At 46.0% G+C, this 141,274-nt stretch overlaps 5 protein-coding genes across 41 annotated transcripts in view; 4 read left to right on the forward strand and 1 right to left on the reverse strand.

The window, feature by feature from the left end:
* Positions 1–12,791, forward strand: part of PARP6 (poly(ADP-ribose) polymerase family member 6) — a 26,605-nt gene extending 13,814 nt beyond the window's left edge. For 4 of the 8 annotated variants that reach the window (XM_034660712.1, XM_034660716.1, XM_034660714.1 and 1 more), the window contains exons 14-24: positions 282–407; positions 1,681–1,746; positions 2,658–2,725; positions 4,039–4,087; positions 4,336–4,448; positions 5,187–5,259; positions 5,966–6,035; positions 11,307–11,386; positions 11,784–11,847; positions 11,996–12,080; positions 12,422–12,791. In XM_034660712.1, coding sequence (XP_034516603.1) covers positions 282–407; positions 1,681–1,746; positions 2,658–2,725; positions 4,039–4,087; positions 4,336–4,448; positions 5,187–5,259; positions 5,966–6,035; positions 11,307–11,386; positions 11,784–11,847; positions 11,996–12,080; positions 12,422–12,524 — 897 coding nt within the window. In that variant the 3' untranslated portion in view covers positions 12,525–12,791. Of the gene's footprint in view, positions 1–281; positions 408–1,680; positions 1,747–2,657; positions 2,726–4,038; positions 4,088–4,335; positions 4,449–5,186; positions 5,260–5,965; positions 6,036–11,306; positions 11,387–11,783; positions 11,848–11,995; positions 12,081–12,421 lie in introns of those variants that run through there. The other 4 variants (XM_034660715.1, XM_034660718.1, XM_034660719.1 and 1 more) reach the window with 3 other exon arrangements.
* Positions 12,792–19,025: 6,234 nt separating this feature from the next.
* On the forward strand, positions 19,026–44,866 carry PKM (pyruvate kinase M1/2). Of its 4 annotated transcripts, none has more exons than XM_011225590.3 (11): positions 19,026–19,182; positions 29,413–29,579; positions 30,131–30,222; positions 34,642–34,773; positions 35,196–35,382; positions 35,966–36,236; positions 37,705–37,855; positions 38,083–38,235; positions 40,763–40,929; positions 43,288–43,469; positions 44,137–44,866. In XM_011225590.3, the coding sequence occupies exons 2-11, from the start codon at positions 29,426–29,428 to the stop codon at positions 44,241–44,243; spliced, it is 1,596 nt and encodes a 531-aa protein (XP_011223892.1). In that variant the 5' UTR covers positions 19,026–19,182; positions 29,413–29,425; the 3' UTR covers positions 44,244–44,866. The 4 variants fall into 4 exon arrangements, with proteins under 4 accessions (XP_011223892.1, XP_002919748.1, XP_019655733.1 ...); XM_002919702.4 differs by lacking the exon at positions 40,763–40,929 and adding an exon at positions 41,329–41,495 and having other exon boundaries at positions 19,027–19,182; XM_019800174.2 differs by lacking the exon at positions 19,026–19,182 and adding an exon at positions 20,276–20,297.
* Positions 44,867–46,031: 1,165 nt separating this feature from the next.
* Positions 46,032–80,276, forward strand: GRAMD2A (GRAM domain containing 2A). Of its 16 annotated transcripts, XR_004625503.1 has the most exons (16): positions 63,324–63,408; positions 63,502–63,608; positions 65,046–65,165; positions 69,773–69,865; positions 70,501–70,578; positions 71,086–71,143; positions 71,521–71,596; positions 72,211–72,314; positions 72,906–73,004; positions 73,130–73,201; positions 73,744–73,806; positions 74,740–74,884; positions 75,141–75,240; positions 76,105–76,209; positions 76,454–78,486; positions 78,783–80,276. XR_004625503.1 is itself a non-coding variant. In XM_034660721.1 (11 exons), exons 1-11 carry the CDS (start codon positions 46,096–46,098, stop codon positions 76,211–76,213), a joined length of 960 nt encoding a protein of 319 aa, XP_034516612.1. In that variant the 5' UTR covers positions 46,032–46,095. The 16 variants fall into 16 exon arrangements, 1 of the variants encoding a protein (XP_034516612.1); XR_004625505.1 differs by lacking the exons at positions 63,324–63,408; positions 63,502–63,608 and adding an exon at positions 46,065–46,136; XR_004625504.1 differs by lacking the exon at positions 65,046–65,165.
* A 13,818-nt stretch (positions 80,277–94,094) lies between these two features.
* On the reverse strand, positions 94,095–109,661 carry SENP8 (SUMO peptidase family member, NEDD8 specific). Of its 2 annotated transcripts, XM_034660733.1 has the most exons (3): positions 109,527–109,614; positions 104,483–104,528; positions 94,095–95,837 (listed from the first exon to the last, which is right to left on the reverse strand). In XM_034660733.1, the coding sequence occupies exon 3, from the start codon at positions 95,799–95,801 to the stop codon at positions 95,163–95,165; it is 639 nt and encodes a 212-aa protein (XP_034516624.1). In that variant the 5' UTR covers positions 95,802–95,837; positions 104,483–104,528; positions 109,527–109,614; the 3' UTR covers positions 94,095–95,162. The 2 variants fall into 2 exon arrangements, with proteins under 2 accessions (XP_034516624.1, XP_002919749.1); XM_002919703.4 differs by lacking the exon at positions 104,483–104,528 and having other exon boundaries at positions 109,527–109,661.
* MYO9A (myosin IXA) overlaps positions 109,556–141,274 on the forward strand; it is a 307,312-nt gene continuing 275,593 nt past the window's right edge. For 8 of the 11 annotated variants that reach the window (XM_034660722.1, XM_034660727.1, XM_034660726.1 and 5 more), the window contains exon 1: positions 110,169–110,301. The gene's annotated coding sequence lies outside the window, so the exon portion shown is untranslated. Of the gene's footprint in view, positions 109,687–109,758; positions 109,835–110,168; positions 110,302–120,420; positions 120,486–141,274 lie in introns of those variants that run through there. The other 3 variants (XM_034660723.1, XM_034660724.1, XM_034660725.1) reach the window with 3 other exon arrangements.

The following is a 141,274-nucleotide window of genomic DNA, read 5'->3' on the forward strand; positions in this document are numbered from 1 at the left end:
TCTGAAAGGATAGACAGCAGACTTAACAGTAGTACCTGTGATGTATGAGATTTTTTGGGGGCAGGGGATAATTTTTATCTTTTCTTTAGTCACTTTTTAATTAACTGTTACTTGAGTTTTTATAAACAGCCTGTATTTTCTAATGAAGAAACCATAAGCATGTTTGCTTTTAAAAAGAAAGAGAGAAGTTCTGAGAGCCTCCGAAAGGCTGGATACTGTGTGACTCCCAGCTCTAAAGGAGATCCTTTAGCTTCTGCCCTCTTTGTCTCTTTTCCCCTAAGGTGGTGGATCTGCTGGTGGCCATGTGTAGGGCAGCTTTGGAGTCCCCTAGAAAGAGCATCATCTTTGAGCCTTATCCCTCTGTGGTGGACCCCACTGATCCCAAGACTCTGGCCTTTAACCCCAAGGTATCGTTGCTTGGGAAGAAAGTCAGGGCTAAGGAATAGAAATGGTAAGAGGTAGTCGGAGTCTTTGGGCATCATTCTAGTGTATCTGGCAGCTTGGAATGCAGGACAGAAGGAATGGAACACTTGGTTCTTGGGAACTCTTAAACCTAAGCTTTAGCTATTTTAGTGAATAAATAACAGTTTGTTAGAAGGAGGAGAGAAGAATTAACCCTGTTGGGGTTTGCTAATGAAGAATATTGACTTTGGAGCCAGACAGACCTGGATTCCATTTGAGGTTCTACTATTCCCTAGCTGAATGGTGTAAGAAAAGTTGCTTAACCTTTGTGAATCTTGATTTCCTTATCTATAAAAAAGGGATAATACCTACCTTGTGGATTGTTATAAAATGAGAGATAATATATGTAGAGTACTGTATTAGGGTTCTCCAGAGAAACAGAACCGATAGGAGCTAATATGTAGAAAGAGATTTATTAGAAGGAAGTGGCTTATGCAGTTATGAAGGCTGAGAGGTCCCAGGATCTGCATTTAGCAAGCTGGAGACCCAGGAGAGCCAGTGGTATAAATTCCAATCCAAAAGCTGGCAGTCTTTTTGGAAAAAGAACAGATTTTTCAATTCCAGTCCAAAGGTAGGAAAAGACCAGTGAGTGTCCCTAGCTTCAGCAGACAGGAAGGAAGAGTTCCTTGGCCTTTTTGCTCTCCTCAGACCTTCAACTGATTGTGCGAGGCCCACCAAAATGAGGGCAGGCAATCTGCTTTACTCAGTCTGCTGATTCAGAGGTTAATCTCATCTAGAAACACCCTCACAGACACACCAAGAGTAACATGTGACAAAATGTTCAGGCACTCCATGACCCAATCAGATCAACTCAACTCAGTTAACCATTGATGAAATTAACTATCACAAGTACCTAGCAGAGTGCCTCACTATTACCCTTCTTGCTATATATCAGGCACTATATAGGTTCTTTACATATGTTATTTAGTCCTCAGAACATCTCTTTGAGTGTAGCGGGAATTTTTATCTTCATTTACATACAGGGATACTGAGGTTCTAAGAGGTTAAGTAACTCCCCCTATCACTTCTAGCTGGTAAAAGAGAACTAGCATGTGATTCTAGAATTGTCTGACATTAAATCTGTATTCTTTCCATGACTTGCTATACTGTTTCCCTGGGGCCTAGAGTTCTTTTGTACACTGGCCCTCCTTTTCATCATATCTTACTCTCCTCCACTTTTCTTCATCTGGGTCTTCTCTTCCCATTGATTCCCCACAGAAGAAGAATTATGAGCGACTTCAGAAAGCTCTGGATAGTGTGATGTCCATCCGGGAGATGACCCAGGTATTCTGCCCTCTGCCTGTCCTGCTTAAGTGCCCTGTTGTGCTTGGAATCCTTGGGAGTGGAGTGAAGATTTAGAAATGCTACTCAGATTCCTCACTGTATTTTCTTTAGTTTTCCCTCTTCAGCCTTCCCAATCCTTGTTCTCTGTTACTCCTTTTTCTCACTCCTGATGTCTCTCTCAACCTTTACCTTTGCTGCCAGTTCCTTCACAAGTTGTTCATATTTAATGTGTTCCCCATAATTCTTAGGGGATTAGAGAAGTGAGGGAAAGACTTCTGCCCAGGGTGGGGAGGGTGAGGAGGGGGCTTGGACGTAAGGAACTAGCCCCAGGGGCCTACATCTTCTGTCCTTCTAGGGGTGGGGCAGCAACATGGAGCAGTGACCATCCTTTGACTCAAGGCTGCCCCTCACCAGACTTCCCCACCCCTCGTCTGCAATCTCTGCATGAATAGACATTCATTTGTACTCACATTTACAGGTGGGCCTCTTCTCAGCAAATCCTATATATCACAGTTCAGAGTAACACATAAGATATACCTAGGAGGGATGATTTGTCAGAAGGACTCTGCCTTATGTAAAGTTTTACCACAGGATTCCTTAGCCTGATCTTTCTGGGACATTGATTTTATTTATTTTTGATTTAAAGTCAACTTTTTAGGGTTGTAGGAATTGCATAAAATGAGGGAGACCCACCTGCATGTTGTTTTGTAAGCATTTTCAGTCATTTTCATATTTATTTATGAGTCTTCCCAATCTGACTGGGCTCCTTGAGGGTGGGAACCCCATCTCCTCTTGCCTTTGTGTGGCCTTCGGTGCCGCCTTCCTTGCCCTGGGCCCTGATGGTCAGTCTGTCATAAGTGGGAGGGCTCCCACCTCTCCTGGGAGATAACTTTATGGCCTTTGTCTTGCAGGGCTCATATCTAGAAATCAAGAAGCAGATGGACAAGCTGGATCCCTTGGCCCATCCTCTCTTGCAGTGGTAAGTAGGATGGATAGAATGGGACATCCTTCGGGGGATTGTAAGGGGGGGCGTGAGGGTGTATGGTATTAGACATGGAACCTACACCTTCTTTTAGAGGCAGTTTTAGCAACCCCCCCCCCGCCGAGGTTATAGATGTTCTGGCTGCTTTTTCTTGGGATTTTATTGATATCCTTGCTTTGCAGAGAACTCAGACCCTACCAAGAACTCACAAATTCTGACACCATGTTTCGGGTTCTCTTTAGGTGTGGCTTCCCAATAGGTTTTTAAGTATTCTCTGCATGTAAGCATTAGCACTGTTTCAGCCAAGTTTTCTGTGCATCCAGAGAGGTCTGTCTCCCTCTTGTACTCCCTTTCCCTGTCTCAAGTCCGTCCCTGTTGATGTACACTGTCCAGAGCCTTGAGGCACTATTATTATTCCCTTCGAACAAAGATTCTGAGCATTCTCCACTGCATTTCACCTCCTGCCCTCCTTCCCTGATCTTGATTTCTGTTGTTTTCCTGACACAGCTTTCCCCTCTTTTCCTAGTCAGCTTTTGACATCTGTACTTTCTCAATCAACATGCTCCCTCATAGCATGAGGAGTGACCAGGCATGGGCTATCCAGGATGGCATCACAAGTAAATGGGTGAAGCCTAAAGAACCACACTGTATCCACTACATGAGATAACATTGCCTTGTTGAGCCCTCACTGTTTTATGCCTTTGTTCTCTCCTGCACTCTGAGTTCAGCCTACACATAGCCCAGTCTGTCCTTGAATCCTCAGGAAGATTGTCGTAGTTTCTTCTGTTCTTTCTCCAGGCCAAACAGTAACTTTCTTTCCATTCCTCCCCATCCTTGAGAGCCCTGAAGGCTTCCTCTGAACTCACATGGGATGGTTCTTGAGCCCTAGTTTTATGTGGCTAAATCCCAAGTACAAGTTGTCACCTTGCTAATACAGATCCCTGCTTTCTGTTTTTTTTTCTTCTTCTTTTTTTTTTTGTAGCTGATCTTATGTACTCTTCCTTTTGTGTTATCCTTCTCTCTTCCTAGGTGTAGCAGTCTCCCTTCCACCCCTCTCTTTCTTTCATCCATCATTTACTCACTAACTAGCTGATCTCTGGTCAGTAGCTTCCCTTTTATGTTTTTCTACATGAGCGTTACCACCCATGGGAATACCCAGGTAGTGATCTGAACCTTTCACACAATGCAAACAGCCCTGGAATCCTTGCTTGTTCTCCCAGGGGTTCAGCAAGGCTGCTGCTTTGTTCTGGGTGGTCTAGCCACACACTTATTCTTTCCATTCCTTTTTTTTTTCTTATGTTTTATGCTAGGATCATCTCTAGCAACAGGTCACACATTGTCAAACTACCTCTCAGCAGGGTAAGTGACCATTCTCCTTCTAAACTCTTTAAATTTCTGGTGAGGGGCAGGGAGGGGCTCCAAACCAGCTACCACATTGGTCCTAGACTTGCCTCATTGGCTCTGTCCATCAACAATAGTCTTTGGACCTAAGCATATTCTCTTTATTTGGGGTCAGTGCAAGCCTGATTTGCTCCCTATCCCCAACCCTTCCTTCCCTGATCTCCATTTCTTCTTTGTTTTCCTGATCCGACCCCCACCCTGGGCAGCAGCTGAAGTTCATGCACACCTCACACCAGTTCCTCCTGCTGAGCAGCCCTCCTGCCAAGGAGGCTCGGTTCCGGACCGCCAAGAAGCTCTATGGCAGCACCTTTGCCTTCCAGTGAGGAGGGTGGGGACTGGGGGTGGGGGTTGGGGGGGACAACAAATAATTTAGGGGGATGGGAGGGCAACTTCGCTTGAGGTATATGAGTGTGTGTTACCTATATCCATCAACTGATCAGTCAGATATTTATTATTATTGTGGTAGATGATGTAGAAGGTAAAAAGATGTATATGGTATGGTCTTTATTCTCAAGCTACTTATATTGTAGTTGAGGAGAAATGACATTTACATATAAGATGTGGTTGAAGAGAACAGATTGAAGGAGATAGATTTGAAAGCCGTTTTGAAGGAAATCAGCGATTTATGCCCAATTGTGGGAGGGGAGAGAGAGATTAAGAAGGGAGTAGTAGTACCCTTTTCTTAAAATAGATGTCAAGTCAGGACTGGCAACCATATTTGGAATCAGTGAAAGTTTGTTGAGTGTGAGATGAATCTGTTTAACTTGAAATATCAGGAAAATAGGCAAATGAAAATACAGAATCAGCATTTGGGGATTTAGGATGGGACTAGCTGAAGCACAGAAAAAAGGATGGGACTGGAAATTAAGATGGAGGGTTCTCCACACACACATATCTTGCATGCCTGTGACTGTGTCCATGTGCATGTCCATCACTAGGTGTCTCTGTGTCTATCATCATGTCCTGTGTGGGTGAGGATGGGTGGGAGTGGCAGTCTTGGAAGTGCTTCTGGGAACCTCCTACTGTGAGGAGACCTGTATTCTACCCTGCCTTACAGTGGGTCCCACATTGAGAACTGGCATTCGATCCTGCGCAATGGGCTGGTCAATGCATCCTACACCAAACTGCAGGTGAGGCTGTGCCCCTTTCCCTTTCTCTCCACCCCACCCCCCGCCCCACTCAGGTATGGGGAAGGCTGCTCTAGAGTACTCAGCTGTTTTTGCCTCAGCATCCTCAAATCTAGCCTGTTGTGGGGCTTCCCTAGGAAAGAGGTTGGAGTTGTTGTAGAATGAATGTGGCTGTTGTATAATTGACCCCAGGCTGTGTTTTTGGGTGGTTTTGGGCATGGGATTGTAGCAATAGGCACAAATATGAATTGCTGACTGCAGCCACTGTGATGAATTAACCTGTTAGACAGAGCTTTTTAATTTATGTGACTGTTCATTCAGAGAATTGACATTAAAGACTTATTTCTTTGCCCTGTGAGACTCCAAGGAATGGTTATTGTCCCTCCTCTTGGCTACCTGTTGTATAGTTCCTTTTTTGGAATCTGCACATGTACCAAGGCCTGGGGACAGGAGTATGGATTCTGAGGGACTGACTCAGTGGCTCTGCCACTCCTCAATTTCCAAGACATCAGTATCTAGTAGGGCAGAGGGGTTAACCTGCATCCACTTTTCAGCCAATCAGCTTTTTAAGAGTAGGTTCCTAGCATTATCTGAATGAGTGAGAAAGATAATTGGAGGGACAGAGGGCTGGATAAGCCTTGCGGCTGCCTAATATACAGCCACGGGAGGGCCCAGGCTCATATTGCTCATCCTGGTGTTTCCCTGCAAGCTGCATGGAGCAGCCTATGGCAAAGGCATCTACCTGAGCCCCATCTCCAGTATTTCCTTTGGATACTCAGGTAAGAAATACTCTCTGGCCACCTTGACTCTATTTACGTCGCATTCATTTTGTAAATACATAATCTATGCTGTCTCCTCGTTCGTCACGGATACTTGGTCTGTGTCAGCTCTTTCCCCAGCCATAGATACATAGTCTGTCTCTCTACCTCCTCTTATTAAAAATTTATATTCTTTACAAGGCGAGGCCAGTTGTCTCCCTTTCTCTTAGGTAGTCCTCTTCTCCATAGGGATGGTTTTATTCATTGTAGAGGCTTGGTTCTGAGATTAAGTTAGGGAATAACTGGGAGATTGAAAGAAATGAAGCTTTTCGTAGGCCACATTTTTAGTGTTAGCAGTAGCCTGTGGTTATTATGGATGGTGTATATGCCCACGTGCATGTGAGTTTATATATGAATACACTTGAAGGCTTGAGTATCTTCCATAGGCTTACATGTTTGGAGACATTGTTCTCCCTGTCAACTACCTTTTAAAATTTAAACTGTCTATATAATATTATAATAGTTACATTGAATGGAAGAGAAAGCCTTTTATTCCAAAAGTAAGGCATGACTGAAGCCCATATTCAAGTCAGGAGATAAGTCCTGCTTTGTTCTGTTCAGAAAACGAATCTGACTTGAAGCTCTCTCAGTGTTCCAGGTTTATGTCTTAGTTCCTTTTCAGTTTTCTTTTGTTCTTGTTCTGTATAGTCTCTGTATAAAGGATAACCACCATATATTGCACGTCTGCCATATAAGGGGACAGTATGAGATTCTTTATAGATTATTATTTAGTATTCTGCAGTAATTATAACTGTTATAAGGATAAGAAAACTTAGATCCAGAATCATAGAACTTAAAAGAGTCTCTAAATTTTAAACTACTCTAACAACAACAAAAAACAAACCAAAAAACGTACTGAGCCCAGATAGTTTTATAAGTGAGTCTTTTTTTTTTTTTGAAGATTTTATTTTATTTTTTTTACAGAGATAGAGACAGCCAGCGATATAGGGAACACAAGCAGGGGGAGTGGGAGAGGAAGAAGCAGGCTCATAGTGGAGGAGCCTGATGTGGGGCTCGATCCCATAACGCCAGGATCACGCCCTGAGCCGAAGGCAGATGCTTAACCGCTGTGCCACCCAGGCGCCCCTATAAGTGAGTCTTAAACCAAACTTTAACCAAACCAAACCAATTATTAGTCTTATATAAAATTACTCTGAGAATGGAAAAAAATTATAAATCATAAAAAATCAGTAAATTTGAAACTAAAAACTTGTGTTCATCAGAAGACATCTTAAAAAAGTGAAAAGCTACAAACCAGAAGACATTTAGCAACACATTTAACTACAAAAGATTAGTAATAAAAAAGTATTTTTAAAATACTTAAAAATCGGGGCACTTGGGTGGTTCACTTGGTCAAGCATCTGCCTTCAGCTCAGATCATGATCCTAGGGTCCTGAGATCGAGCCTCGTATCGGGCTCCCTGCTCAGCATGGAGTCTGCTTTCCCTCTGCCTCTCCCTCCTGCTCGTGCTTGCTCTCTCTGTCTCTGTCACTCTCAAGTAAATAAAATATTTTTAAAAAATAAAATAAAATGCTTAAAAATCAGTAAGAAAAAGACAACCCAACAGAAAAATATGCAAATGATATGAACAGGTATTTCACTGAAGAGATGACCAAAAAATATGAAAAGCTGCTTAACCGCTATTAATCAAGGAAATAAAATAAAGACCAAAAAGACTGTTTAGCACCTGTGTGGATTGGCAAAAATTAAGAAATCTGGTAATACCTCTAATGGTTCTAGAAGTTGTAGATCAGCAGGATCTCTTTTATTGTTTATGGGAATATAAATTGGTACAACCACTTTGGAAAACAATTTTGTGTTAAATTTCATAGAGCTAAAAAATTTTATCGCAGCGACCCAGCATTTTCATTCCTGCATACATACACCCAAGGGTGTACATACATCAAAGCAATACCATTTGTAACAGCAAATCTTGGGAACAACCCAGATGCTCATTATCAGATTATCAGGAGGATGGATAAATACATTTTAGTATATTCTTAGAGTGGATTATTACTTAGCAATGAAAATGGATAAACAGTGGCTCTCAACCATGTGGCAAAATTTTACTAATTAGTTGAATTTAAAAAAGGCAAGCTCAGGGGCACTTGGGTGGCTCAGTTGGTTAAGCCTTCAACTCTTGGTTTCAGCTCAGGTCATGATCTCAGGGTTGTGAGATCAAGCCCCATGTCAGACTCTGCACTCACCGTGGAGTCTGCTTGTCTCTCTCCCTCTGCTCCTCCCCCGCCACCCCCACACACGCTCTCAAATAAAATCTTAAAAAGGAAAAAAAAAAGCAAGCCCAGAAGACTACTGGATGATGTCTTTTTTATATTGTTCAAAAGCAAATAAAATTAAACATTAGGTGCGTGTGTGTGTACGTATGATAAAGCTAAGAAATTTCAGGACAGTGGTTACCTCCCAATGAGCGGCAGATAGTTAGATATGTCACTAGTGATGTCATAGTTCTTAGATTTAGTTTGTAGGTTGGGTCTATAGGTATAATAGATAATAGATAAATGATAGTGTGTCATAAACCAAACCTGATGATGAATCCACACAGGGTAAGTGCCCAATAAATATTTATTGAATGTGTGAATGAATCTTACTCTGTGTGCCTGGGGTGCAAAGTAGGGGTTGTGTTGGGAGTAGTCTTTTTGGCTTCTTTGTCCAGGTTTCTCAGTTTTTATCTTTGTCCAAGCCTGAGCTTCCCTCATTAAGCTCTTATTTTCTGAGTTAGTGAGATTCTCCTGGTTTTTGGTGCCTAGAAAATTCTTGCTTCCTGTGTGTTCTCTCCCTATTCTCTCCCTCTTTCCCCTCTCACTGGCTTCTGTTTACTGCTAAGTACCTGAATCCCTGTAGTTATCATATGGAGCCAGGAATCTCTGTTGACTCTTTTATCTTTCCTCATTACTTTCCTGATTACATAAAAACATCATTATGACACCATCCTTTTCCCTCTTGCAAATGTCCATTGATTATGGATACAAAATGGAGCGGGATTTTACTCTTATAGATCTCTCATCCAGTCCTTTATTACTTTATAGTTAGGAAGGCTCTTACAGAGAAGTTAAATGACTTTCCTTGGGGTTCACAGCTGTGAGTAGCAGATCCAGGATTGGAATCTAGGCCTCCTAACTTGTAGGCCAGTTTTCTTATCACTATATTGGATTGACTGGGTAGGCTTTACTTGAATGAGTCTTTGAGGGCCCACAAATATGTGAGTCTCCATAATATGAGATGTGTATAAATGTCCAGTTTATTATAGTTACTCTAGCATTAAGCCAACTCTATTCTTAAATGTTTCCATCTACCCTATTCTGCTCTGGTTTTTCTCTGTTCTTCCTCAGGGTATCCTTAGTTTTGTGGCATTCGGTACCCTCTGGGAGCCGGTATAAATAGAGAATATCTATTTGGCTAGTGGAGCCTCCATTCCAATGACTTGGCCATTGTGTGTAGGTTATAATGAGGGCCAATGAGGAAGGAGATGGTAAACATCTGTTTGTTTAGTTCTGTTTAGAGACTTCTGATATGCGTATACTCTGGACACAAAGCATCCAGGGATTATTCTAGCCACCGTGTTCTCAGGTTCTGGTCTTGGTAAACTGACAGAAGATCATTGGGTCAATATGGACAGGACAGTGCGCAACAGGAATGGGATGGGACAGGATTTGGATTGTATCATAAGGGCCATCTCTGAGACCAGCCATAGAAATCAGATTGTTCTTTCATATCCTTGGGTAGAATTTGAGTGGGAATTTCACTCAGAATCTTGCACTGAAATACCCCGGATGAGAAGGTCATGACGTTTGGATTCAGAGCTAAACCTAGTTAAGGCTAATGGAGAAGTGGAAATAGAGGGGTAGTAAGTGTCCTGTAGGAGAAAGAAATTAACAGTTTAAGTCTTGCCCTCAGTTTTGTTCAGGCCATAAATCTGTCCTGGGACTTCAGTGTAAGTGCATGATGAATTGACAGCCTGAGCAGTGAAGAATGTCCATCCGGTCATCGCCAGTCATGCACCATGGCTATCACAAAACCAAGAATTGAAGCAGAGTGGGAGTAGTAATAGAAAGTTCCAGGGTGGAGTGGTGAGATAGGGACCCTGCTTATGGCCTGTTATGATAGCATCATTTCCCATCTTCATCTCTCTCCCTCTCTGACAGAAGGGGACACACACACACACACACACACACTACTGTGATAAGGCTGGGCCTATGAGAAAGCTTAGTACGAAGACTGAAGTCCTAGTCACAAGCCAAAAACAGTTGAGAATAGGGGCACATAAGCAGTGTTTTGTATCTAAATAAGAAAAATCTAGAATGAGTCTAAAAATGTTACAAATAGGGCTATTCACTGGGAGATAAGGACGGTGGAAGATTTATGAATTTAAGTAGGGGGGAAACTGGAGGGAATTGGCACCACTTCCTCAAGTCTGGGAAGACTTGAGGAAGGAAGCAGGATTCTTAAGGTTGTTGCCATTGTGGTTACTTGTGGAAAATTATTCATCACTTACCTGCTATGCTTTCTGCCTTTTCTCTTAAGTGACTCTGGTCGTAGTTTTCTATGTAACTTTGAGACTAGAGCAGATCTGACTTGCTCTGCTTGCTTCCTCTTCACTCATTTTACTCAACCTGGCATTGATCCAAAGTGTTGATACCACTTACCTGGGCCCCTCATTACTGGCTCATTTCATGCGTTCCTCCCTGTCTTAGGGCCTTTTAGTGATTCTCTGACGCTTTCAGGATAAACTCCAGTTGCCTTAACGTGGTCTGTAAGGCCCACCTGTTCTGATCCTAGCTTAAAGCTTCCACATCGTCTTTTGTCACTCCCCTTCCGCTGATTATGCTCCATAAAAACTAAGGCACATTGCTTTCTTCTTCCAGGCCGTCCGTGTCCTGTTGCCTCTGTCAGAACACTTTCCTCCTCTTCATTTAACTAATTCTTCCTAGCTGTCACTGGGAAGCCTTCTTCAAACCCCTAGCGCAGGCTAGTTCCCCTCCTCTTGCAGCTCACACATTGTTCTAGAGTCACCCCATCACACCTCTTACCATACTGTGTTGTAATTACTTGTTCTTTGCTTCTGGTCTCCATCAGACTAAATTGTGTCAGGGCAGATACCTTGTTTGTTTTATTCACTACATGTCTAGCTCAGTGCCTGGCACATAGTATGCACGGTAGTAAACATTTGATTGAGGAATGGGTGAGTGAACTGGATTTGTTTTTCTGTGACAGGAATGGGAAAAGGACAGCACAGGATGCCCTCCAAGGATGAGCTGGTCCAGAGATATAACAGGATGAATACCATCCCCCAGGTATTATTGGTTGGCACTGCTCTAGTAAGGCAGAACCCCTCCCCTGGGGTAAGTTCAGGCTACAGAGATGGATGGGGAAGCAGATGGTGGGGGAGGTGGGTAGTTTACAGATCTTTTAAGGAATCAGATATATTCTAAGGTGAACACACTTCCAGAGTCATATGTGGCCTTAGTCATAAGTATGAATGCAGAGACTGAGTTTAAATGCAGTGACATGAAAATGTAAAGATGGAAGCTATGGACTCATCCAGACTGATTATGGGAAAGCAAATTTGGGGAGATGGTGGCTGGGGAGTCCCAGATATCCCTGATCTGCACTGCTAGCCGATAGTAGCTAACCGTCTTGTCTGGGGAAAGCTGTAACAGTCCACCTGGCTCTGCTCTCCTTCTCTTCCAGACCCGATCCATTCAGTCGAGGTTCCTGCAGAGTCGGAATCTAAACTGTATAGCACTTTGTGAAGGTAGGTAGCTCACCCAGTCCCTGTTTTTCTGTGTCCCCAACCTTACGATTCAGCCAAGGGTGGTGTTGACACATCATGTCTTCCCTCCCCTCCCTGGACTGTGTGACTTAAGCATCATGTCTATAACTTCTGGCCCCCTTCTTCCCAGTGATTACATCTAAGGACCTCCAGAAGCATGGGAACATCTGGGTGTGCCCTGTGTCTGACCATGTCTGCACACGGTTCTTCTTTGTGTAAGTCTAGGAGGGTACCTTGGGGCTCACTCTGAGGAATGAGGGTGGGGGTGTGATGGTGTGACTACTGGGAAAGTCTGTTTCCGTCATCCAAGACTTGGCTCTGGCTACCTGAGTGGAGCTGATACTGGGACTTTCCCTGTGGAAGATGGGGTTGGGTGTAGGTCAAGGTCTGTTTAAAGGAAACCAGATAAGCGGAATCTTTTCCACCCAGAAGAGTAGCAAGAAAGGGTTCTGACTTCTGGGATGGGATGGCCACACCTCCAAATATAGTTCCACTGGTTGACATTATTCTGGTATTGTTCTCCCTCTTATGCTCACACTTGCCCTATCTTTGGCAGATATGAGGATGGTCAGGTGGGCGATGCCAACATTAATACTCAGGACCCCAAGATACAGAAGGAAATCATGCGTGTGATCGGAACTCAGGTTTACACAAACTGAGGGGGCCCCAGCCCTCGTACCACCCCTGTTCCCCCAGGATCCATCTGCCCTCATACAAGGGCTCAGGAGCAGCATGCGAGGCTGCCCTGAGGAATCAAGGGGCCATTACCAAGGGGCAGGAAAAGGATAGAAGAGGCGGCCTTCATGGTGGAGACTGACCCAGGAACCACTCCACATTTGGATGGCCCAGACTGACTCCCTACTCCTGATTTTCCCAGTTGACTTCACCCTGTTTGTAAATAAAACAATAAAATGGAAGGTGCTGTGGACTGGATATGATCACTGTGGTCTGACTAGCCTTGGCCCAGCACCTGCCCCAAGCCCCCAGATGGGGTGTTGGGTGGGGAGACTGGAATATCCTCAGGGTTGGAACTAATTATGTTGGGTGGAGTCAAAGCTGAGTCCATCTAGGGTAGTGTCCTACAGATCTGGCAGCATGTTTTCAGTGGACTGGATAAAGAAGGGAAACTTATCAGTTGTGCAGATGACACAAACTCAGAAGGATAGAGAATACCACTGATGCCTGTTCCTCAAGATTTAAAAGGACTGTTGAGGCCAAAGCAGCTCAGATTTGCTACCCTTAGGACCTCTCTCTGCTTTCTGCATTTAACCTAGCCACTCTCCCTTTCTCTCTCAGGGGTTGGGCCCCTACTCTCTTCCTCCCAGTTATTTCTTTAGGAAAAGGGAGGTGAGGGGGAAATAGCTGACAGGTGCAGGAAGTTGGCTTGGTCTCGAATTTGACATCTAGAGAAATGCAGCCTTCCTTAATAAAACAAAATCCAGATTCTCCAAGGAAAGACAGCTATTTCTGGGAGACCTAATTGTTTCAGTGAAGTGCATCTGCCTATTGAAATTCCCACTGCCAACCTTCTGCTGGCCTTTCAGGCTGTGTTTCATGTGCCTATAACCCTAAGTTAGTTCTCTGACAGGTTGGGCATTGCCAAATATTTTATGAAATATTAATGAAGAAAAATAGGAATATAAGCACAGAGGATACAAAAAACATTAAACAAGCCTGGCTTTTCACATATTGGCTTTTTTTTTTTTTAAAGATTTTATTTATTTATTTGACAGAGATAGAGACAGCCAGCGAGAGAGGAAACACAAGCAGGGGGAGTGGGAGAGGAAGAAGCAGGCTCATAGCGGAGGAGCCTGATGTGGGGCTCGATCCCAGAACGCCGGGATCACGCCCTGAGCTGAAGGCAGACGCTTAACCGCTGTGCCACCCAGGCGCCCCTATATTGGCTTTTTATTCTGTTGTGCTTCTTGATTTACAGCGTCTGCCAACACCACCTAAGGTAGCCTTCTTTGCCTGAGCATCTTACCTGTGTTGTAGTTCCTGACCTGCCTTACATAGAAGTACCATTCTTAAGGTCCATCTCCCAGGAGCTTTTTCTTAAACTTCCTCTCCCGTTCTTAAGACTGTTGCAGTCTGACTCTACAAGTTTCCTAAGGCTGTCTGTCCCATTCTGTTTTCAGGTTTAGGAGAAATACCCTTCCACTACGTAAATGGCCCCATCAGGAAGCCTACCCTGACTGAGATTCCTGTCTCCTAGGAGAAGCTCATCTGTATGGTGTTAGAGATAGCTAACATGTTTTAGTTCTTACTAGGTAGGTGCCAGACATTATGCTAGTAAGCACTTTAATAATTTGCTAACACTTTGGTTTACTGTGTGCTTGGCATTGTTGTAAGTGCTCTACGTGTATGGACTACTGTAATTTGCACAAGCCTATGAAATAGGGGCCAACATTCTGATTTTATAGGTGAGAAGGCAGAGGCATAGAGGATAAGTGATTTGCTCATATTCCACAGCTAGTGACTAACAGGTGACCTGACTCCAGAACTGTTATTCTGTTTTTATGCTAGATAGCCTTTCAGACTTTACAAATCACTTTTTCATTAAGTCCTGATAACAGGAATATAGATTTTCTTTAGAGATCTTAAATAACGTGTCTAAGGTTGCATAGCTGGTTAGTGGCAGTGCTGGGTTGTTAACCAGAACTGCCCAGCTCCAGAACCTGAGCTCTTCACCATTGTTTTAATTCCTCAGAGGTTCTCAAACTGCACCCACAGGTGTTCCAGCAATTCAGCCTAGGTTCTTGGCCACTCCAGTGGTATAACAACATTTTGCTCAATTTTCAGAAACTGTTAATGGATTTTTCTCGGTTGTAAGCATTTCATATAATTTATCAGTGGCATCTGCTATAGCAAGTACTAGCAAATGATAGAATGAGAAGTAATGCACAGATAGTATATACGACCAGGAAAAAAATTCAGATATCTGAGCTAGTCTCATGAGTGTCACTTTTTTTTTTTTTTACAGCATATACATAATGTCTTTTTATGCCAATAAAATTGTAATGACCTTAAATACACCATTTTATAGTGTTCCACATAAAAGCAACAGGACTCTGAATCTAAGCACTTTGAAAGCCATACATAGTCATATCTGAAAAATTTTAAAACCTATATGGTATAAAACAAATCTAATTAAAACCTATGGCACTTCTCTAACAGCAATGCCTTCATTGCAGGGAACTTGCAGGGTGGGGCCCTGAGTTTCTGGAGAGGAATGCTCCCACAGCCTGGAGGAGGAGTGGAGGGAGGATTGCCTCTTTCCCCGACCCAGGCCTGCCTACTGGGGAGGTGCAGATTGGGGCCTGTGAAAGCCAGGTCTGAACTAGAGATCATCCTTCACAGAGGCCAAGGCTAGTACAAATACTGCACACAGGGTTGACAGTGGCCTCCTATCTTTCACATAGTCCTGGGCTCAAGGAGCCTTATTTCATTTAGACCTGGACATGCTGAGTTAGGGCTAGGGCCAGGGAAAGAACTATCTTCCTCAATTAGTTCCAGGTGGAGAGTGGCTATGATTTCTGGATTGAGAACTGGAAAATCCCTGGAGTTTAACTTTCCTCTTCCTTCTCATGGTAATTTTCCATACAGGCAGGGTGTGGTCCTGACTCAGTTTGTGGTGAGGATGTGGCCATCCATAGGGGAGGAGCCTTCTGCTTGGTTCTGCCTTTCATTCTGGCCAGTAGGGAGAGGGAGGAAAGAGTCTGGTGCTGAGTCATAACTGGGTTACTTAACAGCTTCTCATAGGATGGATTCTGACGTGGAGGTTTGAGAAATGTCTCAGCTTCTGGGACCAATTTGAGAGTGGTGGGGAGGAAGCCTCATGGGTCACCCAATTCCCCCAGAGCACCCCTCCCCAGAAGGGTGGGAATAAAAGTCGACTCCAATTCATTTGAAGGGGCATCATTCTGTCTGGAGCATAGGACTTTCCGCAGAGATTTCAGAACCCCCTCCCTTGCAATGGGGCCAGTGATGCCATCCTTTGAGTTAGAGCATTACCTACAAAAATATTTTATCTAGGAGAGAGACCAAAGTGTCCTTAGTTCTAGCTGTCCTTTCTAGGCTAAGTGGGTCAGGTTATCTGGTAGCCAGTAAGCATGGAGATGAAGACTGGAGGTATGGTGCCAAGGAAAAAATTTGGCTGAATTGCAACAGGAGGAATTCCTGGGGCGGGGGGGTCACTTAATCCACTGCTCACTGATCCCTTTCTTGGTCTTCCAAATCTTGGTTACTTTTGGGGGATAGGGTCTGCTTACAATCCCACTTGCATCTTAGCGAGCCTAGCCGTAACTACACTTGAAGGGAAAAAGGGGAGAGCACTGGGCATCCATGGGACTGGTTTCTGGATAGGATTAAAGTACTTTCGGGAGACTTTGTCCTGTGAACCCTAACAGTTATGGGCTAGAGAAAGACTTGCAGTGGGTCATGTAGGCTGACGGGGTCATTTTGGCTGAGGCAGTACTTCCACTGGAGTGAACAAGGACTCCTCAAGCTTCCCTCCTGCTTCTAAGTGCTGGTGAAGCATTTCCTCAGGAGGGGGGACCTAGCTACACAGTTGCATTCAGAAAGCATTCTTTACCTTTTCTATCCCCTGCAGTGGCCTTCCTGTACCCATCTCTATCCTAACCAACCCTCCATGTCTCTTCCTACATGAAGCCTTCCCCTTCCCAGACAACTTTTTTTTCTCATTATCCCTAATTTGAAACGCCCAACTTTCTCTTCCAGGATTTTTCTGTGGGGGAACTCTGGAATTAAGATTTTGTGCCACCCTGGTGAGCCTGAAGAGCTCTTGGGAGTCTGAAGGAAGGCATAGAATAATTACATCTACTTGTCTGGCTCTGGGAAGGGCATATAAAGTCCAAAGTGATAAGCACTTCTGCTTCAAATCTGACACTCAGGGCCAATGGACTGCCCTGGAAATCTGTATTGGCCTGAAAGGGAAATAATACTGCCATTTCAGACGGAGGCCCAGAGGTCATGTAATGATAAAGCCTGTAAACCTCACCCTCTTCGCCACAGCCAAAGCTTGTCTTTGGACCCTAGGGGTTTGGGTCCAGTACCATTTGCTGACACACTTACGCATCAGGGACTCCAAATGACATTCCTGAATTAGACCGTTTAATCTCAGATTCTGTGGTTCTGTGGCCATGAATCCAAACAAGTACCACAGCAATCTATACCCTCACTCTTACTTCAGTCCAGTGAATCTAGCAGCTCCCCCTCCCATCCTGCTAGGTCAGAGAACATAGTGGAAAGACTGGCTCTAGGGGAAGAGCCTCTGGTTGGGGGGAGGGGAGGGTCTGTATTCTGCCTCAGCTTCCCTCCAGGTTCATGTAGCCTTGGGGTTACTTGTTGCTGGGTCAAAGGAGTGGAGATTCAGGATGACCAAGAGAAGGCAAACAGTTACTTGAATTTAGAAGAATGTTCTGGCACTAGTCAAGAGGACCATCCTCCACAAGGTCAATTCCCAAAAGAGGGGAATCCTGCTGGGCACCATGCAGTACTCATTCACATACATCATCTGATCAACCCCATCCTATGAAGCAGGAATTGTCTTCAATGTACTTTTAAGGAACTGGTCATAGAGCTAGTGAGTAGAATTGGAACTAAGATGGAATCCAAACTTTCTTGTATATTATGCCACTTTTCAGCAGAACAATGACAATCACCTTAAACTTCGTGACAGATTTTCACTATGCATCTAAATGTGAGCGAGCAAGGATACACTGGATTAGTCTCTGCCAGAGTTTCATGGACAGCATTTTTTTTATGACTCTCCAGTTTAATACATGTGCATTTCAATCTTGGGAATATATCTAGACTTAGAATGTAAATGCAGCATGGTCCAGCACTGGCCAGATCACTGATACCCGCACACCCTGGTGTGGTCCACCACTGTTTTTAGTTCATCTTTAGCTCAGGGCCTACCAACTTCCTATCTGCAACTAAGGGAAACCAGAAAGCTTCCAGAAGAAATTGAAGGATTCTAATGCAAACGGAAACTTACTTTTAGGCTGTCACTTTCTGGTCCCATCTTATCTGAACTAACAGGAAAGCAGAATGAAAGACCTGTGATTCAGCGGCAAGGCAGATGTCCGCCTAGCAGGTCACACCCATTGGTCTCATTTTCCAGGAAAAGGAAGGACCCTAAGAGAATAGTCTTAACGATTTTTAATGAGGCAACATTGTTCTCAAAACTTGGCTTAATGAAGGCAAGAGTTAACAGCTGCTTCATTGATAACTGCTGTCATCACTGATTGTTGACCAATCACTAGGAATCCAAAAATACTTTGGAGAAAAATGTAAGAAAAGCTCTAACAATATTGATTTAAATACATAAGGTTGAAAACAAAAGTGCTGATTCCTACAGATTATCGGTTGTAACGTTCTGACATATATTTCCTGATGGTCAGTTCTGCACTAATGTTAATACCTTGTATTCGCTTTCTACTCTCAGGCACGCTCTGCAGGATTCCAGCCCCAACTAAGTATTCACCTGGCCCCAACTTGTCCTTCCTTGTTCTAGCCCTAAGAACAAAAGGACCTCGCGCTCCCGCTCCATGCACACTCCGCCTTCTCTAGTTGTCCCCTCGCTCCAGTGTTAGAGCCCTTCCGAAGGCGACCTCCAACCATCCCACGAGTCTCCATCTCTCCTCACCTTCTGATCCCAACTCGGGCTCCCCTAACTTCTTGTGCGACTCAGTTTTCGGGGTGTGTGCCAGGGAGGGCACCCGGAGGGATGGGGAGTCGCGGGACGGGGTTGGGGGAATGTTGCTGGAGATCCATAAATCTGGGCACTGCCCGGTTAGGTCAGGACAGCTGGGGCAGCCTGGGCCGAGGGTCAAGAGAAGAACCCTCGTCCAGCACTCCCAAGTTGGCAGGAACAGGTGGTGGGCCCGGCGCCCGGGGGTCTGGGGGGGAGGTCTCTGGAGCTCCCGGGGCGGGCCTTGCCGCCTCGCCACTTCCCCATTGGTCGGCTCGCAGCGTCAAAGCTGCGAGTTTTATGTAACGTGTCCTTCCGCCGCGGAATATAGTCCTCCCCTAAAGGGCAACCTGACGGCGCGTTCCGCAGCGCGGCACTTCCTCCTGAAGGTGACTGCGCTCAGCGGGAACGCGGAGGGGCGGGGCCCGGCGAGCCGGGAGCCAGGATTGGGTGCGGGGCGGGGCGGCGGAGGGATTGCGGCGGCCGCAGCCGGGATAACCTTGGGGCTTAAGCGGCCGACTCTCGCACTACAGCGACGCGTCGCGAGGGTCCGGACTCTTCTGCAGTAGCAGTGCAGCTCGTGCGGGACCGCGCCGGAGGTGAGCGGGGCAGAAGCCGGGCCATCCGTCCCCACCTGGGCGCACTGCGTCCAGCCAGTGCGGAGTCCCGGCCGCCTGCGCCTTCAGGGCTCCCACACCCGGGCCGGCGCAGGCTCTCGGGCATCTTGCACCCCGTTGGGGTCGGGAGAGAGGAGAAAGGCAGGTCGCGCCTAGGGCCTGCTCTTCAGGGCCCCCAGACCCCCAGCTCCTGTTCTTCCAAAGCCGGCCCTCTCCTACCGCAGTGCTTACACCCACTGTGGTCCCATCCTCGTCTCCTCGATCTGCTTCCATTCCATCATCGCCTTTCTTCCAGTATTCCCGCCTCATCGGGTTCCTTCCTCTCCCTTCCTCCCTCCACCCCCCGCTCCTCTGTTCGCCTCCTCTCGTGGCCCCTTAATACTATACCATTCCCCCTCCCCGTCTTCAACCTGGCCGTGCCCCCCTCATTCTGATGTTTTCTTTGTAACCTCTCCTCGAAACCCGTTCCCCAGCTCCCTTCCCCCGTGCCGCCTCCATTCAGCCTCGTGTGCTCTTCCCGCGTCATTGTCCCCCCTCATGCCTACCCCTTCCCCCATTCATGCTCTGGTTCCGCCCCTCCCCCCTCCATTCTAGTCACGTCCGCTCCTCCGCATCCCTCTCCTCCGCTCTCTGATTCGTTCTGCCCGGGCCCTCGCCCCTCCCCTCCGTCCTGGTCACGTCCGCGTGCACCCCCCCCCCGCCTCCCGGGTTTCTGCAGCGTGTGGGTCCTGGAGCCCCGGGCCCGCGTTCCGGGCTTACCGTCTGAACCGCAGTGGCCTGGGGATGGGCAGGGCCTGCTCCCGTGCGGCCGGGGGATGCAGCCGCGGCCCGGGGCGCAGTTGGAAGATTACGTAACCCTCGGCCTTCCCGCTGCGTGGGGAGGAAAAGGTGGTTGCCCCTGTGGCGCATTCCCGCTTGAGGCCGCCCCGGATTCGCTGCGCTGGCCCCAAGGGGGTCGCGGGGCTCCCTCCCGCCGCGGCGGGGCTGCACGTAGCGGCCCGCGACCCGACCCGCCCCTCCGGAGGACCAGCGCAGCCTCGACTCTGCTTCACCTCGCTGAACGTAGGCTCCCGGATCGCAGAGCACGGAGTTCTCGGGTGGGTGGGTTGGTTCAGGTTAAAGGCAGAGTAGAAATACGTCCAGAGCTGGGCACCACATACCGCGTCCACTCAATAAAATCTGTTTTGGGGAGGGGGGATGGCTAGAAAGGTCACAGCCTGCAACACTCACAGTGTGATTAGGGAACTAGCATAAAAGTTACCAGTGGTAAGTGCTGCGAGGAAGGGACCGCTTCCTGTTGGGTGAGGGATGTGGGGGTGGGGGTGGTGGAGAAAGGCCACACAAGGTGGCATCACACACTGGGTTTGAAGCAGAAAAGTACCTTCCAATGTGAAGGTTGTTTAGAAGTCCAGTCATGGAAAGGCGTTCCTTGGCTTTTTTTATCCTTGTTCTTCAAACCCAGGACATTGATTCTCTTCTGCACACGTGAGTCTGATAGTTAAGGTCCAGGAATGATGGACAAAAGCTTTGGGAATTTAACAGGCTTTTAGAATCCTGTTTGACTCATTAACATACAGGAATGATGAAGGGAATTCAGCGCCAGGACCTCCGTTTCCCACGTGTGAACTGGGAGTAACGTTTTCCTCTGGATTGTTGAAAGGTTTGGTTGCTGTGCACATACCTACAGGTATATGTGTGAATACTCCGCGCACTGCCTAATCTCTAGTGAGATGTCCAGAAGAAATGGCTCCAGATGTATTCTTTGGTCACTGAGCACAATTACTTAAACTGTAATGGAGCGAGGGCTCACTTCTCCTTGCCATCCCCAAACACATACTCAGAGTTAATCTTGGGATTAACTCTTTAGTCAGGGTTTCTAAATACCACACATCTCCTGGAAACCAATCCCCTAAGGGATCCTGGTACAGTGTTTACAAAGTAACTAATAATGTTACCTTGCAGCTCTCCACTTGCTACAGGGGCTCTTTGGTCTCCGAGGATCGGATGGGATTGGGACCTGTAGACAAAGGAAGGCAAGGAGGGGCTGAATTCCGACAGTTGGTTGTTGGTCTGTAAGAGTAGAAACAAACTTGCAACCCCCAAACTGAAGTCTGCCCATGCTATCCCCACCTGCTCCAGGTGGAGTTCTAGAATTTGCTAAGCCAGGTGGTATAAGTGTGAGGTTAGGATTGGAGGCAGGGACAGTAGCCTCCTGTTGGCAGGATAGGGGGTGTGGCTACCCCCTGGGCTACAGAGGGTATCCTAGTCAGGACTCCCTCTCTGTGGCATTATTAGCAAATAATTTACTCTTGTTGCCTGAAGATGCTGTTGGGAAATTCAGTGGGGCTGTCCTGAGGGGAAGGGTATGTAACCCATCACCAGGTCTGTGGGGGGATGGGGAGGCCTCTGGGGGGAAGATGACTCAACCTTTGAACTTTTCTGCTTTTGAGAGAATTCTCTTCATCGGGTGAGTGGGAAACTGCATTGTGGTCTTCACAGTTTTTATAAAAAGTCCCTTCTTTCCATTCAGTGAGTCAAACAGCAAAGCATGCATTTTCCCCAAATTAAAAATGGTTTCAATTAAGTGAAAAATGGTTGTCCAGGTGCCCCAGCTCTCTCTACTGCCCTAAGAGCTTAGGCACAGTGTGGCAGAACCCTGTGCCCAGGTAATGTAGTCTGTGCACCTACATTCCTGAAGCTTATTCGGGGGACATGGCAGCCCTTTGTGGGAGGGGGGGCTGTCGTGATCATGAATAACGATGACTGAAAGAATGTCTTTGAACTCATTTCTGAGTTACTGGACTTGAGTCAAAATAACTGGACATTAGCCTCGTCCTGTCTTAGTATAGCCACTCTCATCTTAAGCACTGAGTTAGGAGTAAATAATTTTAGTGTTGAATTCATAGTTTAACAAAAAGCATTATTGGGTCTCTACTGATTTGCCAGTGACTTGGCAAATTTGGTAGCTGGGGCTCCTAACAGAGCTAGCACCTTGTTGGCACAGAAGCGGCATTGCTTCTGTGCCTTGAATGTTGTGACATGAATTGGGGGGGGCACCACAGGAAAAGCCATTTTATTTCTTAAAGCTGTGTGTTTCTTAATGGTGAGGCAATGGAAGAAATGAGGAAATGGCTTATGAGCTAGAAAGTACAAAAAACACAGCTCTTGCATTAGCAACTCACACTACCCTGGTTCAAATTTACTTTGCTTCAGCTTGTATGCAGGCATGTCAGGATGTGTTATTTTCACCAAGAGCTAAGAGTGAGCTGAAGGTAGGGGAGAATGACTCATTTGACATTTTATTTCTGAATCATTCCAAACATCCACAGTCAAATCTCAGTTAGTTGGCACACCACAAGGATGAGTTGCCCGTGTGAGCAGAGTTCTCTTGCAACCTTGTCGAGGATGTTTGGAGATACAGAACTGATTTACTTGGTAAGAGGTCTTAGAGGAGGGGTGCCTGGCCGGCATGCAACTCTAGATCGGAGTCTTGAGTTTGAGCCCCACAGAGATTATTTAGAGAAAAATATTTAAAAAGTCCTCTAGGACCGTGAGTCATCATTTTAAACCTCTATTCTGAAATAGCTAGGAATAGAGCTAAGGAAGATTGTTCCTAATACTAGCACACTTTCTGAGAACTTGGATTTTTCACGAGAGCCAGGCTGACTAGATAAATGAACGGTCTGATTGTTTGGGGCTTTGTTAAAGAAGCTGTTTCGGGGAAGGTGAGCCGGGTGTGGAGTGGATGGGGTGTGCAACATCTGGTGGGCCTTTTGGCCTCCGGCTATGACTGCTCAGCTCTGGAGGGGAGGTTGGCAGGGCCACCAAGTGGTGTGGCGCCCCGCCCCTGCAGTGGTTTGTGCTGGTCTGCACGTAGGAGGGCGAGCCTGGCTGCAGTACCTCTCCCGGCCTCTGAGACTTACCTCCCCCACTTCTGTCCGTAGGCAAAGCTTCTGGGGAGCTCTAAGCCTCTCTTCCTGACGCCAGCAAGCTAAGTTTGGAAAGTTAGGCAGGGGCCCTGGTGGGGGAGATGTCAAGACCAGCTATGATAATGCGAGCTTAGCTGATACAGTCCGAAAAATTCTCTGGAAAGGAGCGCATGCCTTCCAAGCCTTTGAAATCAACCTACAGCTTGTATTTATTGAACTTTAGACAACTGGTGTCTTCCCTGTTTCCAGCGATGAGTGCAAAAGAATTACCCAGTCAGTGAGTCAGTTGGTCATGGTAGAGGAGAAAGCCATGGGCATTTTGGAGGAGCCCTGGGAGTTTTGATTTAGTTAGAGGTAGGGAAGTAGAGACTTTTGATATCCAGTATCCCTCTTTTGTTCTTACGTTAGAAAGCAGATGAATAAATACCGTCTATCAGGAGGGTGAACATTTTAAAGCTCTGACAATATTGAATGTTGGCAGAGGTGTGAGAGGGCCAGAACTCACGTTCCTGGTTGGTTGTAAATGGATATATTTAGAGAGCAATTTGGTGATATTTAGTAAAATAGAAAATTAACATGCCCTGGTGACTCAGGAATTCCATTTCTGGATATATGTAGAAGCTCACACTTGCACAAGGAGCCGCGTACTAGGAGAGTTGTTACTGCATTGATTCCTAGGGGAAGGATTGATTTAATGAGGGGAGGACGGCCAACCGGTAAGGGAACACATAAATGACTGACCTAGTCGTGCAGTGAATCAGTGTAGCAGTTCATATGCATTAACTAGGTCTACATACCCACTGAATACATCTTAAATGTGCTGAAAAAAGCAAGATGTTTATTAGGGCATTTTAGAAAAACAATATTGTAGGGGTCAGTATAGATAGAGATGCACTTACATGGATAAGAAGGTTACAAAATTCCTGACAGTGGTTGGGTGTCAAAGTTAGGGACGGGCTGTGAAAGGGTTGGAGCGGCCTGGGGATGGAGGGCAAATAAACTACAAAATTGTAACTTTTTTTTTTTTTTAAGTCTAAAGGAATTCTGGCTAAATGTTAGTGGTCAGTTCTGGGTAGTAGAAATACAGATGTTAATATTTCTTTTCTTCTTTAGTTCAAAGTAGAACAAAATAGAAGCAGACCTGTGAAGGTCACTGTAGGAAGACCAGTCATATGAACTAGGTCAGTGTTCTTGGAGAGCTGGCACGGCCCTTCCTCCTTCCATCCCCCCTTCCTCTCCCTCCAGCTATGATGCAGGGCAGCTCATCCTATAAATGCTGGGCTAGAATGCCTCACTTTGCAGAGGCCGTCACCGATCCTGGTTGTACCTGACTTTGACGGGCCCTACACTAGAGTCCCCAGTCCCTTGGGGCTTCCAGAGTATGAATATCATGCCCTAAAACACTGCTTCATTATGTTAAGCCTGGTAAGGAGGCCTCATAACACAGGACGGCAAAAGCTTCCTCCAAACTTCCTCCTCCAGGCTGAAACCAGTTCTCTGCTCTGAGCATCTGTGGTCAAGCAAGGACATCTGAAGGTTCTCTGACTGACTTGGGACTTCCTACCCTGGAGCTGAGTGGTCCTGGGTGGGCCCATTTTGTATCTGCTTTTGTGCCCTAGTCACACTCTAGTTTAAAATAGGACCTGAGGTTCCTACTTATAAAGTTGAAGTCCCTTAGGTTTAATAAATGAAAGCAAGGGAGTTTTACTTGACCCTGCAAGTGGGCTCATTTTGTTTTATGTAACCAGGTAAGCTAGACTTTGCTGTCTGTTAACGAGGCTGCTGAGGGGAGAAGGGACTTCAGCGAAAAATTGCTTCTCCTCTATACCCTGTTCCATATGCAAATGCACGATATTACTCTAACTATAAATCAGGACAAACAGCCGTTCAGTGCAGACCTTACTGGGCTCTGTGGGTGGCCCAGCACCCATTTCGATCTTCTCGTCATAGATTAGGGCCAGTCCTGGGAATTCTGTCGCTCCATCATCTCGGAACTCTCTAGAGAACAGGGTGGCCCGAACACCTGGTCTGTTCTGAAGATTAGGGAATTGAAAGGCCTTCCTCATGCTGGCTTGGAGCCTTGGAGGTGTGGGTAGTACTTTGACGACAGAGCAGGGAACACAGTTGTGGGTGCTGGGTGCCATTATGATTGGGTTGCTGTGTGTGGTGAGGTCGGCATCAGAGCAGACTTGGTGCAGAGAGCCCTGGCCGGTTAAACACTGGCTTGTGCACATACAGGCTCACGGGCCAGGCTGGTTTACTAGGGCAGAATGATTTGGGCCTTTGTGAAAGAATTGGTGGAGTGAAGCGTGAATCTTTCTCGGCACAACTTGCCAACAGTACTGGCTCTAAGAAGTGGCATGTTGTATTTTTTTTATATGATCCCTCCCCCTGTGCTTTCTGGAGCGTGGCCAAAGAATTGTGTCTGGCACAGAGGAAGCTATCATTCTAGAGACCCAGGAGCTCCTTAAGATGAGAATGGAAAGGTGGGAACAGGGACACGTGGAGCTGAGGTGTGACTGTGCCTACCCCATTCCCTCGGCCTGCCCTAAGGCCTCTCATGGTGTCTCGTTTCTCACAGAGGAGAAATGGCTCTGAGGAAGATTCTACTGCAGGGGCTCAGGCTCAAGAATAAGGTTCCCGTACCCGGGCCCAGCATTGGCCACCATCGGTGGATACACCGGGCTTCCACTGCTGGCTGGAGGTTGGCTCTGCATGTCTGTGCCTCCCGTGGAGGGGGATGCAGTAGTCAGACTAGCACCGGCTGGGCTGCATGCCCTGGCAGGCCGCAGTCCCAGACGGCCAGAACAAGGGACCCGCCCTGAGAAACCACAGCTTGGGCTGCTGCCCTGGGGCCAGGGCAGAGTCCCAGGGTGTTTTAGGAAGAACTGGAGTTAGTTGGTTGGCAGGACGGGCGCGGCTGGTGCTCAGGAGGAAGAGGCTTCTGGAAGACCTGGGAGACAGGCAGCAAGAGCGCTGACCTTTCAGCAAGGGAGGTTCCCGGGCACAGCCGGAATAAGGAGACCACTTGGTGACCTGGGGATGAGACCTGGGTTCTCTGGTTTGGTAGAGGTCTTTAAGGGCCTGTTGAGATCTCGTAGGAGTCTGGACAAGCAAGCTTTTTTATTTTTATTTTCATTTTTTTGATTGCTGGTGTGGAAATCCACTCAAATGCCAAATAAATTTTCATTTCATTTTTGCAGTTCATAGGCTGGGTAAGCAAAAAATCAGAGCTTGTAAAATCTCAGATTTCATTTGAGATGGTAAAATAGGGTTATTGTTTGAGTGCAGTGTAATTATATGTGCTAATGGCATCTCCTGGCCTTGGGGGCCGCCCTTCTGTACTAGAACATCCTTGTCATAAAGATTTGCTGTGAAGCTTGAGGACGGACTAAACAGGAAAAGAACTTTGCTGGATTTGGGTGTGTAACTAACAGGTTTTTGGCACAGACTTGTCTTGTGGACTATATTAACTTCTGTTTTTTTTCTTTGAGGTTCTGAATGGATGAAGGTTGGCCTTCTTAAGCCAGCGGAACAGTCTGGCAACGCATGTGTGGTCTAGGGCCTCAGATGCGTTATCTCACCTCTGCCACATATAAGCAGAGTGTTTCTGAAGCACATAGAGCAGTGGTTGATTAATGAAACTGGCAGCTTCACCTTTGTTTTAATTCCAACACTTTTACCAGGAAACTTAAGATAAATCATTTTCGGAAGAGGTACATTTGTGATTTTTCTTAATACAAAAGTATTTCGTATCAGTAAATTTATTAGTAAAGGGAAGAACAAATTTCGCTGTAATCCTACCACCCAGATGACGTGCTGTTACTTTTTGCATAGATACACTTCCAGTCTTTATTTATGTTTAATTTAGTATCCCTTCTCTCTCAAAAACTGGGAGCAACCAGGTTCATAAATAGTATAGTCAAAATGTTAGTAAACCACAGACTTAAAGAGAACTTAGGGGGAAGACAATCTGGGTATTTGGGAGGAGATAAGCGTTGTAGAGCAGCCAATAAGAACTTACCTGCAAATTTTCCGTGACCAGTTTCTTGGTATTTTCTTGGGAGGTATCTGTGTTTCTCTCTAACTTAGCCGAATCTCCAGGAGCAGCTACCACCTGGTTACCTGGTTATTAAGGTAATTTTTCCATTACCCCAAAGAACTTCAGTTACACTCAGCTTCTACCTTGATCCTTGTACAGCTCTGCAGAGCAAACCTTACTCAGCTCCGAGCGGTCTTTGCAAGTGGGGCCAAGGAGCCACCCTGAGCCAAAAAAAGAGCATTATGTCACCGGAAGCCCAGGTCCTGAGAACACAAGGTATGACCCAATAACCTGTGGCCCCAGCCAGGTCTTTGCAAGGAAACCCTCATGTCTAGGTCTAGAGAAGAGGCAACTGATAATTGTTTTGTTTTGTTTTGTTGTTTTTTGTTCTTCTGTTTTTATTTTTTGGCAGCTTATGATTTTTAAGAAGATAGGGGTTAGTTACTCCAACCCATTCATTCAGATCTTAACTTTCTTTATGATAACAGTCCTCAGACTGGGCGATGACTCCAGTTGGAGGCCACAGGAAGGCCTTTGTGTTCCAATTGGCGGGGCGTGCCCCCGGTGCCATCTCTTCAGTCATGTTCCCTTAACAACCAGACTTACCCAAGTCCCGCCATGTGCTTCGAAGGCACGCGAGCCCTGACTGCCCGTGAGTGCTGCTAAAGGGACCCTGGCCGCCGAGGCAGTCCCTCCAGGAATTCATAAGTTCTTCAGATTTGGGGAAGGGGAGAAGGGAGGTATAACTTTGATTTTGACCAAGAGGCATTAAGATACACGGAAAGGTAATTCAACAAACACTGGAATACTTCCAAGTCTGTGTGCTAACAGATATGAAAAACCAACTAGGTCATGGAAGAGAAGACCTCCAAACGTTGTCATTTTGGTGCCTGGTGAATTAGGGAGTTAGGAAACGCACAGTGCACTTGCCATGTGGAAGTTAGCCAGTATCTTATGTCCCCATTTTTAAAGTTTTAGCCTCAGTAGCTGACCAAAGGTTTTCCCACAGCGGGTCACAGGGCTTCTTGGGCTTTCAGTGAGAATTCTTGAGGGTAGCAGAGACGGGTTGAGATGCTTGCTCCACCCGAGCTACCCGGAGAGGGCACAAAATCAGGACAGAGGAGGAGAAAGAGTAAGAGTGATGTATGTGGGGTACGTTGATTTAGGGCCCTGAGATTGAGGAGGAGCTGGGACAGGGCTGAAGAGGGGCTTGTTCGGGAGCCTGGGCTGAAGCCTTTGGGCTTGAGGGTTTTAGGAGTAGCCTTTGGTGGAGAACTTGAGGGAAGGGTGGTTTTGTGCTGAGGAGTGTGACATCCTTACCAGATGGTTGTTCAGACATTGCCTGGAGGCTTCTTAGGTCTTTGTTTGTAACCGGCTGAATGAGTTTAGTTGTCAAGTCAGTGAAGAAAGCAAAGGTCGGGACCAGTTGTCAGGATTGTGACCTGGCCTGGTTAATTACCTGAAACGGATAGTCTTTGCGGTGTACTTGTCAGAAAGGGAATTCGGATGGTGTATCAGAAAATAGAAAATCAGTTGGGAAAAGGACTTGGCAAGCCATCTTGATTTCCTTGTGTTGTAACCATCCTGGGAAAGTACCAGACCAGTGTCATTGGGGTTCTCTCTCGTTTCATGCAAATTGCTTTGCCCGTCCTAAAGTCCTGCTGACCAAAAGTCGTTGTAGTTTGTAGTTGACTTTACAACCAGGAAGATCACTTGGAGTTTGGGTGGGGATTGTTAAAAACCAATGTGGATGCCCCGTTTATAGCTTTGAGATAGTTTGTCATACAAAGACGTATGTTTGCCAAGGTACTAAACTAGGAGTCAGTTCTTTGTACCACTGTGTATCACTGGGAGATTGGTTACAACTTTCTTTGGAGGCCGCTCCTTCGGTGTCTGTGAAATGTTACTTGTAGGATTAACAGGAAGACTGTCAAGGTAGATAGTAGCCCATTGGAAGGGAGGTCTGCTTCCAGTGGATACTTGGGAAGTACACTCATTGGGTACAAAGTTTTAAATTGTTCTCTGAGGTCCTTTCTGCTTGCTCAACGGTCACGTGAACCCTCTGCCCGAGTTGAGGAGTGCCCACATGGCCAGAGTGTGGCGGGGCTCCCCGTGGCTTATGCACAAAGTGTGCTTATTGAGTTAATGTGTAAGCAGGAAACAGCCTCCTGTGCCGAGGGGTATATTAACCACCTGGGCTTCTCAGACTGATCACTCTCTCTCCAACTCCCCTGGATCCAGGACCTCAGCAGCCATGTCGAAGCCCCACAGTGATGTCGGCACTGCCTTCATCCAGACCCAGCAGCTGCACGCGGCCATGGCCGACACGTTCTTGGAACACATGTGCCGTCTGGACATTGACTCGCCACCCATCACGGCCCGGAACACTGGCATCATCTGTACCATCGGTGAGTGGTCGTGCCTCCCATAGGACCGTGATCTTTTCTCTCCTTGAAGAGACAAAATAAACGTCGCAAACCTGGGTGCTGAGTGAGTTGCTACACGGGTTCTTGTGGGGACTCAAGTCCTCAGAAGTTGCCATAAGGAATTTGCATGCTTTGTGTTTGCTGCTAACGGCAGATTTTAGACTGTGTCTTCCTTAGCATATCTTTTAGGAGCCTCTCAGAAATCTAGGGAAGATCTTTTTGACATGCTCTGAGATTCTGTGGCTGGAAAGCCAGTGAGGCTTCGGGGAGAGCAGAGGGCTGGCCAAGTCTTACTTAGGCTTTCCTCCTTAGATGGCAGCCTGTAGCATTTGAAGGGAGTAGAAAAAGTGTGCCCTTAAATCAAGATAGTGGGCAAACACATTAACAGCCATCTGTATGCTTTTTAAAGAACCTTGAACGAATTGTAGGAGGAAAATTTAGTGAAAAAGAATATCAGGGGTTCTTCAAACTTGAAAGTGTTATTCCTCCTTTGAATAATTAACACTTTGGCTTTAAAACTTTTTTTTCACTAGGCCCAGCTTCCCGATCGGTAGAGATGCTGAAGGAGATGATTAAGTCTGGAATGAATGTGGCTCGTCTGAACTTCTCTCATGGAACCCACGAGGTGAGCCTCAGCTGGGCAGGTTTGGCCACTGGGGCAGCGTGCAGGAAATCGGGTGTCAGTTAACTGTTCATTTAGCCACAGTGGGTCAGGCAAGAAAGAATCTGGGGTTTACAGCCAATGCAGAGATCATCTTCACTGGCCTGTCCCTGCTGCCCTTCCCCCATCCCAGCTGGTCGAGGCTCCTTACGCAGAGATGACCTATTTGGTTATTGGCCATGGTTTTCCCACACACCTGCACTGACAAAAGTGTGGAAGGCTTGGGACGCCTGGCTGGCTCTGGCAGTGGAGCGTGCAACTCTCGATCTCAGGGTTGGGAATTTGGGCCCAAGTTCGGTGTAGAGATGGGTGGGAAAATAAATAAACTTTAGAAAGTGTGGAAGGGTCTACTGGAAAACCCTGTAAGCCATTAGGTATCATGGCCACAGTGCTTGACACCTCCTACCCCTGGGTCTCTGTCACAGGTCCTATTCCAGAGATGAACCAAAAGTCACCCTGCAGATTGATTTCTGGCCTATTCTAGATAGAAGATAACTGTGCAGGTCCAGGAGAGGAGTTTATGCCATTGCAAGTTGGGTGCTGAGTCTAACGCACCGACACACTCCGGCATGTAAGACCCGCTCCATCAACATTGTGTACCTGGCCTATCTCTTCCTAGGGGTTCTGGTCCGTTAAAGTCAGCACGTGTCCCCAGCAGCCCGGCTGGAGTGTGTCTGTGCTAAGGCTGTGTAGGACCTGACTTGCCCTGTGGACGGAGGCCTTACCCGGGGACCAGGTGGCGACTCCTGGCACATGCTCCATCCCTGCTCCTGTCCCCAAACTCATTTTGAGGGAGGAGTGGAGGTCCCCTGAGGGCCAGTTCCTTTTAAAACCATCTGGCCCCATCGTAAGCTGTGGGATTTCATACGGGCATTGATACAGAAGAAATGGATGAGCCAGACTTGCCCCTCTCTTGACTCCTGATACTTCCTGTTCAGAATAAGGAAAATGCTACCCTGTAAGGACAGGTGGTGAGGGGTTGCCCTCTGGCATTTGGAAACTGGTGTTAAGTTTAAACTAAAAATAAAGCCTCAGGAAGTACAGTCCAAGAAGTGAATTTCTCCTTCTGGAAATGTGAGACTCTCCATTGTGGGTTCCCTAGTCTGTGTTTCATAAACAGCCTATGGCCTGGCAGGCGGCCGGCCTCCAAATGTCATGGGGGCCTGACCAGGCTCAGAGGAACTATGCTCAGCCGGCAGCTTAAGACAGCCTGTGATGACATTCTATAATTTTCCAAAGTCGGGGTCCTTGGTGGGAGTCTCCAGGAATTCTTGCAAGTGTTAGACCAAAGAGAGAGCTGAAGAGACCAGTGGGGATTGGTTCACCGTTGATCCCTATTGCTGGACCGTGCTAGGGTCTCCTGTGTGCAGCAGAAGCAGCAGAAATAGATTTTAAGAAGTTGACCTTTAACGAGGCTGGATGGCCTCTTCCATCCAATCCAGTAAATTAACACCGCCACAGCTCCAAAATGGCAAGGCTGTGGGGTGTCTTCTGCACCTGCCAGAGGGGGGCTGACCCAGGGATTTGGGTGTTTTTAAACTACAAGAGTCATTTGAAGATAATCTCCGCTTTAATTCTTATTCCCAGATTAGAATTGGGATTTAAAAAAAAAAAACGACAATAATCACACCCCCAAGGCCCTCCCATGGGTTTGAGGTTTTTGACCAGGATAAGGTTGTCTTTGGTGTCAGGAGTTTGGAAACTCATCTCAAATTGTTCTAATACTATATCATGTTTATAACAGTTTGCATGTCAGGGCTCTTCATAGGCACTNCCATAACGCCGGGATCACGCCCTGAGCCGAAGGCAGACGCTCAACCGCTGTGCCACCCAGGCGCCCCTTCATAGGCACTTTTGACTAGTGGCTGCATCCTATTTTCCCAGCTTTTGACAATTTTTAAATATTCTTCCAAACAGAGCATTGGAATAGTTTTCTCTCCCTGACTCTGACAGAGAGACATCTACTCTCTGCATCTGATCTTTTCTGCCAGCTTTGCCCGCCCCGGTGTCCCTAGCCCCATTTGGCAGTTCACATGCACAGGAGGTGTTCTTACTGAACATGTGATCCCAGAGATATTGACTTTGAAACAACCTGAATTTAGAACCTTCCACAAGGACAGTATTGATTGATGGAATTCTTTACCACTTGGTAGCATCCAACAAAACCACAGCCATAGTGGGAGACTGCAGTACCCCTCCCAGAAATGTATAGAGGATTTGAATAATGTAAGACCTAATAATCTCATTGGTATGTATACAATAGATTATTTATGTCCTCCAAGAACAAAAACCCATGTTTATTTAAAATGCTTATAATTATAACATTTATTAGGTCATGAAAAACCCTCAAATTCCATAAAATGGAAATTATAGAGACCATATTCTCAGACATATTTTTTTAATGGAAATTTTACATTTAACAGTAATCAAGAAAACTTACAGGGACGTGGGTACCCAGGTGGTCAGTCGGTTAAGCATCTGACTCTTGATTTTGGCTCAGGTCATGATCTCAGGGTTGTGATGAGTGTGGAGCCTGCTTAGGATTCTCTGTCTGTCTCTCTGTCTGTCCCTCCCCCCGCCCCAAAAAGAGAAAAAGAAGAAAAAACTTAGAGACTTAAATGTATTTATTAGAAAGCAAAAGACTTAATGAAAGTAAATGAAATAAGTACTCAAATACTAAGAAGCAGAAATCTAAAAGGGATGAAAGAAAAGCATTGATTTAAAAGCATAACTTAATGAAATAGAAAATAAATTTGACAAACCAAAAAACCCCTGTAAAACCGAAACTTCCGGAAAGCCTGGTCAAGAATGAGGATGCACAAAAAAAAAAAGACCACGGAAAGGGAATTTTTCCTACGCATTAGCAGAGAATTTGAAAATCATAAAAAGACTTCTTTAATTTCTGGAAGTTGAGATGAAGTTGACTATCTTCCAAGAAAATGTAATGTCCAAGAAGTAGAAAGTATAAATAGATTAACAGCCTGAAGAAATTGAAAAGGTAACTATAGGCTCTAGCTCCGTTCAGACCACCAGGCCTAGAGGACTTGGATGCCTTGCTTCTGTCTCCCCTTGAAGGAGCAGTTACAGCCTTTGTCCTGCTGTTCCAGAGCCTAGAGAAGTACAGAAGTCTTCCCAGTATGTACCTTGAAGCCAACACACCCTGATAGTGAGATGAGACAAGGACAGTACCCCAGTCAGGTTAGCACGTAGGCCCAGTCTCACTTAGAAAGAAGAAGACAGAAAAGGTAAAATTCAACAGTCCACATCCGGCTGTCCACTAAAAAATTTCCTGCGCCATGACCACGTAAATTTTATTTTCTTTGACACCTCACATCGGCTCTGAGGAAAAGCCATTTGACAACATGAAACACCCATTCCTTCAAAAAAAAAAAAATATCTCTGTATTCTGTACTGTTTTTGTTGCGAGCCAGCAATAGAAAGAGATGTTCATAACTCAGAGTATGGACCTCTGCCCCCAGAAAACAAGCCAGCGGTCCTTATTAGAGACTGTAATTAGAAGCTGAAGATTCTTAGATCCAAGCTTTGGGCAGCACCGTCCTTGGAGATTAGCCTCTGGTTCCAGCTCCCCTCCAGCTGCCTTGCGGCTGCCGTTCTCCTGGACAGGCTGAAGGACAAGGCCTGCAAAAGTGCTGACCAAGGTGCCTCTGATCAGCAGTGTCCTGTTGGTTACACTAAGAATGCTTGACATCTTGGCTTTGAGTCCCTTTTTTAGTCAGACAGTAGTGGCAACTGGGAAAAGAGCGAGGGTGTAGGAGAGAGATGGAAGTCAGGGCAGTTGGTTCGGAGAGAGGCACATTTTCACGTTTCCCCGGGCCATTCCAGAACGTGATTGTGAAAACCAGGTCTGCGGAACCTTAGCAAAGGCTTGTTTAGCTTGGGCCATTGTAAGCTTAAGTAAATAACTCCAGAGTTTGAATTGTCGTTGGGATCAATAGAGGGAAAGCTCAGAATTGCCAAATCTATCAGAATCTGACACCGGTTGCCAGACCGGTATGACCCACACCCAAGGGCAAGGTCTTTTACTCCAGTTACCTGCTGATTTGCCAAGGGCGTGTGATGGGTCCCAGGGAACATAAGGGAGACAAGCTTCTTCTACGTTGAGACGTGTTTATGCCATCCCTGTAGTGGGTTTTGCTGGCAGTATTCGAAAGTTTCTGGAGTGAGCGAGTGCTGTGGAGGAGGTGGGCAGAAGCCGAGCAGTTAGAAATGAGCAGGGAGAGGGTGCTCAGTGAGTGGCTGGCCCTGACGCCACACGCAGAAGGTGGAGTAGAACATCACAGGCCTTCCTGAGGGCTCGCCTCAGCTCTGGCACTGGACCCTTGTGTGGGAGCACCCCTGTCATCTTCCTTCCTTTCCCCCCAGTACCACGCAGAGACCATCAAGAACGTGCGCACAGCCACGGAAAGCTTTGCTTCCGATCCCATTCTCTACCGGCCGGTTGCCGTGGCCCTGGACACCAAAGGACCTGAGATCCGCACGGGGCTCATCAAGGGCGTGAGTATCACAGGGAGCCGCGAGAGGGAAGGCGCAGGAGGGAGCGGGCTCCAGAGAGCCACCCTCCGCAGTCCATGCCCCTCAGAGGCCACGTTCCTTAGAGTTCAGATCTAGACGCGAGAGTTGTGTTCATCATTGTAAAGAAAGGTTGCTTTGGTGTACTTGGCTAAGACACGATACAGAGAGGAGCTCTTTACTCTAAAAACCTATTCCCAGTCTCTCTTTGTTGCTTTTCCCCTTACCATTTACATAGCGTGACTAAAACATGGTAGGTTTTCCTTGGGTGACAAGAAGAGGTAAGTTCGAGAACACGATCCTTGATTCCCAAAGCCAGAAGCTTTATTACTTCTGGCGGAGATGAGAGCATTTTTCCCTGGGGGGAGAGCTGCTCTTTGGACTCCGGCCTATTCTCTGGTCCGTAGAGCGGCACTGCGGAGGTAGAGCTGAAGAAAGGGGCCACGCTCAAGATCACTCTGGACAACGCCTACATGGAGAAATGCGACGAGAACATCCTGTGGCTGGACTACAAGAACATCTGCAAGGTGGTGGATGTGGGCAGCAAGATCTACGTGGACGATGGGCTTATTTCTCTGCAGGTGAAGCAGAAAGGTAGGTACAGGAGGTGGCGTCTCAGTCTCTAGAACCATCTCTAAATTTCCCTTGACCCGAGGACAATGGGAAGTTTGTTGGGCTGCCAGCGAGATGAAGTCTGTGTATTCTCAGGAATTCCTTTTATGATTCCTTCTCCTTTCAAGCAGACTTCAGTCCAGCTTAATCGCACACTCGGGGAGCATATGGGAAGATTTCTTTTTTTTTGTAATCCATCCTCACTGTTTCTGCCTTTCTCCTTTCTTTCCTCCACCCCTCAATGTGACCCGTGCAGGAATACCTGGGGATGATAGCTGATATTTAAGCATCAGGCGCTACACTAAGCATTTTACGTGGTAACTTGTTTAAATCTTAAAAACAACCTCTTGAGCAGGTGTTATCCCGATTTGACGGGTGGGGAAACAGGCACAGACGGGTTAGTCGACTTGCCCAAGATGATACAGTTAGTGAGTTGGGATCTGAATTCCCGACATACAGCTCCAGTGCCCACAATGTGCCGCGTTCCAGTTCACTCTACAGGGGAGCCTGCTTCCTGTTGGGCATTGTGCCCTCATTGCTCCCCCGCACCCCCAATTTCGCACAGGTGCTGACTTTCTGGTGACGGAGGTGGAGAACGGTGGCTCCTTGGGGAGCAAGAAGGGCGTCAACCTCCCTGGGGCTGCTGTGGACTTGCCTGCTGTGTCGGAAAAGGACATCCAGGATCTGAAATTCGGGGTGGAGCAGGATGTAGACATGGTGTTCGCATCTTTCATCCGCAAGGCATCGGATGTCCATGAAGTCCGGAGGGTCCTAGGAGAGAAAGGGAAGAACATCAAGATAATCAGCAAAATTGAGAATCATGAGGGAGTTCGGAGGTCAGTGCCCCTCTCTGTCCCTGGCCTTGCTTTCCAAAAAGCAGACCGTATCCCGTGAATACCCAGTTCCCAAACCCGGCGACCTGCCCATCCAAATGCAGACTCCCTGAGGCCAGACCCATTGAGTCCAAATATCTAAAGAAGGGGAGTGGAAGGCATTGGTATTTTTATTTATTTATTCATTTACTTAGATTTTTTTGTTTTAAAGTTTAAGTAATCTCTACACCCAACGTGGGGCTCAAACCCACGACCCTGAGGCCAAGAGTCACATGTTCTTCTGACTGAGCCAGCCAGGGGCCCCAAGGCATTGGTATTTAAAAAAAAAAAGTATCTTCCCAGGTGATCAGTGGTGACTGACATTGTTCCATAGGCCCAGGGACCAGTGTTGGAGTGGACTGGGTCATTGCTCACAGTATCAGGGGCCATCATGCTGTCCTTCCTGATCAAAGAAGAGTAAAGGGACATTTCCCCCCCATCCCTCACCTCCACCACCATTTTTCCCAGTGGAAGGAAGGAAGATGGCAGGCTCTAGGAAGGGGCTCTGTTTTGGCCCCTCACCTGGGAGATAGGTGGAAGTTCCTGGTGTTCTTGTCTTCACATAGAAAGCAGCTGGCCTGATGACTGGGCTAGCTGTGGCATGTGGTCAGCTGCCTGGAGGAAAGCACGTGCCTCCTCCCGTGTGCATGGGCCCAGCTCCACTCTACCACGTCCCCAGTATCCCCAGGTAGAGCCAATGAGTACGGCCAGCTTGGTGCCATCTGTTCCTCTTCGGCTCCCTACTAGGAACCCGTCAGCACGGCTAAAATCCTAGACCTACTTGTATGGATTAGGCGTGTACTTGGGGAGGGCAGGAGGAGTGGCCCTACCCAGTGTTTGACCTTGCCATTCTTAGCTCTGTGTAGATGTCCTTTGTACCACGCAGTATGGAGTCCTTCTGCCGTCCGATAAGCCATGGGTGCTTGCTGACCTTGGCCTCAGGCCAGGCAAAGCCACACATCCTCTTGCCTTCGGCAGGTGGGAGGGGGCCTCCACCTCAAGGGTCCTTGGCTGGAAGGCCATGGACATCTGTGTCAGGAGCAGTCAGCAGCTGGCCTTGTGTTCTCTTTCTGCCTCGGAAGTGCTGGCCGGAGTGCAGATGGTAGAGAGATGCCTTAAGAGGGGCCTCGTGAGATGCAGGTGGAAAGGAAACAAACCCACGGGGCTTCTGAAGAAACCTTGTCCTCTCCCCGGCCCCTTCAGTGAAGTCCCCATCCTAGTGCTAAAGAAGGTCAGCAAGCAGAACCCGTGAGCCCGCCTTGGGAGACGAAAGTAGCTGACCCCATCACCTCTGCACACCCAGGAGGAGGTCATGGTCGGCTGTCCTGGTGAAGGGCTGCTAGGTCAGAGAATGCAGCAGGACTTCCTCTGCATCGCTGCACTTGCGGCCTTATTGCATAGATCCCCTCTCTCTGCCTACCCGCTCTGGCAGGTTTGATGAGATCCTGGAAGCCAGCGATGGCATCATGGTGGCTCGTGGTGATCTAGGCATTGAGATTCCTGCAGAGAAGGTCTTCCTGGCTCAGAAGATGATGATCGGGCGGTGCAACCGAGCCGGGAAGCCTGTCATCTGTGCTACGCAGGCATGTGCCTCTCCCCCACATTGACACGCTTGCCGGGGGTGGGGGGCTGGTCTCTTCCCAGGATCCTGCCTCCTGCCTCTCAAACATGCGAGCACCCTGCCTTCCCCTCACGCACACACACAAAGCCATGCTCTGTGCACAGACACACTGTCCAGGCAGTCAGTGTGTAGTCCTTCTTCTCTGAAGACCGCCCCGGCCACATCTCGCTATGCTCTGTCCCCTCCCAGATGCTGGAGAGCATGATCAAGAAGCCCCGTCCCACCCGGGCTGAGGGCAGCGATGTGGCCAATGCGGTCCTGGATGGAGCCGACTGCATCATGCTGTCTGGAGAGACAGCCAAAGGGGATTACCCGCTGGAGGCCGTTCGCATGCAGCACCTGGTAAGTTCTCGGGCCTCGCCGTGCCTGCGGGCTCGGGCTGGGGTGGAGGCCAGCTCCGGTGCAGAGCAACACCTTTCAGGCTTCTGCGCCCACAACCTTCTGTGATCCTGAGTCACAACAGGAGTGAGGAGGTGTGTGCTGGGGGAGAGGGGTGTCTTGGTTCTTTTCTCTTCTGCCTTCCCTGCCCACACTCCCTCTCCTGTTTCCTCCTGTTCTGGAGGCATCCTCCTTCATCCGCCATAACACAGTTCACTTCTGGCTTCAAGGCTGGGAAGCTGTCCCTGGCTCAAGTCCTGAGACTTGTACCTCTCCTCTGGACAGCCCAGAGGACCCGAGTTCCTCTGCCCTGTTCGGGAAGGGCCGTGGGCTCCTTCCAGCCAACCTGTTTGGCTTCCGTTTGGTCTCCACCTGTCCCACATCAGGTGCCTCCCCCGGGGAGCCCCGGGCCTGCACCGGAGGCTGCTGCGTGCGCTGAGGTGACTGAGCTGGCTTTGCATGGCGCCAGCAGCGGGGCCTGCTTTGCGGAGCTGCTGTGCTCGCCTCAGGCTGAAAGGTGGGGTGTAGTGACTGGCAGCCAGTCCACAAGTCGAGACAGGTGGAAAGAGACAGCCTGCTGGGCCTGGCATGAGAGCATCCGCAAGGGTCCTGGAGGCGGCCCTTCTCTCTCCCCCAGGCCGCTAGCTCTTCAAGGCTTTTCAGCTTGGTCACGTCCCACTGCCTGGCTCCTTCTCAGTTCCTCGGCCCTGTCTGGTCCTGCTCTAGACTCACTGAAGAGTGAACCCAGGGTTCAGTTCCAGGGCTCCTGGGAGACAGAGTGCTGCAAATTCCCTTTCTACAGCAGTCCAGTGTCAGTGCTTATAACGTGCATGAGCTCAGCAAACTCACCTCGGATCCTGAAGTGGTTCTTCTTTGACCTTCAAGCAAAGGATCCCCATGCCCTTTGTGTGACGCCCCCTCCCTTGCACTCCCCCAAATGTGAACACCCCCCCACACAAAGATCTCTTACTTTCCTCCTCCTACTCTGTGTGTCCAGTTACTAGGCTGTATAGATTGATGTAATCTTCGTATCCTCTGCGTGATAGATGTCACCCCAACTTACAGAGGAGGATTATGTGATGGTAAAGCCTCAGTTTGAACCCAGGTCTGCTGGCTCCGGAACCGGTGTTCCTCTGTAACAAAGTGCTTTGTCTAGTGGGAGATCAGGCCAGGTCTCCATCAGGGGCCTGTACTGGGCTCAGAGACTGAGAATCCCACTCTGGCCTCTGAACTCCAGTTGTCTGTCCATACCCCAGCCTTTCCTCTGCACAGACAGACAGCTTAGAGAGAACCACGGGGCTCTGATGGCCCTGCTCAGAAGATAAGTGATGGGCCCTGGGCTAGGCGGTGCAGGCCTCTCCTTTCCACGCCTCCAGTTAACACTGGCCGAGAGCTTCTCTTAACCCTTCACTGCTTTCTCTTGTGTCTAAGTGAGGCAATTAACCACCCCCAACTAAGGGCTAGGCAGTCCCAGGTATGGTTCTGTTTCCTGTTCATGTCTCCTGTCCTTTGGACTGCATGCCCTCCCTTCTTAGAGAAAGAAAACCTTTAACCTAGTAAATCCTGCCACGTACCTCCTTCTGTTGTCAAGTTAATGAGATGTTCTTCCTGATTCTCCCCGCACCCCTCATTCTCTAAGAAGCTGGTGATTGCATTTCAGTCTCCTGAAGCTTACGTTTTCTTTCTAAGCCGTGATGTTATCTGAGCAGGTGGTCTGTGAATAACTAAATGGCTTTCTCATGACTGATAATCCTTACGTTTTAATCAAATGTCCTGTTAAACTCACCTGTGTGCTCCCACAGGCATCTGTCCCTTCACATGGCTGTTCGTGTGCCCTTCACAAATCTGCCATTTTCCCCACCTTTGTGCTTGGACCACGGTTAAGCTGCGTGGCTTTGGCTTCGTCTGACCCCAGCTTTCCGGCGTGGCTCAGCGCATTCGCACGGCATTCGCACGGCAGCCCATCGGGAAGGCTCGTAGCAGCCCCGTGCCTGAAGCCAAGCAGGTGTTCCGCATGTGCCTGGAAGCCAGGCGCCAAGCCCTGCAATAACCAGACAGCCATGTGAGGAGGGAGGGCCTGTTCTTCCTGTGAGCTGTGTCATGAGGCAGCATGGTCAGGTCCTGCCAGGGAATGGCGTGGGCCCAGCCTGGGCATGTTTCTGCACTGAGGTGCTAGAGCTTGCCACCATGTTGTCTCCCTGTACCCCTACCCCCGATCAAAAAATCCTTCAGAATGGAAGATCCAATTTTCCCTCTGTGGGAGGGGAAACAGCAGCAGTCGATGCTGGAATTAATTGTCCACCCATCCCTGAGCCTTGGGCTTTCATCACGCTGCCTCTTCGCATCTGCATGAAGGACAGATGTAGCCAATTAACCTAAGGTTACCTTCCTCTGATTAATTCCCCATTCTGTCTTTCCGTGTGTTGTCTCTCTCGTTTTTTCCCTCCTCCTTCCCTCTTCCTCGCCTCTCCTCCCCCTCTAAACCTTACAGATAGCTCGTGAGGCTGAGGCAGCCATGTTCCATCGCAAGCTGTTTGAAGAACTTGTACGAGGCTCAAGCCACTCCACAGACCTCATGGAAGCCATGGCCATGGGCAGCGTGGAGGCTTCTTATAAGTGTTTAGCAGCAGCTTTGATAGTTCTGACGGAGTCTGGCAGGTAGGGCCCCAAGGGCAGGTAACGCCATAGGATAACCAGCCTCTTGGCCAGCGGATCTGAAAGACAGCTAGGGCCCAGCCCTGCAGCTGGGGCCTGGGCTCCAATCCTCTTCTCATCTGCAGGAAGGCAGCCAGGGAGGTCAGGGCAGGGCAGGACCAAAAGGGCCTTCGGCTCTGTAGGCAGTGGATGTCACAGGGCGCTGGTGAAGGACTCCTTCCTGTGAGTCTTGATCCTGCTCAGCTTAGCACCTCTGGTGCTTGGCCTCCTCTTGGCCTCACATCCAGGGACACGTTCCTCGCCAGCTGTCTGTGCGACCCTTCCCCTCCCTAACCTGTGCGACGCAGCTCTGACGAAGCTCTGTCCCCCTCTCGTCCCTCTGGACGGATGTCGCTCCCCTAGATTGCCCGTGAGGCAGAGGCCGCCATCTACCACTTGCAATTATTTGAGGAACTCCGCCGCCTGGCGCCCATTACCAGCGACCCCACAGAAGCCGCCGCCGTGGGCGCCGTGGAGGCCTCCTTCAAGTGCTGCAGTGGGGCCATAATCGTCCTCACCAAGTCTGGCAGGTAGGAGGTGGCAGTGGCTCCAGGGGACGCCCTGCTCCGGGGCACCTTCCTTGGGCGTCCTGAGAGCAGTGCAGTGAACAGGGTTCAGCTGGCACTGAGCCCAGGTAAGACCCCTCTGCCTGCCACCTGGGCCCGAAGGACTCCATCCAGGCAGCACTCACCGGTGCTGCCGGAGCATTTGCTTCCGAAGCGAGTTGACATCCTCAAGATAAACTAGAGACTTAATTACAGAACTACAGATAGACTGACGACAAGTGCTTATTTGGTTATTTACAAGCTAGTCTTTTAAAAAAGTAAAAGGTGGCCAGTTCATTCCAGCTACTATGTGCTCTTTAAAAGTTCTGTCTGGAAAATTAGTGCTGTTCACCGACCTGCTGTTTGGTTGGCGCACCTGTCCCTGTCTGTCTTTGAGCCCCAAAGGCAAGTGGGTTCAGGACCACGAAAGGTCACCGTGTGTTGTATCACTGGCACTCTGGTGCCGTGCAGCCAAGCTGAGGCCTGTGCTTGGCCTTGGACTCGGGATCTCTTCCTAGTCCGGCCATGGAGTTAGCCTCTGTCACTGCCCCCATCTGGGAGTGTCCTCCTCATCCTTGCCCCCAGGGCCATGAGGGAGGGATTCCTGGAAAGGAAGGGTAGAGGGGGTCAGGCCGGCATCGCAGTGCACGGAGGAGCGGCGGGTGGGGCTGCCTGTAGAACCAGGGCATGAGACCTGTGCAGATTCCCTCAGCAGAGGGCTCGGATAAACAGCTCCAGCCATCAGGGTTGACCTTTGTAGAAAGGTCCAGCCTTTGCTCTTTGGCTATTTTTAGTTCTAGTCTTCTGGGATTTCACTCTCACAAGTCCCGACTTCAGCATTTGCTTCTCTCTGAGAGCCTTGTATGGGGGCCAGGCCTTTAGCAGGGCATCGCTGCTGTGCCGTGGCTTAAGTTTCGCTGACACCTGTCGAGTGTCCTTAGAGCCTGCCTTCCAAGGCCCTGGGCCTCCTGCAAGCAAGCCCCTCCCCAACTCCGGAGACACATCTACATCCATAAGGGTACAGTGTCTGTGTCTAAGGAAGCATCTGGCACTGGGGCTCCAAGGGGCCCCCTACCCTCCAGAGAAGCCTTCACAGGCAGAGCCTCCCACACTGACCTTCCCATCTCCTGGTCTTGCCTCCTGGCTAACATCCAGATTTCTAAGCCTTGCTTAGATACTCAGGTTTGGGTCTAGAGCTCAGTTGCTGGGACTGCTTCAGGGACGTGGGGGCCATGTGGGCTGGGTAGAGGGCACAGCAGGAGAGAAGGCTTGCGTTGTAGATTCCCAGGGGGGCTGGTGGGCTCCGCTCCTGTTCTTTGCAGATGTCAAGAGTCAGGTGCTGTTCACATGCTGCTTGGCTTGTAGCTGTTGCTGGCAGCAAGAGCAGTGGGTGCTGGTGAGGTTGGGCAGGGCTGTATCTGTGCCAGGATGGAAAAGTTCAGAGGAGGGGCTTCTGCCAACTACGGGCCATGTCGGGTGAATGGGTGAGACTGACCATGCTGGGCCAGTATGATCGTGGGGCCCTGGGCTGTGGGGAGGGGAGGAAGGCAAGTGGGTAGCATGGCATAGGAAGAAGAGTCATATTCTGTTCCTTGGAAGGTAGAGGACAAGGGGCTGCCCCGGCATTGGGAGCACATGCTAAAGTGGCCAGAGTCTCGTGCTGGCAGAGTGTGTTGGCTTAGAGGGTGAGCTGGTGCGGAAGGCCCTGCAGGGCTTCCTGGGAGGCTCTGGAACACTGTGTAATGGTCTCTTCTGCCCATCCATCATCCCGTCTCAGGTCTGCTCACCAGGTGGCTAGATACCGCCCCCGTGCCCCCATCATTGCTGTGACCCGGAATCACCAGACTGCTCGCCAGGCCCATCTGTACCGCGGCATCTTCCCTGTGGTGTGTAAGGACCCAGTGCAGGAGGCCTGGGCTGAGGACGTGGACCTCCGGGTGAACTTGGCCATGAATGTTGGTGCGTGGCTGGGAGCAAGGGCTAGAGCCTGGGGGTGGGGGGGGTGGGGAGGGTGCTTGAGCACTGGTCTCCCTAGGATCCTCTAGAAAGAGGAACAGGCTGACCTTATGCTGTGCAGGACCCCTAGCTGTCCTCCCTGGGAATGTTCTCTGAATCATCCTTCCCATTCCCTGAAGTTCTGGCCTAAGCTTCCCACTTCCTCTCCTCTCTTGTCTTCCAGTCTGGGGCCCAAAGCAAAGGTTCCTGGATAGTCAGGGATGTCCGTTTTTGGGCATCTGCTCATTACTGAGGGTTTAAAAAAAAAAAAAAAAAAGCCGCAGCTTCTACACTGTGGGGTGTCATACACACACATTATGTACTTATGGCCTTTGTCCCTGATAAAAGTAGGATGTCAGTGGATGAGAGGAAGCACTCCACCCTCTAGAGTGTAAAATGATGTCCAAAGGTCCCTGGCAATTCTACCACTGGATTGATAAGGAAGTATCAGGGCTTTGCCTGGGCTGGGAGGCGTGCGCCACCTCGTGGTGTAAGGAAGTAATGGCCCGTCAGTCCTGCTTGCTGCCCCCCGGCTGCTGGGCAGTCAGCTAGGTGCATACTTGCCTGGCTTGGTATAAAATAAAATAAATAATAAAATAAAAATTCACCAACCTTTCTTCTCTTCCTTCAGGCAAGGCCCGAGGCTTTTTCAAGAAGGGCGATGTGGTCATTGTGCTGACTGGGTGGCGCCCTGGATCCGGCTTCACCAACACCATGCGTGTCGTGCCTGTGCCGTGATGGGCCCCAGAGCCCCTCCTCCAGCCCCTGTCCCATCCCCTTCCCCCAACCCATCCATTAGGCCAGCAATGCTTGTAGTACTCACTTGGGGGCTGTCATGTGGCACTGGTGGGCTGGGATGCCAGGGAAGATTAATGCCTCTGTAAAACATGACTGTTTTTTAGGACCCTGTTCAGGTGAATTGACCCAGAGCTGGGTTGCTCATCGTGTAACCTCAGCCAAGCAAGGGACGAAGGAAGCGTGCAGGACTGGAAGCCCCAGAGCTTAACCCAGAGGGCAACAGCTCCTGCTTCCCTCCTTTGCGTATTCCACTCGGTTTCTATAGACGACGGATACCCAGAGAACTCCCAAACCTGGCCTGGGGTCAAGAGACCGCCAGCAAGAGTAGCAGCATAGGGCAGTGGTTCCAGTTCAAGGAGACTGGCTCAGGCCCTTACTTGCTTCTCCACCCCCCTCAGTCTCCCCCCACCTTCACCTTGTTGTGCGTTGTGCACTTTTGTTCCTACACTCAGATGTCGCTGCAGGCAAACACTCCACCCTCCATTTTCCCCACTACTGCAGCCGCCTCCAGGCCTGTTGCTATAGAGCCTACCTGTGTGTCGATAAACAGCTGAAGCACCCGTTTCCTCTCTTTTCTGATGGCTTTTCTGATGGGGTTGGGGGGGTGAACCCTACCCTCTGAGTAGGGTGAAAATGGCAAGAACCTTGCGCCTCCTGCTGGTCGCTCCTGGGTGGTGAGCCAGGCCACCTGCCATCCTGTCCTCTGCGGGGCGCAGAGGTGCTGGGAAAGCAGGAGCTGACCATCTTGAGGAGATAGGTTACCCCTGCAGCACCCTGAGGAGGTGGTAGCTGGGTCTCTAAAAGCTGCGGCTGGGACATCTTACTGACTTATTTGGACCAAAGTGGAGAGGGCAGCAACAAAGGCCCCTACCCCCTGCTCTGGTGGGTTTAGGTCTTCTGCAGCAGAGGCCCCAAACGTAAGGGCACTGTAGGAGAACAGCAAGTTGCTCTCCCAGTTTCCAGAATATTTCTCTCGGCTCCATTTGTGCCCCACCTGTCTGCCAATGTCCTCCCCCATGACAAAACAGGGCCAAGGAGTTGGGAGAGGTTTAGGAATGGAAGGGAAGCTGGCTTGCACCTTCCCTCTCCGCACCCCTCCCAAGGACCAAGCCCTACCTGGCAGGAGGAGGGAATGGTCCTGAAGGTCAGGTAAGCTCGGGGAATAGGGCTCTGGCTCCGTTCTCAAGGCCCGGGTCATTGTCCCATCCCACCACTCAGCTTTACTGTCTTGCTTCCCCACTTGATTTCTGGCCATCGTCAGTCCCTCCACAGGACCCAACTCGGAGAAGTGCGCTGGCTCCCGGGCTGCGCGACTGCCCGACTACCCTATTTAAAGTTTCCTGTGTTCCCTAACTCATGTCACTGCAGCCGAGAGAGGTTGAAACCTACCCTGGAGCTCAGAGTCGGGAGGGTTGAGAGGAGGACGGGAACGGGTTGCTGCAGAGGGCACCGAGCGCCGAGACCTGTAGGGCTGAGGAGGAAGAACCTGGAGGGGACCCAAGGCCCGCGCTGTGAGGGGCAGGAAGTGCAGACCCAGGCCCGGGCCACCGGGACTTGCGGGTCTGGAGGTAGGAGTGGTAGAATCTGCGCAGAGCTCCCGGCAGAACCCGGAGGAGGAACGGCTAATGGGCGGGGCCCGTCCCGCGGCAGCAGCCAATGGGCGGGGCCCGTCTTGCGGCAGCAGCCAATGGGCGGGTGGGGGCGGGCCCACGGGTCGGGGGCGGGAGCGGGAGCTGGCGGACGAGCGCCGGGTCTCGCCGCGCGGTCCCCGGCGCTCGCTGGAGGTGCCGCAATGACCGCTCTGAGTCGGGGTGAGGCCGCCGAGGCGGGCAGGTAAGGAGCTGAGGCCAGCGGGCTGGGCTCGGGGGGCCGGGGGCTGCCGCGAGGGGACGCCGCCTGGCAGGGCGAGGCTGCCCCGGGGGGCCCCGGCGCCTAGGCACATTCTGGCCGCGGGGCAGGCACCTCCCGGCCACCGGAATTTGGGCTCCGCTCCAAGGCTGCGCAGCGCGGGCCCGGGCGCCTCCGGGGGCTGCGAGGTATTGGCGAGGGGGTAGATGGACCGGCTGTCGGCGCTCCGTAACTGGGGGAGGAGAGAAGTCCGGGCGGCATCAGGAATAGTGGAGGGCACCCTCCTCGGGACTTCTCTTACCGCGTCTCCGCCACTATCGCTATTCATTCATTCACTCACTCATTTATTTATTCCCCAACCAAACCGATTGCCTCATCCTGACTGTCCCTCACCCAAAGTCTGGCGCTTTCCTGCTGGCCCTCGGAGGGGTCAGCCTCTCTCCCCTCCCAGCCTGGTCTGCAATTGTAGTGGCCCGCAGCGGCCCAGGAGGCAGCGTGGAGCTGTCCCGGCACGACTCAGCCGCACCCGTGCACCAGGCCTGTCCCGATCGGGCGCGCTGGGGCCGGTCTTTCAGCCTGGAGATCTGACCCAGAGTCGCTTTGGGAGGAAGGAAAGTTCTTGCACCCGGGCAAGGGGCAAGGAGGCTGGGCAAGCTGGAGGTGGCGTTTCAGGTGACAGCAAGAATTGTGGCTTGTGCTCCTTGAGGTCTTCGGTACTGCGGGAGGGATTATTTAGGGAAGACAGAGGCAGTGAATGAAGCTGTAACAAGTTCCTGCCCTTGCCCAGGTCCCAAGCCCCACAGTCGGATCTCTGGAGGGCAACCTGGCTCCCCTGGCCAGCTAGCACTGGGGAAGGTAGGGTGAATGTGTGAGTCCTATGCCCATTCCATGCAGGTTTATGGACCTGGCTGAATCCTTACGGGCTCCCTCCAACCTGTTTTCAGAGGCTGGTGCGTCTCTACCCACCTGTCATTTGCCCTCATTTGCTTTGCTTGTCTCCCCTCTCCTCATGGCTGGTTAAGGGTGCCCCCATCCTTGCAGGGATCGGGCTCCTAGGGAATAAGAGAGTGCCCTGACAATCTCTGATGTCTTAGCCGCATGTACACTTCCAGTTGGCTCCAAAGTCCAGCTCCTTTCAAAGATTTATAGGGTTGCAGGGAGAGGTGGCTTAGAGGGTGTCCCTCCCATCCTGCAGTGAGGGGGCCAGTATATCCCCTGCACAGTCCTCTGTTACACTGGTTAGAGTCCAGTCCATGCTGACAGATACTCTCAGGTTTGAGGTTGCAGTTTGACAGGGCCAGTTAAGCAGTGAGCATCTCTGGGCAAATGGACAGGTTTAGAGGGCAAAGCTGATGGAGGCTGCCACTGAGCCCCCGGGAGAGTTTCGGCTGGCACCAAATCAAAGATCTTCCTGACTTGCCTTAGGGAGAAATTTCGGAATTAGCCTAGAGGGGACAGCCTGCCCCTATCCATGCCTTGATGTTACAGGTTGCTTTCAAATTTCTGAACTTAGGTGAGTCCTCAAAAGCCTTAATGCAGACCAGAAAGACTGTGCCAGTTCGTCCACCTAGGATGACCCCCCGAGGTTGAGGTCGGCCAGCCAGCCTCCCCGAAGCTCTTCCCAGGGCCTGCTTAGGCGGCTCTGCCCAGTCCTTAACCTGCTTAAGCTGTGGCTTTGGCCCCCCTGAATGCCACATACGGTTTTTATCCGACCAGCACAGACAGCCTTGCTCCGGGATTCAGAAGTGAGTTCTAAGCCTCATGCTGTTCCTATTTTGCTGAGACTTGGGAAAAGTCAGTACCCCTCTCTGAGTCTGCTTGGCCATCGTCATAATGGAAGGAGATTGGGTTGTAGGCTCCCTGAGGGCCTTCTCTATGATGTCCTATTCGGTTATCCTGCCGATTAGCCTCAATTTCCCCTCAATTTCTGGAAGCATTTTATTTCTTCACATAATTTCTTCTTTGCTATGACTACCTGTAGAACGTCCATGAAATCAAGGGGCGCCTGGCTGGCTCAGTTGGTGGAGCATGTGACTCTTGATCTCAGGGTCATGAGTTCAAGCTCCATGTTGGGCACAGAACTTACTTAATAAACACACACACACAGGCCCATGAAATGGAAAACGGCACAGCATTCCACTTGGTACAGTGTCCAGTGCCTGAATTTGGACACCAGAAAATAACTTGCTTTTCTCCTTTCCTGAAAAGTGAAAATAGGCCCCCACGTTTCTGCAGCTGCCACTGGTCCCAAGTGTAAGTTTGGCGTGAAGTCGCTGTGGGCCACCGTGCTGCTATTCACCTGGGCCGCAGGGCACCAATCTGTCACTATCTGCCGTCACCAACCTTGGCAGCATTGATGTATCCCCCAGGTGTTTACTGATGTAGGAAAGGAAGGAGGACAGGAGAGCCGAGGTCCCCGGGAATGGAGTTTCTTGGGTGGTAAGAAATAATTGCCTCCCCCAGCCCCATCCCAAGGAGTGCCTGCCTGCTATAGGACAGATTCCAGAAGCAAGGATTTTCCCCAAGAATGTAAGCTTCTATAGGGTAAGCTGGTTCCTCCCTTCTCCCTGCCACCATCGCACATTTTTACCGGTTTAGAAATGCTTGGTCCTAATTTAGGACTGGAGTTTTAACAACCCATGGAGGTTGAACCCACTCCTTGAGTCCGAGTCCTAACTGCATGTTTCCTCTGCTTATGTTTAATATCCACTAGAAAGTCACATGGTGAGTTTTTTTTAAACAGATGTGTTTCTGGCTGGCACTCTTTCTTTCTTTCTTTTTTCTTTCTTTCTTTCTTTCTTTCTTTCTTTCTTTCTTTCTTTCTTTCTTTCTTTCTTCTTTCCTTTCCTTTCCTTTCCTTTCCTTTCCTTTCCTTTCCTTTCCTTTCTTTTCCTTTCCTTCCTTCCCTCCTCTTTCTTTCTTTCTTTTCTTTCTTTTCCTTCCTTCTCCTTCCTTCCTTCCTTCCTTCCTTCCTTCCTTCCTTCCTTCTTTTCTCTTTCTCTCTCTCTCTTTCTTTCTTTTCTTTCTCTTAAGGAGCCTCTACACCCAACGTGGAGCCCGAACTTACAACCCCGAGATCAAGAGTCGCATGCTCTACTGACTTGAGCCTGCCAGGCACCCCACACTATTTCTATCTTAATCTGAAACAGGAAGCATATAAAGAATGAGTTTAAACAGGGGCACTGGGGTGGCGCAGTCGGTGAAGCGTCTGACTTGGTTTTGGCTCGGGTCATGGTCTCAGGGTCATGAGATTGAGCCCCGTGTCACATTCAGCACAGGGTCCGCTTAAGTGTCTCTCCCTCTCCGTCTGCTCCACCCCATCCCCACTCTCCCCCACTCTCTCTCACATAAATAAATACATCTTTAAAAAAAAAAGGAATTAGTTCAAATCAAATACGAATTCCGTTTCCTCCTAGCAGGTTGATGTCGCACATCGGTGGTATATCAAATATTTGTCGAAATCGTCCTGGCATTTCATGTCATTGGCATCCCTCTTGTTCTCTGACTTCGGGTCACAGCAGCAGGGCTGGTATGCCTGAGCAAACAGCTGTGACCAGTTATAAGGGTTTTTTTTCTCTCTTCTGCTGAAAAAAATTTAAATGTTTCTAATATGTGTTAACATGAACTGGATTCCTCAAAACTTGCCCATACCAACCCAGGCCACACAAAGAGCTATTTAAAAATAAGTTTTGAATTTTGAAGGACTATCCAGAAATGTTATTTTAAAACAACCCAGCGACAGGGGCGCCTGGGTGGCTCAGTTGGTAAAGCGTCCGACTCTTGGTTTCGGCTCAGGTCACGATCACAGGATCCTGAGATGGAGCCCGTGTTGGGCTCCCTGCTCAGCGGGGGTCTGCTTTTCCTCTCTCTGCCCCTCCCTCCTGCCCATGCATGAGCTCTCTCTCTCAAATAAATAATCTTTTTTTTTTTTTAAGTTAAAAACAAAATAAAACAACCCAGTGACATTACCTCAGAAATGATCATCATACTGGGCTTCCTTGACTAGCAAACAACTTGAAAAATGCTTGTATTTTTCATTGTTAAATCCTTTTATTGCAGAAAAATTCAACCATATATAAATGAGAGAATGGTACAATAAGCAGGATGTGCCCATCACCCAGCTTCAATAATTACCAAGTTATGGGCCAACCTCGTTTCATATATACCTTCCTCCTCTCTCACTCCTGGATTATTCTGAAGCAAATCTAAGATATTATATTATCAACAACTATTTCAGTGTGTATCTACTTTAAAAAATATAACTACACTACTATTATCACACCTAAAAAATAATAGTAACTCCTTAAAATCATCAATGAATTAGCTTTTAAAGATCCCCCATTGTCTCATAAACGTCTTGGTACCATTTGTTTAGTTTGATAAGAATCTGAATGAGTTTGATGCAATTGGTTAACATACTGAATCTCTATGTCTATGTCTGTATAATCTTTTGTAATCTGTAGGTCCCCCTTCCATTTCTTCTTTTTTTTTTCCTTGCAGTTTTTAACTAATCTCTACACCCAGCATAGGACTTGAACTCACAACCTTGAGATCAAGAGTTGCACGCTCCACTGACTGAGCCAGCCAGGCGCCCCTAGCTCGAACCTTTCGATAAAGAAATGTCCTTTCCTCAACTATTTGGTCACTGAGGTATAGCGCCAACAGTGATCTGGTTTTATCAAGGAACAGGATGACCAAGGTTTGTTCCTTGGTGAAGGATCGCTAGCTACAATGAGGTCTATTTGGGTGTTGGAAAGAACTTTCTAATAGAACTTTCTGCATGACACACCTGATGGATGATACTCGCATGTAGGTACACATTTTTAAATTCTTTCTGCCTGATTGCAACTTTACCTTTTTTTTTTTCCACCCACTGGACTATTTATGTCCTTATACCAAGTTCCTTGATGTGCGTAACACTGAACGAGTTTTTTCTTCTTTCTTTCTTTCTTTCTTTCTTTCTTTCTTTCTTTCTTTCTTTCTTTCTTTCTTTCTAATGTTTTATTTATTTGTCAGAGAGAGAGAGCACAAGTAGGGGGAGCAGCAGGCAGAGGGAGAAGCAGGCTCCCCACTGAGCAAGGAGTCCCATGCAGGCCTCGATCCCAGGACCCCGGGATCCTGACCTGAGATGAAGGCAGACGCTTAACAAACTGAGCCACCCAGGAGTTCCAGTTTTTTTCTTTTTTTCTTTTAAGTTATTCTCAGATCTGTAGTCATTGTGATAGAATAATAGGAAGAGGCTGAGCGAAGGACCTGGATTCAAATCCTTTCTCTGTTACTAAGTTACTACTGGCTTTGAGTCCCCCTTTCTTCATCCGTGAAACAGAGTCACATCCGGCCGGCCTCAAAGGCTGTGTAATGGCTGAGACACAGCACGTGCTCACCAAAAGTTCCTTTCCCTGCAGTGCACCCAGCTTTGAGAATCTGAGACCAGGCTTCTAGTGATCCAGCCCCAGCTTTAAGAAATCTTGGTCTGTTTTCCTTTTGAAGGTGCAAAGTTTATTTTTCGGAAATAAACTTTATATTTTGAGGTAATGGTAGATTCACATTGTAGGAAATGATACAGAGATCTCATGTACCTTTCACTCAGTTTCTCCCAGTGGTAACATCCTGCTTAAGGAGAACACCCAGGCACAACCAGAAAATTGATGCTGATATCACCCATTGACCTTATTCAGATTTCACTGGTTTGATATGCACTCATGTGTGTGTGTCTCTGTGTGTGTGTGTGTGTGTGTGTGTGTGTGTGTGTGTTTAGTTTTGTGCAGTTTTATCACGTGCGGGGATTTGGCAAAGTTCATTTTTAAAATCAAGGTTTCTTTTTCTGTTGGATTCTAAGAGTTCTCATGTAAGAAGAATGAGGTTTTAGGAATTTGAAATTTCAGAGGTGTCTATTAGTTAATATTGCTGTGACCTTGACACAAGTCTTTTTCTTGCTGTATCCTTTTTCTTCCTTTTTATTCTTTCCACTAAATGAAGATAGTGTATTGTGATCACAAAATTCAGGCAGAGTATACAGAAAAGTATAAGGAAGAAAATTTTTAAAAATCTAAAATCCCAACTCATGGAGAAAGATATTGTTGGAATTTTGGTGAGCACGCTTCCCACATATATTTTATTATGCGTGGTCTTCTATATAAGGTCTTTCCAATGTTATGTTATGCTTTCATGCTTATATAGATTTAGTTTTAATAAATGACTTGATAAAAATCATTTTAATTGTTACATAGCCTTTCATCCATGAGTAAACCACAATTTGTTCCTGCTCTACTGTTCTTTTTTTCTTCTAACCACAGTTCAGTGAGCATTCTTATACATTTAAATTTGTGTCCACCTATTTTCTAAGGATAAATTGTTAGAGGTGGAATTTATGGGTCTGACGGGTATCTACGTATGAAATTTATGTACGTTTTCTCACACTGCCTTACCACACAGTAGTGGGTGAGACTGCCCATTCACCAGCATGTTGCTCAACAATAGATATTATTAAACTTTTGAGCCTTTGACACTTACTAAGTAGAAAAGAAGATATCATTTCTACCTTTTATTTTAAATATTAAAAACAATCTTTATTGTTTTTTGCTGGTTTTGAAAGTATTACATGCCTATTTTAATAAGTTTAAATGAAAGAGAAATTAAAGAGAGTAAAAATCAGGGGGCACCTGGGTGGCTCAGTCAATTAAGCACCTGCCTTCGGCTCAGGTCATGATCCCAGGGTCCTGGGATCCCCAGGGTCCTGGGATCGATCCCCACATTGGGCTCCCTGCTCAGCGGGAAGTCTGCTTCTCCCTGTGCCTCTGCCCCTCCCCCTGCTTGCGAGTGCTCTCTTTCTCTGTCAGGTAAATTAATAAAATCTTTTTAAAAAAAGACTAAAAATCACTCTATAATTCTCACACAAGATATAATCACTGTTGTTTGATATATACCCTTAGGTATAGAAGGTTAAATTTTATAACTGGATTAATTTTATCTTACTTACTAATCTGTACCTACTTTTCACTAAACAACACATTTTGGGCCTTTTTCTCTACAAGCCCATGCAGCTGTACTCCACTATTTTAGTCAATTGCATATGAATCTATGATATTGATAAAATATTATTTAGGTATTTCCACTTTTTTCACCATAATTGTTAGCCATATGAATATAAATTTATGCCTACTTGTCCATTTATTTCCTTATGCCAAGTCCTGTGAGATGGAGTTGTTGGATCAAGGGATCTCTCTAGATTTGTAATATATCCTTGGTGGTACTGAGCACTATAAATTTTTAAGTGCATACCAATAATATAGTTATGAGAAATATTTCTTCTTTTTTGACTTGCCTGTTTAATATTCTTTGCTCACTTTTCTATTAGATCATTTACTTCTTCTTACTGACTTGGATGAGCTCATTATATGTTTAAAAATATCAATTCTTTGTTTAAATTTTGATGTACAAAGTTTTTAATTTTTATGCAATTAAATCTTTAATGTGTTCTGGGTTTTATATCTTGCTTAGAAAAATCTTTCTCAGTGTTTTAATACTCTCCTCTATTTTGTTTTAGTTCTTTATTGATTTAGAAAATATTTGGGTGTTCACTCTCTTTGGAATTTATTTTTGCGAATGGTGTGAGCTAGCCAGGTGCCCCAGTACCACTTATTGGACAATCCAGTCTTCTCTTACTTATTTAGAATGCCTTCTTTATCATGTACTGAATTCTCAGATAGCCATAGATCATGTTCTGGACTCTCTGTTAGGATCTGTTCATCTTTCCTAAGCCAGTAAGTACCATGGTATTTTTTTTTAATTAAATTAAATTTTATTTAAATTCAATTAATTAACATATAGTGTATTATTAGTTTCAGAGGTACAGTTCCGTGATTCATCGGTCTTATATAACACCCAGTGCTCATTACATCATGTGCCCTCCTTAATGCCCGTCACCCAGTTACCCATCCCCCTCCCCTCCTTCCCTCTAACAACCCTCAGTTTGCTTCCTTTGAATACCATGGTATTTTGATTGCTCTAGCTTTGTAGTTTGTTCTGACATCTGGTAAGGCAAGCCCTTGCATTAAATTTGAGATAAATTCGCTCCTTTAAAACTTTGAATCTTCCCACTCAAGAACATTTATTCAAGTCTTCTTTTATGTCTTTTAAAAAAGGTTTGTGGTTTTTTTCCTCATGGACTTTTGACATTTTAAAAGTTTATTCTTGGGGCGCCTGGGTGGCTCCGTCGTTTAGCATCTGCCTTCACCTCAGGGCGTGATCCCAGCATTCTGGGATCGAGCCCCGCATCAGGCTCCTCCGCTGGGAGCCTGCTTCTTCCTCTCCTACTCCCCCTGCTTGTGTTCCCTCTCCCACTGCCTGTCTCTCTCTCTGTCAAATAGATAAATAAAGTCTTAAAAAAAAATCTTTAAAAAAAAAGTTTATTCTTTATATAATTTTTTTTTTTTTTACTGTGGGTCTATAGAGAAACTATTGCCTTTTATGTTGATCTTATAACCCCTAGAATAATAAACTCCATAAGAACTCAGTACGTGTCCATCCCCACCACAGCTCTGCCTTGCCTACTGCCCAAATATAAGAATGTCGGGGCCACTTTCTTTTGTTTTTGGAGTTGATCATGTGTCCTCTAGATAGTTTACCTTACCATCTTTCAAATAAAAATTCTCTCTTTTGAGGGAGCGCCTGGCTGAGTCGGTGGAGCATGGCACTCTTCTCGGGGCGGTGAGTTCAAGGCCCACTTTGGACGTAGAGGTTACTTAAAAAAAATATATGGATAAATAAAAATTAAAATTTCTCTTTTTAGTGTCTAAACTTTTTCTTTCTTTGTCTTGCTTTTGTGCAATGGCTAGAACCTCCAGAACATTGTTGACTCATAGGGGCGAGAGCAGGCATTCCTAGGGGGTTTCCACCAGTTAGACAATCTGGAGTTCTCCCTGGAGGAAGAGGTCCCAGGACCCAGCAAGCCCCGCAAGACTAGGTCATGGCTCAGGAATCTGAACCCTTCGCGGCCGCACAGCTTGGGGGAGGCCAGTTGTCCCGAGCCTGAGGCAGGGCACCAGCCAGACCCTGCTTTGGGCCATCCTAAATCCGGGCCGGCTACCAGGTTTGGTGCTGGACACCGATCCAAAAGGGGACCTCGGATGGGGGCGCTGTCCCTTTTCAGGGAGGCCGGGGGGGGGGCGGTGGGGCTGCTGCCCTCCAGGCAGCACACCCCCCTCCCCGCGCCCCCGCGCCCCGTCTGCGCCAGCTTTTGCTCTCAGCGCTTAGGGCCCATCCGCTCCCTCGGAGGTTGGGCCGTTGGACCGGGTGGGCCGGCGGGATCTCTGGCGCCGGGCCTCCGCCTCGCGGAGCCGGCGCTCTGTGCGGGGCTGGAATTCTGGGTGTGGCCGCCCTCTGGCGCCGGGTGACCCGGGCCTCCCAGCCCCTGCGGAGGCAGGCGCCCGAGACCGACCCGTGCCTCTCGAGCTGCGGCAGACGCGCGCGGGGTGGAGGAGCAGCAGGTGAGGACGCCGGCGCGGTTGGACCTGCAGTGAGGCTGCGGGCGCAGGGGGGCTGCGGGCGATCGTGGCCCCCTCCCCACAGGGAACCTTCTCCCGCCCTCCAGCATCCCCGCCGACTTTCACTGGGAGGGGGGCAGCAGGATCCGAGGTTGGCCCAGGACTTGGCTCAGCGGCATCCTCCATTGTACTCAGAGACCCGGCCGGCCTCACTGTCCGTCCCTGGGATGCGGTCACCGGCCTGGGAGGGAGTAAAGGGGAGCAGGTCTTTCGCACCCGAGTTTGGATTCACACACTCCCCACCCCACCGAGATGGCGGAAGTTACCCTATCCTGACCTTGTTGCTGGAGGGACTGCCTTCAGCCTTCCTCCCACCTGCCTCTCAGTTAGCCACTGACGCCCAGTCCTCCTTTGGACACGCTCCTTCGGCTTCCATGACAACACCTACCCCTGGTTTTCTTTCTACCTCTTGGCTCGCTCTCTCCTAGTCTCCTTGGGGGACTACCCCCCCCCCAATCTTTAAGTCTTGTGCTCCTTCGGGTCCCAGATTTCTCTCTTCCTTCTCCACCTCCTTGAGATATAATCCAGACCGTAAGATTCACTCTTTGAAAGTGTACAATTCCGTGGCTTTTAATGTATTCACCAAGTTGTGCCGCTCTCCCCACCGTCTAATTCCAGAACAGTGTCATCACCCCAAAGAGAAACCCTATGCACATTAGTCACTTCCCATTTCCCCTTCCCCCAGCACCTTGGCAACCACTCATCTCCTTTCTGTCTCCACGGGTTTGCTAGTTCTCGACATTTCCTGTACGTGGAATCAGACAGTATGTGGTCTTTCGTAACTGGCTTCTTTCACTTAGCAGAATGTTGTTAAGGTTCTTTCATGTTGTAGCTTGTGTCAATCCGGCGCTCCTTTGCGCGGCTCAGTAATACTCCGTTGTGCGGTTGTATCACAGCGGAGCTGCTCATCGGTTGATGGCTATTTGGGCGGCTTCCGTTTTGAGGGGCTAATTGCCATAATGCTGTGAGCGTTCTTGTACAACGCTTTGTGTGGACATGTTTTCAGTTCTCTCGGGCTGTATAGCTAGGAGTGCAACTGCTGGGTCATACAGTAACTCTATGTTTAACCGGGTGAAGAGCCACCAGATTTTTCCAAAGCAGTGGTACCATTTTACATTCCCGTCAGCAATGTATGAGGGTCCAATTTCTCCGCATCCTCCCCAACGCCTAATATTGATTATGGTCTCCTAGTGGGTGTGAAGTGGTAGCTCACTGTGGTTTTGATTTGCATTTCCTTGATGGCTAATGACGTGGAGCATCTCTTCATGTCCTATTGCTCATTTGACATCACCTTTGGAAAAATGTTTATTCAAACATTTGACCGGTTTTAGTTGGATTACGTCTCTTTATCATATGATTTTAAGAGTTCTTTTTAGGGACGCCTGTGGGGTGCACTCTTGGTTTTGGCTTTGGTGGTGATCTCATAGTCATGAGATTGAGTTGTGAAATTGAGTCCTGGGTCAGACTCCACCTTCAACGTAGATTCTGCTTACGTTTCTCTCTCCTTCTCCCTCTGCCCCTCTCCCCACCTCCCGCACATGCATGCACGCATGCGCGCGCGCTCTCTCTCTCAAATAATCTTTTTTTTAAAAAAAAAAGAATTCTTTTTTAAAAGATTATTTTAATTGTGGTCAAGAAAAACCATAACATAAAATTTATCATCTTAACCACTTATAAGTACATCTGTACGGTTCGGAAGTGTTAAGCACATTCATATTGTGCAATCCGTCTCCAGAACTTTTTCATCTTGCGACACTGAAATACCCATTAAATACCTCTCCACCTTCTCCTCCCTCCAGCCCCTGGCAACCACCATTCCGCTTTCTGTTTCTTTGAATTTGATACTCCAGATACTTTATATAAATGGAGTTATACAGTATTTATCTTTTGGGACTGGCTCATTTCACTTAGTATAGTGTTTTCAAGGTTGTAGGAGTTCTTTGCATATTCTGGATATTAGGCTCATATCAGATATATGACTTGCAAGTATTTTCTCCCATTCTGTGCGTTGTCTGCACTCTCTTGGTGATATCATTAGCACAAAATTTCCCACTTTTGATGAGGCTCGGTTTTTTCTTCCGTTTCCTGTGCTTTCGGTATCGTATCTTGAGAGACTGTTGCCTGATCAAAGGTCGCAAAGATTTACACCTGTTTTCTTCTACAAGTTTTGTGGGGTTAGCTCTGACATTTTTGAGCTTATTTTTGTAAGTGGTGTGAGATAGGGGTCCAACTTAAATCTTTTGCATGTGAATATCTGGTTGTCCCAGCACCATTTGTTGGAAAGACTAATCTTTCTCCCATTGAATTGGTTTTGGCACCCTTGTTGATAGCTTCTCTTCTTTGTGTATCCACTTTCCTAGCTCCTGTACTCATTCATGGGCCAATAACTCAGAAATTTATCACTTTAGTCTGGACCTTTCTTCTGAGCTCTTTACTCCTATATAGCTTGACATCTCCATTTAAATGTTTCTCACACAACTTCAAGACTGAACTCATCATTGTTTCCTTCAAATATGCTCTTTTTCCAATATATTTTCCCTGTTTCATCTCAGTAAAACAGAGCAGTATCCTACTTGCTTAAGCCAGAAATCTAGAGTCATATTTGACATTTTTTTCCCTTCTACCCCAGATTCAATGGATCACCAAGTCAGGTTGATTTCATTTGGAAATATATATCCTGAATCCATCCCTGGCCCTCCATCACCACTGCCACCAAGTCTGAGACATCATCTCTCCATTGGAATACAGTCTCCTAACTGATCTGTCTCCATGGAAAAAATCTTAAACATACACAAAAAAGGAGAGAGCTGTAGGGTGGATACCCATGTATCCATCACCCAGCTATAATAACCATCAACAAAAGATTGTCCCTTTTTCATCAATACTTATCTCTACTCCCCCTTCCCCACCTCCTTTGGATTACTTTCAAGCAAATCTATGTGTCAGAGCGATCTCTTTAAGATACAAAGTTGATAGTGTATTTCCCTGTTTAAATCCCTTTACTGATTCCCCACTGCTTTTAAGAAAATGACAGAAACCCTTATTGGGGTGCACAGGGCCCTGCATGATCTAGCCCTGCCACCCTCTCCAACCTCATTGCTCCCCATGTCACTACTTCCACTCTCCAGACAAAGGCTCTGTTTATGTTCCTCATACATGCTACACACCTCTGGCCTCAGGGCCTTTGCACACCCATCATAAACACTATACAATGACCCCTCTCTAAAGCTCTCCAGATACCCTCCCCCATCTGATTAGCATCCATTGGCTATCGGCTCAAAATGCCACTGCTTCTTAGGGAAAGCTTCCCTGCTTTCCACAGCTGAGTCAGGACTCCCTGATAGAGGTCCAACTAGGACTCTGGGCTCTTCTTTCATAGCATAGATGACAGAGTTATAATTATGTATTGATTTATATAAATATTTGTTTCATGTCTGTCTCTCCCACCAGGCATTTTGGGGATAGTAGCTTGCCTTATCCCTCTTAGTATACACAGTACTTACACAGAGCTAAGCGAATAAGAGACATTCAGTTGGTGTCTGTAGGAGGGAGGCAGAGAGGCTGGCAGCCCTTTGAGGACTGTGACCCTGCCAGCCTCTCCTGGGATAGGGGTTCTTCTGATCGCAGGAGGGTCGGTGGCCATTTGCAGTTCACCGAGTTCCTGGCTCTGCTTTGTTTTTCCCTCAGACGACACTTGCTTTCATTCCTGGGCTGAGGCTCTTTCGCCCCTTTGCAGAGAGTAACTGAGGCCCAGAGAGAGGGAGTGGCTTCTCCAAGCCCCCTCACCAGCGAGACGTATGTCCAGGCCTGCCTCTCTGTCTTCCTGACCCCACACCCAGGCTCTCTTACGACCCTAACACTCCTTCAAACCTGCTCTGTGCCCTGAGAAGGGCCTGGAAGGTCCAGAAAGCCAGAGGGATTCTGAGGTGGGTGTTACGGGGTAGTTGGAATTGGGGTGCGTTGGATGCTATCCACGGATGGACAGAGCGGACTTGTCCCGTGAGTAGCCACGCACCCTGGCAGCCTCCAGCAGGGGCGTCCGGGTGGCTGAGGCTGCCTGTGGGCCGTCCCTCAGCAGGCCCGGCAGAGGGGGGCCCCCAGGAGCACAGGGGTGCTCTGTTTCTTAATGAATGCAAGTCTGTTTTTCGACCTGAATACCCAGCTTCTTGTCTGGACACGGCCAGGCCCTAAGTGGCCGGCCAAGAAAAAGTGGTCTGTGACCAGGTGCAGGGGTGCCAGCTCAAACAGATGCTGCCACAGCAGTGCACACGGCGGGATGAGGCCAGCAGCCGGCAGGCCACTCTCCGCAGAACCGGCCACCAGCTCCACGCTGTGGCCTGGGCTTCGGGAGAAAGCCTGGGCATGCCCAGCAGCCGAGCTTTCGTGTTTCAACTGTGTGTCCCATCTGTCTCCCTGGTGACTGCTGTCCCTCCGCAGGCCTTTGAGCTCTGGCCAGGAAGGGGGCCCAAGACCTTTGCGGGGGAGGGGGGGTAGGGGTGCTGAACTCGGTGGGGCCCAAGCTGTGGGAGTGATTCCTGGCGTCCCCTCGGGTGGAAGGCAGTCACTGGGTGTGGCCCAGGTGCAGAGACAGCCCTCCCCTCAGAGGCTCGCTGGCTGCAGTCCCAGGGCAAGATCCAGTCATGCAGGACGTGTGCGGAGCTCTGTGGGTGCCGTTTGGAGCCCAGCGGGCGCTGGTACCTCTATGTCTGCTTGCCTTGGGCGGCTGCACTTCTAGGCATCCCTCAAGGGGCATGATGGGATGCAGAGGTCTCAGGGCTGCTGGCGGGGGTGGGGGATGGGGGTGCGGCTCAGCGGGCAAGGCTGTGAGAACTGGCCCCCTGCCTGGGGCTGGGCCATGAGCTCCCGGATCCCCGCAGCGGCCCTGAAGATGTGCAGGGCAGAGAGGGGATTTCCCCCCATGTGATAGGGGAGCAGACCCAGAGGAAGGTGCCTGGGGACCACCCAGGAGGAGGTCAAGCGCAGCGAGAAGCTAACTTGAGTGACTTGCTTGTGTTTGTGTCCCGAGGCCCCGGGTTTGCGGGAACAAACTGCACAGAGGAGCTTCTCAGCAGGGAGTGTTTGTTTATTCAGTACACAGTTATTGAGCACTTACTGCATGCCTGAAGCTGTGTGCGGGCCTGGGTAGGAGGGGAATAAGGAAGACTGTCTTCGTGGGAAGATAGCCACTTACATGGGCAGTACAGCAGTGAGGATCCTGAGCAGACTGCGTGCGGAGGCAAAGCGGGAGGGGTCTGCTCTCCCTGGAGCTACCAGCTCACCAGGCTCGGGGAGTGGAGGTGTTGGGGACAAGAGCGAGAAGGTCTCCGTCTTGGGCAGGAGCACATTAGCTAAGCAGGACCTGGGAGCGAGAGCAGAGCCGGGAGGGCAGCTCATTAGCAACCCTCCCAAATGCCTGAGTGCTTGAGAGGAGTCAACCGGAGCACTTTATTCTGAATTCCATCCCTGTGAGGACCTGGGCCTTTTTAGTGTGCCCCGAGAGCTCAGAGCGGGATGGCAGGGCGGCGGGGGACCCTAGAGCAGGGAAGAGGGCAATTGGGGTCCTTTAAGCAGGGTGGGGCCGGTCAACCAAGTGGCTAAGGGCTTGGCGGACCAGCTCTGGGCTCCACAGAAAGACCTGGGCAGTGGGCAGTGTCTGGGCTGCCGAGCATGGGAGATGGGGCCAGCCTTGTTCTTGGGCCTCCCGGCTCCCATTGGGTGGGAGGCCCAGGAGCCTCTGAGGTCCCTGTAGGTAGGAGTTCTTGTTGGCAGCAGAGCTCAAAGGGGTCCTTGTTCAGGCTGGATGCAGCCACCCCCAGAGGGCTACGCCAGCTCCCATCTCTGGAACAACTAGCTCTCCCAGTTTGTTTGGTTCTTTGAGCAAAGAAAATAAAGGCTTGGTGGCGGGGGGATGGGAAGGGGTCTGATCTAGGGAACCCCACTTCCCAGACAGGCCCCTGCATGGCCGTCTCAGTCCAAGAGACCTCCTTTGGTGTCCTCCAATCCCCGTCTACTGGGAGCAGTACGGGAGAGGGCTGAACACCAGGCCCGGAGCCCTCTGGGCAGCGTGCTGAAGGGACAGAATGCAGGATTTCGGCCAGACCAGACTTTGAATTCAGCTCCACTCCTCCCCGGTTGTGTGGTTGTGTGGTTGTGTGGTCGGGAGCTGGTGCCTTACCTGTCTGGGCTGCCTCCTCATCTGTATAGCCGGCCGGAAGCCAGAGCTGGCCTCAGGACTGGAGGTCAGGGGCCACACCTGTTCCTTGCCCTTCTCCCCAGGGGCTCCCTCCACTAATAGGGCTTGATTTAGTTTGAACCTTCTGAGTCCTTCCCCCTCCTGACCCTGAGGGCTCATTGGGGGTGTGGAGGGACCCAGGCTTGGGTGTCAGACCTCCATGGAATCCTGGCCCTGCCAACGACTGCATGGGGGCAAGTCACTGAAGCCAGTCGAGCCTCCGCTCTCCACCCGTGAAATGCCCGCAGAACCACCTGCCCCATGTGAGAGGCTGAAATGACAACGAGGTGTGCCATTGCAGGTGTGCCCTGGTTTGTGGGCTTTGGCCAAAGCAGGTGGGGCTTCTGGGCTTTGCGGCAAGTGCTGGGGCACCGGCGCAGAATTGGAAGCTCATGGGCTGCTAGCAGGGCAGACCCTCTGCTCTCTCCCAGCCTGGGGGCTTGGCCCGCGCCCCGCTGCTTCTCTCTCTGCTCCCTCTTCGCTTGTTCTAGACCCGGCTCCAGGGGCACCTGGAAGTTCTGCTCCAGTGTCCCTGCAGCATGCCTCCCTCCTGGCTGCTCACTGCCTCTGGCTGCATGCCGCCCGTCTCGTAGTCCTGGTTAGGATTCATTAGAAATGGAGTTGGATGGGCCAAGGTCATGCCGTCCTCCCAAGAGGCTGCTGGTCAGCTTGCTGACTTTGTGTAGCAGCATCTGTGCTTCTGCCGGTGGCGGCCAGGGTCATTTGGTCCAGACTGTGACGTCTTGGGAAGCAGGGCGCCCGGCTCTCCACCTTCCCATTCATTTCAAGGCTGCCATAGGTGGTCAGAGGGAACTAAGCACACTCCTGGCCCAGGTGTTCTCAGGCCTGCTCCTGGGAAGTAGGGTTCATACCTGTGCTGAGCGCCTGCCCCTCCTGAATCCTTTGCCGGGGCTGCTGAGCCGGACAGTTGGATGGGGACCCAGCGTGTGCCCCCCAACACACCGAGCCCCACACCCGTACACTCAGGATGGAATTCAGCTGTGGGCTTTTCTTCCCTTTCCTTGTCCAAGAGCAAAGCACTTGTCCTAGATAAGGGACTATCAGCGTAGAAAGTAAAGTGAGGTGCAGCTTCTGTAAGAAATGCTAGGATTCTTTTTGCAAACTATCTTTTGTCTTTTATCTTCAGGTTTTAGAGGACTGATGATAAGCTTGACTCTATCAGCATTACTCCAGTTTCCCTTTGGCAGAGGTCTTGTCCACCAGTGTCTGGGCTGTGTGTCAGGACTCTGGCCCTGGGAGGGACGTAGGGAGGCTCTCGGGAAGAACACAGAGCCAGCGTCTGCTGCACGGAATGCTTCCTTGGCATGACCTAGTAAATGTGCTCTGTGACCTTAACAGATGAAGGAAATCTCTATGAACAATGTGATTCCTGTCTTGCCGAGGTTGTTCCTGGAACTCCAGAGGGGCAGGGCCCTAGATCCAGAGCCCAGGCGGGGGGATTCACCCTGGATTCCAGAAGGTATGCTTGTGGCTCCCTCTGAGCCGCAAAGAAAGGAGAGACGTGGGGGCCAGATTCATCCAGTGGTTTCTTGACACTGGTTGTGTGTTTCAGATCGCCTGAGAGCCTTGAAAAGCCTGAAACTGAACATACCTTATGACCCACCAACTCCAATCCTAAGTGTTTACCCATAGAAATGAATACTTGTGTCCACACAACAGGTACTGGAATGTTCTTGGCCACACTTCCGCAATAGGCAAAAACTGGAAAACTGCCCAGATCCCCATCTACAGTCAAATGAATAAATCAGTTGCAGTATGTCCGTGTAATGGGATACTAAACACTCATGAAAATGCACGGTTTACAGCTACACACAACAGCGTGGAGGGATCCCACAAACGCATTGCTGAGTAAAGGAAACCACGTAAAAGAGTATGTGTGGTACGATTCCATTCACAGAAGGCCCGCGGAGGCAGAGGCCATGTGTGTGCCATGGAAGCCCGGATGACGGCCATCCTTGTGGGTTTCAGGGGGAAGGGATGAGACCAGAAGGAGCAGGGGGCCTTCTGGGGGCTGGCTTCCAACTGGCTTCTATTAGAGAGATGCACTGAATTGTACACTTATTTTATGTGTGCTTTTCTGTATGCAAATTATTCTTTAATAAGAAGTTGAAAATATCTAGTTACCTAGCTGCTCCCCCCAGAGGCTCTGATTTAATTGGTGTGAGACAGGGCTCGGGCATCATTTTTTTGCTTGCTTTTTGAAAAAGCTCTACGTGTGATGTTCATGTGTCACCAGCAGGCCGCACACCAGAGTTGACCGGACGGTCTCTCTCCTCCATGAAGGAGGTAGTGAGCCGTGTGCTGGGGTGGAGATGGGCCACCTCAGTGGGTGGTGGGTTTTGTGCTTTCAGGGACATGCTGCTGAGGCGTGTTTTTTGTTTGGAAGGGGGCTCTACGTGGAGGTCCCTGGGGCCCAGTGTCCTGGCTGGTGGCTGAAGGGGTGAGGGTGTCGCTGGGCCGGGCCCTGAGAAGGGCTGGCAAGCCCCACAGGATGCTCTTATCTCGAATGTCCAGGAGAAGTCAACTTGGGAGCTGCCCCCAAGTTGCCCCAGGGGACCTGCCAGTGACCATGAAGGCCCAGCTGGCTCAGGATGCTAGGCCTGGCTTTCTGCTCCAGCCTGGCCTGGGTATGGCTCCTGCCAAAGGCTTGGAGGAGCCCCGGGTGGAGGTTTGCCCTGGGGCTACGGAGGGTTGAGTGTGGGCAAGGGGGCTGGGTAGGCTGGAGGGGTGCTGCCTAGGCACAGGATGGCCCAGGGGCATGCCGTCCAATGAACAGTGCAGTAGAGGCAGGAGGGCCCGGCCTGTGCTTTCCCCAAATACCACATCCCATCCCGCCTGAGCCACTTTCTCCTTTTGCTTATGTCTTCTGCCTCCCACTTGAGCTCCCCCTTTAATCAGTCGGCCAGCCTGGGCTGGGTGGCTGGTGGTTCTGGGCCAGTGCTGACTGCCTGCTCCATGGGCGAGGTTCCGTCCGTCTGCAGGGACCCCGTGGGCCCCATCCGCTGTGCCTTCCGTCCTGCTGCCTTGCTTTTCCCTCCCCTCCTCCCTCTGGGAGTGTCACCATCTCTCTTTCTCTGTCTCCTTCCCTCACGGAAGCAAACACTGGGTACCTGCTGTGTGCTGGTGATACAGGGATGTATGAGACACACCCCTGGTGGAGCTCAGAGTCGACTGGGGGCAGACGGATGTGTAAACAGACAAGCACACTCTGGTGTGGTAAGTGCTGGGACGACAGCATGATGGAGGGGATGAAGGACCACAGAGGAGGGACTGACCAGCTCTGCACAGGGGAAACCAGGGAAGGCTTCACAGAGGAGGTGACATTGGAACTGAGGCTCAACAGATGAGTGGAATTCCCCTGATAGATGAATGCGGAGAGGAATGCCGGGTGCAGAGGACGCGCCGCTGGGGAGGGCAGCTGTGGCAAGGAAGCTGGGGCTCAGGGGAGGCTTGTGGGGGAGCCCAGGAAGGGAAGCAGGGCGATCAGGAAGGCCTGCAGCGGAGGCGAGAGGGAACTGAAGAAGGAGCAGCGGCAGCAGAGCGGTGGGATCGGATCTGGGCCCAGGGTGGCTCTGTTGGCCGTGCAGACACAGGAGTGGGCCAGGCCCGTGAGCAAGCTTGTCGCCAGCATCCGCGGAAAGGCTGGTGGCGATGTGGCTGGCCCGCGCAGCAGGAGCCGGGGGAGGTGGCTGGTGTCATGGGTTAAGCAGTGGTAAGGCCCTTGGGGCCTTGGGGAGCGATGGGTCCTAGGGGTGGGGAGGAGCCAGCTGCGGATTCTGGCTTGGGCCCAGGTGGCAAGAGGGGCCTTGCAGGGATGTCGGGCGCGCAGAAGGAGGCAAATCTTGGGGGATGACCCCGAGCGTGCTTGGTGGATGCGTCCTGATGGCGGCCGAAGCTTAGGAGGAGAGGGGGTGTCGAGGTTAGAGATTTAGATTTGAGAGTGCCCGCGGGTGGAAGCATTCTGAGCTGGGCGGCATCGAGAGCGGAGCCCGTGGCAGGAGTCCCGTGAAACCTGGTCTGTGAGTTCTGCAGGACGTAGCTCGGCTCTGGCACCTCTGGGTTCCCTCCTGGTTGTCTCTCTCTTCCTCTCCTGCCCCTGGCCCCCCTTTCTTGACTGGCCTGGCTCCTCTCCTGACATCTCCCCCGATCTGCTAGCTGCCCTTCCCAGCCCTTTCAGCAGCCCCACGCTGGGCTCCGGGCAGGATAAGCTCAGTGTTTGTGGAGGGAATGAAGGAAGGCTTGCGGGGGGGTGGGGGGGCAGTACCTGCCGTGTCCTCTGGGGAGAACTCCCACGCCTTGGGACCCGGCTCAGCACGGTGAAAGGGCCCCATCTGAGGTGTTCCCTGACCTTTCCTACCCCCTCTAATGTCCAAACTATTGGGCCTCCCCTGTTGCCTCCCCTTGATGAAATAATGATATTTTGGGGGGCTTTGATTGAAAAAACAGACAGGGATTTGAGGACTTCTGATCTTACCCCACAGAGTGGAGTTGGGGTGGGACCGGCTGGGCTGGGGTGTCGTTCACCACACAGAGTAACTGGCTTGAGGAGGTCTGTGTGGGAGTGCACCGAGGCTACCAGCACAGTGGGGGGACCCAGGCTGGTCCCCCCATTCTCCAGCTTCCTGCTCTTGAAGCCTCCTTCCTGGCCTTCTGCAGCAGGGCCCAGTGGGTCTGGGGGCTCCCCGCCTGACTGGTTCTGTGGCGACCACTGTGCCCCAGTGCCTACCTGTGTATCTGACTTCGCTCCCGAGTCTTCACTCGTCTAAACGCTGCAGGGGAGACGACTAACTGGTAGAAAGCCTGACTCGATCATTCTGAAGGCAGTGCATCTGGGCCCCAGGCGGGGTCTCTGTATCAGGAGCGATATGAGGCCGGCCAGGAGGGACCGGCCTTCACAGATGGACAGGTAGGAACGGCTTGTAACCGTCCTGTTTATCACGTGTAAAGGAGTTGCTTTTAAGTTTAAAGATATTTGAGAGTCGTTTGCTCCCAGTGACTGCGTTTTACCCCCCTTCTTTTCTTCCTGGAGATGCTGTGGGGGTCTTTTGTTTTTCTCATGGTCCATCCCTCCTCCAGCCTCGCTTCCTGTCCCCACACAGTCATTCCTCAAACATGTCATGTGTGCCTGCCACACGCTGGCATTGCCCCCAGCTCAGGGCCTTCAGTGAGGGAGGAGGCAGGGTCCCTGCCATGCCGGAGCCCCCAGAGATGAGCAGTTCTGGTGCTGACCCTGTGTGACAAGTGCTGAGAGGGAGGCCGGGATGGGGGTGCCGTGAGTGCCTGCCCCCAGGGGCTCCTCACTAAGCCGGGGGAGGGCGGAGGGCGGGCTCCCCCCCTGAGAAAGTCACACTAGACTTAAGGATGAGTTTGGTTTAGAATCCACTCACAGGCACAATTATGAGTGAGATTTGGGAACCTATGCAGGACAATAGTCCTACCCAGCGGGTAAGGTTCACCTTCCTTTTCTCTGGGAGCCCTTCTGTGACTCTTGCTCTGCTGCTCTCTGAGCTCCTGCAGCCCTGACACCTCCAGTCACCCTTTCCAGTGCCTGAGTGACAGGCTCCCTGCCTCTGAGACCATGGCCAAGGTCCTTCTTGGGGTCTCTCTCTATCCCTGGTCCTCTAGGTTAGAGTGTGTTCCTTTGAGCGGGCCCCACATCCTTCTCTTTCCTGGTGGCCCAGGAAAGCTCACAGGCTGCAGGGGCCAAGCTCTTCAAGGGCTCAGTGGTTTGACTTGTACACACTCCGGCTTGGGGGCTTCTCCAACCAAAGCACGCAAACCAAGTGAGGAACCGAGAGATGGAAGACGTGGAAGGAATCTACCACACAAAAACGGAACGAAACCCCAGACAAAACTAAAAGGCAAATGACACGCTGGGGAGGATGTTTGGAAACATGATAAACTAAGGATTAATATTCTCAAAAAAGCATTTGATACAAATCAGTAAGACGAACGTGAAGATCCTGATAGACAATTTGCAGGCGACGTCCCGGTGGTTCACGTGTCTACATGGGAAGACGCGTTCAACCCCTCGTAAGCAGAAATGGAAACGCAAATAGCATGTTTCCACGTATCGAATTTGCAAAAGTGAGAGAAAGAATAGCCAAGGGGAAGACCTGGATGTCGGGAAACGGGCGCCCTCACGTAGCGCTGACAGCCGTGGTCACCAGTAGAGCTTCTGGAAGCACTTTGGGAGTGGGTCTCAACAGCCTGAGGAATATGCATTCTCCACCCACGAATCGCACTTCTGAGAACCTGTCTCAGTCACGGATAGGGACACGGGGAATTCCTCATGAGATCATGTTAAGCAACGAAAGTAAGACCTACGTATTACAATGCATAATTCCATTCACATAAATTCTATGTTTATGCATAAACCTTTTCTTTGGGTGACTTTTGAAGAATTTCTTTCCTTCTGGGTGATTTTGATCATCATATTTATATGTTTTACCTTTTTCATATTTTCTATAATGAGCGTAATAAAAATCAAGAGGGGGAGGGAAAACCCTCTTGAAATGTGAAATGATGGAAACAAATAAATCTAGACATTCCCTGTGGGGGGGCAAAAGGGTCAAATCGCTAGCAAAACATGTCACCTTGCAAGATTCAGGAAACCTATGTTGATGTGTGTACCAAAATTCTCCATAAGGGGAGGGGCAGAGGTCACCAGGCCGCAGGGCTGTGGATGGGCTGATTTGGGGGGTGAGGTCACCTGGCTCTTCACTGTGTGATACTGGGGCCAGCTGGTCCCTTGGCTGGTCTGTTTCCTACTGTGTACACAGCATGGTAAGGGGTCAGACTAAATCATCTCTGAGGGTCTTGGCAGGTCTCGGCTGCGTGGGCAACTCTGTTCTTGAAGAAGAGAACTTTGACTTGTCCCAGTGACAGAGCTGAGAGGTCCTGTGGGCTGGTATTTGCTGGCCTCAGGTTCCAGCTTCTTATCTGCCCAGTACCTTGTAGCCTCGTTGTGACCACCGCGGTGCCCTGCCTTGGCCCTGCTTCTTGGCCACCCTCTCTTCCTGTCAGCTTTTCGGCCCACTCAGTTGGGGGTTAGTCGGACTGCTCAGGCTTTATTGATTCCTAGCCTGTCTTCCCTGGAGGGGCAGGAAGGGGGGGACCCTATGCTTCAGAGCTGTTTAGGGGAGGCATGAACTCAAAAGCCACTGGGGAGCCCCACCTGCCCAGGGAGATGGTGTCTCCTCCCTCCAGGGCCCTCCCTCTGGGACATTTTTGAGACGGTTTGGCTCTCAGGGCCAAGGGGCCCTGACTGTCTGAAGGCCACCAGGCCACCTCCTGGTGTGGGGCCCCTCCTCCCCTCCCAGCCCGTAGTTACCTTTGGGCTGACTGGAGCCCCTCCCACACCAGCAGTGCACCAGTCCCTCAGCTCTGCTTTGGCCTTGTGCCCAGCATCCTTTCCCAGACCCCGATGGCTTATGGGAGTGCTGCTCGGGCACCTCAGCAACTTACACCGTCAGCCATGAGCAAGTCTTTGAGTCCTCCTTCCCACTGTGCTTTCTCAGGGGTGGGGCCGGAGTCCTACTTGCCGGGTGCCCCACTAAGGTAGGCTGATTTTCCTTCCGCTCTGGGCACAAACTGACCTGCAGGCTTCCAGAAAAGGCGGCATGAGATTGCCCCCTCCGTCAGGAACCAGAAGACTCCTGCCTAAGCTGCCGCCTCTGGACAGTGACATCTTCAGCCTCAGCCTGAATAGCAGGGCCGGCTGGGGTGCGGGCAGAGGGGCTGGGGCCCGTCTGTGGTGGAGCTGGGAGGGGAAGGTGTTCCCGTGGAGCCGCCCTTCCTGATGTGGGGCTGTTTCTGCTCAGTAACCAACAGATGCATGGAAAGACGGCTTCTCTGAAGAGCGCTGTGTCCTGCTCAGAGAAACTAGCCAGGGTCCAGGCACCCGTGGACTCCAGGTGAGACCCCTCCCCGGCAGATCTAGCCACGGATTAGGGGTGGGAAGCCCTCAGGAGGACCTTAAAGAAAGGGGCAAATGAAAAAGAAGGAAATCTTGCCATTTGCAACGACACGGTTGGAGCTGGAGAGCCTCATGCTGAGCAAAACAAGTCAGAGAAAGACAAATACCATATGACTTCACTCATACGTGGAATTTAAGAAACAAACCCAACGCGCAAAGGGGAAAACAGGAGAGAGAGACAAACCAAGGAAGAGACTGTGAACTCTAGAGAACACATGGAGGGTCACCAGCAGGAAGGTGGGTGGGTGGACGGGTGACATGGGTGATGGGGTGAAGGAGGGCACTTGGGGTGATGAGCTCCGGGGGATGTATGGAAGTGTTGGATCACTATCGTACGCCTGAAACTAGTATTACACTGTAGGTTAACTAGCTGGCATTTAAATAAAAACTTAAAAAAAAAAGGGGGGCAAAGGGATTGAAGAAAGGGCAGAAAGGGGACCTTGCGGCAGGTGTTAGGCTGGGCATAGGCTGCCCCGTGCCTCTTCCTCCCAGTCCGGGGCCTGTCCCAGCACACGGGGCAAGCACTCCAGGCTTCTCAGGTTACCAGCCTCCTCCCTGCCCACCTATCCTCAGGCCAACCTGGCCAGGGCGAAGCTTTGCGTTCCAGCACCACCCCCTCTCCCTCAGCCTCGGTGGCCTCCCTCGGGTCAGGTGAGTCTGCTGAGCGCCAGGCTGCCAGGAGGAGGGTGCAAGGAGGGCAGTCGTGCCGGGATCATGGCCCATGGCCAGGCCCCGGAGCCGTGAGTCTGATATTTCCACCTCACCCGCACCCCAAACTGGTCCCCATCCCTGAGTCTCTGCTCACCTATCCTCGGGTCTGCTCCTCTGCTTATCCTTGGGCCAGAGAAGTGGGAGAGGGTTTTGATACCCAGGGGTGGGCAGCTCCTAAGCCTCTCTGGAAGGTTCACGTGGGGCAGACAGATCTCCTGGGGGGCCCGCGGCCCCCTGCTGTCTGGGAGGAGGGCTCCCAGCGTGCAGGAATGCCCGTCTCCCGGGGCTGAGCTCCATACTCACCTTGCTGCGGCTCCTAGAGAAGGGCCTCAGTCTTCAATCTCTCCCCCAAGCTTCTGGCTTGAAGCCAGGGCAGACCTGGCTCTGAGGATGTATGGGCAGAACTTGAGGGTTCCTTGTCCCTGGAATGGAATGTCTCCTTTGCAGTCTGCACTGGCCAGAAGGCTTGAAGGGTGAAGAGATAAAGAAGTGTGGCCGAGAAGGGGTAAGTGTGTGGAGGCCGCCTTTTCACTGCCCGCCAGGGGGGGGGGTTGGGCTGCCTGAATCCGGGGACTGTTGGCTCCTTGGTTTCCAAGGCCTGTCACCAAGGGAAACCTGAGTGAGTGTCCCCTCCTGGGTGGGGGTGGTGCATCTCCCCCTCCAGTCGTAGGCTGCCCGTCAGGACCTATTGTCATTGTCATGTCACCTAGAGACAAGCTGTGCTTGGAACTCAGCCTTTTACCCCCTCTGGCTATTTACCGACTGCTTCGCCCAAGTCCCCAGGGCCCCTGCCCCCATGGCATTATTTCCTGGTGGCTGGTGCAGGTCCCTTTGGTGGTCTCATCCCCCAGGACTTCTCAGCCCCAGCTTGTGTGTTTGCAGACACTGCTGAGTAAATACAACCAGCAATACCACAAGCTGTTTAAGGACGTCCCCTTGGAGGAGGTGGTTCTCAAAGGTGAGCTGTCTCCCAGGTGTGGCTGGACAGGTGCCTGGAGGGCCTGGGGCCCAGGTCCTCTCCTCCAGAGCCTCCAAGGCACAATATTGATATGGGAACTGGCTGCCCTTTGGATGTGGTTGGGCCTGTTTTCTTCAAAAGTATGAGAAGACAGGCCAGATAGGGGATATGAAATGGAATTTATGAAAGTTTTCTTGAGGCCATGTCAGGGCTTCCAAATTTTATTTCTGTTCCGCTCTTATCCATGACTGTTCTTTCCCACTCAGTCCTCTCAGTGAGCATGTGGGAGCATTTGCACAATCCAGGCCCTCTTTCCAAGGCAGGGCAATGAGTTCTGCCTAAGGGAGCGAGAATCCAGGCTCAGGGAACACTTTGAAGCATGAGTAGAGAAGGAGGAAAGCTCGAGCAGTATGGTGGGCTCAGATGGGGCCGTCAGGACTCTCGAGAAGGACTCAGGGTGCTGGTGGAATGGGTGTTTTGGGGCCTGGGGTTGGGAAGGGGGATTCTGAGGAAGGCGGTCCCTGAGGCTGGGCTCTGGACTCCTGAGTGTGAGGACACAGGCCCTGGGCCTTCGGGGTTTGCTCATGGCCATCTCCTTTCCTGTGACTTTCCAGTGTGTTCCTGTGCCCTCCAGAGAGACCTCCTTCTCCAGGGCCGGCTTTACATCTCCCCCAACTGGCTCTGCTTCCATGCCAGCCTCTTTGGCAAGGATATAAAGGTAGTAATAAGTGGTAAGGGCTGCAGTGGGCCCCATGAGGCCGCAGCCAGGAAAGAGACAGGGCCCCTACCCTATGGGTGTCAGGCACTTGGTGAAGTCTGTCACTAGGAAGCATCTCACCTGGTCTCCAGGAAGTAGCTTCACCCCTTCCAAACAGGGCCCCAATTTAGACTCCACAGAGTCCAGAACGGTTCACAGCTAATTTATTCTGCCTATGGGTGCCTCTGAAATGCCTTCGGAATCCAAGTGGGATGTCACACTTTGGGGGAGCTATAATTGTGGCCAGGTGGTAGCTCAGCTCCATTACTGGAGTATGGGATTCACCAGGGCAACCGTCCTTGGCCTCCTGGATAACAGGGTGAGAGCCCAGAACAGTGTATGCTGCCAAGGCCGGGGCAGGGCAGTGGGACAACTGGAAGGGGAGCCTGCATCAGAGAGTGGAAAGCTCACATATTCTCCCACATGGGCCAGGCTTCTCCATGGTGTCCATGCTTGGCTAACTGCCAGTTGTGGCTGGGGCCCTATGCAGGAAGCAGAGGGACCATGTCCTTTGGCGTGAGTCCTGAGAGAAGCATGCCTCTCTTCCCTCAGGTGGTCATTCCCGTGGTGTCTGTACAAATGATCAAAAAACACAAGATGGCGCGGCTTCTTCCCAATGGCCTGGCCATCACCACCAACACCAGCCAGAAGGTCAGTGAGTCTCCGGGCCAGCCATCCCTTGTTAATCTCCCCATCCCAGCCCCAGGATCCTGACTCTGGCACTCTCTCCAGACTGTACTTACCCCACCCTTTTCTGTTTTCTTTCTCTGTCCCAGTACATCTTTGTGTCACTGCTTTCCCGGGACAGCGTGTATGACATGCTGCGGAGGGTCTGCACACACCTCCAGGTATGGAGCTCTGGGGCAGGAGTCAGGCCAGGGAGGTTGCTCAGGCCTAGACTGAAGCCTTGGGACAAGGCTGTTGGGAGCGGTTGGCCTGTCTCTCCAACACAGGGACCAGGGGCAGGGAGAGGGGAGTAACGGGCTCAGGCCTAGTGTACCTGGGCTTAGTCCTTGGGCTGGATGTCTATGCTATGAGCATGTCTCTTTGAGGCCAGTGGCCACTGTGTGTCCCCATGTGCATGCCCTCCTGGTGCTTCTTCAGTGTGCAGACAGAAGCACGTGGCTGCTTCCCAGTATGCCTACAGCTCTCTTTGGCCCACGGTGAGGAAGTGGGGGAGGGGCAGCAGCATGGGGAAGTATATTGCCTTGGATTTGCCCTCTGCTCCAGCATTAACCAGGGGACCCCTGCAAACTCTGGGAGCTAGGCTTTACTGACTCAAGGTGGCTTCTCTGGAGGTAAAGCTCTCTTGAAGAGTGCTAAGGCCTCCTTACTCCTGACCTTGGCTGTTCCCGATGGACAAGTGACCCCAGTTCCCTTTCTTCCTTAGCCTTCCAGCAAGAAGAGCCTGAGTGTAAGAGAATTTCCAGAGGAACCTGAGTGCGAGTCTCTGGTGAGAGCTGAGGTTGGAAGCAAAAGCTGCTGGCGTGAGGGAGCCTCTGGCTCTGAGCCTTCAGGGCTTCCTGGGCAGTGGCCTGCAGCACAGAACTGGGGCTCCAGGCTCAAGAGCCAGTGGCCATGCTATGCCAGGGGGTCCCCTAGACCTGACGCCCTCCATGCCATGCATAGCCGCTAGGTCCTGGGCAGATTTGCTGACTTTCTGAGCAGGACAGTGCTCAGGTTGGATCCCACACTTTAGCAGGGTCAGGAGGGCCTTCCAGGGGCTAGAGATGTCCTCGGGGAAGAACTCCAAAGGCTATCACTGTAGAACTCAGACAGACTCATTTGAGATTTGCCAAGGTCCCAGCAGTTTCCTTTGCTGCTGGGGTTCTGGGTAGGCAGAGCTGAGTTTCTAGAACAGTGATGGGGATGGACATGATCCCAGGGTGTTTGAAGTATCCTTCACTAACCATTAAGCATTTAGCCAAGCATACAATATGCACAATACTATACAGAGGATAGAAGGTGCTGTTCCCATTTTTATTGGTGGAGACCCTAAGTACCCCCTGCTAAGGTCAGTGATGTCCTTAGGGCTAGAGTCCAGATTAGAAGGACTTATCTCAGCTAAGATATATTGTGCCAAGCTTTCTTGGACTCAGTGGATCTGAGCCCGTACCTGGGTTAGCTCACATCCTAGATCCCACTGTGGTTCTATACCAGCAGTCTTCAAAGACATTGCTCCCTGGAAGAATGGCTGGTCCCAGCAAGGGAGCAGATAAGAGTGACGCAAGGTTGCTATGGCAGCCCTCCTTCTGGGTACCTGCCATCATGTTTACTAGGTATCCATATTGGTAATATCTGGAAAAGCTTTGATAAACCTAGTGTGGGCCTCTTAGGACAAGTGAGATCCCAAGGTCATAGAGAGTTTCTCCTGCCTTCTCTGCAGGAAGTCCTCATCCCTGAGATGAAGTGGAGAAAAGTGTGCCCTGCCTCCAGGTCCCTGTCCCTCCCAGACAACATCCCTTGTATCCCTCGGGCGTCCATGGACTCCACGGACAGCTTCTTTCCCTCCAGGACGCCTCCAGGGTCTGGTGAGCTCAGGGTGCTCGTCCATGACAACTGCTTGCAAAGACCAGGCTTTCCCTGCCCCCACTTCTGCAAGAAGCAAACATCAGAGCCAAAAATGCTTCTGAGAGCTGTTTCTTACTTTATCCAAATCCACAAGGCAAAGCCAAGCCAAGAGCCTAAGCAGCTTTCAGAGAGTGGGGGGAGGCGGGCATGCTCCTTGCCCGGGCTGGGCTCCTGCCTCCCGCCCCACGAAGATGCCTAACTGCTCTCCTATCACAGAGAAGGCCGTCTGTGAGGAGGAGAAGCTGGAGGAGGAGCCCAGGAGCGGCGGGGAGCTGAGGCTCTGGGATTACCAGCTCCTCAAGGTCATCTTTGTGCTGTAGGTGACTATATTGGGGGGGGTCAAACTCACCTGGTGTCTGGCTGTTTGGAGTAGGGGCCTCTGTGTGTGGGGAGGTCACTGCCCAGAGGGAAGGGAAGGTCCTATGTCAATTGAGAGCTCCCATGGTGTCTGGAGGCTACATGGCAGGCCCTTTGGCAACAAGACAACGTGTCTCCAGTCTTTATTCATGCACCCCTGTAATTTCGGGTTAAGGCTGTGCAGTAGGGAGGGGCAGGATATGAAGCTATTGAAAAAAGGAAAGTTGTACAGGATTGGGGAGGGGGTCAGCCGACAAAATTGGAGAGGGCCATCGGATAGACTAGGGGAGAGCCACGGCCTTCCTGCCAGCCATGTTTAGAGCAGTTTTTGGAACCCCAGACTTGTCTGTAATTCTGCCTAAGGACTAGCAGAGTGGTGAACATGGGGGGACGTTTTGTGAACGGCCAGCCCCTGGCTTCTGCTCACCTTACCTCATGACCTTCCTCTGGATCTTCCGGCTGAGTTCCAGCTGTCAGCCTCAGCACTTGCTGGGAGAGTGGGCCCACCACCTTAGGAGATAATCTTAGCGGCCTTGAAGAGGAGGCACAGGACCAACGTGGCTGGTCAGAGGGAGGGTGGGCTCAGTTTAAGGACCCAGAATTCCTGCTGGGCTTCAAGGACATCACCAGGGGGACTAGTCTCAGGACCCCCAAGTGGCCTTTGGGCACAGAGATGTCCAGGCCTAAACATAGCCAAAGGGCAAAGAGTTCTTTACTTCCTCCAGTTGCAGGAAGTAGCTTTGTCCCCATTCCTATTTTTGGTGAGCCTCTAAAAATGTCTTTTTTTCTGGATAAGATATCCTTCTTATGTCTCTTTCTCCAGGATCTGCCTCTTGGTCATGTCCTCATCCTATCTGGCGTTCCGCATCTCCCGGCTGGAACAGCAGTTATGCTCCCTGAATTGGGATGGCCCAGTCCCTGGGCACAGGTGATGTCCTGTCTCTTCCTAATGCCTCGGGGAGTGAGGGTAAAGACAGGAGCCAATACTTATGGCCAGGCTGCTTGTTATCCTGGTTGGATTTGGCCCTGCCCTTGAGCTGGTTTGACAGATCAATCTGGCAAGCAAGGTTGGACGGAGTGTGCAGGGTACACAGATTGCGCCCTGACCAGCTCTCGTTGGGGGGGGTGGGGGGTGGAGAAAGGCTCTACTGACCTGTCTGTCTGCCTTCTAGGCCCTTTCTCTGATCTGGGAATCTCCTGTGTGCAGGTAACAGCCACCTTGGCTTCTCCAAGAAGAATGCTCTGGGTGCTAAGTTTCCACCAGTGACCCCCGTGGTTTATGCTGCTGTTGTGCTGAGGCTGAGTATGAAGGAAAATACTCCAGATCCTTCCTCCGCCCCTCAACCCTTATCCCTCCTGTTTACAAAGCTCCTACAATTTGGGGACTCAGACACAAAGCCAGATTCTTGGAACCAGCTGAGAAATTCTGTATACTAAGCTTCAGCAAGCACTTGGAAAAAGAAAATCAACTTGTTCCTTGGAAACAATGTGGCACAGAGGCAGAGCACTAGCAGCCACCCAAGGGACAAAGGCAATCTTTTGATACCTGGAATGCAGCTCTCCACGGTCACGTGGCTCACTGCAGTAGCGGGACAGAGGCCTGGACCCAAACCACCAGTGGGGCTCTGCTCTCTCCCAACATCCGGTGCTCTCACTTGGGCCCCTGAGAGTCCCTGTTCTGGGGCCCAAACGGCTCCTCTGCAGGAGGCTGGGCACCTGTCAGGCCAAGGGCAGACTGGGGAAGTGAGGGGAAGCTATGAACAAGGAGAGGAGGGTGTGTAGCTAGGGTTCCAGCCCGAGGGGAAGGTTCATGCCCTGTGCTGAGGCTCCGTTCTGGCCCCTCATGAGGAGGCTGGCGGAACCCAGAGGACAGGACCACGGCAGAGGACGGCGGCAGGGGCTGCGAAGGAGGGCAGAGGTCCAGCATTCTGTGTCCTTAGCCGCCACTTCCTGGTGAGGCAGGTAAACGGGGCCTGTGATCACTGTGGTCACAGGCCTGGTATGCAGCTTCCCCTGTGTGCTCAGACAGTTCTGAGGTGCCCCAGGGGGCAAGTAGGGGATGGGGGGATAGGCGACGGGAAGGTCGGAGGCTTTGATTTGAGCTCCGGCTTTGTACTCCCTGCCTGTCTGCCTGCATGAGAGGCCATGACCAATAGCGGCCTGGTGGGGGGTGTGGCTGGGCAGCGGGGTGTGATGGTGTTGGGGCCCCACAGGGCAGAGCTCACGAGTCTCACCTGCGATCAGTGAGTCGCAGGCCATGGGGGAGGGTCCTCCGCTCCATGAATGAGGTGGGGGTGTCCAAGGTGGGCCTGGTATGGTGCAGGGACTGGGTCAAGGGGTTCTGTCTGATACCTCTGGGGACAAGAGAGGTAGGGGAGGGGAAGAGTGGACACAGTGGTAGCTTTGCCTTAGAGACTCCTCCATCTCTGCCAGGCCTCCTTTCTTCTAAACAGCTGCTCTGTGCCTCAGGCTCTGCCTGCTTTCCCTGGGGCTGTAATATGCTAAGACTGCCTTTGAGGGTTCTAGAAGGTTCTTAGTGAGGAGGTCAGAGGTATCAGGCAAAGTCACTGGTGATGGGGTGAGTGGGGCCAGAAACAGTCGCTGCTTTTCCTTCTTCAAACACCTGAGAGGTTAATCAGGGAGAAATCCAAGCGGAAATTCGTTATCGTGGAGCCATGATTGTCCTGTGTATGGCAAACCCAAGTGAGGATGTGAGGGATGGTCTGTGGGTGACCAGTCCCTAAGCTCAGCCTAGCGGTCTCTTTGTCCTCCCCCGCTGCAGGTTCTAGGATTAAGCTTAGGGCCTGCCTGGGGGGGTTGTTTGTACCATATCTTTGTGTGTCAGGTGAACTCATATTTTCTGTTCTCCCCACAGCACCACACGGGATAAAACCCCATCCTTTTTTTGGAACCCGCCCCCTTCGTCACTCCTTTGTATCACATTTTCAGGGAAATAGTCCTACTTGCCCCAGTGTCTCCCCGCCTTGGTCCTTGCTGAAGGGCAGGAAGAATACGTCCATTCTCTGAGCCTTGCTAGATTGAGCCAGAGGCTCATGAGAGGCCACCAGAAGTGCCAAGTCATGGGTAGCTGTGCCAACATGCTGCTGAACCTGGTCCCCAGCCATGCCCCAGGCTCAGAAAGGGCAAGAGGCCTGCTATAGGGCAGGTGGCTCTGGAGGTCCTCTCGGGTCCAGGGATTTCAGTGGTGAGTGTGCCTGTCGCTCTGGAGGGCCCTCTCTCCATTTCTCCCCTTTGTTCCTCAGCCTGGTCCTCTGGGGCCAGTGTCCTTTCTGTTGTGCTCGTTTGTAAACTACATGTATTTATACACACCTGCTTGCACTGGCTGATGCTCTCTGTTGCCCTGAGAGATTGGTTCAACTATCCTTGGGTTGTTCCAGCATGGCATTAGCCTTTGAAAATATTTTAAAATACAAACATTTGATTTTTCTAGTGTCCTGTGGTATGGAAAGTTCATTTTTATCTTTTGACTACTCACAAAAGGTACTTGTACTGACATATTTGGCACCAAGGAGACTGGCGGAGCCCAAGTCATTCCCAGAATCTCAAGCACTCTGCAAATCTCACAAGGCTGTAGCCAAGCTGCCTCATACTTCAGGCAAATGGGAAGGGGAAGAGCGGCCACAGCAAACCCGCGTCGCCTTCTGCCTCTGTTGGGTGGGCACCGAGAATGCTTCCCTACTTCTCTTGGGCAGCTCCAACGCAATGTCCCTGGTTTAAACGGTACTGTGCTTCTGATTCAGGAATTCAAGCCCAGAATTCCGAGCCGGAAAATCCCTGTGTCCTTTTCTATGACGTCGAGCCTAGATTAGGCAGGTTAAGTTCCAATGTGGGCCACATCACCTTTCTTTTCCCCTAGGATGACCCTTCTAGTACTGATTCATTCATTCAGCAAATACTGAGCCCAGACCACAAGCCAGGTACCATGCCAGGCACTGAGGGTATAGCAGTGAACATGCCAGGCAATATCTCTGTGTCCCCACGGCACTTCTGCTCCATGTAAACATAAGTTCCAAGTAGATATGTAAACGAGCAGAGTACGTGCAGACTGTGGTTAGGTTCCACGAAGGGAGAAATGGTGATATGACAGTAGGTAGGGAGTTGGCTGTAGACGGGCGGTCAGGCAAGGTTCTCTAAAGTGACATTTACGTTGGTGTTAAAGGATGAGGAACCAGCCACGGGAGGAGCATTTCGTGGCAAATGGACCAGTCACTGCAAGACGTAGGCGAGAACGCATACATCTCTTCTGCACAGAGAGACTCTGCATGACTGTAGGACACTGCTTGGGGGGAGACTGATGTGGAAGGAGGTTGGAGAGGTCAACACCAACAACATATACAGCCAATTAAAAAATGGGTAAGGACTGTGAACGGACGTTTCTCCGAAGAAGAGATACAGTTGGCCAACAGGCACATGGAAAGATGTTCAACACCGCAGTCCTTGGGGAAATGCAAATCAGAACCACGGTCAGGCACCATTTCACACGCATCAGGATGGCTACTCTCGAACAGAAGACAAGTGTTGGTGAGGGTGTGGGCAAACTGGAGCCCTCATGCACGGCCGGTGGGAGTGTAAAATGGTGCCGTCACTGTGCAAAACAGCATGACAGTTCTTCAAAAATTAAAGGCAATTACCATGTGATCCAGTAACATCACTTCTGGTTGTGACCCCAAAAGAACCGAAAGCAGGGTTTTGAAGAGTTATCTATCTGCACACCCATGTTCAGAGCAGCATTACTCATAATAGCCAAAAGGTGGAAGCAACCCAGGTCGGGTGTCTGTTACCAATGAATGGGTAAACAAAATGTGGTGTATGCATGTAATGGAATGTCATTTATCCTTTAAAAGGAGGAGAATTCTGACACATGCTATAACGTGGATGAACTTTGAGGACATTTTGCCAAGTGAAATAAGAGCCACAAAAAAACAAACATTGGGGCGCCTGGGTGGCTCAGTGAGCTGAGCCACTGACTCTTGATTTCAGCTCAGGTCATGATCTCAGGGTCTTGGGATCGAGCACCACACTGGGTTCTGTGCTCAGCGGGGAGTCTGCTTCTCTCTCTCTGCTTCTCCCCCCTCACACACTCTCTCCCTCAAATAAACAAATAGATCTTGAGGAAAAAAACAAAGACAAATACTGTATGTTTCCACTTATATGAGGCACCTAGAGTGGTCACTTTCATAGAGACAGAAGGTAGAATGGTTGTTGCCAGGGACTGGGGGGAAGGGAAGTGAGAGTTATTGTTTAATGGGCACAGAGTTTCAGTTTTACAAGACGAACAGAGTCCTGGAGACGGTGATGATGGTTGCATAACAATGGGAATATACTTGACACTATGGAACTATGCTCTTAAAAATGTTTAAGATGGTACATTTTATGTGTATTTTACCACACACGCACAAAGGGGTTGGACAGGTGGGCAGGAAAGGGGGTTTGGGGTCTCATGCAATCCCTGGGGAGTGCTGCTCCGGCCTGGAACTTTGGAGTCTGTAGGATCAGGGCTTGCTGGAACCAAGTGCTTCCTTCTGCTAGAGGAAATAAATACGTGAACACAATATGCAGGAAAATATGGCTGGTAATCTACATAATATACTTCCTTTCCATTACTCTCAGGGATTGGTTCATAGCAGCATCACAGAGAGGGCATATAATCTTTATCATTTTAAAGTTGAAATGAGCTAACTTTATAAGGAAGAAACAACTGCCTTAAATTTGGAGAAATTGGAGGAAAAAAAATATATATATAATGCAGGAACGTAGGTTTTACAACATGGGTGTAGCCAGACAAGGTGGGGTCATGGGAGGAGCCAGAGCTCTGGTGAAAAGGGCATTCAGGAATGAGGGGAGCTCTGGCTGAACTGTACCCCACAGGGGTCTCCTGCCCTCACCCCTACTCCCGGCCCCCAGCCAGCCGACTTTGGCCCTCCTACCTGGTAGCTATGGCATTAGGACCCCTGTCGAGCTGGGTGAGGTCATGAACCCGGGCTGCTCCTCTCTCCCAGCTGCTGGGCTGCAGAAGCAGGGCATCCTAGGGTAGAGAAGCTTCTCAGAGAAGGCTCTCGGGTTTGCCTCAGGTGGGGACTGAAGCCCCATCTCCATGCTGGTCTCTTCGAGGGGGAAGAGATGCCATCTGGACCACTAGGTGGCAGCAAAGTCCAGCAGGAGCTGGAGCCGCAGAGGCGAGGAACAGCCTTCGTTCTCCTTGGTCAAAGAAAGCCCCCCCACTGTCCCCTTGTGGGGTGAAAACAGGCCAGGTCTGGTCCAAGTCCAGTGCATTCCCTATCCAGCGGCAGAAATGACGCTCTGGCAAGCTCCCGTGGCCATTTCTCCACGGTCTCCTTTGGTCCTTTCTCGCTTCCTTTCCCTCTTCTTTCATGCGGGGCGGGTTGGTGGGGGCGAGAATGGAAAACGTTCCCAAGGGCTCTCCAGACCTGAAGGTCAGGCCAGTAGGGAGGCAGAACTGGCAGGTGTGAGAAGAACCAGCATGTGCTTTTTGTGGGTGTGGGGGCGGTGAGGGGGTGGGTGGGAAGTTCAGCTTCTCTTTCAACAAGGACATAGAAATCCCAGGTTTTCCCCTTGACCTGCCCTTGCTGTCGGCAGCATCTTCCCTTACTCAGGTCGCATAATTACAGAAACCTGGCTCCAGCAGAGCGCGATCTCAGGAGGCCACAACACTCTTTCCCCTCCTACCTTTATTCAGAGATGGGGGGCTAGACCCCAGAGGACAGAGGATTCGGGTTTAGAGGTTTAACCCTGCTTTGTCCACCTGAAGTGAGAGGGAAGGAGGTGCTTAAGCCTCTGAAATGATCACTCAGAGAAACCCGAGTGCGTTTCCCTGCGTGCCTGACCTCCACAGAGCCAAGGAGCACCTGGCGCCCAGCAGGCCCAGCTTGCTGGGCCGCCTTTGCGTTGGCAGCGCTCCTTGCCTTCCCGGAATGTGTTCCTTCTTGTTTGCCACTCAGTGCCTGGCCCGAAGCCAAACCTGGGCTGCTCGGAATACCAGGCCCCACTCCCTTCTCTCACAGGATCTGAGACAAGGATCTCTTCCACTTGGGGAAAGGCCAGGACCTCTTTGCAGCCTCAACCCGCTGGTGTCCACTTCTCTAGGGATATCAGAGTCTCCGGCGGCTGAGAGCCGAATCACTTAGGGTTGATGCAGCTGGGACCCCCGCAAAGCCAAGTGTGGCATATTGACATCCTATCCTATTGGCAGCCTTCTAAATTGGGCCAGAGTGGGCAAAGTGTTACTCATAAGCTATTCATTAACTTGTTAAATGCAGAACGGTTGGCTTAGGCACCACTTGGAGAAAATGTGACACCCACTGCTCCTGGATTCACTCTAGCATGAAGGCGTGTTAATTGGTGTAGAATTTCTGATGCAAGTTTTTCTTTGCTGTTAGTTCCAAATACCAGGCTAGTCTGAATGCATGCTCTCTCCAGTACGTAACTACTATTAAAAGATTTATTAAGCACATTCTGTGGGCTCCCGATTATATGTTTCTATAGATACTATGAGACTATAATTTTCTGAGCACTTAACAGGGTACCAGGCTGTGTACAAGGTGCTTTTTATATTCATCTCATTGGATTCTTAATATAAGAATCTCTCAATACAACAATACAGTTTTCACACCTTATGCTGTGCAAACAGAGACCGAAAGGCCAGAACGACAAGATGGAACCCTTCAGGGAGTTTACTGGAGAAACAGGGTAGAGGGAAGAGCTGTATAACAGCGTAAGACATGTGAGCCCAGGATAAGTACAGAAGGGAGTGGTGCAAAAGGGGACAGACTCGTTGGCAAGGGGTGTGCAGCATGTGTGGGCTTCAAAGAATGAGTAAGATTTGGATCAGAGAAGCGATGTGGGGAGGATTGTCACAAGGTACGAGTGTGAGGGGTAACATCGCTAGAAGGACGATGGTGTGGAGCGCGGCGCAGATGAAAGCTTGTGCGAAGCAGAGTTCCTGCTGGGGAATGAACACATGAGTGGGCAAAATCCTGGGGGCTTTGAATGCCAGGATGAGAAGGAAAGACTTGATCTTTCGGGCAACGAGGAACAACCGGAGCTACTGAAGCTTAGGAGTGAGGTTAAGGTAAATTTGGTGGTTTAGGAATACTGGTTTGGCAGTGGAGTACAAAGCAGATTAAAAGTCCAGCAGGAGAGTCTAGATCGTGGTTTCTCAGCTTCAGCACTCCTGAGAATTTGGGCTGCCGAGTTCTTTGTTCTAGGGGTTCTTCTGTGCATTGCAGAACGCTTAGCCCTAAGCATGCTCGGCCTCTGCCCACCTCATGCCCGGAGCTTCCCTGCCCCTTGGTGTGACAACCAAAGACATCGTCAGATGTTGCCAAATGTTCCCTGCGGGGCAAAACCACCTCTGATTGGGAATCACTGGTCTCGATGGCAGGAGATGAGGGCTCGGGGCTCAGCATATTGGCAGGCATTTTCACAGCCACTGTGTCAATCTACTGACTTTTAGAATAGCTGACAAAAATGAAAGTGGTTTCTTTGCCACAGGAAATTCATCGTCAATGCCAAAGAACTTAATGGCCTAGAGAAAAGAGGTCTCAGAAGTAGATCATTCCGCACATTAGAAACCTCTAGAGAATACTCCAAAGCTACAGATAATGCGTTCTACGCTCATTAGCCAGAAAGTAGCTGATATCAGGATTTTTCTCCCTACCTCCCACCCCCAAGTCCTACGTCGCTCAACAGCCACTTTGAGTAAGGAATGCCCAATCTGTCTGCAGGCAGAGAAGCTACTCATCCGTAATTTTGCTAGGTTTGCATTCGCTTTTCCAAAACTTTGTTTTTGGCAATTAGTAAAGTCGATGGGTAGAGCTTAGCCTGCCAATGAAGAGTTATGATTTAGTGAGATATGTCTTTGTCCAAAGGAGGAATCAGTGAGGTACGGCCCACTGGCTGGCTGCTTATTTTTGTAAATAGTTTTATTGGAACACAGTCATGCCCATGTGTTTAGATACAGTCTCTGGCCACCCTAGAGTGACGTAGTTAGTGAGGTTGTGTAGTTGTAACAGAGACCACATGAACTGTAAGCCTATAATGTTTACTAATATTTAAGAAAAAGTTTGCTGGGGCGCCTGGGTGGCGCAGTCGTTAAGTGTCTGCCTTCGGCTCAGGGCGTGATCCCAGCATTCTGGGATCGAGCCCTACATCAGGCTCCCCGCTATGAGCCTGCTTCTTCCTCTCCCACTCCCCCTGCTTGTGTTCCCTCTCTCGCTGGCTATCTCTCTCTCTGTCAAATAAATAAATAAAATCTTTAAAAAAGAAGTTTGCTGATCCCTGGTCTAAAGGAAAATGTGTATGTTGTATGAAATTGTGGACTTAGAGTCTCATTCTGTTTCTGGGGATGACAGATTTTCATTTGTTTTTTTCACTTAAATAATTATCATTCAGTGAGTTAGGCATTGAATGACTTAGGCGTGATGCTAAGTGCTTGGGATATATTAGTGAACAAGGTACAAAGAGATCTTCAGCTTCATGGAGCTTACACATTGCAGCGGTGAGTGGAGGAAGATAAGACAATAAGCAACAAAGGTAATAAATTACAATAGTTAATTATAACAATAAATTATATAGTATGCTAGAAGGTGATTAAGTGCTAAAGGAAAAAGTGTAAAAGCAAGAGAATTGGGATTGGAAATGCTGATGAGATATTGCATTAAATGAGAATGATGGTCATGCACTGCTGGTGGGAATGCAGACTGGTGCAGCCACTGCAGAAAACACTATGAAGGTTCCTCAAAAAATTAAAAAGAATTACCATATGATCCATGGTTTCACTTATATGTGGAACATAAGGAATAGCATGGAGGACATCAGGAGAAGGAAGGGAAAAATGAAGGGGGGGTGGAATCAGAGGGGGAGATGAACCATGAGAGACTATGGACTCCAGGAAACAAAAGGAGGGTTTCAGAAGGGAGAGGGGTGGGGGGGGGTGGTTAGCATGGTGTTGGGTATTAAAGAGGGCATGTATTGCAATGAGCGCTGGGTGTTACACGCAAACAATGAAGGATGGAACACTACATCAAAAACTAATGATGTACTGTATGGTGACTAACATAACATAGGGAAAAAAAAGAATTACCATATAATCCAGTAATTCCACTACTGGGTATTTACCCAAAGACTATGAAAACACTAATTTGAAATGATATATGCACCCCTATGTTTATAGCAGCATTATTTACAACAGCCAAGGTGTGGAAGCAGCCCAAGTGTCCCTCAATAGATGAATAGGATAAAGAAGAGATGGTCAGTATATATATTCCATACACATATGGAATATTACTCAGCCATAAAAAAGAATGAAATCTTACCATTTGCAACAATGTGGGTGAATCCAGAGGGTATAATGCTAAGTGAAATAAGTCAGAGAAAGACAAATACCATATGATTTCACTCGTATGTGGAATTTAAGAAACAATCGAACAAACGAAAAAAAAGACCTACCATAAAACAGACTCTTGACTATAAAGAAGAAACAGATGGTCACCAGAGGAGAGGTTGGTGGGGGGATGGGTAAAATCGGTGTTGGGGTTAAGAGTACACTTACCACGATGAGCACTGAGTAATGTCTAGAATTGCTGAAACACTATATTATTCACCTGAAACATATAACTATACTGGAATTAAAAAGATAAAAGAGGATGATGGTTAAGGGAAGATCTGACTGAAAAGTTGATATTTAAGCAAAGATGTAAAAGAAGTGAGATAATACACCTGGTGGGGCATTCCAGGCAGAATAGCCAATGCAAACATTCTAAGGTGCCTGGCTTTGTTTGGTAACAGCAAGGATGCAGGTGGAGCCGAAGAGAGACAGCAAGGGGGCAGGATGAGTTCGTGAGATTAAAGAGGCAACGGTGGGGCAGGGCAGGGAGGTAGGGGATGGGGAGGTCACAGAAGACCACTGGAAGAACTTTGGCTTTTATTGTGAATGAAATGGGAAGCAGAGCAGTAACAAGCTTTTATTATACAGGTTTTAAAAGGATCACCCTTGGCTGCTGGGGGTGGGGTGCTGGAAGCAGGGAGGTCAGTCTGAGACTTTTGTGGCAATCCAGGTGAGAGATGATGGTGGCTCTGGCCAGACTGGTAGAAGTAGAGATGGTGCAAATGGGCAGATTCTGGATATATTCTGAAGGTAAAAACAACAGACTTTCTTGTTATTATAGGGATGGGGTATAACAGAAAAGGAGTCATAAAGGATGGCTCTGTGTTTTAGCTTGAAAGAATGGAGAGAGTTGCCATCGACTGAGATGGAGAAAGCCATGAGTGGTGCAGTTTGAGGAAGGAGTATCAGAAATGTAATATTGGACATGCTAAGTTTGAGCTGAGCTTTACTTTTTAATTTTTTTAAAAGATTTTATTTATTTATTTATTTTTTAAAGATTTTATTTATTTATTCGACAGAGATAGAGACAGCCAGCGAGAGAGGGAACCACAAGCAGGGGGAGTGGGAGAGGAAGAAGCAGGCTCGTAGCAGAGGAGCCTGATGTGGGGCTCGATCCCATAACGCCGGGATCACGCCCTGAGCCGAAGGCAGACGCTTAACCGCTGTGCCACCCAGGCGCCCCAAGATTTTATTTATTTATATGACAGAGAGAGAGACAGCCAGCAAGAGGGAACACAAGCAGGGGGAGTGGGAGAAGAAGAAGCAGGCTCCCAGTGGAGGAGCCTGATGCGGGGCTCGATCCCAGAACGCTGGGATCATGTCCTGAGCTGAAGGCAGACGCTTAACGACTGAACCACCCAGGCGCCCCTGAGCTAAGCTTTAAACATCCAAGTGGGGAATGTCAAGTGGGCAATATGCTATATGGGTTTAGAGTTCCGGAGAGAAGTCTGGGAGATATAAATTTGGGCACTGTCGACATAGGGATGGTATCTAGAAGCATGAAACTGGATGAGATATCACCAAGGGACTGAATCTGTCCACAGAGGAGAGGATGGAGGTCTGAGCCCTGTGGCACACTGTCAATGAGAGATCAGAATTACCATGTGTCAAGGACTGACAAATGCTGCTAATAAATCATATTTCTTTTACTGTGTCTCAACAAAAGTACTTTTTCACTTGAACGCAACTCCAAAGTTTCCGACCTGGCAACTCCAAACAATCTGATGTTTAAGGGTCATTCTCTCAATACATAAATGGCCCCAGTCCAATTTCCACCCTCTGTGGGAAGTCCTGAGACTTCAATTTCCCTGTTTCCAAGTTGCTTCTCTATCTCCTGGGTCAGACCATGATGTAGCCTGCTTGTCCTTTGGCTATTGCCCTCTTGCCCATCATGTGCCTGTCCTCTTCCTTCATTCCTCCAAATGACCCACCACCAAGATGGTTGGGTGTATCCAAATTGCACACAAGGTTTAGAGTTAATGGCAGGCTATAGCACAAAGCAGAAAACAACTTCAAAGTCATACGTGACTGCTTACAGAAATGGAAAGCCATTCTCCACTATCTTGGGAAACTTCTCACTGGCCATCTCCAGCAGTCCCCTGCCTCTTGCTATGTTTCTGGTGGGCATCCCATCTTAGTTTTCATCAATCTCCCTCCACTTCTTTCTTTCTTTCTTTTTTTTTTTTTTAAGATTTTTAAAAATTTATTTGACAGAGATAGAGACAGCCAGCGAGAGAGGGAACACAAGCAGGGGGAGTGGGAGAGGAAGAAGCAGGCTCATAGCGGAGGAGCCTGATGTGGGGCTCGATCCCACAACGCCGGGATCACGCCCTGAGCCAAAGGCAGACACTTAACCGCTGTGCCACCCAGGCGCCCCTCTCCACTTCTTTCTTACCTAGGCCTCATTCTCTTTTTCTAGGGCATCCAATGAAAATTCAAATTTCTTTCATTTTGTTGTTTCGAGTAACAGATCTTCCTTTGTATCCCCCCCCCCCACTCAAGCCAACCCCAGGGAGTTGACTTTTCTTTAGATATTTACCTCAACAAACAATAAGCTTTCTAGAAATACATTATTCCATACTCCTGAAATCAGAGAGGTTATTCCTTTTGAGAAAATAAAACAGAAAAAAACACGATCACTAGCAAACATTGTGGCGGTTAAGAGTACAGTTCTGGAATCAGTACATCTACATTTAAACCTTATCAAGTTACTTAACTTGGGTGATGCCTTAGTTTTCTCATTTCTAAAAGGGAGCTAGCATCTACTGTACAGTTTTATGGTGATTATTAAGTGGGAAAATTCGTATCAAATCCTTTGAAGTCCCTGGCACATAGAAAGAGCTCAATAAAAGTTATTATCTTTTAAACTTCATGAGATAAGTTTAAACAAGCATAAAACCCAATGTTGGCAGGGCTACATGGAATTCGATTAAGGTTTTGTATTATATATTGCATATAATACATAGCATGTATATATATATGAAGATTTTATTTATTTATTTATTTTAGAGAGAGAGAGCACAAGCAGGTGGAGGGGCAGAGAGAGGGAGAGGGAGAGAATCTCAAAAGGGAGAAAATCACACAGGGCTCAATCTCATGGCGATCATGACCTGGGCCGAAACCAAGTCAGACGCTTTCCTGACTATATAATACTTTACTGTATTATATATTCTTAATGGTACTATACGTTGATTCTTTCTTTTGAGAACTCTCTGAGAGGATAGAAACTGTTCCTATGCTTTGATGTCTTAATTCCACTCTTATATTCCTCAAGGAGATAATTTGAAATGACAAAGTTATTTATGAATAGTGTTTGTAGCACTGTTCCTCATAGCAACATCAGAACTAACCAAAAAGCCTAGCAGTGGGGAAATGGCTAAAAAAATCATGACCTATTAACTTGAGGTAATCCCATGTTGCCTTTAAATATAACAAGTAGACAATGATTTAGGTGGAAATTTGTAAAAAAGCAGAATTAAAACTGCTTACACATGGGGCGCCTGGCTGGCTCAGCCAGTAGAGCATGCAAATTTTGTTCTCGGGGTCGTGAGTTCAAGCCCAATGTTGGATGTAGAGTTTACTTAGGAAAAAAAAAAAGGAAAGAAGTGCTTACACAGGGATTACAACTATGTAAAATGTGAAAATCTCAAATCAGCAAATAAATTGAAGAGATGTCCATATTAGAGTTACATGTTTTGTGAGTTTATTTTCTGTCAGGTTGCTTAAGTTCATCAACCTCCCTTCCCCCATGATAGCTTGCTCTTATGCAAGCATGAAATGTTATGCTGACAACATGGCATTTTGATTCCTGCTGCAATGCCATGGAGGGATGATGGGCTCTTTCTGATAAATTGCTTCTATATTTGCAACTTTTCATTCAACAAATAACAACCAGTGTCTACGTGCCAGGCACTATATTAAGCAGCAGGGATTCGATGATGAACAAATCAGACATGGTCCCTAGCCTCCAGGGCATTTACAGTTTAGAGGGAAGAGAGATTTAACACCAAAAATTATATGTGATTTGGGCACACAGAAAGCAGATTAGTCTGCTGCATCAGGGAAGATTTCCCTGAGGAAGAGATTACACAGGAGCTTCCCTGATGAAGAGTGTGTGGGAATTAGAGGGGGAGAGATCATTAGGTGGGAAGGCTTTAAGGGAAGAAAAGAATGGGTTGTGTTGGAGGAACTACAAAAATTCTGCAGAGCTGGAGCGCAGTAAACTAAGGCAAGGGTGGTCTAGTTCATAAAGATGTAGGAAAAGCAGGAAGGAGCCAGATTATGCTGAGCTTTAAGATATTGGCAGAATATAAAACGGACTGAAGGGTGGAGAGTATGCATGAATACTGGAAGACTACCCTGGAAGCTATTGTGGCAGTCAGATGAGAGCTGATGGTCGTTTGGACTACAGCGGTGGCACTGATGATAGAAAAACACAAATTTAAAGGATATTTAAGATGTGCAACAAACACGATTAGGGGTTTGATAGATGTGGAATGTGTGAGAAAGAGACAAGTCAAGGATGACTCCTAGATTTCTGGCTAGAGCTTGGTGGGCGTTGGTGTCATTTCTTGAGGTAGGAAATACTGACAAAGCAGGTCTGATGATGGGGGAGAGGAGTTGAGCTTTAGGATTTGTTGGGTTTGAGTTGCTTATGAAATATCCAAGGGAAGATGTCTAGTAAAAGGATATACAGGTAGAATTTTGGAAGACTTCAGGAGAGAAGTACAGGTCAGAAGTGTTCAGATTTATCATTGGCTTGGGGAATGCCTGGGAGAGCCTAGGAAGTGTGTACAGAATGAGAAGAGGGCTTTTGGGACAAAACCCTGAGAATCTCTATGAAGTTGAGAAGAAACTGGCAAATAAGAAAGAGTGGTCAGAGACGTACTAGGAAAACTAGGTATCACATCAATTAAAGGAAGAGTGGTTTGAAAAGGAAGGTTTAACCTTGCTAGGAAGACTAGTAAAATAAGAACCATAAGTGATCTTACTGAGCATTTTTTGTACAGCAGTGGAGCAGAATCTAGATTAAAGTGGGTTGAGAAGTGGGAGGGAGGTGAGAAATTGTGACACTTTAGATTTGGCTGTTAAAGAGGAGGAAAGCAAAAGGTCAATAGCTAGAGGAAGACATGAGATCATGCTTCTATTTATTTTTAAAGATGGAGAGATTTAATACATCTATACATCTAGATGCTGATGGGAAGGAGCCAGCAGACAAAGTAGATGATGGTGATGATGATGGTGTGTGTGTGCTGTTTGCACAAGGTCCAGTCCATAGGTTAAGGGATTAGCCTTTTGCTAGGAGGGTCATTGCAACAGGAGTGAAGAATGCTCAAAAATGGGTACAGGTACAGGTAGGTTTGTAGATTTGGGGTCAGCAAAGTTGGAGGAGTTCATGATAGTCCCTATTTCCTCTCTGAAGTTGCAGAGTGCAGAAGGAGGTAAGGGCTTTGCAGGTTTGAGGAATGAAGACTGAGATAGCAGCAGTGGAGAGCTGGCGTATGAGCCAGCTAGCGAAGCACAACCCATTGCAGAAAACCTCTCCAGCTTGTGTCATGGGGAGAGGGTTTTCTTCCAAATACAGGATGCTTCATTTGGGTACACAGAGGGAAAAGAGCCATGAAGTAATTCTCTTGTCTTTTAACACAAACTGCAGGACCTAAGATTAATTTTGTCCAGATTGCTGGTAACTCCTCCCTACTACTGACAGCGAAATTGGCTACCATTTCCTCTGACAATCTGATATGTTAGTTCTACCCTGCCTACAAGAACTTCGTTTACATGCATTTAGCCCCTGATCTTTCCTCAGAGGATTTTGTTTGTCTCATTTCCCCTGCTTTTGCACAAAGTGCTCCATCTGTGCTTAGTTTCATCTATATGAAGTGAAATTCCTTTAAGTCCTCTCTTTTTTATGAGATTCCCCAGGCTACTGCTCTTGTTCCACTTCCCAACTTTCATCTACGAGGAGTCTGAAAGGAAGTACAACGTAGGGCTTTTAAAATACGTTGGATCAGTAGATCAATGTCAGGAGCTGATCCAAATATGACCTAATATATAAAACAAAGCCAGTTATTATAGAGGTTCTGCTACCTAGCAGTCAATTGAGATGACAATTTCTCACTATTGCTTTCTCTGATATGCTGGCTGAATTTATGAAATTTATAAGGTGAGGTGAGATTATTTAAAATATTCAAGCAAGGAGTTCTGGCCACCATTTCTGGGAGAGGGAGAAGGAATAGGTGGAGAGTGTGAGGAGAGAGCTGGAGGCCCTGCATGTGAGTCTTGGCCCTGTCACTCAATCATGTGACTGAGCTTCTGAGCTGGTTTCTTATCTATGAAAAGAATAATGATAGCTGGCAAAACATGACAATTAAATGAGGTTATATAATTATATTAATATGTAGTAACATATATAAAGTAACTTGCACATTATAAAGTGATACAAAGATTAGTTGTTGCCATTTGTAAGGATTGTAATCCTTGACTCATTTTCTCTTTTGTACATAATAGAATTAATCAGGCTATTTTGTACACGGCTGTTTAGTTGCGATATGAAAACTAAGTTTTCAAACTTGTTACTAATTTAAAATGGAACTGGGTAGTGAGACAGAATGGGAATAGGTTACAGTGTATGCTTTACATATAATATTTAATCCTTATAGTACCTGCTTAAACAGACTACTGCTTTGATTTTGCAGATGAGCTCCTCAATTTGAAACCTGTCTGAGGCTATACATTTCTGACAGATAGGGCTTGAATCTGATTAACACATTCATGCTCTTTCCCACAGCCACAACATGTAAATTTCTGTATTTTCTCCTTTTCTATTTTAAGTGTTGAGAGAAAAAACTTAAATAACCATGTGACTGAGAAATTCTACTTTGTCATTTCAATAAAATAGTATTAAAACATATGGTCAATATGGAAATAGTAAAGATTACAGTAAAAACAATAAGGTACGTATCAGAAATATAATCCACTTGTGATTTGTAAATTATTCTGATCCAATTAGGACTAGTGAATATAAACTCTAATAGCTATCTAGACAAAGGGGAGAAATATTTATGATTTGAATAGTATTAAATAGAAACCCCAGAGTATACCTAAAACTAATGTAACTTTTTCGGCTATACTCAAATTAAAAAAAAAAAAAGCAAGCCCACTGATAATTATTTTTATTTTTGACCACCATCTATAGCTGGGTTTACAAATGGCAACTTTTCCAAATTCCATGAGACACAGGTTGGATAAATCTGACTATGGTATGGAGCAATACTTCAGGGTATTTGAAAGCAGGGAAGTTCAGTATAATAATTGCTCAATCCAATTCTGAAAATCCTGCTTTCCTTTTGAATATTCTGAAGCTGAGTTTTGCAAACTGGATTCTTCTGACTCTAAGAGAAACACAGTACCACAAAAGAGCTTTTCCCAGTTTTGTATCGCATAGCATCAAAAGTGTATGGTCAAGCAGGTGCATAACCTATGGATATTTATAGTACCTAGGGAAATATTACAAGCAAACTCTTAGTCTCCTGTCATTTATAATGCTAACACTTAACAAATGGCATACTCAAAAGTTTTACAGAAGACTAACGTGTGGCACAGTCCAACCATGTTATGTATTTGGAAAAGGAGACCTTACATTTTTTTTTTTTTAAAGACTTTACTAGTTTAGTTCAAAAAATAGTTTATTTCTGGGGCAACTTTTAGGGAGTCAGGAAAGATTGCTCTCATATGGATTGACTTGTAAGAGGGAGACAATCTGACACTTAAACAGACAAATTTTGCGTTATCAGAAAAACTTTTCCCAGAGAGCCTTTGAGTCTTTCATAGTCTAGATACCTAAGTCAACAGTTACTGAAATGATATTGCTTTCTTATCTTTATCTACACGTATGGCCTCAGCAATCTATGTCACTCCTCTTGCTGTCCTTCCCTCCCTATTTCACCTCTATGGCTGATTGCGAGTTCCTTATCTTTTATTTTCCCGCTCCCATTTTTATTAGGTCTCTTTTTTATCCAAAACATACTGATTTGAAATGGAAACTTTTTTTTGTAGCTTTCTTGGACTTTGAGTTTCAACTCATGTTCACTCAGCTTGCTATGTAACCTGTATTACTTACACTGTGTTTTCCCTCCCTGACTAAAAGAAACTGAGTTACTGCCTTTGCGGTTACTGAGTGGTTAGGTTATTTTGGGCCATGAGGGCTAGGGGCAAAGGTAGGCTGGGGAGGGAGGTGAAATAAATTTCACAGCTGAAACTAATCTTTGGTTTTCAAGCCTCATATGCATTGCAATCTAATTCTTGTTAGGAGTAGAATTAATGTGTGTACCCAACATATCATCTGGTTGTTAATTATTTGAAACTCAGAAAAAACACATCAATGATTTAGGAGGGAGAACATTTCTTTTTATTCTTGGTTCCATATTTGAAAAATAACAACATCTGCATTTTGAATTAAGTGGAAGGGTTGAGAAAGGTCACTTTTTCTGCTTTATAATCGCAAAAACAAACCAACTTTTAGTCTGCACGTTTTAGATACACTAATAGCCCTGATATCACCATGACATAACTGAAAACAATTCTGCCAGATTACGGATAGAGAGGAAAGGAAAAACTATGACTATCAGAAAGCAGCAATGTTTATTAGAAATAACAGGTAACCTTGGGAAATTATCAGCTATGAGTTTTTAAACCACAGAACTTTGGATATAAGGAAGGAGTGTATGCATGGCTAACAGATGAAGTGAAGAAAAGCTGTTATCAATGCAGAGCAGCAAGTCGACCCATTCACTGAGCAAACTAAAAGGTCCAACAGCCATATATTTTAATGAAGTTACTCAAGATTCCCCCTTTCTTAAAACAGTCCAGGAATCAGATGGGGGAAGATGGGCTAACATCATCTTTATCAAATATCTGCAAAGGTTACAAAGTTAGCCAGGAAAGCCTCTGCATGGTGAATGGAAGAGATACCACAGAAATGAGTATCTGATTCTCCTAATATTTAGATCTTGAATTGGGTTAGATCTTGACCTGCTTCAAGCCAGTTGATCTCTGTGCAATAAGTTTTTTGATCCTTCTATAACGTTCTTCTTGCATTCCTCTAGATTTCACATGTACTTCATTTCTTTAAAGATCACTGCTTTTCCTTTGGAATAAGCCAATGTGGATAAGGGAGACAAAAAGGGAATTATTAAGTGTTAAGATAGCATGGCTTTAAGGTTTTGATACGTAACTTCAAGACACTTTCACAGAGCACACTGCTTTCAAGTTAGGGTTAAAGTGAAACTTTCCATGTGGATGATGCAGAGGATGACATTCTTCCAGGGAAAAATAAGAACAATAAGCTTCCCTCTACTAGGTACCTTCCCTTCAGGCACTGAGACTGCAGCCATCCAATAAATGGGGATGGGCAGAAAAAAGAGACTGCAAAAGTCACAGATATACTTTGATAGCTAATTTTTGGCAAGTCTGGCAATGAGATCTTTCCATTCTCCTCTTTTCTTTGTGATGTATGTAGGAGTGAGTAGCTGTAACAGTGATTCTGGCTGTTGCCTAAAGAAGTTCTGACACAAGGCCTCAGTGTTACAAATCACATACATCCCACAGTCATAGCTGTTTTGTTGAGCAGGGGCTTTCTCTTCCACAAAGGCCAGTTTGTCTCCTTTTCTGCCCAAGAAAGCTTCCAGTTTCTCCGCTACCTGCTTTGCATGGACTGAGTTGCTTCTGCTATGGGAATCATAGTGAAAAAAGCCATTTTTATCTTGAACATAAACCAACAAACTCCAGTGGGTTCCCCCAGCTGCCTCACTGGAATTATCATTGATGGCTAAAAACACAACTCTCTTGTTGGGGAGGTCCAGGGGTTCAAGGAACATGGCAATCTCCTCTCGGTTGCTTGTGCACTTGATGAACTGGGTAACTTCGGGGCTGATGAAGCAGACGTGGTCAGAACAGTCATGAAACTGACTGTTGGCAAAGTACTCAAAGGCAAATCCAATGATATGGTCATTGAGCCAGCTTGGAGGATCCAACAGTGAGACATCTGATTGCCGCAGTAGACTGTCCATGTAACTCAAGACTACAGGGTCCATCTTGTACTGACCAGGGTTGATCAGAAATTCCAGAAGCTGAAGGAGAGGCAGAAGATAATATTTACTGTTCAATATGATACCTGGGTGTAAAATGAGGGTCATAAAATAGGAGCTACTCTCATAGGGTTTTGGTAAAGCTTAAATATAATTGTAAAGTGTTCAACAACAATGCCTGGCTAAGAATAAACATTCAGGGGCGCCTGGGCGGCACAGCGGTTAAGCGTCTGCCTTTAGCTCAGGGCGTGATCCCGGCCTTGTGGGATCGAGCCCCACATCAGGCTCCTCTGCTGGGAGCTTGCTTCTTCCTCTCCCACTCCCCCCTTGTGTTCCCTCTCTCGCTGGCTGTCTCTATCTCTGTCAAATAAGTAAATAAAATCTTAAAAAAAAAAAAAGAATAAACATTCAAGAGACCCTAACTTACGTGTGTATATTAACAATTAGTTAGAGTGAAAACTTTGGAAATTTTTCATGCTGAAGCAATAGGCATGAATTTGCAACTTTCTCTTTAGAGGCAAAATTTCGTTAAAATTATAACAAACATTTATGAAACTTCCTAGCACTAACCATATACTTATTTGGCCCTTTATGCATGATAATAATGGTAAGTTATTTTTACATTAAAGTGAATTTTCAAAGAGTTTAAAGAAAAATGTTGCTCGTTAACAAAGGAAATAGCTTCCATTTCAACATTAATTTTCAAGAGATAAGATAAAAATATTGCTTCCTCATTCCATAATGGAAAGTGACAGTGATTAGAGTTGTAGTTAAAAGAAACTACAATTTCAAGAACAGAAAATGTGAGAGTAACAAATGAAAATCATTCCTGGTTCTGCCCAAGTTGTGAGCATGAGTGATATAATATGTCCTAGTCCATTTCCCATCTTTAACTTCAAGTGGTAAAATAAAGACTATGTAATGTTTATAATATAAATTAGGGGGACGTGGGTGGCTCAGGTGGTTAAGCATCTGCCTGCAGCTCAGGTCATGATCTCCAGGTCCTGGGATCAAGCCCCGTGTCGGGCTCCCAGCTCAAAGGGGAATCGCTTTTCCCTCTCCCTCTGCCTCTCCCCTTGCTTGTGCTCTCTCTCTCAAATAAATAAATAAATCTTTAAAAAATATATATAAGTTAGAAATTCTTTTGTAAATTGAAAGGTAGTTAGGCACAGCAATCAAGAGACCTGGATCTAGCCCCCAGTCCTATCACAAAATTTAAGTGATATTGTCCTTGCTTTTGTTGTCTATAAAAAGGGTATACATCTGTTTTACATGCCTCAGTGAACTGTAGAAAAGGCCAAATAGTTTTACTCGAAGGTACTAAAAGAATATAAAATGTTGTGCCAATAGTATTTATATTACTGATTGATATTAGTAAGGTGATCAGAAAATCTAGACCAATGAAAGCAAATGAGGTTTGGAAACAAACATCTATTCCTATTATCTTGTCCCAACAAAAGCACGACTAAATTTAGAGTAGAGCAAGACAAATTATATGGTAAGATATTAACTCATGATCACCCAAAGTAAGGTGCTAACAAAGACAAGAAGTCTGATCAGTGTGGAAGGTAACATAATATTTGAGCGAAAGAAAGTTAACTGCTATTCATGACCTGGCAGCATTACAACATCACTACAAATCACAAAACAATAAACAGTCACATGCAGATAGAGAGTACAAAACAAAGCATATTGTAAGAAAATGTAACCATTTCTGTTAAAGACTGGGCTAGAACAATCAATTTAATCAATTCTGGCCATTAGACCAGGTTTCTACCACCTGATTACACTACTAAAAAAAATTTTTTTGTGGCACAACCATTTTCCTGTAATCAAAAGCCTGCAAAAACCTGTAAGAAAAATAAATGTACCCCTCAAGGGAAAAAGCCTGAAGTAAATGAGGTAACTAAGAATCGCCAAAGATGGTTTTATGTGCATACAGTCTATCATAATCTGAACTATTCCAGAAACAATATAAGGCTGTTTATGAGAAAAGAAATATACATATTAATATAGATATACAAAATAAGATGGCATGAATTAAGATTTTCTTAAGAAGCGAGAATAACTTCAGCAGAGACATAAACTAGAGCCAGGAACAAAGTTAACGAGGCATAGAGCACATTTGCTATGGGTGGGCCACAAATTTGGCTGCAAGCTTTTTGGCAGCTAACCAGAGAGCGTTAAGTTAAACATTCACAATGTCCATAAGGTAAAAACAAAGCAATTGCTCAGAAGAGGTAAAAGCATTCTTTGTATTAAGGTTAGACAGTTTTCTTTCAAGAAATTTTCATAAAAGACACAGTGTATCAAAATGAATAATGTCCCACAATATTTTTATAATAGATGAAGTAGTTTCAGAGAATTGTTTCTTGTAATGATCCTTCATATCCGGCGAATGAATAAACAGCAATCTAGTAAAAGCAAGTCTATGGAGGCTAGGTACTCGGCTTGCTGCTGACCTGACTTAAGAGTAAATGAATATGAAAAGGGAATGACTGCTTGTGAATCAATCTAGTCTCCCTCAATCTCTCCCCATGCTTTCAATGAATACTATGTAGTGGTAAGTGCCAGACTGTACTGCCTGGCAAATACTTGGGAGACCTACTCTCTATGCTGTCAGCTGAAATCAGACCCACATCTTTTTTTTTTTTTTATGTTTTTTTATTATATTATGTTAGTCACCATACAATACATCCCCAGTTACCGATGTAAAGTTCGATGATTCATTAGTTGCGTATAACACCCAGTGCACCATGCAATACGTGCCCTCTTTACGACCCATCACCAGTCTATCCCATTCCCCCACCCCCTCCCCTCTGAGGCCCCCAGTTTGTTTCTCATAGTCCATAGTCTCTTCATGTTTCATTCCCCCTTCTGATTACCCCCCCCCCTTTCTTTATCCCTTTCTTCCCCTACCGATCTTCCCAGTTCTTATGTTCCATAGATGAGAGAAATCATATGATAATTGTCTTTCTCTGCTTGGCTTATTTCACTTAGCATTATCTCCTCCAGTGCCGTCCATGCTGCAGCTAATATTGAGAACTCATTCTTTCTGATAGCTGAGTAATATTCCATTGTATATATGGACCACAACTTCTTAATCCATTCATCTGTTGAAGGGCATCTCGGTTCCTTCCACGATTTGGCTATTGTGGACAATGCTGCTATGAACATTGGGGTGCATATGGCCCTTCTCTTCACTACGTCTGTATCTTTGGGGGTACACCCAGTAGTGCAATGGCTGGGTCATAGGGTAGCTCAATTTTTAACTTTTTAAGGGACCTCCACACTGTGTTCCAGAGTCAGACCCACATCTTAACAGCCAAACCAACTAGGGATAGAAGTCTACAAGGAGAAGAGTACCTGAAAAGACAGGCATCTCATCTTGGAGGGAGTGACCAAAGTGGTCAAGATTTCCTTCAAAAAGTTTGTGTTTTGATTTTGAAAATATCCGAAATACAGACAATGGGTCAATCAAGGATCTGGCTCTATTCCACTGGATGGAATGACTGCATGACTGCAGTAGTTTAACCCCAACAATCCTAAAGCAAATGGAACCAAACTAGCCTTTGGCCAAACCATCATTAGCCAAGAAAAACTCTAAACTTCACATCTGAACACTAGAATTTTAGACTCAGTTCTGTTATTCGTTGGCCATGTGATCATAAATAAACTAATTTTTTTAAGCCTCAGTATCCTCTTCTGTAAAGTGAGTATATTAAGACATGACCTTTATCATAGAGTATTTGTCAATATAAAATGAAGAAACATTGAAAACTAAGATTTTAAAAAATATAACATAAAGTAGTATTTAGTATTTACAGACATCCACTGTGTCATGAGAAATTTATATCCCAATAACTGGAACTGTGATGTCTTTCATTTAACAAATGTTTATTGAGTGTTTCCTCTGTGCTAGGGGTTGGAAATACAGAATGGGAATGAAATAGTCATAGTTCCTACTCTCACTGAGTTTAAGCCTATTATGTTATAATGAAGACATTGTAAATATACAAGTCTTTTAGTCAGTAAACACCTATGGAAAACCTAATTTTTTTTAAAGATTTTATTATTTGAGAGAGAGAGAGAGAGATATCATGAGCAGGCGGTAAATAATTCCTCAATCCCAGGACCCTGGGATCATGACCTGCACCGAAGGCAGATGCTTAACCGACTGGGCCACCCAGGCGCCCCTGAGTACCTAATATTAGCTATTGTGGGAGTTACCAAGATGTACAAGGTTGCTTATAGTCAATGAGATAAGAAACCCACAAGGGGCAGAAATAAAATATATGGAAATTCAGAAGAGGGAACAATCACCCTTGGCTAAGAGGGTGAAAGTGAAGAAGAGCTGAGATCAGGAATGACTTCAAGGAGAAAGTGATATAAGATTGGGCTCTTGAAAGGCAAGTAGAGTTGGATGCATGGAGAAGGGCATTAAGAAGGTGAGAGAGGCAAGGGAAGTGCCTTTAGAAGGATGGTCCAGGGGCGCCTGGGTGGCTCAGTTGTTAAGCGTCTGCCTTCGGCGCAGGGCGTGATCTCAGGGTCCTGGGATCGAGCCCCGCGTTGGGCTCTCTGCTCTGCTGGGAGCCTGCTTCTTCCTCTCCCACTCCCCCTGCTTGTGTTCCCTCTCCCGCTGGCTGTCTCTCTGTCAAATAAATAAAATCTTAAAAAAAAAAAAAAGGGTGGTCCAGTCTGGCTGGAATGAAGTAAGAGTAAGGGTACAGGTGAGGGTAGCGGAAGATTATTAGAAGCTAAATGGTAACAGACTGAAGTCCAGGTGAAAGAGTTTGGAATTTATACTGGAGGAAATGGGAAGCCATTATGGCAAGGCTGGTGCTTTAGAAAGTTTACTAATTCCACTATGGTACTAGGATTAATTGGTAGGGAGAGAATTTGGAGGAAGAGATCAAGTAGATTTTTATTGAAAGTGAAGGTATAGGAGGAAATGACCTAAATCAGGCAAAACAGTAGTAGAAATGGGGAGTCAAGGAGGAAAAGGTACTGTAGACAGAGACTCAGTAAGTGATTAGAGAATAGTGGATAAGAGAGAAGAATAAGGAAATGGTCGGTGGGTTTTAGTTGGGGTGACTGAAAGGATGATGATCCCATTATTAATGGGGTAGGGGAAAGGGAGACAGAAAGGGACCTAGCAGAGGAACCAAGAACCATCCTAGGGATATTTCCTTTCTATATGGTGAGCACTATGCTTGGTGTATCTGACATACAATAAATGTTTGCAAGATGGCTGAAACACTTCAAAAAAGGAGTCAGAACATACAGATTGGGGACAACAAGGTAAATAAGTTCTCTTAAGATGTTTGTATTCTCTTTCACATCCCCATTTTTGCTTTGGTTTTGTGTTTTTTTCTGTTGTCTTCTGTTAATAGTGAATTCCTTCAGAAATAAGACCTACGTACTTGCTGGTGAGGAAGATTGGGGAGTGAACTGGGAGACAATAACCTCCTAATTCAAGTCCTACATGTTATATTATAGTTTTATGTTTTGGGGTTAGGAGGCTTTGGGTCCAGGCTTTGACTTTGCCACTTGCCTATCTATGTGACTATGGGCAAGTTATTTATTCTTGAAAGGCCTCATTTTCCTCATCTGTAAAATGAGGTAATAAAAACACCTGCCGGGGCGCCGGGGTTGCGCAGTAGTTAAGCGTCTGCGTTCGGCTCAGGGCGTGATCCCGGCATTCTGGGATAGAGCCCCACATCAGGCTCCTCCTCTAGGAGCCTGCTTCTTCCTCTCACACTCCCCCTGCTGTGTTCCCTCTCTTGCTGGCTGTCTCTCTGTCAAATAAATAAAATAAATAAAATCTTTAAAAATAAATAAAACCACCTGCCTCACAGGGTTGTAACACAAAGTAAAAACATGAGTGAAAACACTCAGCTGTCATCTGATATATATCAGGCTCTCAAAAAGAGTTTTCTTCCCTGCTCCCTATATTTGGGGCTGTAATAATGGGACTCAGAAATTTTTTTTTTTTTTCCTTTAGATTTTATTTATTTATTTGAGAGAGAAAGAGAGACAGAGAGAACAAGCAGTGGGAGTGGCAGGCAGAGGGAGAGAGGGAGCCTGACACGGGGGATTGATCCCAGTACCCTGGGATCATGACCTGAGCTGAAGGCAGACGCTTAACCGACTGAGCCCCTCAGATGCCCCAGAAATTTCTTGAAAATAAAGCATGTTTGGGGCGCCTGGGTAGCGCAGTCGTTAAGCGTCTGCCTTTGGCTCAGGGTGTGATCCCGGCGTTCCAGGATCGAGTCCCACATCGGGCTCCTCCACTGGGAGCCTGCTCCTTCCTCTCGCACTCCCCTGCTGTGTTCCCTCTCTCGCTGGCTGTCTCTCTGTCAAATAAATAAATAAAATCTTAAAAAAAAAAAAAAAAGAAAAGAAAAGAAAGCATGTTTGTCTTTTTTATAAAGCCACAAAGTCATAAAGGATAGACCTAGCTAGGGCGTGACTCTGCTTTATGCTTTACCTTTGGCATAAGAAGAGTGAATGCTAACCCCAGAGAAAATTGTTCTCTCCACCTGAAAGCAATGATGTTAATGTGTTGTCAGTATACACAAGTCCTGCAATTACAGTTTATTTGAATTGAAACCATAGCATAGAACACTTCCTAAACAAAGGCTTAATTTTAACAAAAGGAGGAGACTACTTTTTCATATTAATCTTAAAATCCTTAAACCCAAGTATATCACTTGAATATTTGTTATAAAAAAATAAGGTAATTACATAAAAGGTAATAAAAACTACCTTAAAGGGAAAATTTGTTATTCAATAGGAGCCAACTTGATTACCTGCTGATATAAGTAAGGGAAGAAGCTGCTGGTTCAGTAGAAAAAAACACTAACTAGGTTGGGAGACAGTTTCAATGAACTATGTTCTAAAGGAGTGCTGTCCAATAGTACTTTTGGTGATTATGGAAATGTTCCTTATTGGCAATATCCAAAACAGTAGTCACTTGCCACATGTGGCTACTAAGCACTTGAAATGTGGCTAGTGTGAACTGAATATTTAATTTTAATTAACTTAAATTTAAATATCTACATGTGGCTATTGGCTACTATTTTGGACAGCACAGTTCCACAGATTTCATAGCTATTTCTTGAAAGAAAAAAAATAAGATTATATGATTAAATAAGTTAGGGAAATGCTGCATCCTAAAACTCGTTATTGGAGATTCATAAGGCATACAAGCGTATTAGAGGCTAGAAGTAGTTCTGCAATAAAGGTAACTTTTCTTGGTCTTATTTTTTTCCCCAAACTCATTTGACCATGAGGCACTTTTTTTTTTTTACCAGAATATCTCTTGACACCTTATTGTCTGTGCAGTGAAGTTTAGGATATGCTTGCTGAGTTATTTAATAAACGGCACTGTGAAAACTGTTAAACATTCGATAAAAAAAGAAGTTAGATCTCTACCTCATACCTTATATCAAATTATACTTAAGGTGGAATAAAATTTAAATGTTAAGAAACAAAAATATTAGAAGGAAATGGAGCTTAATACACTTATGTGACTGGCCAATAAACACATGTAAAGAAACTCAACACTTTACTAGTAATCAAAAGAAAGCAAGTTAAAGCAAGATTTCATTTTTTACCTATCAAATCAGCAAAGACAAGGAAAACTGATAATAACTAGCAATGCTGAGAGACCATGGGAAAACAGGCATTCTCATTGTTTATAGGAATATAAACAAATGCAAGCTTTTTGAAGGGTAATTTGCCATTATATTTTAATTCTTAAGAAAGATCTACATGTAGGTATTACACTTTCAGAAATTTGTTTTAGGGGCACCTGGGTGGCACAGCGGTTAAGCGTCTGCCTTCAGCTCAGGGCGTGATCCCGGCGTTATGGGATCGAGCCCCACGTCAGGCTCCTCAGCTATGAGCCTGCTTCTTCCTCTCCCACTCCCCCTGCTTGTGTTCCCTCTCTCGCTGGCTGTCTCTATCTCTGTCTAATAAATAAATAAAAAATCTTTAAAAAAAAAAAAAAAGAAATTTGTTTTAAAGGAAACATTAAGGATGTGTGCAAAAATTTAACAAGAATGTTCATCACAGCAATGTTTACAACAGAAAAACTGAAAGAATCTGAAAGTTCAAAAGAGGACTGGTAAATTTAAATAACAGGATTTCATAAAATGAAATATTTTTGGCCATTACAAAATAAAGATGTAGATACAAATTTATTGACATAGATATTCATGATATGCTATGAAAAGGAAGCTTATATAAAAATATGTACAAGAAAAATACACAAAAATAATCAAGAATGATAGCCAAAGTTTAAATATCATCTTAAAAAGAGAATTACTAGTACTTCTTTTTTCCTTCTAATTTTTGATGCTGTCTGCTTTATTTTTTCACCGTTTCTTTTTTTTTTTTTTAAAGATTTTATTTATTTGACAAGAGATAGAGACAGCCAGCGAGAGAGGGAACACAAGCAGGGGGAGTGGGAGAGGAAGAAGCAGGCTCATAGTGGAAGAGCCTGATGTGGGGCTCGATCCCATAACGCCGGGATCACGCCCTGAGCTGAAGGCAGACGCTTAACCGCTGTGCCACTCAGGCACCCCCACCCTTTCTTTTTATAATGAGCACATAACCAGTGAATACAGCTATTTCCATTTAGGGGAAAAAAAAGATGTACCACCTCCCACTCTTACACTGACCTAAAATATGTCTGTTTCTTCAAGTCACTCGTCACACTTCTGTCCTCTGGAAAAAAACAGAGAAAGTCTAATCTCTCTTCTATAAACCTTAAACACAAAGATGTAAGATTAATCTTTTTACTAAAATTAGATTATGTCCAATTTCTAATGTATGATTCCATTTGCGATTTCACACAAAAAACAAAAATCCAAGACCAAATGTGCTTTTCATGGCAGCATAAGCAGAAATATTTTCAGGAAGGAAGTTCAAACTTTTTTTTTTTTTGGTTTCAATTTCCCCCTATTAAACATTTCCTTTTAATGCTAGCCTAAACCATCCAAAGATTTGAATAAAGTGGAATGTAAAAATTACCATCAAGATTTATATATCCCTGTTGAAGGCAGAAATTATCAGATTTTACTCATCCCTGTTTTCTTTAGTGCTTGACAAACTGGAGAAATTTTAATAAATGTTTTTCCTGAACAAAATACAGAAGTAAAATACATTTTGAAAAACTCCTAAAAACAAAATTGTTATAACATAGGAAGAGCTCTCAATTTCATAAACTATTTATAAATTTGAACAATATTCCTCTGACATCAATATTTTAGAAGTAGAGGAATTCAGCTCTCAAAGTAGAAAAACTACTTGATATGGTGATGATGCCTGTTAACTCTACTACCATAAATTCCATTTGTTCCTGCCTTGGGCCAGGGAGATAAACTAGGTGACTATTTAGGATTTCTTCTAGAACCAAGGTTCTCTATTTACTGCTCCGTTGTTACTAGGTATGGCTATCAAGGGCTAAAGTGTCATTGAGCATGAAAAGAATTTTATTCTCAGTCTATCATTTCTAACTCAAAGGTTCTATTTATAATTGTACCACATTTTCTTCATATAAACCTGATTGTAAACACCAGCCTTTTCTTAAACTGTGCTTTGCTGAGAATTTTCTGAGAAATGACTTTATATAATTGCAAAATTTAAAATACCTGGGGGTTGTTAAGACAGTGTGTGGGGAGGCCAATAGGTTCAATGAGAGGTCTGAGTAAGATAATTTTTTATAAAGGAGTGGACAGACTTTTATCATATGCATTAACAAATTAAAGCTAATAAGGTGTGATCAAGCTAAAGTTATGATCTGCCTGATTTCAAAAGTAACTATTGTGTTCAGCACATAGTAGCTGTATGCAAACATAGTTTGAAAGAGTATGAAAAACCCATGTTTTTTTTTTTTTTTAAGATTTTATTTATTTGAGAGAGAGAGACAGAGATAGTGACAGAGATAGTGAGAGAGAGCATTAGCGGGAAGGAGAGGGCAAAGCAGGCTCCCCTCTGAGCAGGGAGACTGATGCACCCTGGGTCATGACCTGAGCCAAAGGCAGACGCTTAACCGACTGAGCCACTCAAGTACCACAGAAGGCCTCAAGTTTTTAAACCTATAACCTAAATGCTCAAAAATAATAATTGTAATTGGGACAGTTTTTTTCAGTTTCAGGACTGTGGTCTAGTGCTTTTCTAACAGATGAAGGTGTGGAAGGGGTAGCCATTTATTTGGAAGCCAGAGAAAGGAAATTTCAGAGATCTTTTGTAAGTAATAAAGATTCTTAAAAAGCTTCCTAAGTTTCAAGTATCCTTGCTGCAGATAAACTTGTTTCCCCATTCCCCTAAAAAGAAGACAGACAGATGAACCTCCACCTCTATATAAACTTGATTCTCAGTCTATATTGAACCATATCACTACCCAAATGGTCTCCAATAGTTAGATGGACAAAATCAATATAGGCTAACCATGCTGAAGAAGCTAGCCCCTTAGAGGAACGGATTCAAAAAGTTAACTTTACATTACTTATTTGGATTAGTAATACCTGGACCCCATAATTAACTTTTTGAATATGTTTAACAAGAGCATGTAAATTGGGCACTACCTATAATCTGGGCAGTGAGTTTTGCATAGTCTGGTACTGATCAGTTTCTAAAGAGATGGGTTATCTGGGCTTTGAGGACTTCCTTTTTGTTTGCTAATGCATTTTACTCATCCAAGAGGTTTAAGGGATTGACAGAGAGCAATTTTGACCTTAAAAAGTCAGAAGTCTTGTAGTCACCCACTACTACAGGACCTACAGGTGTAGATGAAATTTAACCAAGGAAGGCCTTAGCAAACCTGGAAACCTATATATATGGTAAAGCCACTGCCTGTCAGAAGTACTAACATTATCACTTATAATACAAAGGAGTGGGCTAGCCTCTTGACCATGTTGTAAAAAGCTAATTGACCTCCACACGGATCTGTACATCTCTATCGAAAGGTATGTGATTTAGTCCAATCTATGTTTCTTTAATCAGTCACACTGGGGAAACAATGTAACTTAGCAGACCCTTTTGAGATCACTTTATAGTAAAATTTAGTTAAAAAAATTTTATTTATTGGTCTAGACTCTCCATTCCTATCTTCTCTTTTGACAATCCAATCTATATATTACTGCTAGATTAATTTTTCAAACAGAACTCTAACTACATTATTCTACACCAAAAATTTTAACATCTCTTCATTATCTACCAAATTAAGTACAAATTATACCCTGGCATTCAATGATTTCCACAAAAAGAGCCCCAACACATTTTTCCCAATTTACTTCCTAGTACTACTCCTGCATATATAGCCACAAGATAGTACTCTTGTAGGCCCAAATTATTAGGTAACAGTGGATTAGTACTGGTTGCTGGCCTTAAGTACAAGAGGAGAAGAAAATAGCCAGTTCTGTACTTCCACAGAGAGGCTGGGAAGAGAACACTACTCCAGTACCTTCTGAAACAGAGATCTGATCTGTCATGCTCTTTCTTAAAACCATTACAGTCAAGCTTTTTAATAAATTTACAGTCCATGGGCCAGGATGTAGTTAGAATTAAAGTTTCCATGAACTTGGATGGAGAAAAAAACTGCATCTTGATTTTTCATAGTATCTAACTGAAATCTAGTATTTTCTTCAATAAGTATAGGCAATAATCCACAGTAGTATTAGCAGTCCCTATATCTTTGTCACCAATAGAAATATGACATTTTCATATCACACTGAAGTTGCACAGGTATCTCAAAACATTTATACATCACTACTTTGAAATTACTTGCTGCCAGATGTTAATGCATAAAGCACATATATATATCATACACTTGTTTAAGTATTTTTAAAACTCTCAATAAAATTGATTTTGTTTCTATGTATTTTATTTTCATATTTGAAAACATTCTGAGATAGGGTCCATAGGCCAGGTTGCCAAAGAAGTCCATGGTGTAAAAAAAGGTTATTTTATTTTTATCTTTGTTTTTTATACCTATTAATTGCTTATAATAGATCATCTAAACACTTTAGCATGGAATTCAAGGCTCCTCATAATCTGTTCACACCCACTTTATCGTCTTTATCTCTGCCCCACCCCTACTCTCCATATTAAGCCCTACTCATACCAGACAACAGTAACTCTCTCTTATCTGGAGGCAGATACACAAGTTTTTGGATTAGCCCTAGTTAAAAGACAGTAGCGACACACTGGCTTTGGCTTTACCTTATAGAGACCTCTCTGCCTGCCAAGGGAATTGTTCTTTTAAAAGGTTTGTTTTCCCTATAGTATGAGATCTTAATAGGGCTGTATCTTAACTGTTTTTATATCTCTTTCCTAACCTAAATGATGGCAAAATAACAGAAAACAGATTCTAAATTGGCAAGGCACTGTACCCACTAATCTCTAGGGGAGTAAAGTTAGTCTTTGAATCTCAAATTGACTTAGCTCTTTTTGGGGGCAGAAATGAAGATGCCCTTGATTGAACCCTAAGGTTGGATCCCCAGTTCATAGATGCTGGATAGTAGGGAAAGGGAGAGAGAGCCCTGAGGTGACTTCATTAAGATTGAGGGATGAAACTGTGCTGAAGGGAAAGGCAGAAATGACGCCTTTCCCATTGCCAAGAGTAGTTATCCTAAACTGCCATCACTCTGCTCAAGCTTCTCATCCCATCCCCAACTCTCTCATCAAATGACTTCCATCTTAATGTTACAGAGACAACGCCATCAACTTCCTGCCCTTCCTTGCTGGCCATCCTTTCCTTTCCTTTAGTGGTTCTCAACTCTCAGCGCACCTGAGGAGCTTTAAAAAATACTGATGCCTGGGCCCTAACCCCAGAGTTTGTTTAATTGGAACAACAGCACTGGTTTTATTAAAGAACAAAAACAAAAACAAAAACCAACTTCTCTGCTTATTCTAACGTGCACACAAGGTTGAGTTACTAGTGCTCTTGATGCTATAAACTAGCCACCCTCATCCATGAATTGTCCACTTCTGGGTTCCGAGGTACACTTTTATGCCTAAATCTCTCATCTTTAAAGAAAACATTCTTTCGGCCCGCATTCTCGCCCCTCATCTCTCTCACCCTTTACAACGATGCTTCTTTAAAGGGTAATCTACACCTATGGCCTCCATCAACTCTATTCCTCTAAAATTTACTCTTACAGCCAATACTGTCACACGCTTTTGTACCCGTCATTCTCTGTGCTTCTATCTCCTCTCATATTTCTCGACCAGCTACTGCTCACTAGCCTTTTAACACAAGTTAGGAGTGACTCAAAGGTCACCTTGGAAAGGGTTTCCCCCAGTCCTTCCACACAATCAGGGGCCCTCCTACGCTCAGAGGGTCCTGTGCTTTTTTTTTTTTTGGTCATACTTTTACTTTATTACTACTGCGGATTCTCTCAACGTCTCCCACATAACACCGCACTTCAGAAAGCTGAAATTGTTTAATTTGCTTCTGACTTCCTAGAGTCTGAAAGCACTGTGTGAAAAGTCTGAGAAATGAATGGAAAGTCAGACTAGGAAACGGAGGTCGGGGGCGGGGAAATGAGAGGGGAGAGGGCGTGTGCGTGGGAAGGGGCGGGGGCTAAGCGGGGCGGTGCCGAGAACCCCGCACCAGAACTGGGGAGGGGGCAAGGATATGCTAAATCTGCGAAGGCTGAAAAGCGGCTCCCTGCCTGGACAGACCGCCTGACCAACCGAAGTGGGGAGGCGGCTTCTTACCTGCCTCGGGCCTCACCACCCCAACCAGCCTTCAGGCACCTCTGTATTGGCCGGAAAGCGAGAGCTACAGTCGCAAACCCAGAGTTTTTCTACCCCAGCCTTGCGACATTTTCTCTAGTGGAGTGAGAATCTAAGGCACGGTTCCGAGCTCTGCCGTAAGGTGAGGAAGAAAAGTTTGGGCGGGGCCGCCTGGGGCGGACGAATGGGGCGTGCCCGCGCAAGCGCCTGCGGTACTCTCTGGCGGCGTCACGTGCGGGGGCCGGGACGGCAGGCTGGCCGGCTCCCGCAGGCGGTAGGGGGCGTGGGAGGTAAGTGCGCGCGCGCCTGCTCGTCTGCAGCCGGAGAGTCGCGCGGGGCGGGGCCGCGTGCGCGGGGTCGGGGGCGCGCGGGCCTGAGCGGACGAGGGACTCGGCGGCGGTTGGCGGTGGCTGTTGAGAGTACCGCAAGGACTGTGAGAGGCGGCGGCGGAGGCACCCGCGGCACCGGCAGAGGCAGCGACAGCGGCTGAGGCGGCGGTCCGACGCGTGCTCTCTGGGCGGGGTGCAGCGGGGGATGTGCCTGCCCGGGCCGGGCGGAGTCTCTCTGACAGGGCGGGGGATGCGCGGCGGCCGCTCTCCCAGACCCTGAGGCTGCTGGGCCCACCCTCCCGGAACCGTCCGACCCTCGGTGGCCTCAGCCTTTGCTGTCTCCGGCGGCCTGACCCTGGGGCCGCGGGTGGGAGGTGGCTTCTGGCGAAGAGGAGGGGGCTGTGGTGGCCACCGCGGCGGAGCCCGAGGTAAGACCCGCCCAAACCGCCCAGCGGCCCTGCCGCCCGGCCCGGCCCACGTCTCTGTCTCGCTCTGTGGCTCCTGCGGAGCCGCCCCGCCCCAGCGGAGACGCCCCGCGAGCGGGTCCGCCCGGGAGCCTCCCAGACACCCGATGGCTAGCCGAGTCCCTGGTAGACCCCACCCATCGTATCTTCCATTGGCCGGACACAATTCCGGCCCGCCAGCCCCCCGGCGGTTCTGTCACGGGCCCCCCACCCCAGCACAGCCCGTTAGAAATCCCCTCGGACTCTCTTAGGACTCTTAATGGAGCCTCCAGACTCCGTTATGGCCTCCCGTAAGCTGACCCGGTCACAGTTCCTCCGAGACCCAGTCACGGCTGCCCCCTAACCCATAGCGACCCCCAGCTCCACGGCAGATCCATCGCAGCCCACCCCCTTTCTGCTGACCCCTTCCCTTCCAGTTTGCTCCCTGTCAGCCCTACCCACCACTTCGGCTTTGGGGTAGTCTGTTTGGTGATGCTCTCACCTCCCAGGGGATCTGGTCAGCCCCTCTGTAGACACCATCAGACAGCAGCCTCTTGCCTAGCCCTTCCCGGGGGCAGACCTTGTTATCTTTCTCTTTTCTTTGGTTGAAAGGGTTTGCCATTAAATCCTGAAGGGATGTTTGCTTAACTTAGTGTCTCTCCCCCCCAGCCCGTGGGGCTTAAGGGGACCAACTGACGCCCGTGTTTGGAGGGTTTAATCTGGTGGCCGAGGAGGGAGGGACAGGGAAGAGTGTGGAAGCCCAGGGTAGAGGGTGTGTGTGCTAAGAGAAGGTCACACAACCTGCTTCTCATCTTGTCTCTTCTGTAGAATGTGTGACATTTAGGGACCTCTGTAAGGATTAAATCACATTACACTAAGGGATGTGACAGTGTCTCCATGTCATATCATTTGCTTCACCTTCCTATAGATTTTTATGCCTTTTTTCCCTCTATTTTTGAATGATACCGGGAGATTGTTTTTTTAATGTGTTATTTTGAATTTGCTGGAAAAATAAGTTCTGTAGGTTTCCTTAATCCCTGAAGATTTTAATGTCAATTTAATAATAAATTTCTGCTCCTTGGTGCGGCTGTCTTGCTCTTCTAAGGAGCAAGTACAGTTATCATGTAGTGTTGACTGATGTCATTACCAACAGCCTCCTCAGCAGTAGTGAAATAGGAATAAAATCTTGTTTGTGGAAGTTGAACTTCTGAGTTGTCAAGAAGGAAGCGTAATGTTATATTAAATGATCAGTACCTAATGTTAACGGTATAGGGATGAAGTATTGTGAGGTTTTTGTAGTTAGTACTTTTAAAATTTTTATTTTGTGTGTATGAAGCTGAGGAGGGAGAATATATTAAAATTATAGGTCATAACTAGACATAGTATAAAAGTCAAGAAATTCAAAAGAGTATGCAGTAAAAAGTTTTTCTTCCCCCTATATCCGCCAACCACCCCTTTTCACTCTTTAGAGGCAACCTCTATTTCCATCTTTATGTGGGTCCTTCTGTGATATTTCTAGCATATACAAACCTACACATTCTCAAATTTGTTTTTTTTTTTAAGATTTTATTTATTTATTTGAGAGAGAGAGAGAGAGAGATCACGAGCAGGGCGGGAAGGGTAGAGGGAGAAGCATACTCCCCGCTGAGCAGGGAGCCCGACAGGGGACTTGATCCCAGGATCCCAGGATCATGACCTGAGCTGAAGGCAGATGCTTAACCGGGTGAGCCACCCAGGCGCCCCTCAAATTTATATTCTTAAATATATTTATATTCTTGAAAAGCACCACAAATGCTTTATACTCTTTAGCCTCCTGTACACTCTAAAGCTTCCCCCCCTCCTCCACCCCCTACTTAATAATGGATCCTAGAAATCATACAACAACAGTACATATGGAAATGCCTCATTTATGGGCTGGATAGTATTGTTTTGATGATCTTGAGATTATTTTTAGTCTTTGCTTTTATAAACAACACTACATGCTTTTCTTTGAAATGTGTGTCCTAAGTAATTATCAGGATTTCAAATTTTCTGGTGACTGTCTTGTATTGAATTTACAAAAAAGGATGTAACTCAAGTTCTCATTGAACTTCTGAGCTTCCATGGAGTGACTAGCTTTGATGATGATTATGATATTTATCAAATAGATTACTGAAGGCTATAAAGTAGGGGACTGAAATCAGATTGGCATTTTTAAAAGGTCACTGTGGCTGCAGTGAGTAGAATGGATTAAAGCGTAGTCTAAGACTAAAGGCAGGAGTATCAGGCAAATGATGATAGTGGGTCTGGATTTGGGTATTGGAAATAGACAGGACTTGGTGATTTCATTGGATTTCGGATTTAGGGAGAAGGTTCATAGAAGATTTAGGTTTCTAGCTTGTACCTTTCACTGAAATGGGAATCAATATGAGGGAGGAATGGGATTTTTATTTTTATTTTTGTCAAGAACGAAGAATTTAATTTGTGACAAGTTGGCTTTGGGTGATTGATTATACTTCTGTCAGAGCTTGATGGCCAAGAGGCAGCTGGATTTGTGGCTTAAGTTCATTATCAACTTCTGGGATGGTAGTAATAGATTTTGGGGGCAAAAGGTATAAATGAGAAAAGAAAAGATTATAGGACAGATATCTAACATTTACAGTGTAGGTAGAGTTGAACGCCTAAAGCTAGTAAATTAAGTGATTAAATTCTTTAAAAAATCTTATTATAGTTCAAGTATCAATAGTGAGGTTCACTGTCTAACATGTGATTTAAGTTTTTTCCCTTAGTTAACGTTAGTGGTAGATAGTTTATGAGGGAAATGGAATAAACTTAGATTTTTTTTTAAAGTAAAACTTCAGTAGAAAGTAGTACTATAAACCCATCTTTTCTAATCATTTGGATTTTGCTATTGTAGAAGTTGGTTCAGTCATCATTTGTGGAGAAGTGCAGGATGTTTGAAAATATGGTTGCCAAAAATATCAAGTTTCTTAGTTTGCATGATTTTTTAAATTATATTAACTTAGTTTAAAATAAATATTAGTCATTGAATTTTGGGTCATGTTTTAAAATCTAACATCAACTTTATGTATTCCTCAGCCTAGAGCTGCTGTATAAATAGATCTCTCTCCTTAACTCTAGACCCCTGTGAATCACTGCTTATGGACTTCTCCACTTGGATTTACATTTCACAAGCACTTCAGCCTTGTACAGAATAAAACCCTTTCTCTGCTTCTCTTCCTTCCAAAAAGGAGGGGGTAGAGGGAGACAAACTTCAACAAAAATTTTTGTTTTTGATTTCCTATCTTGATGAATTGCACCACTCTTGTCTCCAGAAGTCTTCAGGAACCTGTGAATCATCCTCCACTCTGTACCTTACTATCAATATCATTAAGTCATGCACATTCTCCCTCATGATATTTCAGATAATTTCTTATTGCTATTTTTGTTGTTTCTACTATATTTTTTTAAAAGATTTTGCTTGTTTATTTGAGAGAAAGCAAGTAAGAGAGAGAGAGCACAAGAAGGGGGAGGGTCAGAGAGAGAAGCAGACACCCTGCTGAGTGGAGAGCACGAAGTGGGGCTCAATCCCAGGACTCTGGGATCGTGACCTGAACTGAAGGTAGACACTTAACCGACTGAGCCAACTGAAGGTAGACACTTAACCGACTGAGCCACTCAGGCACCCCGTTTCTATTTTATTTTAACCCCAGATGTCTGTTGTGCTCCTGTATTGCTAAGTGCTCTTGTTGCTTTGTTTTCTGCCTCTGGTTTTGCCCTACCCTCCAGTTCATTCTCTGCACTGCTGCTAGATTAGGTGTTCTAAAATGCTTTTAGTTTGGCTCTTTCTTTTGCAAAGAAGAGACTCAGGTTACAGTGAGTAGAAGAGTGCTTTTTGAAAGGAAACATGCACAAGGGAACCTAGGAAAAGTTAAACAACTTAAGAACAGGAGTTTAATAAATAAAACTAGAGGCAGGAAAAGACAGATTTCACTCTAGTGTTCTACGGTTAACTTGTCTTAGCTACTTTATTTCTTTCTGACTTAACTTTTTCTCGGTTACTCCAGTTTTTCCTCCTCTATCTCCCAGCTTCCATTTATTCCTAACTCCTGCTTCCTTAGAACTACTGTGCCAATATTTTGCCTCCTGGATGCTCTCGTTTTAACTTGAGCTCCTGTTGGCTAACTTCTTCCTTCTCCCTGGGATTTTCTGGTTTGAATTCCTAAGAAGCAATCTCTTTGGCTCAGCTCTTTTTCTCATGGGCTGCTAGCAAGTCTGTATACTTGGGTCATGTGATCACTCCTGGCCATTTGAGTGTTGGCCATGTGTTTATTTGTGCATGTGGGTGTGGGGCAGAATCATAATGGTGAAAAGCATGGGCCAGTGTGCAGGCTAATTTTTCGCAAAATGGGATTGCAAGCATGGCACACACTGTAATTGACATTTGTAGTACAAATAAAAATCTGATCAAGTCCTTTCCTATTGAAAGATCTTTAGTAGTTTTTCATTGCTTTCAGGATAAAGCTTAACTGTAGCATGGCATGTATGAGATTCTTCCTGACCTGTTACTTCTTTAGGCTTTCCTTTCTTGCTCTCTTCCTTAATTCTTTGATTCACCCTTATTGAACTGAGGTTTCTGCTCAGATAAAGTACTTTTTCTCTTGTCTTTGCATCTCTGTTCCTTTCCTGTCTTTCCCTTTTCCCATTCAGGACTCAGTACAGTTACATCTTCAGGAAGCGTTATTTTTTTTTTTAAAGATTTTATTTATTTATTTGACAGAGATAGAGACAGCCAGCGAGAGAGGGAACACAAGCAGGGGGAGTGGGAGAGGAAGAAGCAGGCTCACAGCGGAGGAGCCCGATGTGGGGCTTGATCCCATAACGCCGGGATCACGCCCTGAGCCGAAGGCAGACGCTCAACTGCTGTGCCACCCAGGTGCCCCAGGAAGCCTTTTTTTTTTTTAACCTCCTCTAGGTTGAGTTAGATGCCACTCCTGTGTGCTCTTACGTAGTGCCTACTTCTGTCATAGCTCCCTAATGAAATTCCTAATTACTTGTCTGTTTTCTTCACTGGGCTTTAACTTCTTTGATATCCCTGTACTATAGGAAGGAAGGTTTTTAGATTGGGGATTTAAAATACATACATAAGCTTTTTATAAATTTTAAAGTATACAAAAAAGTACACAGATCTTAAATGAATTTTTATCAAGTAAACACACCAATATAATCAACACCCATATTAAGATGCAGAATATTACAACTCCATAAGCCACCTCATGCCCTCTTCTAGTCACTAATCCAGTTCAAAGAGGATTTAATTTTAAATGGGAAAAACTCTTAAACATACATATTTTTCTACATATTTTGTGTGTATCTTTAGACATAAAAGAGACAGATATTGGGATTTTGATCCTATAGAAAGAACAAACGTAAGTTATGTTGTAGAAGTGTAATTTTAGCATACGTATATGCAACAGACAAAATTAAAATCGCGTTGTACTAATATTCTAATATTCAGTTGTGGGATTTTTGTATGTAGGTAGATTTTTTTGTTTATAAGTTTAATATTTTAGAGTGGCAAAAATATCATAGATCAAAGAATATTTGTTGAAAATCGCCTGTTAATTTTGAATGGTGAACTTGCTGGAGATGTGTATAGTAAACATGTAAAGCTCTTTCCAAATGGTGTTTGGCCTCTGAGTTTTAATGTGAATTATGTTGCTAACATATTTTGGCAGTGGGGTCATCCAGCGGGCAACTGGAGTGTAATTTTACATGTACGGTGAGGAAAGTACTAGCTGTCCTAGTCATAGACAGCTGGCTTGCTAAGAATTGTTCTTTTTTACAACCAGCAATAATTTTAGTGTGTATTTTTTCTTTTTCTCAGTTTTGATTTTTCTTTAACATTATGTAGCTCTTTGAATCTGAAGGTATTTTTTTAAACATACTTTTTCTTTAGATGGACTTTTCTGTCTGTAAATATTAAATCCATTAAGGCCAATTAAGTGGAAAGAGTACGGACTTTCAAACCTGGGTTTCCAGTGACCTCAATTCAATTTCCAGCCTCATCACTTATAAGCTGTCATTTATAGGCAAGTCGCTTAACATTTCTGAGCTTCAAGAATGTTCATTTCTCAAATTAGAGATATTTACCTGAGACAAGATTATCATTAAACACTTGATGTAAAACAGTAGGCACATAGTTGATATTCAGCAAGTCCTCCCCCTCCCCCCGCAAATGTGTCCATTATTATATTTAAATCAGAAATTAAAGAATTTCATTGTGTGACATTTAGAATAAATGGCTAATCAAAGTTTGTTGCTAATAGAAGTAAATCTTAGATAGTTGGCTAGCTGTCTTTCAAGTGTGATCATACTTTTGAAGTAAAGAAATTTCAAAGAAATGCTTTTTTGATTTTTTACTAATAGTTTAATAGATGTTTTAGAATGTATTTTGACTCATGGTGAGGTATCATAAGAAAATGTTCTGTTTGCCAATGACAAACATTCCTTAAATCATTGACAGATTGTAGTACTATTGCTGTTTGTAGTATGTAAGTATTTGTTTGAAATCTGTTTACTTACTTTGATCAGATGATAGTGGGCTGAGTAATCTCTGGATTTTTTTCTTTTTTAAATGTAAGGGAGAAAGTTCTTCAGGTGACTGTGTAGATACGTGTTTATAAACAATTTTAAGATCATATTTTTTCCTTACTTGCTTTTAGTTCCCTTGCTGCCTCTCCCCTCTTTTTTTTTAATAATAAAAAACTTAGAAAATATTGAAAAGTTGAACAGTTAGAACAAAGGTCCTTCATGTATCTGCCACCTAGATTCAGGTTACCAATAGCCATCCACATTTGCTTTATTGTTTTCTATATGTATGTGCACTTGTATACTTTCACTGAACCTTTTGAAAGCTGCGAATATTATATTTACCTCAAAATACTTCAGTATATATCTCCTCAGAAAATAATTTTGGGGTAGCTGGCTGGTTCAGTCAGAAGAGCTTGTGATTCTTGATCCTTGGGGTCATGAGCCCAAGTTATTTATTACTTAAATAAATAAAACTTAAAAAAAAAAGAAAATAGATATTCTCCACAATCACCACTGTGGCATTACCAACACCTAAGAAAAATAACAGTAATTTCCTTATAGCATTTAATAGTCTATATTTAAATTTTTCCATTTGTTCCACAAAATGATTTTTTTCAGATCAGAATTCAGTCAAGATTTTTGCATTGCAATTGATTATCTTTTTAGTCTCTTTTAATCTAGAAAAGCTCCTTCCTCCACTCCTCTTCTTAAGATACTGACATTTCTTTGAGAAGATCAGTTTATTTTCTTGTAGAATGGCCTGCTTTCTAGAGTTATCTGATTGTTTCTTTGTGCTTTTGTTTTACTTGTTCCTTCGTTCACTGTGTATCTTATAAACTGGAAGTTATATATTAAAGGCTTGACTAGATGCATGTTAAAAAAGTTTTGGCAAGAATACATCATAGGTGATGTTATATTTCATATTACATATTATGGGGGGTACATACTATCACTATTAGTGATAGAAGTTTTATGAAGTTTAAGGTTGGTATTTGCTGTCTTTCCATTGTAGAATTATATTTTTCTTGCTATGATCATCAAGTACAATAATCTGTGGGGTGATATTTTGATACCATATAAAATTCCGTTCTTAAGTATGCTTTACCTACTAATATTAGCATCCTTTATTGAACCTTAGGCAAATCAGTTATTTAATTGAAGGTTGAAAATTGGTGATTTTTCTAATTCTGTAATTCTTTTACACTTATTAGCTATCATTCTTTAGTTAACAAGAGCTTTATAACCTTCCATCAGCTGGATGTGAACTATAGTTCCTCCTAAAGGGCAGAGTAAATAAATGCTTAATTCTTTCTCATCTAATTTTCAGAGTGAGTGGTTGGTCTAATGGTGATCTACAACGGTGACAGTGAATGGTTTTATGTTCTCTTGGATTTTTATTTGTTGTATTATAGTGAGTTACAGACATTGTTTTTTTCATGCTGAGATTGTCTCAAGTAAGGACGTTGGGAGCCCCTCCAAGCATACTCCTCAGTTCTTTTTTTTTTTTTTTGAAGATTTTATTTATTTATTTTAGAGAGAGTGCGGGTGTGTGCAAGAGAGCACGAGCAGGGGGAGGGGCAGAGGGAGAGGGAAAGAGAGAATCTCAGGCAGACTCTGTGCTGAGTGTGGAGCCTGACTTGGGGCTTGATACCACAACCCTGAGATCATGACCTGAGCCGAAATTAAGAGTCAGATGCTTAACCTACTGAGTCAGCCAGGAGCCCCTCCTCAGTTCTTTTTGCATAAATGCATTATTAGTCTTTGAGTGAGTCCTTACTTTTGGGTATAAGATATGTTGGCTCACCATGGCCTTTTCCTGTTTTAGACTGCAATGAGCAGTTTCTCTAAGGAGCTCTGTCTCCTTACAGTGGAGGATGATATTTAGAAACCAGTATCTGGATGCTAAGTACGCTCCTTGTTCTGGGGCTGTCATTGCTTCTAGGTCTTGTCTGGAGGGGGATAAAAGTATGAGGTCATTATTGATTTTAACTCAAATTTAACACTGTGGGGTTTCTTTCTTCAGTCTTTTTTTTTTTTTTTAAAGTTCGGTTTTAATCTCTTTTACATTGAAAATCTTAGTTTTTATTAGAATTGAGATATATATATATCTCAATCTATTTATTTAAATTACACCTGAACTAGTTTCAAAATAAATAAACCTATTCAGTGAAGCTTAAGATTTCTTTGCATTTCACTTTGTCCTTAGAATGTATCCTACTAAGGATATACTTTTTGTTAATACTATATTTAAAAGTCACTTGAAATCAGTATTTTCTCAGTGTGATCGTTACCAATTTAATGTGTATGTAGTTAGGTCCATTTGTTTTTCATTTTAGGGTTTGCTTTCCTCGGTTTTTTGGTTTAATGTTGCCCTTTGAATATATGAAACACATAGTTCAAAAGGAGAAACCAAATGAAAAAGTGTATGTAGGAATCTCATTTTCACCCCTTCTCTCTTCTACTCTGTTTCCTCCTTGCTCTCCCATAAAGGTAACCATTTTTGTGAGTTTTTGATCAGTCATTCCAGTATTTTTTTTCTTTCAAAAATAAGATGTATATATGTATTCTCCCTTCATATGCCAAAGGTAGGGGGGTGTGTGTGTGTGTGTGTATCTATCTATACATACTGTTCTGTGCCTTTTTTTTTTTTTCTCCACTTAAAAGATTCTGGAGAGCACTCTGTATTGGTACATTCCCATCTTTCTCATGGAGGCATAATATTCTGCTGTGTTGATATACCATAATTTTATGAATGAATCTGGATCTGATATTTGTGTTTAATCTTTTGGATTAATAAGTAATACATATGGAATAAGTTAATTAAAAAATAAAGTTTCTTCCCCTAAGTAATTGAGAAGGAGTTGATTTTTTCCAGAGAGCCTATAATTTGAGGAGGCTTTATTGTATTTTTTTCTTGTTTGTTTTGTTTTGTTTTTTTTTTGTTAAGAGAATTTCAGAAGTAGATATATCTTGGGACATAGGTACACTTTCTTGCCCCTAAATATTAGGTAATTGGTCTCAGTGTTACTCTGCTTTAATTGTATGAAACCTGGGTCAGACAATAGATGATTTACTTGTTTTTTCTCCCTCTGCTTCTTGGCTTCTTAAAGCATTAGAACTAACGGTCTGAAGTCCTGGGTGCTTTCATGTAAGGATAATTCAAGTTCTGTCTCCACTGTTTTTTTCCACAACTTCCCTCTCCTTGACTTTAGCTTTTCTTCTTCCTCTTTTCTGCCTTAAACCTCTCAGATTTTAGATTCCAAACATTCAGTGACAGTTGCTGACGGTCTGATGTATAGTAAGGTGTATACTATGAGTATAAAGAGTAAGAGATCAGGAATATTAAAGGGAGAGGAAAGGGTACCTGTTAGGATAGAAGGAATTCAAGCTCTGGGGCTTATGACATAGAAATTGGAAGTTAGGGGACCTAGCCGTTCAGATTTAAATTGTCTTTTACTCCAGTGATTGAAAGTAATTTGATTTATTTAGTTTTTTAACTTGAAGTGTAGTTGACATACAATGTTGTATTAGTTTCAGGTGTGCAACATTGGGAATCTACAGTTCTATACATGACCCATTAGGCAGTGTTCACCATGGTAAGTGTATTTACCATCTGAATTTGTTTCATTTAGTGAACAGTATATTTGAGTATCTACCATAAGCAACTTCGGAGGATAAAAAAATTATATAATTATAGTAGTTTTTTTTAAAAAAATGCACAATAGGTACCATACTTTTACGTAGGTTACTTTATTGTATTAAATTACCATAGTAGTTGTATGCAGTTGTGGCTTTTCCTCTTTATTCATATATACAGGAGAGTGAATAAAACTTGCAGTTAAAAGAAAACTGTGAAGTAAATATTTGTGTTGTCATCACTCAGGCCAACAAACCAGGATTGCCTCCCCCGTACCTCTCCCTTTCCTTGCCCTTTCTTTTTTTCCCCCCAAAGATTTTATTTATTTGATAGAGAGAGACACAGCGAGAGAGGGAACACAAGCAGGGGGGAGTGGGAGAGGGAGAAGCAGGCTTCCTGCTGAGCAGGGAGCCCGATGCAGGGCTCGATTGCAGCACCCTGGGATTATGACCTGAGCCGAAGGCAGACGCTTAACGACTGAGCCACCCAGGTGCCTCTTGTTGATATACATTCCCCTCTTTGTGGAACTAGTTAACACCCTAACTTTTTTTTTTTAAAGATTTTTTTTTATTTTTTGGAGAGAGTAAGAGAGAACCAGAGAGAAAACCAAAGAGAATGAGTGGGGGAGGGGCAGAGGGGGAGGGAGAAGCAGACTCCCAGCTGAGCAGGGAGCCTGATGCAGGGCTGGATCTCAGGACCCTGCGGTAATGACCTGAGCTGAAGGCAGACGTTTAACCGACTGAGCCACCCAGGTGCCCCATGCCTTAATTTTTTGATTATCATTTTTTTGCTTTGCATCATAATTTTGAATCTCAGGTTACATATTCATAAACTATAGTTCAGTTTTGCTTTTTGAACTTCATATAATATTTTATGTGATTTAAAAAATTGAGTTCAGGGTGGCCTGAGTGGCTCTGTTGGTTAAGCATCCGACTCTCAATTTCTTCTCAAGTCATGATGTCGGAGTCATGAGATTGAGCCCCATGTGGGGCTCTGTGCTGGGCATGGAGCCTGGTGAGGCAAGTCTCTCCACGTTGCGCTTGTTCATCAGGAGAGTCTTGGCTGTTTTTGGTCCATTGCACTTTCATATATGTATATTTTTGAATCACTGTCAAATTCCACACACAGACACACACACTAATCCAATGTAAAAACAACATTTGGGATTTTTATTGAGACTTAATTGATTCTATAGATTAATTTGGGGAGAACTGACATTTTTCTAACATTGAGTCTTCGAGTCTATGAACATGGGTATCTTTCCATTTCTGTAATGATTCATAATTAAGTCTCATTTTTTCAGTAGATGCTTTGTCCATTATGTGTTAGATTCCTGAGCACTTCATATTTTCTGATGCAATTTTTTTTTTTTTAAAGATTTTATTTTTATTTATTCGACAGAGAGAGAGACAGCCAGCGAGAGAGGGAACACAAGCAGGGGGAGTGGGAGAGGAAGAAGCAGGCTCATAGCAGAAGAGCCTGATGTGGCTCGATCCCATAACGCCGGGATCACGCCCTGAGCTGAAGGCAGACGCTTAACCGCTGTGCCACCCAGGCGCCCCTCTGATGCAATTTTAAGTAGTGAAATCTTTAAAAGATTATTTTCTAATTGTTGCTGGTATATAGAAATATGAAACTAATATCAATTTATATGTTTCTTTTTTCCTTTTTATTTCCTTGCCATACCTTTCATCCCAGTGACGATTCATTCGTAACTAGAAGACTGTACCTCCTACTCCCCTTCACCCACTTTGCCCAACCCCCAAACCCCCTCCCTGTGGCAGCGACCACTTCTCTGTATTTATGGGTCTGTTTCTGCTTTTTTTTGTTTGTCCATTTTTTTAGATTCCACATATGAGTGATACCATATGATATTTGTCTTTCTCTGTTTGATTTATTCCACTCGCATAATATTCTCTAAGCCCATCCATATTGTTCCAAATGGCAAGATCTCATTCTTTTTTATGGATGAATAATATTCTGTTTTATACACACACACACACACACACACACACACACACGCGTATACCATATTTTCTTTATTTGTTCATCTATTGAGGACACTTAGGTTGTTTCCATATCCTGGCCACTTGTAAACAGTGCTGCACTAAACATAGGGGTGCATATATCTTTTCAAATTACTGTTTTGTTTTCTTTCTTTCTGATAAATACCCAGTAGTAGAATTATTGGATCATATGGTATTTCTATTTTTAATTTTTTGGGGAACCGCCATACTATTTTCCACAATGGCTGAACCATTTTGCATTCCCACTAGCAGTGTACGAGGATTCCTTTTTCTCTACATCCTCTCCAACACTTACTTCTTGTCTTTTTGGTTCTAGCCATTCTGACAAGTATAACATAGTACCTCATTGTAGTTTTAATTTGCATTTCCCTGGTGATTAGGGATTAGAGCACCTCTTCATGTGTCTGTTGGCCATCTGTATGTCTTCTTTGGAAAAATGTCTATTTAGGTCCTCAATTTGTAGCTGTTAAATTATAAAATTAACCAGAGTTTATAGATTCTTTTAAAATTTTCCATATATACATAATTATGTCATATGCAAATAAAAACAGTTTTGTTTCTTGTTTCTAATCCTTATGCCTTTTATTATTTTTTATTGGCTTCTGATGCTGCTTAGGATCACCAGTAATATAATGTTGATAGAAGTAGATAGGGGTCATCTTTATCTTGTTCCTGATACCAAAAGAAAAATGTTTAGGCTTTCCCCAATAACTATGCTGTAGGTTTTTGTAGGTACCTTTTATCAAATTAAGGACGTTTTCTTCAATTCCTTGTTTGTGAAGACTCCTTTTGAGATATGAATAAGTATTGAATTTTTAGGGATTTCTTAAAATATGGTTGATTAGAATAATTGGCCATCTGTTAGTAATATCGGATTTATCTTTGCTTTCCTGGGATATGCCTAACTTGGTTATAGTATATTATGCTTACAATGCTGGTTTTTGTTTGCTAATATTTGTTCGGAATTTTTGCATACAAGTTCAGGGGTAAGATTGGCTTATGATTTCTATTTCTAGTCTGGTCCTTGCCAGAATTTTTGATTTGAGAGTTATGCCAGCTTCATAAAAAGAATTTGGAAGAATTTATTTAAGGTTGGATTACTTATTCCTTGAGTATTTGGGAGAACTTAGTGGTCAAGCAGTATGGCTCTGTGTTTTATTTTAATGGGATCACTTAAGTTTTCTGTGTCTTCAGTAAGTTTTGCTAAGTTATATATATTTTTAGGATTTCTTTTCAGTTTCATCTGTATTAAAAAGTCTTCTTACTGTTGTAATGTTTGCAGCTTTTGTAGTAGTTTTTGCCCCTTTTGTCATTCCTGATCCCTTTTACTTTTTTTTCCTCATCATTCTTGCCAGAAGTTCGCCAGTTTATAATTTTTTCAGGGACCCAGCTTCTGGCTTTGTTGGACCTTTCTCTCTCTCTTTTTTTAAAGAGTTTATTTGAGAGAGAGAGAGCATGAGCAGGGTAGGGGAGGAGCAGGGGGGAGAGAGAGAGAGAGAAAGGGAGAGAGAGAGAGAGAGAGGGATGTAGACCCACCTAAGCAGGGAGCCCAGTGTGGGGCTCCATCCCAGGAGCCTGAAATCATGACCTGAGCCAAAGGCAGACTCTTAACCAGCTGAGCCACCCAGGCACCCCTGGACCTTTCTAATAAACTCCTTTATTTCTCATTTCTATTATTTCTTTTTATTTGTCCTGGGTTTATTTTGCTGTTCTTTTCCTATCTTCTTGAATAGATGGTTCCCTAATTTTTGTTTTTTCTGTTATACCTATTTAGAGTTATAAATTTCCCTGTCAAGTATTGCTTTAGCTGCATCTCTCAAGTATTTTTGTTATTGTCTAGTTCAACATATTTTCTGTTTACTTGTCACATGGATTATTTAGGACTATGCTTTATTTTTTTAATTTTATTTTCTTTTAAAAGATTTTAATTATTTATTAGAGCACAAGCAGGGAGGAGGCAGAGGGAGTGGGAGAAGCAGACTCCCTGCTGATTGGGGAGCCGGATGTGGGGCTTGATCCCAGGACCCTGGGATCATGACTTGAGCTGAAGGCAGCTTCGTAACCGACTGAGCCACCCAGGTGCCCTAAGACTATGTTTACAACTCTGTGAGGATTTCCTTGTATGTTAGTTATCTATTGTGGTGTAACAAGTTAAGCCCAAACGTAGTGGCTTATTATCATTTACAGTTTTGTGGGTCAGGAATTCAGGAGCAGTTGAGCTTGGCAGTTCTGCCTCAGTTCCTTTCCATGTGGATTTTTCCATGGAGCTTTTTAAAATTTTTTTTATTTGTTTTTAAAGATTTTATTTATTTATTGAGAGCATGTGTGCATGCAAGTGTGAGCAGGAGGAGCAGCAGAGGGAGAGGGAGAAGCAGGTTGGATTCAGTCCCCGTAACTGGGATCGTGACCTAAGGTGAAGGCAGGTACTTAACTGACTGAGCCACCCAGGTGTTCTCCATGGAGCTTTTAAAGTGGTGTTGTGGTTATGAATTTTGGAATTCCTGAGTTCTGAAGAAAGTGCTCGGTAGAAGACATGTTAGTGTTTATGTCCTAACCGCAGAAGTTATACAGCCTCACTTTACTGCATTTTGTTGGTGGAGACAGTTAAAAAGGTCCATCCAAGTTCAGTGGGGAGACAATGTAGGTAAGAGTGTGAACATTATATCGTAAAAGGGTATGTGGGATGGGATGTATGTTGGTGTTAAAGATACCATTTGTTACTCCTAGTCATCATTTTATTAATGATTTCTAGTTGTTTTCAAAGAACATAATGTTATGATTTCAATACTCTTTCTTCTCTGGGTCTCCAATATATATATGTTGATTTTTCTCTTTTTCTTAAATGTTTCTTCATCTTGTTTTTCTTATATTTTTCTTCTGTCATTATGGGTGTTTTCTTCTTCACTGTTCCATTTTATTTTTATTTTTAGTTGTTATGTTTTACAGTTTTAGAAGTTATTTCCCAAATCTTTCAAGTCATTTTTTATGGTTCTTGTTCCTTTCAAATATTTTCAGTCTTGTTTATTGTTTTAAACATTAGTGAGCAGCTATTTTATGTTTTGTGTATGATCATTTCCAATATCTGACATTTTTGTTAGATTTGTTTCTAATATTTGACATTTTGTTTAGATCTATTTCTAACCTTTGTTTGCTCTCATTCATGGTGTTTTGTTTTCTTTATGCTTGATCTAAATAATGCCTTTTCTTGGGACATTATTCATGACATTTGTACAGGCATGTTCTAAATGCCTATAACCTAGGTTTTTTTTTTTTTTTAAGATTTTATTTATTTCTTTGAGAAAGGGAGAGAGCACAGAGGGAGAGTGAAAGGGAGAAGCAGATTCCCCACTAAGCAGAGAGCCCGATGTGGGACTGGATCCCAGGACCCCGAGATCATGACCTGAGCGGAAGGCAGGCGCTTAACCAACTGAGCCACCAGGCGCCTGACCTGTTTTGTTTTGTTTTGTTTTGTTTTGTATTGTCATCCAGGTGATGTGAATTAGGGCCACAAATCTGTGTATGTAGCATAGTGGTAGCTTAGGTGGTAGTGTGTCTTGTGATTACAGCTCAAGGCAAACTGCTGTGTGCCACCTGGTTTTGTAAGATTGCAAGCTAAGAATGGTTTTTAGATTTTATTTTATTTTATTTTATTTTTTTTTTTAAAGATTTTATTTATTTATTCGACAGAGATAGAGACAGCCAGCGAGAGAGGGAACTCAAGCAGGGGAGTGGGAGAGGAAGAAGCAGGCCCACAGCAGAGGAGCCTGATGTGGGGCTCGATCCCGTAACGCCGGGATCACGCCCTGAGCCGAAGGCAGACGCCCAACCGCTGTGCCACCCAGGCGCCCCGGTTTTTAGATTTTAAATGATTGGCAAAAATATATTTTGTGACATGTGAAAATTATATGAAACTCAAATTTCAGTGTCCATAAATAAAGTTTTATTGGAACGCAGCATGCTCATTTGTTTCTTATTGTCTATGGCTGTTTCCATGGCAAGTTGAGTAGTTGCAGCAGAGATCTCTGGCCTCCAGAGCCTAAAGTACTTGTATCTGTCCCTTTCCTGAAGTTACAGTTTGACAGGAACTCTCCTTTCCCGTTTTCCTTTACAGTTCAGTGCCAAAGCAACTTTCCCTATAGTTGTTAGGGGATGGGTTAGAATGGAACAGCTTTTCTTTGGTTGATTTTATGGATTCCAGTTGTATGGTATAGGGTCTTCTGTCAGACTTACTGCCAAGGGTGGGCCCTGGGCTTGGCTTCTATCTTTATGAGATTGTGATAATTAAATCCCAAGTTTGGCTTTGGTTAGGGGTTAACTTGGCTTTAGCACTCTATTTTCCTCTCTGAATTCCTGTCCTTTCTTATGTTTTGGCTTTATGATACCCTACTATTTTGTCAGCTTTTTGATACTTTTAAGAATATGTATTTTTGGGTCAGCTCATGCTGGGGTAGAGTCTGCTTGAGCTGTACCCCCAGCCTCTGCTCCCCCACGGTGTGTGTGCACTCTCTCTCTCAAAAGTCTTTTTCTCGGGGGAGGTTAAGATGGCAGAGGAGTAGGGGACCCCTTTTTCAGCCGGTCCCCTGAGTTGAGCTGGATAGGTACCAGACCAGCAGGAATATCCACGGAATCAGCCTGAGACGCAGGAAGATACATCTGGATCTCTACAAATGAACATCTCCAGCGCTGAGTATCGAGATACGAAACGGGGAGCCGTGAAACTGCGCACAGATATCGGAAGCTAAACAGAAGGGGGAGGGAGCCGCCGTGTCAGGGCGCCGGGAAGCGGTAGCCACCTACACGGGGGAGCGGACAGACCGCAGACCCGCACGCTTGAGACAGCAGGCTGAGAAGGGAGCTCCGGGAGCGCACGCGGGACGGCTGGCGGTTGGCGGGCCACCTGCACGGGGGAACAGGCGGACTCACGGACGGCACCCGCGAGACAGCAGACTTAGAACGCGAGCTCCAGGAGCGCACGTGCAGGGCGGCTGGCGGGCCACCTGCACCAGGGAGCGGGCGGACCGCGGACCCGCACTCTGGAAACAGCAGACTGAGTCCGTGAGCCGGGACCGTGCGCCACCAAGCATCTCACGGAGCTCCGGAGCTCCGGTGTGCTCACTGGATCGAGGCTGAGACCGGGAGCTCCGGGAGTGTGCGCAGGGCGGCTGGCGGCTGGAGGGCCACCTGCACGGGGGAGCAGGCGGACCGCGGGTCAGCACCCGTGAGACACCAGACTGAGACGGGGAGCTCCGGGAGCCCGCGCGGGGCGGCTGGCGGCGGGCGGGGTTGGAAACACAAAGGACAGAGACGTGCCGGCCCTGGAAGTGAGGGCTGGGACGCCGGGTGTGGGGCGCACAGCCCGGGATGCTGCAGGGTTGAGCAGCACCAACAGAAACAGAGTTAAAGTGGCCAGAACATCAGTGGAGAACGATCCGCGATCCCTCTGTTCTGAGACAGAGGCTGAATTTCAGCCGCTGCTGCTCTCTCAGAAGAGGCATAGCAAACCGCCAGGGAAAGCCGCCAGAGAACAAAAGCCCGGAAATACCGGCTCACAGGGTGCCCATCCCCATCCCCCCTCGCAAGGGACACAGAGACTCTACCCAAACAGGGTTTTCTGAGTACCTGCAGGCAGGCCCCTCCCCCAGAAGGCAGGCTGAAAAATCAAGAAGCCCACAACCCGGAGCGCCTGAGTGGCGCAGTCACCAAGCACCTGTCTTCGGATTAGGGTGTGATCACAACGCTCCGTAAGGAGTCCTTCATCGGGCTTCTCCACCGGGAACCTGCTTCTTCCTCTCCCACTCCTCTGCTTGGGTTCCCTTTCTTGCTGACTGTCTCTCTCTCTCTCAAATAAATAAATAAACTCTTTAAGGAAGAAGCCCACATCCCTAAGATCTCTATAAAACAAGGGCGCACGGCCTGGGTCCCAGTCAACACTTGGGCTCTGGACAACCCTGCAATCTCTCTTCATCAGAATGACGAGAAGGAGAAGTCCCCCCCAGCAAAGAAAAGATAATGAGTCTGTGGCCTCTGCCACAGAATTGGCCTCGGCCACAGAATTAATACATATGGATGTATCCCAATTATCAGAAATGGAATTCAGAGCAACAATGGTCAAGATGATGAGTAAACTTGAAAAAAGCATCAGAGAAAGCGTTGCTGAGAATATAGAATCCCTAAGGGCAGAAATGAGAGCGAATCTGACAGAAATTAAAAATTCTATGAGCCAAATGCAGTCAAAACTAGAGGCTCTGACGGCCAGGGTCACCGAGGCAGAGGAACGCGTTAGCGAATTGGAGGATGGGTTAGTAGAAGAAAAAACGAAAATAGAAGCTGGTCTTAAAAAAATCCACGCCCACGAATGTAGATTACGGGAGATTACTGACTCTATGAAACGATCCAATGTCAGAATCATCGGCATCCCTGAAGGGGTGGAGAAAAACAGAGGTCTAGAAGAGATATTTGAACAAATTGTAGCTGAAAACTTCCCTAATCTAGCAAGGGAAACAAGCATTCGTGTCCAAGAGGCAGAGAGGACCCCATCCAAGCTCAACCAGGACAAACCTACGCCACGGCATGTCATAGTGCAATTCGCAAATATTAGATCCAAGGATACAGTATTGAAAGCGGCCAGGGCAAAGAAATTTCTCACGTACCAAGGCAAAGGTATCAGGATTACGTCAGACCTGTCTACAGAGACCTGGAATGAGAGAAAGGCTTGGGGGGGCATTTTTAAAGCTCTTTCAGAGAAAAACATGCAGCCAAGGATCCTTTATCCAGCAAAGCTGTCATTCAGAATTGATGGAGAAATAAAGACGTTCCAAAATCGCCAATCATTAACCAATTTCGTAACCACGAAACCAGCCCTACAGGAGATATTAAGGGGGGCTCTATAAAGGTAAAAAGGCCCCAAGAGTGATACAGAGCAGCAAGTCACAACCGATACAAAGACTTTAAAGAGAAATGGCATCATTAAAATCATATCTGTCAATAATCTCTATCAATCTAAATGGCTTAAACTCTCCCATAAAACGCCACAGGGTTGCAGATTGGATAAAAAGACATGACCCATCCATTTGCTGTCTACAAGAGACTCATTTTGAACCCAAAGATGCATTCAGACTTAGAGTAAGGGGATGGAGTACCATCTTCCACGCAAATGGACCTCAAAAGAAAGCTGGAGTAGCAATTCTCATATCAGATAGACTGGATTTTAAACTAGAGGCCATAGAGAGAGATACAGAAGGGCACTATATTATTCTTAAAGGAAGTATTCAACAAGTGGATATGACAATTATTAATATATATGCCCCCAACAGGGGAGCAGCAAGATACACAAGCCAACTCTTAACCAAAATAAAGAGACATATAGATAAGAACACAGTAATAGTAGGGGACCTCAACACCCCACTATCAGAAATAGACAGAACACCCTGGCAAAAACTAAGCAAAGAATCAAAGGCTTTGAATGCCATACTCGACGAGTTGGACCTCATAGATATATATAGAACACTACACCCCAGAACCAAAGAATACTCATTCTATTCAAATGCCCATGGAACATTCTCAAGAATAGATCATGCTCTGGGACACAAAACAGGTCTCAGCCAATACCAAAAGATTGAAATTATCCCCTGCATATTCTCAGACCACAACGCTCTGAAATTGGAACTCAACCACAAGGAAAAACCTGGAAGAAACTCAAACACTTGGAGGCTAAGAACCATCCTGCTCAAGAATGACTCGATAAACCAGGAAATCAAAAAACAAATTAAACAATTTATGGAGACCAACGAGAATGAATACACAACGGTCCAAAACCTATGGGATACTGCAAAGGCAGTCCTAAGGGGGAAATACATAGCCATCCAAGCCTCACTCAAAAGAATAGAAAAATCTAAAATGCAGTTTCTATATTCTCACCTCAAGAAACTGGAACAGCAACAGAGGGACAGGCCTAACCCACTGACAAGGAAGGAGTTGACCAAGATTAGAGCAGAAATCAATGAATTAGAGACCAGAACCACAGTAGAGCAGATCAACAGGACTAGAAGCTGGTTCTTTGAGAGAATCCATAAAATTGATAGACCACTGGCAAAACTTGTCCAAAAACAAAGAGAAAGGACTGAGATTATTAAAATTATGACTGAAAAGGGAGAGGTCACGACCAGCACCATTGAAATTGCAAGGATTATTAGAAACTTTTATCAACAGCTATATGCCAAAAAACTAAACAATCTGGAAGAGATGGAGGCCTTCCTGGAAACCTATAAACTACCAAGACTGAAACAGGAAGAAATAGATTTCTTAAATAGGCCAATTAACTATGAAGAAATTGAGTCAGTGATAAACAACCTTCCAAATAATAAAACTCCAGGCCCAGACGGTTTTCCTGGGGAATTCTACCAAACATTCAAAGAAGAAATAATACCTATTCTCCTAAAGCTATTTCAAAAAATAGAAACAGAAGGAAAGCTACCAAACTCATTCTATGAGGCTAATATTACCTTGATCCCCAAACCAGGCAAAGACCCCCTCAAAAAGGAGAATTACAGACCGATTTCTCTAATGAATATGGATGCCAAAATCCTCAACAAGATCCTTGCTAATAGAATCCAACAGTACATTAAAAGGATTATCCATCATGACCAAGTGGGATTCATACCTGGGATGCAAGCATGGTTCAACACTCGCAAATCAATCAATGTGATACATCATATCAACAAGAAAAGACTCAAGAACCATATGATCCTCTCAATTGATGCAGAAAAAGCATTTGACAAAATACAGCATCCTTTCCTGATTAAAACCCTTCAGAGTGTAGGAATAGAGGGTACATTTCTCAATCTCATAAAAGCCATCTATGAAAAGCCTACTGCAAGCATTATTCTCAATGGGGAAAAGCTGGAAGCCTTTCCCTTAAGATCAGGAACACGACAAGGATGCCCACTCTCGCCACTATTATTCAACATAGTACTAGAAGTCCTTGCAACAGCAATCAGAAGACAAAAAGGGATCAAAGGTATCCAAATCGGCAAAGAAGAAGTCAAACTGTCTCTCTTTGCAGATGACATGATACTCTATATGGAAAACCCAAAGGAATCCACTCCCAAACTATTAGAAGTTATAGAACAATTCAGTAAGGTGGCAGGATACAAAATCAATGCCCAGAAATCAGTTGCATTTCTATACACGAATAACGAGACTGAAGAAAGAGAAATTAGGGAATCCATCCCATTTACAATAACACCAAAAACCATGCGTTACCTTGGAATTAACTTAACCAGAGACGTAAAGGACCTATATGCTAGAAACTATAGATCACTTTTGAAAGATATTGAGGAAGACATAAAAAGATGGAAAAATATTCCATGCTCATGGATTGGAAGAATTAACATAGTTAAAATGTCCATACTACCCAGAGCAATCTACACTTTCAATGCTATCCCGATCAAAATACCGAGGACATTTTTCAAAGAACTGGAACAAATAGTCCTTAAATTTGTATGGAACCAGAAAAGGCCCCGAATCTCCAAGGAACTGTTGAAAAGGAAAAACAAAGCTGGGGGCATCACAATGCCGGATTTCGAGCTGTACTACAAAGCTGTGATCACAAAGACAGCATGGTACTGGCACAAAAACAGACACATCGACCAATGGAACAGAATAGAGAACCCAGAAATGGACCCTCGGCTCTTTGGGCAACTAATCTTTGATAAAGCAGGAAAAAACATCCGGTGGAAAAAAGACAGTCTCTTCAATAAATGGTGCTGGGAAAATTGGACAGCTACATGCAAAAGAATGAAACTTGACCACTCTCTCACACCATACACAAAAATAAACTCCAAATGGATGAAAGACCTCAATGTGAGACAGGAATCCATCAAAATTCTAGAGGAGAACATAGGCAACAACTTCTATGACATCGGCCAGAGCAACCTTTTTCACGACACATCTCCAAAGGCAAGAGAAATAAAAGATAAAATGAACTTATGGGACTTTATCAGGATAAAGAGCTTCTGCACAGCCAAGGAAACAGTCAAAAAAACTAAGAGACAGCCCACGGAATGGGAGAATATATTTGCAAAGGACACCACAGATAAAGGACTGGTATCCAAGATCTACAAAGAACTTCTCAAACTCAATACACGAGAAACAAATAAACAAATCATAAAATGGGCAGAAGATATGAACAGACACTTTTCCAATGAAGACATACAAATGGCTAACAGACACATGAAAAAATGTTCAAAATCATTAGCCATCAGGGAAATTCAAATCAAAACCACACTGAGATACCACCTTACGCCAGTTAGAATGGCAAAGATAGACAAGGCAAGAAACAACAATTGTTGGAGAGGATGTGGAGAAAGGGGATCCCTCCTACATTGTTGGTGGGAATGCAAGTTGGTACAGCCACTCTGGAAAACAGTGTGGAGGTCCCTTAAAAAGTTAAAAATTGAACTACCCTATGACCCAGCCATTGCACTACTGGGTGTTTACCCCAAAGATACAGACGTAGTAAAGAGAAGGGCCATATGCACCCCAATGTTCATAGCTGCATTGTCCACAATAGCCAAATCATGGAAGGAGCCGAGATGCCCTTCAACAGATGACTGGATTAAGAAGCTGTGGTCCATATATACAATGGAATATTACTCAGCTATCAGAAAGAACGAATTCTCAACATTTGCTGCAACATGGACGGCACTGGAGGAGATAATGCTAAGTGAAATAAGTCAAGCAGAGAAAGACAATTATCATATGATTTCTCTCATCTATGGAACATAAGAACTAGGAGGATCGGTAGGGGAAGAAAGGGATAAAGAAAAGGGGGGTAATCAGAAGGGGGAATGAAACATGAGAGACTATGGACTATGAGAAACAAACTGAAGACTTCAGAGGGGAGGGGGTGGGGGAAGGGGATAGACTGGTGATGGGTAGTAAGGCACGTATTGCATGGTGCACTGGGTGTTATACGCAACTAATGAAGCATCAAACTTTACATCAGAATTGGGATGTACTGTATGGTGATTAACATAATATAATAAAATAAAATTAAAAAAAAAAGAATATGTATTTTTGGGGCACCTGGGTGGCACAGCGGTTGAGCATCTGCCTTTGGCTCAGGGCATGATCCCGGCGTTACAGGATCGAGCCCCACATCAGGCTCCTCTGCTATGAGCCTGCTTCTTCCTCTCCCACTCCCCATGCTTGTGTTCCCTCTCTCGCTGGCTGTCTCTATCTCTGTCGAATAAATAAATAAAATCTTTAAAGAAAATAAAATTATAAAAAAAAGAATATGTATTTTCTATTTTATTTAGTTTTTAAAAATCTGTTTTGTTTCAAATAATTGGCTATATTATTGGAGCTTGATATTGATGTTAATTTTTGAATATGAAGCAATTAAGTCTCAGAAAGATAGGCTAGCTTGCCCCAAAGTTATATTACTAGTAAGTATCAAACAGAGACTTTTGACTTCAGAAAATTTATTCATGATCTAGAGTGTGAGCACTTAGGTTTGCACAGTCTTTCCCGTGTTCCCAATATAGCTCCCCCCCATTGTTCCCAGTACAGTCTTAAGGATTTCAGCTGCTTGGGCCATTCAGGCGAAGTCTCAGTTACAGAGGACAAGAAAGGCATAAAATACTCAAAAGCTATTTGGTGGGAGAAACTAACACCATATATAGATACTAGAGAACTTAAAAATGTTGAAAAAGAAATGGAAAATTTCGTTGACTATATAAAAGGTGATAAAATTGAGCAAATTTGCCATATTAAGAGAATTAAAGATGAAAGTACACCTTTTAATTGTGCACCTACTTTGTAAGAGTCATTGTTTTTTAATATCCAGTATCACATTTAACTTCATAGCAACTGTGAGGTGATGACAGTGATTTCTTTTGACAAGTATGCAAACTTCTAGGGAAGATGGTTTATTATTACCCAGGACTATACTGTTAATAAACGCTAAAAGTAGGATCTGAACCCCCGTGTGACTATAAAGCCCATATTTTCTCCATAAAATAATGTTGCAAAAAAGGAAAAAAGTCTCTAAATGGTTAATGGAGATTTTATGAAAATGTATGGTTAACGTTTCTGTACTTGTATGAGAATCCCTTAGGCTTTCATTTAGAGGTTAGTCTTATTTTAGACAATTCAAATAAGTATTTGGTTTCTAAGGTCACATGGATTAGAAGCAGCAATGAGAACAGAGGGGCGTTTGTAGGTTGTTAGGTTAACAGCATGAAAAGCTTTTCTGTAAACTAAAAGTAAGCCAATCTGGTGATACTGAGATAGGGACAGAGAACCATGCTTATGTGTATCAGTAGTTTCTATAAATACCACTGTCATATAAAAATTGACATTTACTACAAGATTTCCAGATTCTTCAGAAATATGTAAATTATATTCAGTATATTCTGCTTAAATATAAATAAACTTAGAAATATGTTGTGGAAATAATTTCATCCAGAGTATTTGAAAACAACTTCTAATCCTTAAAGAGCTGAAATTCCAGTGCGTTGGGAAAGTTGACTCTCTAGAATGACTTCTAAAGAAATCAGAATAGCTGAGATTTTACTATTGTACTGATAATTCGTGACTTGCTGTATTATCTAATTGCTGTGCAGTAAAATAATGGTTAACTTGCACTTTTATTTTATGTAAAACTGTTAATTTATGAATACTTATTCATCATAAGTTGTTAATTTAGCATTGTTACCTCACAGTGTAACAAAGTAGAGGTAAGATTGTTTAGAATCCCACCTAGAGTCATTGGCACGATATAGTTTTTGGCACATAGTGAACTCCTTTTTAAAAGGATCAAAACCCAAGAAAACTTTTAAGATTAAACTTTTCCGTAAGTGGTCTGGCAGTATTGTGTTGTTAAGAATCAAGATCCTGAAGGAATAAAAATAATACATTTTTCCATAATGTGTTGCTTCTTACTGAGGCAGTAAGGCAATATTTGATGAGTATTTTGAAGCATTAACTTAGTTGTTCAGTGTACTATTCTAATAAGAACAAAGTTTTAGGCTTTATTCTTGAGTAAGTTGGTAAGGGATACTCCATTCTCTAAACATACTCCTATTTTTGGAGTGCTGTTGCTTTGTAGAAATGCGCATTGTTGGTCAGAGAAGGGAGACTGGATAACTGGATAAATGAGCACAGACCTATTAATATAAGTAGAAAAGTCAACTCTTAGCACATATTTTATTGATGGAAATCCACAAAGCTGGAATCTTTAGATAGTATTTGAAGAGCAGAGTTTTTCACTGTAATAAGCTACATAGAGTTAAACATTGGCTTTTCCCAACTCAGGGAACAGCTGCAAAAGATAGCCTACTGGTGTGAGCAATAAGATAAATAATAGAAAGCAGCATGTTATTGTTTTTTTCATGGACCAGAATTGCTCTCATTGGTCGGTGATGCTTCTGAATGCCTAATGTCAGTAGTGCCAAGGCTGAGAAGTATATGTGAAGCAGATGGTAAAGGGCTGATTGGGGGTGGGGAGGGGAAGGTGTCAGAGTGGCAACTGGCAAATATGTCAGATTACGTATTTGACAGGGTGTTGGAAAGCAGATGACTGACTGTTGTAAATAACTAAGAGTAGAAATCAGAAATGATGCTGTTGAATGTTGTATTATAACTTCACTATTATAGTATCAGGGTGTCAGACCCTATACTAGGTTTTTTGTGGGGTTTTTTTGGAGGGGGTATCTAGGAGTCAGCTAAGTAGAGAAAGAGGAGGGTGCAATGGAAATACCGTAATCATTGTAGGGATAGAGTTATTGATAAACAGAAATCAGCAAATAGTGCTTGTTCCTTGCCCAGTCACAGTTGAGCAATTTAAAATTTCTTATAGGTGTGGAAATATTTACAGATAAAGATCTATGTCCAATGTTAATTTATGCCAAGGCTGTTTATTCTTAAAGGTTTAGAAAACGCTTTGAAATTTGTGTTAAAAAATTAGGTAACCGCGGGGCGGCTGGCGGCTGGAGGGCCACCTGCACGGGGGAGCAGCCGGACTCGCGGTCAGCACCCGTGAGACACCAGACTGAGGACGGGGAGCTCCGGGAGCCCGCGCGGGGCGGCTGGCGGCTGGCGGGGTTGGAAACACAAAGGACAGAGACGTGCCGGCCCTGGAAGTGAGGGCTGGGACGCCGGGTGTGGGGCGCACAGCCCGGGATGCTGCAGGGTTGAGCAGCACCAACAGAAACAGAGTTAAAGTGGCCAGAACATCAGTGGAGAACGATCCGCGATCCCTCTGTTCTGAGACAGAGGCTGAATTTCAGCCGCTGCTGCTCTCTCAGAAGAGGCATAGCAAACCGCCAGGGAAAGCCGCCAGAGAACAAAAGCCCGGAAATACCGGCTCACAGGGTGCCCATCCCCATCCCCCCTCGCAAGGGACACAGAGACTCTACCCAAACAGGGTTTTCTGAGTACCTGCAGGCAGGCCCCTCCCCCAGAAGGCAGGCTGAAAAATCAAGAAGCCCACAACCCGGAGCGCCTGAGTGGCGCAGTCACCAAGCACCTGTCTTCGGATTAGGGTGTGATCACAACGCTCCGTAAGGAGTCCTTCATCGGGCTTCTCCACCGGGAACCTGCTTCTTCCTCTCCCACTCCTCTGCTTGGGTTCCCTTTCTTGCTGACTGTCTCTCTCTCTCTCAAATAAATAAATAAACTCTTTAAGGAAGAAGCCCACATCCCTAAGATCTCTATAAAACAAGGGCGCACGGCCTGGGTCCCAGTCAACACTTGGGCTCTGGACAACCCTGCAATCTCTCTTCATCAGAATGACGAGAAGGAGAAGTCCCCCCCAGCAAAGAAAAGATAATGAGTCTGTGGCCTCTGCCACAGAATTGGCCTCGGCCACAGAATTAATACATATGGATGTATCCCAATTATCAGAAATGGAATTCAGAGCAACAATGGTCAAGATGATGAGTAAACTTGAAAAAAGCATCAGAGAAAGCGTTGCTGAGAATATAGAATCCCTAAGGGCAGAAATGAGAGCGAATCTGACAGAAATTAAAAATTCTATGAGCCAAATGCAGTCAAAACTAGAGGCTCTGACGGCCAGGGTCACCGAGGCAGAGGAACGCGTTAGCGAATTGGAGGATGGGTTAGTAGAAGAAAAAACGAAAATAGAAGCTGGTCTTAAAAAAATCCACGCCCACGAATGTAGATTACGGGAGATTACTGACTCTATGAAACGATCCAATGTCAGAATCATCGGCATCCCTGAAGGGGTGGAGAAAAACAGAGGTCTAGAAGAGATATTTGAACAAATTGTAGCTGAAAACTTCCCTAATCTAGCAAGGGAAACAAGCATTCGTGTCCAAGAGGCAGAGAGGACCCCATCCAAGCTCAACCAGGACAAACCTACGCCACGGCATGTCATAGTGCAATTCGCAAATATTAGATCCAAGGATACAGTATTGAAAGCGGCCAGGGCAAAGAAATTTCTCACGTACCAAGGCAAAGGTATCAGGATTACGTCAGACCTGTCTACAGAGACCTGGAATGAGAGAAAGGCTTGGGGGGGCATTTTTAAAGCTCTTTCAGAGAAAAACATGCAGCCAAGGATCCTTTATCCAGCAAAGCTGTCATTCAGAATTGATGGAGAAATAAAGACGTTCCAAAATCGCCAATCATTAACCAATTTCGTAACCACGAAACCAGCCCTACAGGAGATATTAAGGGGGGCTCTATAAAGGTAAAAAGGCCCCAAGAGTGATACAGAGCAGCAAGTCACAACCGATACAAAGACTTTAAAGAGAAATGGCATCATTAAAATCATATCTGTCAATAATCTCTATCAATCTAAATGGCTTAAACTCTCCCATAAAACGCCACAGGGTTGCAGATTGGATAAAAAGACATGACCCATCCATTTGCTGTCTACAAGAGACTCATTTTGAACCCAAAGATGCATTCAGACTTAGAGTAAGGGGATGGAGTACCATCTTCCACGCAAATGGACCTCAAAAGAAAGCTGGAGTAGCAATTCTCATATCAGATAGACTGGATTTTAAACTAGAGGCCATAGAGAGAGATACAGAAGGGCACTATATTATTCTTAAAGGAAGTATTCAACAAGTGGATATGACAATTATTAATATATATGCCCCCAACAGGGGAGCAGCAAGATACACAAGCCAACTCTTAACCAAAATAAAGAGACATATAGATAAGAACACAGTAATAGTAGGGGACCTCAACACCCCACTATCAGAAATAGACAGAACACCCTGGCAAAAACTAAGCAAAGAATCAAAGGCTTTGAATGCCATACTCGACGAGTTGGACCTCATAGATATATATAGAACACTACACCCCAGAACCAAAGAATACTCATTCTATTCAAATGCCCATGGAACATTCTCAAGAATAGATCATGCTCTGGGACACAAAACAGGTCTCAGCCAATACCAAAAGATTGAAATTATCCCCTGCATATTCTCAGACCACAACGCTCTGAAATTGGAACTCAACCACAAGGAAAAACCTGGAAGAAACTCAAACACTTGGAGGCTAAGAACCATCCTGCTCAAGAATGACTCGATAAACCAGGAAATCAAAAAACAAATTAAACAATTTATGGAGACCAACGAGAATGAATACACAACGGTCCAAAACCTATGGGATACTGCAAAGGCAGTCCTAAGGGGGAAATACATAGCCATCCAAGCCTCACTCAAAAGAATAGAAAAATCTAAAATGCAGTTTCTATATTCTCACCTCAAGAAACTGGAACAGCAACAGAGGGACAGGCCTAACCCACTGACAAGGAAGGAGTTGACCAAGATTAGAGCAGAAATCAATGAATTAGAAACCAGAAGCACAGTAGAGCAGATCAACAGGACTAGAAGCTGGTTCTTTGAGAGAATCCATAAAATTGATAGACCACTGGCAAAACTTGTCCAAAAACAAAGAGAAAGGACTGAGATTATTAAAATTATGACTGAAAAGGGAGAGGTCACGACCAGCACCATTGAAATTGCAAGGATTATTAGAAACTTTTATCAACAGCTATATGCCAAAAAACTAAACAATCTGGAAGAGATGGAGGCCTTCCTGGAAACCTATAAACTACCAAGACTGAAACAGGAAGAAATAGATTTCTTAAATAGGCCAATTAACTATGAAGAAATTGAGTCAGTGATAAACAACCTTCCAAATAATAAAACTCCAGGCCCAGACGGTTTTCCTGGGGAATTCTACCAAACATTCAAAGAAGAAATAATACCTATTCTCCTAAAGCTATTTCAAAAAATAGAAACAGAAGGAAAGCTACCAAACTCATTCTATGAGGCTAATATTACCTTGATCCCCAAACCAGGCAAAGACCCCCTCAAAAAGGAGAATTACAGACCGATTTCTCTAATGAATATGGATGCCAAAATCCTCAACAAGATCCTTGCTAATAGAATCCAACAGTACATTAAAAGGATTATCCATCATGACCAAGTGGGATTCATACCTGGGATGCAAGCATGGTTCAACACTCGCAAATCAATCAATGTGATACATCATATCAACAAGAAAAGACTCAAGAACCATATGATCCTCTCAATTGATGCAGAAAAAGCATTTGACAAAATACAGCATCCTTTCCTGATTAAAACCCTTCAGAGTGTAGGAATAGAGGGTACATTTCTCAATCTCATAAAAGCCATCTATGAAAAGCCTACTGCAAGCATTATTCTCAATGGGGAAAAGCTGGAAGCCTTTCCCTTAAGATCAGGAACACGACAAGGATGCCCACTCTCGCCACTATTATTCAACATAGTACTAGAAGTCCTTGCAACAGCAATCAGAAGACAAAAAGGGATCAAAGGTATCCAAATCGGCAAAGAAGAAGTCAAACTGTCTCTCTTTGCAGATGACATGATACTCTATATGGAAAACCCAAAGGAATCCACTCCCAAACTATTAGAAGTTATAGAACAATTCAGTAAGGTGGCAGGATACAAAATCAATGCCCAGAAATCAGTTGCATTTCTATACACGAATAACGAGACTGAAGAAAGAGAAATTAGGGAATCCATCCCATTTACAATAACACCAAAAACCATACGTTACCTTGGAATTAACTTAACCAGAGACGTAAAGGACCTATATCCTAGAAACTATAGATCACTTTTGAAAGATATTGAGGAAGACATAAAAAGATGGAAAAATATTCCATGCTCATGGATTGGAAGAATTAACATAGTTAAAATGTCCATACTACCCAGAGCAATCTACACTTTCAATGCTATCCCGATCAAAATACCGAGGACATTTTTCAAAGAACTGGAACAAATAGTCCTTAAATTTGTATGGAACCAGAAAAGGCCCCGAATCTCCAAGGAACTGTTGAAAAGGAAAAACAAAGCTGGGGGCATCACAATGCCGGATTTCGAGCTGTACTACAAAGCTGTGATCACAAAGACAGCATGGTACTGGCACAAAAACAGACACATCGACCAATGGAACAGAATAGAGAACCCAGAAATGGACCCTCGGCTCTTTGGGCAACTAATCTTTGATAAAGCAGGAAAAAACATCCGGTGGAAAAAAGACAGTCTCTTCAATAAATGGTGCTGGGAAAATTGGACAGCTACATGCAAAAGAATGAAACTTGACCACTCTCTCACACCATACACAAAAATAAACTCCAAATGGATGAAAGACCTCAATGTGAGACAGGAATCCATCAAAATTCTAGAGGAGAACA

The sequence above is a fragment of the Ailuropoda melanoleuca genome, chromosome 5, assembly GCF_002007445.2.
Source record: "Ailuropoda melanoleuca isolate Jingjing chromosome 5, ASM200744v2, whole genome shotgun sequence".
Taxonomy (NCBI): Eukaryota; Metazoa; Chordata; class Mammalia; order Carnivora; family Ursidae; genus Ailuropoda; species Ailuropoda melanoleuca.

Bases quoted from the DNA above. Each gene is read 5' to 3' on its own strand.
- PKM (XM_011225590.3), top strand. From the start codon at position 29,426: ATGTCGAAGCCCCACAGTGATGTCGGCACTGCCTTCATCCAGACCCAG. The intron at 34,774-35,195 runs GTGAGTATCACA...TCTGGTCCGTAG, and splicing joins GCACGGGGCTCATCAAGGGC to AGCGGCACTGCGGAGGTAGA. The intron at 36,237-37,704 runs GTCAGTGCCCCT...CCGCTCTGGCAG, and splicing joins AATCATGAGGGAGTTCGGAG to GTTTGATGAGATCCTGGAAG.
- GRAMD2A (XM_034660721.1), top strand. From the start codon at position 46,096: ATGACCGCTCTGAGTCGGGGTGAGGCCGCCGAGGCGGGCAG. The intron at 71,597-72,210 runs GTGAGCTGTCTC...GTGACTTTCCAG, and splicing joins GGAGGAGGTGGTTCTCAAAG to TGTGTTCCTGTGCCCTCCAG. The intron at 74,885-75,140 runs GTGAGCTCAGGG...CTCCTATCACAG, and splicing joins CAGGACGCCTCCAGGGTCTG to AGAAGGCCGTCTGTGAGGAG.
- SENP8 (XM_002919703.4), bottom strand. From the start codon at position 95,801: ATGGACCCTGTAGTCTTGAGTTACATGGACAGTCTACTGCGGCAATCA.